The sequence below is a fragment of the Apteryx mantelli genome, chromosome 9 (genome assembly GCF_036417845.1).
Source record: "Apteryx mantelli isolate bAptMan1 chromosome 9, bAptMan1.hap1, whole genome shotgun sequence".
Classification (NCBI taxonomy): domain Eukaryota; kingdom Metazoa; phylum Chordata; class Aves; order Apterygiformes; family Apterygidae; genus Apteryx; species Apteryx mantelli.
Genome location: NC_089986.1, coordinates 19578380 through 19700810, shown reverse-complemented (window position 1 = coordinate 19700810; position 122431 = coordinate 19578380). Strand labels below are relative to the sequence as shown.

The 122431-nt window shown below is 45.0% G+C and overlaps 1 protein-coding gene across 4 annotated transcripts; it reads right to left on the bottom strand.

The window, feature by feature from the left end:
* Positions 1–36990: 36990 nt before the first annotated feature.
* On the bottom strand, positions 36991–121382 carry PID1 (phosphotyrosine interaction domain containing 1). Of its 4 annotated transcripts, none has more exons than XM_067301463.1 (3): positions 121283–121382; positions 86938–87084; positions 36991–37703 (listed from the first exon to the last, which is right to left on the bottom strand). In XM_067301463.1, exons 1-3 carry the CDS (start codon positions 121310–121312, stop codon positions 37227–37229), a joined length of 654 nt encoding a protein of 217 aa, XP_067157564.1. In that variant the 5' UTR covers positions 121313–121382; the 3' UTR covers positions 36991–37226. The 4 variants fall into 4 exon arrangements, with proteins under 4 accessions (XP_067157564.1, XP_067157565.1, XP_013799857.1 ...); XM_067301464.1 differs by lacking the exon at positions 121283–121382 and adding an exon at positions 120209–120218; XM_013944403.2 differs by lacking the exon at positions 121283–121382 and adding an exon at positions 94800–94865.
* Positions 121383–122431: the final 1049 nt, after the last annotated feature.

Sequence of the window (122431 nt, the reverse complement as noted above, 5' to 3'; positions counted from 1 at the left end):
TGGCTCTCTGGGCAACCAAGTGGTAGCTCTGGAAAGTCTTGTTTCAAAACACTCATTTGTGGAAGTTTCTTCAGCAGCATTCCTTGCCAGATATTATTGCTGTTAATTAGGCCTTTTAGCTGCTTGATATGCTGGAAAATTCACATTTTTCTACTCTTTTTCTCCTGCTTTTGAGCTGTTGTGTTTATTCAAGATGAAAGCCAGATGTTATATTAATAAGAGAACGGCCTTTCCTAAAGGGAAACATTCATCAGCACAGAAGCAGACGTTGTAGCTTTGCTGCAAATTACTTAAATTCCTCCTTTTCTCTTCTGAGCAGGAAATCCAAGATGTATTTCAGAGCAATAGTTTTGTGACTGCAGAATAAAAGCTATTTACCCTAATCCCTTTAAAAGCTGGTAACAGGGATTTAAACGCATTGAACTTTGAAGATGTTTAAATTTGAAGGGGAGATGAAAGTATAAACCTAAAATATTTTGAAATAAGAAATGTTTGGATACTTTACATAGTAAATACATTTCAAATATAACACAGGTGATTATTACCAAACCAGCTGTTTTCTTTCCATGCCAGCTGGCTATTGACTTTCCTACAGAGCATCTTCTCAAAACACCAGGGCCCCGTAACATTTTATACTGATTTAAAGTATAACACTTTATACCGAAATTTAAAATGTGTGCAAAACAGCTCCTCGGTTATTTTTCACAGTAAGTCCCAGGGTTATTGCTATAGGTTGGGTGTGCCGTGACGGGTGGCCCTTGAGCAAGCCGAGCTCCCCGGGGCTGCCGCTGGGGGCCAATGGGGCTTTGCGGCCGTGGGTCTCAGTGGACCCGGCTGTGGGGCCGGCACCACGAACGAAACGTGCCCGTGGCTGCTGCGGTGCTGCTGCGGCGATACCCCTGCTCAGGCTTTCTGGAGAGCAGCTTGGGTGCGGGTGAGGGTCTCCGGCAGGGGCATTCGCCTGCCAGGCGAGCAGCCTCTTCCAAATGCAAAATTCAGGCTAAAGGTTTCCCTTCAGAAATTCTTTCTCTATTTGGTTTAAATTTTTTTTTTTAACTGAAATGCTGTGTCTCTGTAACTGAGATTTTATTTGCAATAAAATCTTGGACAACTTGCCTTTGGTGACTCCTCTCACTTATTTTTTTTTCTTTCTTTTCACAGTGGCAGGAGCAACACTGGTCGGTGGGGCAGCACAGAAGGAAAATGCAGAATGTTTTCTCAATATGAAAATCCAACTGCAAAATAAAAAGCATTTTCAATTGAAAAATGACTTTGAAATCACTTACGCCCACCATGATTTCCCTGAGCCTGGAGGCGAGAGCAGCTTCCCGGGTCACCCCTCCCCTCACCACCCCCAGTAGCACACTGCTCATACCTGTGGTTGCACCCTTTCTAATGCCAAAGATGGGTTAGAAACTTAACTTTAGGAATGAGATTTTTTTTAAACAAATACCAGAATGCCCAAGCTTCTTACACAGCCAAATGAACACTTTGAAAATATCCTTCCCATGTATAATGTATAACCTGCAATATTTGAATAAATAAGGTATACATGAGAGATTTCTAATATCATATGTTCATAAAAACAATCATAATCACAATACCTCACTTAGGTTTTGGAAACCTTGTTAAAGGGCTCATACAATTATCTGTTTACATAGAATTTTTATAACCTTATTATTAAATATTTCCATTATGCCATTGCTGGGATATTTTAAAAATTAATATAATCTGTTGTAACATAAAGAAGAATACTAGCATAACTACTTTGCAAAATACGTTCCAGCTGAATGAGCTAATTAGCTTTTAATAATGAGACCTAGCCAATGCATTTACAAAGCAAGCTACTGGAGCTTAATGATTTCAAAAGCTATCACATTTACAAGTTAATGTAGTGTAAATTATTCATGAGCATCTTATAAATAAGTGTAATAAGTTATTTCCTGGGCTAGTGTTGCCTAAAAATGAGGTTCTTCTGAAAAGTGACTTTAGAAATGGAGCTTTGTGTGAGCCCATATTTACTGTCTTTGTAGCTATTTCCAGATGAAATTTTATAAGTTTGGCAGTAGAAGATGATTCACCAGCCCAGATTTCCTTCAGTCCATGTCTCTGCTAAGTCCTGAAAAATCTCCCCAGTTTCGGAGTAAGCAGAAGCTTCGGAAACACTCAGTTTAAGGTTCAACATTTCTCTTGATGGCAAATACTTAGGGCTACCAAAACCAAAGAAGCCTCCTCTCTACAAGCAGCAATATTATCTTTGGCCTAGCAGTGGTTTATGGAGACGTGCAAAACTGGAACAAAAGCCATCTACAAAAGTACATTGCTATCTCCTGCTGTGAAAAGTACTTGCCCTTCTTCCTCCCCACCATTCCTTTAATAAGAAACTAGTTCAAAAGGAACTTCCCAAATATGAACCAAAAAAAAAAAAAATAGTGTTCAAGCACAAACTTCTGTTTTTATTTTATATACAGGACTCAAATCTACAAGTTCTAATTCTAGCTTAAGAGCAGCAAATAAGCACACAGTACGATTCAGACTGGAATGCTTGCATGTTTAATTGCCTGCATGAGCGACATTTTGGCACGCTTCCTGATTATTTGCTTGTTTTCTTATGGATGATAGTCTAGCTATTTTCTCCATTTTGTTATTTCTGTTACCAATATGGCATTTTAAAGCATGATAAAACACTAGCCTTTTCCTGTAGAACTGCAGCCTTTCCGAAAAAGAAGAAACCCTTTCCCTTCAGCTGTCATTATTTAGGATTGTTTTGATTTCATTAGGTTTCCCGGGGTTTTGAGGCCGCAGCAAGATCTCTTCGAGCCTCACAAAGAACTATGTGGTCCTCCTCATATTTCTGATTAGAATAATTAGATACAAATGGTATTTAAAAAAAAAAAAGAGGAAACAGTTGATTTCACAATTGCTGGTTGAGATCCAGAGAGTACTATATTTTTCTCTTGAAAAAGTAACTTGGCAAGATTTATTTATATGATCAGGAACTAGGATGGGAGGGAGCTTATTTAATGAACCATGTTCCTCTTACTCACTTGTTACACAGAGAAGCTGTTCAGTATAAATTTGAATGAGTAGAGATTCATTAAAGGCATTAATCTCAATCTGAAAAATTACAACTGCGTCATTATCAAAGTTCATTTGCACAATAATAAAAAAACAACCTTGAATCAGTGCATTTCCACCAAATATCTGCCACTTGCAGGAGAGTTTTTCTCCTCAGAGGTCAGCTCAGGAATGTGGAAGGAATCCTCAAGAGACACTAATTATTACCACCAGCCTCTCCTGCGGCTGGTAGCAGTTTAAGGTGCATTTTAGTGTTGCTTTCTCAACCAGAAACATGCAGCAGTCTGTGACTATTATTCAGCTGATATGTGGACATACATATCCACATGCATGTGATTTGCACCCTTGCACATGCACACGCTACACACACACACACACACACACACACACAATCATATAACAGTCCAAAGTCTCTCCCCGTAGAGAGAGGAAATTAAAAAAAAAAACAACATCCCACTGTTAATTAGGAAATGAACATTATGTTTCTAAAGGGGTCAAAGAGGCATATAAATCTGTAAGGTGAAGCCTACCACTTTGGTGTTTGCCCTTACTTCAAGGCTTCTTGGTCATGCAGTTAAAATTCAGTTTTGCAGCAAGAGCAGAACGAAGCAGGAAGGTCAGCTACAGGCTGCAGGAGGCTAAGAGGGATGCCAGCACTCAAGATGCATCTGTATGGTTGTTTTACACGTATGAAGACACAGGCAATGCATACTTCTCCCCAGAACCTTTATGGATATTTAGTGTTTCATGAACACTGTATCTCCTACCAGCAGGGCTTCAAAGGGCGCCTCCAATTGCTGATCAGTGACACTCAGGTTCCAAAAACATACTAGTATGGTTCACTTCAGGTTTCATAAAGATAGTTTTTTCACAAGCAATACCAAGGTCCTTGAGGAAGAAACAAGGAGCGTTGTCAGTATTTGAGTCTACCTATCAAAGTAGCTCCCATAAGCATCCCCAAGGCAAATGAAAAGAAAAAAAGTGTCAATATGACATATTTAATGCACAAAATGTTGGAGAAAACCATCTGCAGACTTCTGCAAACTCTCTTTTTTCCTCCTTTGATTAGTAATTTTTTAAACATTTTTAAGCCATCGAGGTTCACCATGCAGTTCACCTATCAAGCTCTGTCTAGGCGGTCAGTCTATGAGGTTTCAGTCACGTGAAGAATGAATGGGGAATGTCAATGCGGCACTGAGCTAATAGCTACCGTATGATGCTTGACACAATACTTCAACATCGTGTGTCATCATGTTGCAGTCTAGAGGAAGTCCTGGTGTAGAGAGCTGGAAGCAGCGCCAAGGTCAAGTAAATTATTATTGACAATTAATGATGTTATGCGCATAGCACACACTTAAGTTTCTCTTGCTCTTGTTTCTTTTAAATCAGTCTTTGTCTTCCCTTGTCTTTGACTGTAAGCTCTTTGGAACAAGGATTTTTTTTTCAGTGTTTGGAAGAAGATCAGACTCACCCCAGTCCAGCATTTCTCCCCTGTGCTCACCAGAATGAGTGACGGCTTCCCAGGACATGTTAACCAGGGCTTTCTTCTCCACTGGGGGTGCTTTGTTCTTCTCAAAGTGTTGCCCACCTTAAAGTCTCTCCTTTACTCCTTCAGATAAGGGTTTTTTTCTGATCTTTGCTGACTCCTTTAAGTGATGTTTTTGGTGGCCCTCCCTGCCTCATCAGCATCTCTCTCTCCCTGTGCTCCTGTCTCGCCAATCTCCTCCACAGACACAAACTCGGCTCCCACCCTTCGTGCCGCTGCTGCCGACCTCCTTCTCCCCAGCCCTGAACTGTTGTATTTCCACCCAGATCCAATCCTCAGCCTCTCCAGAGTTTCCTCGAGGCGGCCGGCACCTCGGCCCAGGTGCCACAGGGCTCAGGTCCCACCAAGCCTTTCCCTTACCTGGCCCCCAGCTTCCCCTGCGCTCGCTCCCTCTGCCCAACCCCATTCCCAAACCTGGGCAGATGCGGTGCCGGTTTCATCGCCTGCTTTTTGATTCATAAAAATCATCATGCTTTTTCCCATTCCGCCCCTCCAGGATGATCTAACTTGGTGGAACAGATACTTTAAAACATCTTTTTGGGCAGAAAGGCACCAGCGGTGTGTGCGGGGCAATCCCATCACCGTATCTGAGCATCCCACACTGCCAGCAGCCCAGGGATACTCATTTTTCCTATGGCCGGAGAAATGAGCTTTCCTATAAGAAAAAGGATGGTGGTCTCTTGCTGAAAAACAATTTAAGGACCATATAGAAAAAGGAAACACACCGACTGGATAGGCTTGAGTAGCATTTCTCTAATGCGTCTGCTTAAAGATGTGCTGCTGCTATGTGCTTTCTTTATAACAAGTGCTACTTGAAAAACATTTTTTTCTCCTTGTCCTTCTTCCTAAAAGTCTTTGACAGTTTGCCATTTTTCTCAGAGCCTTATAATTATTTTTTTATATCTCCAGCATTTGCAATACATTAAATCTCTCGTTAGTTGCTTATCCACTAGGAATTGGAGATGATTATCACTTTGCTGCTTTGATATTTTACTTTGATATGATAATTTACTTGATATGATAATTTACTTGATATGATAATTTACTTGATATGATAATTACTGTCTAGATATTATCAATAACAGTGTTAAGAAGCAGCCTGAACACCCTGGCTGTAATTTGATGAAAGATTTGTGGTTCTCCTTGTCAGTCCCTTAAACATCGATCTTCCCATATAGGGAATCTGCCTAACCCCTTGGATGAATTATGTGGTCATACAGAATGAGAAGTGATACGTTATTCCAAAACATTAATGCTAAGTCAGGGTTTATAAACAGTATCTACAGCCTTTATGGGACAGGATGGCAGTACAGGGCTGGTTTGCAGTCCTGAATGCCCACTTCATTTGAAATTTATTAAGCAGATAAATAGCACAAGTGGTAGTCAGAGCTTGTGTTTTATGTTCTGTTGTCATAATTCAGTTATAACTCCTTTAAAACTATTTCCAACAAGCTTTGCTAATTGCTAGTGTATATCTAAGGGAGGGGAAAAAAAAGCCTGTTTTCACTGAAACTTTTCTTTTTTTCCTTTTTTTTTTAATACAAGACTAAAGATAGACAAGCCTCCCTGCTAACAGCAAGTATCAGAACCATAACTGAAAAGAGGAGTAATACCAGACTTTTTTGCTCACTCAGTCTTTACTTTGAGATGACCATGTTTTTTTTTACAGGCAATGCCAGCAAAGTTCAGCCATTCTTCTTCACAGATGTTCATGTTAACACATTCCCTGCTTTTGGTGAATGCCACTAGATTGTCCCAGGTCTCCTTTTGAGTTAGGAACAGACAAAATGTATGTATATCACCTCTTTTCCCATGCGATACCTGCAAGCCCCAGACTCTGGGCCGAACCTCAGGGGGAATCTGCTTTCCCACTGGAGTGAAGACAGACCCCAACTAGCCCTACGGCTACAGGGGGGCTCTATTTGCTGGGTTCATGCAAGCCAAGACCCAAATGATTAAAACCCCTTATGAGGTGCATGTACAGTATGTCACTGTCACCAAATCCAAAGCCAAATTCCTGTCGTTTTCTAGCCCCCAGACAGGCTGCCACCATGCACCTGACCTGGGCTGAGGCAACATCTCTGTGATCCTTCACCATCGTTTGCTAAATATATTTAGAAGCATGATGCTCACAGACATTAAAATGAGACGCAACCATAAAATCCTGCCTGTTTGTATTTGTGAGACTCTTCCTATTTGTAAAAGTTTCCAGCTCCCAGATTCTGCAGCTCACCAGCTGGTTGTTTGGTTGCGTAGCAACTTTCTCGCCCGCCTCTCCTTGCCAGAATCCAAGGCAACGTGTTGCATACAGTAATTAAACTCTTTCTTGGTTTGCAAGGACCAAAATTCATGCAGACTGACTGGCACATTATTCCCTGCACTTATCCCAGGCTCCTACCTGGACAAAGTGATATTCATAGTCCAGAAATCACAGCTTTATGATGTGCCTCTTTCCCCCCCCTAGACACAGTATGGTCCTTCCTGTCACTGGGCATTTCCTGCTTTGCAAGGAAAGATGAGAAAGGCACCTGCGGGCTGCTCTGCAACTCGGGCTGGCAGAGCGCTTGAACCGGGCAGCGGAAAACCGACAAGCCGATAGGGGAGCAGCCTTAGGCAGCAGAAATAACCCACAGCTAGATCCTCAGGTTTGAGATTTTGTTCGGAGAGCCCGTCTCGCCCCCCCCTTTCCCCTTCCCTCTCCCTGCAGCCTCGGCCCCAGCCCGGATGCTTTTCAAGAAAAATAGCTGCGGCTGCGCTTGTACTGCAGCGTGCTTTGCCACACGCTGGGCTTTCGCGGCAGTCGTTGGCGCACGGTGCAACGCGGGCTGGCCGGGGCACAGGGCCACGGTCAGGCACGAAGCTCCCCCGGCGCCAGCGCCCTGCGCCGTGCCCCAGCAGCGGCTCGCGGGCCCCACGGCGGCCCCTCTGCCGCCACTGGCTCACGTGCGCGACGGGCACCGAGATGATGATCCGCTACCACCAGGTGGAAGCAGCCTGTGGGAGAAACCTGTCTCCAGTGGCACCTTCACAAGAAGATCCAAGGCTCTTCTGGTCTTCCCTCGTGAGATGCAGAACTGCTCTTTAATACTCCGTAAAGATCTGAGCTCTGACTGCAAGGCCAACCCCCTCCCCGGGTGTCGGTCACAAAGATAAAGGCAGTCCATTTTGCACCGTAGGAAGTGCAGCGCTTAAGCGCCGCTCGCGGCCAGGCACGGCCAGAGTGCAGCGTGCAGGAGCCGGACGACTTCCCAGCCCATAAAGACACTTCTAAAGATCACATCTCTGCTGCTGCCACCATCAGAGCACGGCTTTCCGGCCTGAGCCAAGATCTTAACAGCATATTCCATACAATTTGAGATGCCAAACCCCAAATGTTTCACCCCTTTGCTCGGCACTACTGGGAGCTGGAAAATTAAATATTAGTTCCAGAGTTAAAACTCTCTAAATTTGCCATTTTTCCAGTTTGCAAACCAGTTGTTTCTCAGCACTTGGCCAAAGTACTGTAAGCCTTCAGGATTCCCCGCTGGCTTGTAGCAGGGTTGTGCGCTGGGAGGGCAGCAGCCCCGTTTTGACCCTCTCACATGTTGCTCACAAGCCCATGTTGCTCACTCAGTGACTCCAATAGAGACACGCAGCTGTACCCATGGGAGCATCCCGCCAGCCCTCAGGCAGCCCTGCTGGTTCTGCGGACCTGCTCCGTGGATTCGACACCGCGATGCTCTCGTTCAACTGGCCTCGCAATTAAAACTCGCCCTCGCACGATCTGCAGCTCGTGACTTCCAGAGCAGAGTCACCAGCGAAGAGCCCCCAGGGGACGCGTCGCCCGTCGCTCCGCTGCGCCGTGGGCACAACCGCAGCAGTTCAGGGCCCAGTGCCCTTCCCGGGGCTGCTGGAGGGGAAGCAAGCTGCTTACCTTGCTGAAGATGCAGTGAAATCCCGGGTGTAAAACACCGAGGAGCTTCACAGGACGAGGCCAGTGCTGGCTTTGATCTGAAATGTGCAATGGAGAAAAGATGGAGGGCAAAGCTCAAATCTTTCTTCCTAGTTTCTGTTTAGCTACACTAATAAAATATGCATTTTTGGCGACACTGTTTGCATTAGTTTCATCCTAATTTTGCTGCTTTTTGACATGAAAGAGGTGTTAGAAAACTTACAAAGCCATATAAAACCTGAGGAGCTGCTGCTTACAAACAGCCTGCTTACTCTTTTCCTTTACTGCTGAGGGAACAGAAAAAGCAAAGTGAGCACTAGAGAATTGAACTGTCAGGTGTAATTATGTCTACTTAGGTTGAAAAAAGTTGTAAAGAGATCTGTCAGATTTTTACTGTAGAGTTAAAGAAAAAAAATAGCTTTATCTCTTTCATGTCAAATTATAAAATAAATATAAGAACATTTAATAAAAATATTTTAGGATAATGAATTCAGATATACACTGCTCAGAAATACACCGCATCAGGATTTGGGTATACATCTGGCAGCAGAGAAGCGGAGACGAGCGCTCTTCACGGGCAGGGGCTCTGCGGCCAAGGGCAAACATCTGGCTGGCGGCCAAATAACCTCTGCCAGCCCCCGCTCCCCCTCTGCCAGCCAACGAGCCTATCTTCCTGGCAAATGCCCTAAGCGCACGCTGTGAAGCGATTGCTGGGAGGGGATGGAAGCAGGTGAGGAGAAGAGCGGACTTCACGGCTGCAGCCCTGCGTTTGGGTGCCTGCGTTTTGCCCGAGCTCCCCTTCCCTGCAGCTCCCTCCAGTTCACTGGCCTTGAGTATCGCTTGAGAAAAGAGCAGCTGCTCTATAGCAGCAAAAATCTGCTGGCCGAAAGCAGTCAGTGCTGGTGAGGAGCAGGCTTTTTGCCCCACCAGAAAAGAAAAAGGAAAAAAAAAAAGGCAAACGCATGCATGCTGTTTGCTTGCTCAGCAAACTGGATTAAAATAGGTATGAACACCAGCTAAGGACCTGTGCGTGCGGGGGGGGGGGGGGGGGGGGTGTGCCCTTCCACACCTTGCTGAACAACTATTCTTTCCTAATTTTAAGTGCAGCCAGCCGCGCTGCAAGGGGCTGCTGCAGCTTGGCAGAGGTGCCCGAGCCGCGCTGGCCGGCGAGAGCAGGCAGCCTGTTGGGAGAGAGGCGCCGGCCGAGCCGGGAACCAGACTGCGGAGCAGAGCAAAACACCTGCGAGGTGGGAGGGGAAAGGCTACTCATCTATACCCCAAAAAGGGGTCTCCAGCCGCTTAATGCTGGGTGGGTTTGCTGCCCAGCAGCCGCTCCAGCGGCCCAGCTCCCGCGCACGCCGCGGCGGCAGTCACCCACCCGGGGCAGCGCCCGCACCGTCACCAGCCTCGCGGCACGGCCCCCCTTGTCTCCTGCTCTCCCGCTTTGAAGGGAAGTACGCTTCTCGGCATTTTGCTCACGCTGAGCCTTTTTCTTTTCCAATCTCTGTTGCTACAAGCAATCAACACCTGCTTTCAGGTTTTTTTCTTCAATTTAGCATGTAATTCTAGGCTCTGTATGTTGATGTTTAACTGCACTCAGGGCAAGAGGGAGGGCTTCATCCTCTATTCTTTTCTATATTACATTCTTTTCTATATTAGAAAAGGGAAAAGTTGCATGACTTCAGGCTAATGGTCTCTTTTCCTTGGGTAGACATACCCAAGGGCGGGTGGAAACCCGGAAGGACGATTGCTGTCTTTGCCTTTTCTGCCACTGTTTTTCCTCTCCCATCTTAAATATCGCCAAAAAAATCAAGGGAAAAATAGTACTCAACACCTCAAGCTCCCCCATTTCATAAACATATTCTCAACCCTATAAAGATTAAATCAGACAGAGAAATGGCATCAACAGCTCGCTCACCCAAGCTTGCAGCTGCAGCAGGGCTCCACGTGGAAAATTCCAGCTGTGCCTGGACCTAGAACAACGAGGACCCAAAACAGTAATTGATTTGCAGTTACATTTCGAACTCTTCTTACATATCTGTCCAATAAATGTTTTGAAGGCAAGGAAAATATTTGTACAAGACACCAGTAGTCTGCAATGTATAGGTATGTGTGTGAAGATGGATAGATGTGCTAATTAGCACGTACTGATTTTAGAGAGAATTAGGTACCTGAACACTGCTTAAAATCTAGTTCGGCTGCACGGTGCAGCGATACTGTGCTCAGAATATTTAGCAATGCAAAAAGTGGCTGGCTCCTGCTCACCCGGAGGACACAGGGGCGATTAAAGTTTGTCTCAAAAACAGTTTGTTTCATTAAAAAGCCAACATGCTCCAAAAAATTCATTCCACCCACATTTCTTCCTAACTGTCAAATACCCGGAGAGCGTAAGTAAACACACGGAGTGGGCAGGAAGCTGCCTGGAGTTTCTTGGGAGATTCATTTGGATGATGCAGTTGTAAAATTCTTCAGTCATCTTTCCAATTAAAAAAAAAACCCAGAGGTAATTATTTCATTAGGCACCCGGGCTGCCTGCCCCGGCGGCGCCCGAAGGGGCTCCGCTCCCGGCACCTTGCGCTGCCTGCGGGCTTGCGCAGAGGTGTTTCCTCCGGCTGCTGTGCCCTGCTCGGGGCTGCGGGTGCCGTCTGAGGGGGATTGGTGCGCGGCCAGGATATCTCAGGCGCATTGGGAACTTGCTTTGAGTCCTCTCTTACGGCCCATAAGCACTGGCATGACCTTGTCTGAGAGATGTGCTGTGGTTTCTGCTGGCTGGGTCCGCTGTGCCCAAGGCAGAGAGAGGCGGGGGGACGTTAAAACTGAAGAAATGCGGAGAGAACGCCAAAATTTGGATACAGCACTGGTGTAAAAACTACCGCGGAGCGACTTGTATTGGCCCAGCGTTTGCAGGTGACCGCCTCCTCCCTGCACGCCCCCCAGCTAAGGGAGAAGAGAGAAAAAGCAATGTATTTTGCGAGAAAAAGCGGTGACGAGCTCAGAGAGGGCTGGCTGCGCCTGTGCGCCCGGCTCGGCGCCCCCACCCCGGGGAGGGCAACTTCGCTCCCGCGAAAGGAAGCGCTGCAGGAGCAGTATAATTCCCCTTCTTAACATGCGCGCAACACTACTGGCACAGTTATGATAAATGGTTCCCTCCGGCAAGAGAATCATAAAACGTGAATATGATAAACCTTCTCTCTGCTCAGAGCCACAAGCTTCGTTTTCCTACTCAGGCATTTTTATATATTTAAAAATCCACTCCAAAGTACATAAACTCAGGCCAAAGACTATGGGACTTAGTTTATTGATCTTAAACAGTATTTGTTTATGTGAAACATTCATAATAGCTCCTCCTGCATTATATGTGTTTTTAAGTGCCAAATAAGAGAGAGGCATGAAAATAGTCACAGAAAAGCCATGGAAAGGCAAGGAGCCCTCATGCCATTTCCCCTGTCATCTACACAGAGGCACGACACAGTCCTCCTCACCTTCTTTGGATTATTTTTTGCACCCCAAGTATTGCTGTTACGCCTTTGATTTCCTGCTGAATAGTATAGCTGCAATCCGGGACCACCCAGGAATAGCAAAGTTTGGCAGTGCTTTGCTGTACAACAGCTATCATTTGGAGGGACATCAATATGAGATAAAGAGCTGGGGCTTAAATAGGTTCTTAAAAATAAAGTCAAAGAAACAGCAGGGTATTGAGGCAAAGTCCCCAGCACAAAAGCTCCCTGGTGGGTTTCACGCTTTGTGGCCCGTCCTGCGGCAGCGTCCCCAAAGGGTGCCGAGCCCTCCCGGCCCCACCGCGGATGGGCCCTACCTCCCCCCGTCACGCAGCACCGTTAGTGTTTGCATGGGAATATTTAGCAACACAGTCCCTGTTTCTCAGGAAAAAATGATTAAAGATCAGCCTGCAGACCGAGGGGGGATTTCTCCTCTGGTTCTCCCAAGGAGCCAGTGCCAGTGCTGCCTGCGTGGCTAGAAATGAGGAATCACTGCCCTCAGCGAAGCAGCATGATGGAGAGAGAACAGGAGCCTTTTGGGGCAGGATGTGCAAAGGTTTTTCTATCACATTCTCTGCACCTGATAACCTAAAATATGAATGACAGCAACAGTCTAAATACAGCCTAGTAACCCACGTTGCAGAATCCCTTCCATGCTCTTCCACCTAAAATTTTTCCCATGTTTAAACAGTGTGAAGCTTCCTTGAGGGTGTCATTTAGTTGTTACACCTCCTCTATAGATTCTGTGTCCTATTCAGAGGAATGCTATGTATAATGCTATTTTTCTGAATATTTTAAGAAAAAAGACAAACTTCAAAAACAATTCCCCAAATAGTTCACTAGTCTCTTGCTTTAGCAGAATGCATGAATCAATCCCAAAACAAATGATGGCACTGAAGGCTGCTTAATATAAGACTGTGTTTAAGAGGGTGAAATGAAAGCACTCTGATTTTAAGAGCACTGAAGAATACTGAAAAAAGAATTAAAGCCATTGAAAGCTGTGGGAGATCAGCACTTCTGAAAAATGAACTGCTTTATAGTCATTAGGATTATTACATTGATATTCAGCCTAAAGTCTACATTTTGTCAGCCCATAAATAAATCATATATGTTCTAAATTCTCCCACGCAACGCAGTGATATTCTACGTTAGAAACCAATTTGTGCCTTGAGTCGCTGGTAAGGCACTGTATGCAGTAGGCGAGGGGAAACAGCCTCACACCAAACCATACAGCAGTCTCGGATAACAACATGAAACAAGCTGAACCACACGTTGTTTTCAAATACCCATCCACCGAAAAAGGCTCCTCTTTGATCAGCTGCAGGAAGCGTCAGGTGGTTGGATGGTTGCAACGTCTTTAACTCCAATCGCCCTGCGCTTGCCCAAGGGATAAGGACATATCAATGACTACTACGGCTCTGTTTTATGGGTCAGACAACAGAGAGTGGCTCTGATAGCACTGCTGCTCCCCACCACCGTGTTTCTGGAAGTGGGATTAAATACGGCCGGACCCCTGCTCACGTGAGCAGTGCCTTCAGCAGCAGGTCGCGTCCCTACAGCATCGCTACCAGGTCACGCTGCACCTCATGTCCCCTGGGAGCGGGACCAGCCTCCGACTCCCGCCGCTGCCAGCCACAGGGCCCAGCCCAAGGCGGCACTTGTAAATGGCATGCTTGCATTACGAGATGTTCATTAGTAACATATTTATCATAGAAAAGTAGTGAAATAGCAGAGCTTCAGAAATACTTTCCTTGCCAGGGCTTGAAAATAGAAATGGCAAAACAGAGCTATTAATTAACAACAGTAAAGTCCTCAAAAGAACAGAAACCCGACCTTGCTTTCTGAAATCTTATTTGTTCCTTGTCCTATAAACTCAGATTTTAAGAGGAATGTTTTTACAGCAAACTTAAAGTGAATTGTGGTTTACATTTATGAGGCATAAAAATTAATAGACTTTTTTATGAGTTTTTTTTCCATGCTCCATCACAAGAATTTTTATATCATCTTATTGTGGGATTGGAACCAATTAAGTGCAGAGTGCGATAGCTGAGCACTTATCACTGCTGCCTGAGGATGGGGTAACCGGGGGCTTTGCTGTGGAGCTGGTAAGGCTTTTCCTGGAGCAAGAGGAGAGTTACCTGCCCAAGGCTGACCACTGCTGGAGCAGTCCCATAGGGCAGTACAAGATGCCAGCCAGGGAACGGGCTTTGTTTTGCCAGGCTAGGACCAGGCTTTGCGGCAGTCACAGCATCTTTGAGGCTGTGCAGAGACAGGGCTGGGGAGCAGCAGGGCCAATCGGGACGTGTCGCATCTCCCAGGAGGGCAGGTAAGGGGCTTCTCCAGCCAGCAGCATCACCAGCGCGGTCACGGCTGCACAGGGCTCGCGGGAGGAAGGGGCAGCTAATTGCCCAGCTTCAGCTTTGCTAGTTAAAAGTAGGCACTGCGTGTGCCGGTGCCCAGTTTGAGGCAAGTCAGTACATTTACACTACATCTCAGCAACCGCAGGCATGGCCCCGCGAGGAGCAAAAAGCACAGCTGGAGAGCGCTCTTATTGCATGGTTGCTCCTTACTCAGGAGTAACAACTTACTGGTTGTTTGCTGGACACAGGCCTTGTCGCAGCAGGCACTGCAGCACGGCACAGTGGGTCCTTCTCCTTCCTACATCATATCTGTTTGGCAGAGAATAAAAAGTTAAACAACTCGTTCTAATCAAGAAGGTGAGGCTGGGAGGTCAGCATTTTAAATAACACAGTGAACTGGTTACATGTAGTTTTTGCTGAGCATCTTCAGGAGAGTGGGAAGTTTATGGAAAAGGCCTGAAGATCAGCCTCAATCTTTCCTGCAGCAGCACTATTCCTGTAATATGGCAGAGATATTGAGGGGCTGGGGTTGGGACTTTTTTTTGAAGTTCACCAACAATGCATGAAGTACACCAATTCTCACCTAGAAGCAACCTGAAACTATCTGCTGCAATGACCAACCATATTGCTTCATTATTAGGTTACTCAATTTTAATAGCTGTAAACCCATTGCCATGAGTTTTGATGAACTGTGTTTACTGAAATTAAAAACTAAAGTATCAGTTTTTAGGACAACATTTTAATATTCCATTGCAATAAGTGTTAGTTTTTTATGGACATTTATGGAATAACAGTGCCCTTTGATTATCTAATCTTCTGCAATGAAAAATGTAGTCATTCTAAGCTGATCAGAGTTGGCTAAGATGGACAGGGAGAACTAAGCAAAGATGGAATACCACAGAAAAGATCTCCACATTAATAACTGCCCTGGTATTGTGCAATTTAGTGCAAGTCCCTTCAAAAAATCCAATCAAAGATGGCTTTACAGAGGTGATGTTAAAACAGTGGGCATACACGTAAAACAAGGTCACCAGGTATTTTAATGGTAACAGGCCACAACATCTCCCAACATTGCTTCCAAGGATGGGATTTATGAATTGGCCACATCTCTTCCTCTTGGAAGAGGAGAGAGGGGAAGATTTGCTCTGATGTGGTTGTTAACTCTGCGAGCTTGGAGAAGGGGGAATGGAAAGGGAACAGTAGACACTGTAGAAATTTTGCTTCCTTTTTTCAAAGGAAAATAGCCCTTTCTGGCATTTCACCTCTGATTGCCTGAGCAATAGCTTTAAAAGCTCATAATTTTTCTGCTATGATTAAAACATTGCCTCTGCTGCACAGAAACAGTAGAGGTGTCTCACTCATCAGTCCCTGTTCAGGGAAGTATTTCCGTATCCTTTCAGTGTGTTTACTTTCTCCCCAGTCAGAATATAATTCTGTTTTCATCATTAAATATCCAGATCTGCTTTTGTTTTCCTTTTTCTGCACTGCATCAAGTATCTTTAGTTTTCCATATTCTTGCTATCTTTCTGGCATACTTTCTAATCCCAGGAGAGGTTTCTCGTTAATTGTTTTCAGGTACGGCTATTGATACCCCTCCTGCAAACTCTTATTTGAACTAAGCGTTCTCCTGTATCCTCTTAAGTGATAGAAATCAAATGCATATCAATTATCCCAAGCATAGCTTTTTCAGTTTTAGCTCTGATTATAAATAAGCCTTCTGACACCTCCACAGAAGCAACCCCAGCTCGGGAAGTCTTTGGCCATGGGATTCTGGGGACCCAGAGCCCAAAGAGCAGAACTGAAGACATACAGGACGAGTGTTATTGCACGCCTGAGGCCACTGGAGAAAGAAGGCACCAGTCACAGCCCTGTTTTTTCCAGTGCATTGTAATGAGCCAATGGGAACAGTTTTTGCTAAGCTCAGTTCATTAGCCCAGAGCAATCCCAGCTGCAGCACTGGGACCTGGTGGACGTAACTCAGTCTGCCGAGCAGACGTGATTCTTGGCATCACGGAGACCCAAGTGCCAGATTCTCAGGTGAAAACTGGGCACAAATGGTTATTCAGGACATGGACCTCAGAAAACACCTCTTACCTGCACCCATGATGGTCCTGACTCTCTTCTCACAGGGGCATAGATCTGGAGTAACTTCCACACAGTCAAGAGTTATTCCTAGACTAGAAAAAATGAGACCATCTCTTACATTTTCTTAATTCTCCACATATGAATCAAATACAAGTGACATTGCATTGCCTTGGGAGTCATCTACTTACTTAGCTTTTTGCATTTGTGGTGGTTATCATTAAAAAGTCAGGCTGCATCAACTGTTGTTATCCATGGCTATCTTGTTTTTCCCAATGCTGGGAACAGGAGATATGCCATTTGTCCATCTTACATCTGCAGTGTTACAAAGCAAGCCCTTGTAGCTGACAGCTAAGTGTTTGTCTGAAAGTTTATTATAAGAGTTTCTTCAATCATATTGATTCCATTATATTAACACAGTATTAGGGCAGCGTTAATAGGTGCATGGCTTTGTCAGGCATTGTCTTCTTGACATGCAGAGCATAAAAGTAATTCAAAATTAGACTGATGACTAAAGCTGCAACTAAAAATGTCAACCTTAAAATCCACTGAGTCGTGGCATGCAACTGTAAACAACGTCCCTCTGTATTACTTGAACTGCAGTTTCCCAACAAGTAACAGAATCTTAAAAATGTAATTTAAGTTCATATTCTAAATGCCCCTAGAGCTGCACAAACACTGATTACCTGCAGAGATCAGAGAGGAAATCTTCCTTTTCACAGTCTTGACATTTCCAAGTTTACTGAGATGAAAGATGTTACAATCTTCTGCCCAGCTGTATTGCACGCACATAATATGGCGTTTGCTTTTCTTCTTTCCTAGTTAAATGTTTAGCTTAATAGGTCATAAAACAAATGGCATCCAACAAAGAGAAGTTTATGTTGTTGGAAACTTCATTTTTGTATTTTTTAATTTGGGGTGCATTAAACCACCTAAATGCCTATTAGAATTTTATAAGGCAGTAAATGCCCTAAATTGCATATTGGGCACTTCATGAAAAAAAAAGAAAGCAATTTCAGCCATCGTCCCCACAATCACTCCTAGTTCAAAACACAAACTGAAACACAAAAACCTGCCTTGAGAGTTTTCACAAATGTCATAATGGAAATCGTATTACACCAGCTGTGAAAACTGTTTCTAGGCACTAACATTTGGGTACCTATCCTTTACAGTTGCAGAAATTTCACAAATTCTCACATCACATTTTTGTACCTTGCTCTAACTCATAGTGCACTCGGTTAATTTATTTACCTGTATTCTAACTTTCCAGAGTTAGAACAGCAGCCACTTCCTGACCAGCTTTCAGTTACTGAGATACCCTGGAAAGCCACTTAGCTGTCCTGACTTCTGGCATTGCCTCACCGCCACGAGGCCAGGCTGCAGCAGGGCCGGCAGCGCACCACCAGCCCTGGCCCGGGCAGCTCCCCACCAACAGGCAAGACAGGCAGGAGGGAGGCACGTGGGATCCTGCGACAGATTAGTGACAGTCAGATCCCTTATTTCCTTTTCATCCACGATGCTGGGGCAGGGAGAGAGGAGAAGGAAGCAGGACTTTGCCTCTCATTTTGTCACTTATGCTCAGTGTATTGCACCCGGTGCGTGCTGCTCTCTAACGTCGGCTTGCGTGCGGACCCCAAAGCCAGCCGCTGAAGAAACCCATGCTGCATCTCAGCCTGGCCAGCACTGGGACCAGGTCACACTTCTGGGGTCTCTGGTCAAGCCAGTAAGTGCAACCCCAGCTCCTGATCTCGGGGAGGCTGTCCAGGACCAGCGGTGGGCAGGGGGCTACCAGAGGGGTGTTGCGAGCTAACCCCTTGTTGAATCTCCTGTCCAGGAACTCAGCATGATTCCTCTGCTCCGAGACCTGCGACTCACCAAGGCAATGAACTCCACGGGAAAACAGTTCATAACAGCAATACTGTTAGGAGGCGCTTTCGTACCTTTGTGAGCAGTGCAGGTGTGGGCAGACTCGTTCCCGTGGAATGGGGAATGGGAACAACGGCAGGAGGCACTGAGGCCCCCCGGAGCAGGTACCCGAGGTGAAGCCCCGTGCAGACACGTTGCTGCTGCAGCCCACGGGCCAGGAGAAGTCCCCTGCAGCCCTCGTGTGGCTCCTCAGACCTGCCCAACTGGGCCTAACCGACCACATACGTGTCCTGCTGCTACCAGGATCTACTCAGGGGCTGCAAAAGGTACAAAGTTTTTTGGTAACAGTGATCTTGGCAAGTGAGAAAGGCAGCTCCAGCATGCTTTCATATATACATATTTTGGACTCCCACCAAGAGCTATTAGTTATTAAGCAGAAATCACACGAGGCCAGCTCTAGAGTAGATTTCTTAGCCATATGATATCAATTAAGTCTGAGTCTTCTGACCGCAAGGAATTGACATTACCTCATACACAAGCAGAATTAAATTCCTGCTGTCCCTCTCCCCATCTTTGAAGTCAGTAATACCAAATTTGTCCCACATTCCAGGGGGAAGGTTGCCGTTATGCTGAATATGTGGATGCCTTTAATTTGGATTTAATAGAGCCACATAGCAAATGCTTTGGCTGGAATATGCAACAGCATTAAAAGATTCACTTGGCCATGCAATGCTGAATAACATATTTATTAGCCCACTGAACAAAATGTGGGCTGGTCAATCTGCCCGTTGAGTTCAAGGAAGGAAGATTCCCTGGTGAGACATTATGCTTTTTTTTAATTGCTATATAAACTGAGGATTTTCTTCACTCACAAATAATGCACTGCCATCTGTTATTGGGGTGTACTGGAAGAAAGCCTTCCTTTTTTAATACATTGCAAAGCCTAACACTGCCAGTGCTTGGGCTGAGCCAGCCAGTCTACCGTTGTCAACATTACACGGCAAAGCTGACCGGCAAGGGGGACCAGAGACTGTAAATAGGACATTGAACAGGCAGAATGGGGCTGCAATTTGTACAACAATGAATAAAATTAATATCACTTACTAGAACTTACAGAGCTGTGAAATGAGTTGAAAATTTCAAACCTCTCACACTGGGGAGTTGTTTGTATCTCAAACATAACATTTGACGCTAATTGGAAAACCTAACGGAAGGACTAAGACTTGTATTGACAATGCAATGTTATTTTAACAGATTTCTAAATCTCCCAAATAAATCCCATTTAGATTTCAGTACAGAGCTGTGTGTTTGCATAATAGGTACGGCCTGGAAATGCTTCTTTTATACCACACATCAACAGAGAATCACAGAATCACAGAATCGCTGAGGTTGGAAGGGACCTCTGGAGATCATCTAGTCCAAGCCCCCTGCTCAAGCAGGGTCACCTAGAGCACATTGCACAGGATTGCATCCAGGCGCGTTTTGAATATCTCCAGAGAAGGAGACTCCACCACCTCTCTGGGCAACCTGTTCCAGTGCTCTGTCACCCTCACAGTGAAAAAGTTTTTCCTCATGTTCAGATGGAACTGCCTGTGTTTCAGTTTGTGCCCGTTGCCTCGCATCTTGTCACTGGGCACCACTGAAAAGAAACATTTCCTTTGGTTACATATGTGTTTGTCAAACCACAGCAACCCAGTCCTGCAAAATGGTGCAGGAATCTAAACAGAATATTTTATAAACAGAAGAATTGCTTAACCAAATGCCATATTTCCTTTTGATGACAATTTTATTTCTCCTGGCTTATATTTATCAGCCTTGTCCATTTTAATGCCAATATTGTAATTTAAGATTGAAATATGAAGTGGGAAAATACTTTTGTCAGACAAGTTGGCAGAGGTTTTGTATCTGCAGTGTTATGCAAAATACATAGACTCAACTGTTCTGTCAGAACGCAAAACCAGGAATAATTGCTAAATCAATTGAAACTAATATATTCTAGATTAACAGCTCTCTTGCCAATTAATGAAAAAAATGTGTATTATCAATTGCAATGGATGAATATATTTTGTTCATAGCTATATCAAACATATTAACATTTTTATGAGGAAGAAGACTATTACCTGATCTAAAACTTACCAGCTCAAAACCATGCTCTGTATTGAAGGTTTTGTGTTTTTTTTTTTAAGAAATAAATATTTGTAGGTATTACATAGATGCTGCTTCACAGCTCAGTTACAGTATTTTATATTTTCATTGCTGTGTTCTGTTTCCATGAGTCAGGATGATTTATTACCAAATACTACACCATTGTGGAATTCATATGAAATTTTGGGCTGATTCACCATGCCATAGACAAAACTTATCAATACATCACATATTAATTATTTTGATCTATTGAGAGCAGAGCTCAAGTAATGTATCTGGGATTGGTACTAGAAATGTTCCCATATTTGTTGTTGTTCAAAGGGTTTTCTTTCACAATCACAAAGAAAAGAACTATTGGTAAATCCTACAGTTCAGAGGTTTATGGATGAAGGGATTTTTATTTCCACTTCAGGTCCGTTTCAAGGGATGATGTGATATTTATGACTTTGATAAGGTTTCATGCAATTGGATGAAAGCCAAAGATAAGACATTCACAGTTAAAAGGATCCAGCTGTAAAGTAAAGCACCAGAGATGGGAATACTCAAGGGTCTGACTGTTCTTAACTTCTCTTGTAACACCTTTCTCTTTAAAATATCTTTTCCACCGTAATCCATACGATAATGCTCACTTGCGCCTTCTCCACAGCATAGTCTTTGGCACAGGTCTCGCTACCCTTAGAGCTGGGCATCCCCAAAGGCTCCATGGTTTCAGCTGTAGTCCTTGGTGCTTCAAAAACTGGCACCCCAGGGAACACAGACATGAAGGATAAAAGCATGGAGTCTCCCTGATGTTCTACTGTCCTATAGACGTTAAGCAGAGACGTTCACAGAGAAGAGCCGATGTTCAAATAACACTGAAGTCAAGTGCTACTACCCAGCGGTGCCAAGGAAGCAGTGAAAAGTGCAGTCCTGCTGCCGTGCGTGTCCAAACATGGAGCGCAAATGGTCTCTTGCCCAAGCTCCAGTGATCAAAATGGAAAGCACAGACCTGCTTGTGGCATGAGTACAGTGTATGAGACGAGCAAGAAGCATGTGATAGAAAATGTGCTCTTTGGGCCTTGGCTTATTTGGCAGAGAGGTTTAAGGGGTGGGAAAAAAGTGGAATGGCGAGGGCACCACGGCAGCAGAACGACGCTGCTGGCTGCCACAGTCGAGTGAGAAAACTAAAAAGGTTCCAGAATCCCAGCTGCAGAAAGCTCAAATGAGAAAACTGTGGTGGAGTCAACAGGTCAAGCAATGGCATCAACAGAAAGAGGACTTCAGCTAAGACATGTACATCTTCCCCAGCTCAATTCATCGTTCAGCCAGAGTTTTAGGGTTTCCTGCTGCTGACATACACCCTCTCTTCCAGCCAAGCCTACTTTTATATTACTTTTTTGGCTGACATTCAATTGTCTTAACCATTGATCTGGTGTCTCTTCCCCAGCTGCACCTTGGCCCTCTCATTGCACACCTGCCTTTGCCTGCTGCAAGCAATGGCAGGGCTTATGGAGACAGTGGGAGCCCTCATACAAAGCCCCCGGCATTTCTGGAGTGCTCTAATACCACACACTTGCCAAAGAGATGTGCGTAATCAAAGGCCCTGCCACTCACGGGCAAAATAAAGCTGAATTAAAGTTGTTCAAATAGCCTTAAGTTTGACATTTCTGAACTTTGGAGTGCTTGACTTTCTAATGTAATTTCTTTTCCATGTAAAAGAATTTGAAGACCAGGAAAAGAATACGAATACTTGTCAGTAATGGAAGGATTTTAGAAAGAATCTCCCTCCAGGAGCAATAACAATAATATGACTGAGCTTGAGTGAGAGAAGAACTCCATTACCAGCAAAACAAATTTGTTTCTCGGATGTACATACTCTTATTGAGTCAGGATGTACATGGAAGCAATAAGGATATTCCCAAGGGGATTACAGAGGATGATGCACTAGATTCCTCTCCGCCAGACCCATGCATGGGACTAGGAGACACTTCTCGCTTTCATTGGCAGTTTTTAAACAAGCTTCTATCTTGCCTAAAAAAAGAGAGAAGGTGAAAATAGTGAAACAACAGCATCCCAAGGACAGTGCAAGGCCTGAGGTCCCTGACCCTCCTCCAGCCTGAGAAACTGCTAATGGACCACCAGTCTTGCAACCTTTCTGGCTGATTTAAACCGTTTCCGCTGCTGCAGGTCTAGGAGTTTTCCTAGCACCAAGGCAAGGTGTCTGCCTGGAATGGAGCCACCAATCTACGAGAAATATGGGGAATATTATGGCAGCTGGTCCAAGGACCATGCCAGGAAAGATTTAGTCGTAGAATAGGAGCAGATTTTCTTTATCTCACTAGGTCATGGTTTTTCAGTGCCTGCTGAGAGTTGCACTGGCTTAGTGTTCAGCCCCATTTCTGAAAGGGAAATTGTGGTATTCCCAGGGGAAATGCATTACTTAGTCCCAGCAGCTGAGGGAGCTGGACATTAAAAAAAGAGATCTCTCTACGTTAAAAACATATCACTCTCAGTTCTGGAGGTTATTACAGCTGTCCCAAAGCTACACATGAAGAATTCAGACTCCTGCTTTCACTGGCATTTCCAAAAATCGCTTGCACTCAGTTGTGCACTTGTGTTGTATGGCATGTATAATAACCACAGGCTGCGTTATAGCAAGGTTTGAACAGTAGCAGTGTGCTGTGCACACTTGTGGCTTTGCAACTTGAAATTCAGCCCTCCCAAACTCAAGCCAATAACAGCTTTAAGCCTTTGCATGCTCATTCTGTAAACATGCAGCTACACCTGCACCCTTACACAGATGTACAGCATACATGTAGACACATGTAAGCTTTCATTAGATTATATATGGTCTGGCATTCCTGCACCTATACATTATCATAGCTAGCTAAACCAAGAGTGACCACTGATAAAAACAGTCCAGATGTTCAAAGAATGGAGGGAAAATATAAAGCTGAACATACTTTGATGCTAACAAGCAAATAACAGGGTTGCCTCACATGAAGTCTCAGACTGAGTAATTTGTCCCTACTATAGAGAGTACAGAGCAGAACTTGGAGATCTATAGGCAAGAAATAGAAATCAGTAGCGATATGCTGAGTTTTTTCCCTTAGGAAGATGCTGGCTTTTCAGTTTGGGGCGGAAACAAGCACAAGGGCACATATTCAGTTGCAAAAATGAGGCTAGAACAGGAATAAATGGGGTGATATTTACCCACTCTCACTGTATCAGAGCAAAGAGCTGTGCCTGTGGGAGTCAACAGATTTAAAACATCTTTAAAGAGTTACTACTGGTTAAAAAAAAAGTTGCACAGCATGTGCTTAACCTATTAACTCATGGCCACATGCTATCATTGAATTCAATAGCTTAATAGGGTTCACATACAGACTAGGTATTTCTATGGAAAATGAGAACATCAGATGGTCCTGGATGAGGTAGGTAGATTTAAAAAGACATAAACACTCACATTTCAGGGCAGACACATGAGCCAGGAGAGTCAAGTCCTCGTGGGCAGGTCAGGGCATCACAGGGACCAGGTTCTGCATCCGTGAGCACCCACCACTGCCACGGACCCGGTGACCAACAGAGGGGACCACAGGGCTGCCTGGTACCATAATTCCTGCATTACTACAGGGATTCAGGTTACATTTCATTGTGTCTTCCTACATCTGAAAAAAAATAGTATTTGCCATGCTTAAAGTGCACACAGGAATTTTTGGCTGCTTACTCACGTAAACATAAAACCGCCCAATTTGTCATGGGTTTTGCCGCAGGCATTACCCTACTAGTGCCCGGTGCCTGTGAGCTGGTTCAGAGATATCCTCGCCGGGTGCTCGGGACTACGTTGATCAGGACGCAACGCCCCCAGCCTTAGCGCTGCCGTTAGCCAATGCACAGTCTAGCAAATCGCTACCGCTGTCTCGGCATTTTCTGAAGGCATTAGTCTGCAGCCCAGTGCCATGGCTATTACATTATCGCCAGGAGCCGGCCAGGGCCGCGGGGCGGCCTTCGGCAGTTCAAACGCCGCCCTTATGCCGCATTCCCCCACACTGGGAGCACCAAGCAGCTTCAAGTGGGAAGGGGAGAGGGAGGGGGAGCAATATCTATTTTTTGACATTGAAGACAAAAAAAAAAATCAACTGATGTTGCCAAGGAAAAATATTGGATGCTGTAGTTTGCAAGATAGCAATTATATTTTAAAAGTTCGCATGAAGTTTGCCGTTAGCCCTATGGGTCCTAATCCAATGCCAACCTACAGTCAATACTTTTTACATAAAAACCCACAGTGCAAAATTTACTCAATACATCTATTTGTGATGAGTACTTTTTTATAAAATGTGGAGCAAATAAGCACGTATATTTTTAGGAGCATTTTAAATGTTTCACTATAAAATTTTAGTCTGTATTAAACTTAATTACCTAAATTAAATTCTCAGTTCTTGTAGATACTGCATACTGCTTTATTTTTGCTTCACTAATGCCAGATGGTGTACCTATTTATTTTTATTTTGAAATTTTGATTGTGTTTATTCAATTATTTTTTATCAGTGGTGAATTAACAATAGAACCTGCTTCAGCCTTAGTATTACTGACAGAGACTGCACCGGCTCTGTGCTGCCAGTCATGGTTGGCAGCATGCACTGGGACTCTTTTTGATGAGAGGCTGCAATAATCATAACAAATAGGACTGAAAAGTACTGTCTGCTAGGACCGAATGTTGAATCAAAAGCACATTTCTATTTTGGAGCCAAATCTTTCTTGAAGCCAGATTTTCAGAGCTGAAAACATTACATCACCTTGAGTGGAAAAAGAAAGGATACAGTAAGAAGTTTTAAGGCAAATAAGCCTCAAGTTTGCCAAATATATTTCTCTTGACTATTACTATTAATTTTATTTATGCATTTATGGAACTTCTCTTGCATTTGTATATCAAGCATATTAAACCCCCAGCTCCCCATGAGTCTGGACTGTTGAAATAGGAAACTACAGAGAAATAAGGAACAGGATTTCTCTGAGTGGTTTAAAAGTACATCTTTTTTACTATTCTTATTCTTTAGATCTGAAAATCAAGTTTCTTATTTATCTAAACATTGTAATAGCAATGTGTTTTCTAGTAAGCTTAATGATGAGCTGTGCTAGCCATACAAATATAACTCAGTGCGAGGATATGCCCTTTTCAGAGAAATTTCTGTTTATTCTTTATAGGAGGAAGTAGCTGAAAAATCCAGGCATGAAATCATATTATCCAGCTATGCTTTTTTTTTGTTATATTTATGGTCTCTTTGGTAAAATCAAAAGAATGCACTTCTGTGTAATGGGGCATAGTTTGAATGGCACAGTAACCATCATACCATAAAATGTGGAGTTGGGCTGCCTGATTACAAAAGCATGTCCTTGCTTGAAACTCGGCACAAGCAGCTGTTTAAATCACTGAAACCTTAAAATTGGAGTCACTTGAGAACTAAAATTGCATGTGATGGCAAAATGGTAGAAAATATTAAGCCTGGGCTGCCAATTTCAGAGCAATTTCTACAAGTGTGAGAGCTTACTGATAAAACTATGGGATGTAGAACATGCAGTATTCATTAAACTCATTCTCTCTTGCTTGCATCATAAGATTTTATATCTTGGCACTTCACCATGAGACTCCTTGAATTTAGAAATAGGTACCAGCAAACAAGAGTGGACTAATGAGGTTTGAGGGATGGAGCCTCTTACCTCCGCCGGCTTTCTCCTCGGATACGCTGCCTGCTACTCTGTGTTCATTTAGTACTGCAGTGTACAAATGGGACAAAATCCTACATCACGCACTACAAGTTCCCAGAGTTTTATTCTTATAACAAATCATACAGGCCTTTTTATTTTCTTATTTGTCCTCCTCCACAGAAAGCACCCAGATCACATAAGCCATCAAAGATGACCAAGATGATAGGTGTTATGGCATTAACTCAATAAAAACAGTTTTTAATAGGATGCTTTGATTCTTCCCTGAATTATCTATACCTTAATCTTTAACAGAAATACGTAAGAAAAATGCAGTGGTTATCACTACAGAGCTAATGTCTGGCCATGATCTCCTCAGGGTGAGATCTTGGAAACCAGTTCTCCTTTCCGAGCCGGAGGGGACGCAGCACTGCTGCAGGTGGTCCTGGGCGCTCAGAACCACTCCCACCGGGTTGCATGGGCTCCCGCGAGGTTTCAGCACCATTTAATTTCGTAATATGAGGTCTAAGTTCAACGTGGGGCCTATGGAGCCCCTGTGCGTCAGGCTGACTTTCAGCCCCGGGAGCTGAAGGATGAGCAGGTCCCCTGCGGTCCACGTTACTTTGAACCCACACAGGTTCGAGCCCACAGCCACATAGTGATCAGACCCCTGTTTGAACCTTTTAAGCTGTGGTGATAAACACACACACACACACTGCAGTTTGGTATAAATTGCCTCGGATGAGTAACTTAGAAGTTTATCAACAGCAAGTGAAACAAATGTTGTAACGCTCCGTCTCTAAGGTTTACAATGGTGGTTTCAGTGCCAAAACCGGACAAAGCCTGTCAGATACGATTAGGTAATCTCAAAGCCATCTCCCCCACAGAAGGAGCGTCTTAACTCGTCGGAGCAGCTCTGCTCCTTTCGGACACAGGGAAACATCGGCAGGGAGGAAGCAGCTCCTTCGCGGGGATACTCGGCACCTTGCGCACTCTTGGCAAAGAGTCACTACTGCATTTCTCCAGAACAAGATTTTTAAAGCAATCAGTTAACTCCAGTGAGGTTGCAGCGGCATTCACCAGTGCAGAATTTGTCCTTCATCACTCTTCAAAGAAATGCGCAGAGTTTGCACAGGACAGGTAGTTTAAGAAAGGAGTACCAGACACCATTACAAGTCTGCTTCTTCTGTTTTTCCAGTATTATTTAACCCTCTGCTCTGTTGCCAGCAACATTTCAGTAAATTCAATTGCCTGTGATAACAGTGTGCCAACTTTGCACAAGGATGAGGAACTTGGCTTGCAAGGTAGTTGCCTTTCTGTACAACCTCAAAACTATTTAAATACAAAATGAAGGGAAAGCCAGTATAGAACTGAACAATATAGGCAAATAAGAGTACCACACTTTTTCCTCCTTAGCTGTTAAATGGTCTTTTGAGTTACAAAACTTTTTTTCAACAGTTACAGCTAGCTAGCTATTGTTTCACTCATTTTTATTAAATTTGAGTGTATGTCAGCTCAGCCTGTTTTGATTGCCACCTGGACAAAAGTTACTAACATCTTGCATAGTCTGACAACACTTAATCTACAAGATTAAAGTTAATGTTCTGTTTTACTTAATTAACTTCATTGGACTGATCAAACTTATTTTTCTCTCTGGCTAAGATGCACTTAGCCGCTTGTCTAAAGCATACAAATTATCTCATAGCCTAGTTATGCTGCTGACACAGGGTCATGAAAAATGTGCCAGCAAAACAGAATCCCCAGTGCTCCAGCAGACAACAATGAACCTCATATTTCACTATAACTTGGCAATTAAGTCGGAAGAAATACCCAGGGAGAGGAGACGTTCTCTAGGATTTCAAGCAGAATAAACCACTGCTGATGAATTAGTTGAGACCCACTGCAGCGCTCAGGCAAAATACAGGCAATTGGAAAACTCTTTGTCCTTAACCTTTCTAATAGCACAAATGAGGATTTCTATAATAAGGCACAGCAAAAGCAATAACATGCTGCACAAGCACATGCTGGTTTAGGAAAGCTTGGCACAATCCCGCATCACTTCACCCTCCAGACATATGAAGTGTTGTCAGCCTTCACGGACCATCGCAGCATTGCAAGGTGAGGAGAGAGGTGCCGTTCAGCTGAATCACATGAGAAAAACCCAGATGACCAGACCTGGCAGGCTTCCTCCAGCTGCTCCGATGCACCACAGGCTCCCGACTCAAACCCCTCTCCGGGCCACTCAAACCCCATCTCGCCACAACCCTCAGGCAGCCTCCTCGCTTGGGTCCTGTTCTTGCCTGGCCCCAAAACCAGGGGGAAAGGGAGGATCCCACAACGCCTTGTGCCCCGTAGCCTCCCTTTGCCCACGGAGGCCACAGGAGCCTGCACCAGCCTTGGTGCAGGAGTGGCGTGATGCGCCCCACGTGTCACGGCGCCTCGGGCAGGGGTAGCCTTTGATGGGGTGGTCCCAGTGGGCCTGGCGGCTGGTGGCAGCCAGTGCAGGCATCTCCTCGTGGGCCAGACCCCTGTGGGTCCACCTGCCCCTATCTCCAGGCACTTCTCAGTCTTGGTACCTTGCTGGCTCAGTTTGGTTCAGACCTACAACTTTGTGAGATGACCACTAAATACCTCTACAGCACAGCATCCCAGCCAGCCTGGACCACGAGGAGAGAGGACCCGCCAGCGAGGCGCCGCCGGACGCTGCTGGCAGGCGCCAGCGCTTTGTGCAAGGCTGCCTCGGGAAGGGAGGCAGCGTCCCGGCACTCACCATTAACCAGCTGCAGGCAGCCACCAGCATGGGGCCGATACGGGAGTCTGAATCATCTTGAATGACAGGATTTTTACTATTCTTCACCCCCTGAAATGATCAGGCATGGGACTGAAACAGCACTTTGTCAAAGGAGAGTACACACACCTGCTACAGATGGAGGCAGCAGGGGATGCTAAAGCCATCTCTAACCCAGGACGTCGCCGAACCGCCGCTCACCCGACCTGTAAGAGCACAGCAGGAACCAGCAATGCCGCTGCTCTCCTGTCTTCACACCCCTTCCAAAGCGTCCTCTGCTGGGCGCTATCCCGGCGACGTGCGTGCAAGCTGGCCCTTGGTCTGAGCCCATACGGCCGTCTGACCTGGAGACTCTTAGCCACCTGGAGCAGTACGGACTCGGGTCCCCTATGGCCCAATACCTGCAACGGGTCAGGTAATAACTGCTGGGCAATTAGGAATTGGTCGTTCCTGTGCAAACAGAAAAAGAAGGATGGAAGAAGATTGTGGCCCTTTACACTGTGCTCTTAACAGTCTCACACTTCATCATTTAAACGCTCCCAGAACGCGGGTGGGAAGAGCTGTGCTGTTCTGACAGGAGGCACAAGCACGAGCGGCAGGTGCGAGCGGCAGGAGACCCCGCGCTGGCTCGGCACCCGAGCAAAGCCCGGGAGCCGCGGCGACGACCCTCCGCGGGGCCACCACGCAGCGGGAGCGGGGCGCTGCGCCTCACCTCCGCGCGACGCCGCAGGGCGGGATGCCGGTCAGCGCGACGCCGGTCCTGTCGCGGCTCGTGCCGGCAGACTCGGCCCCGGCAGAGCGGGGACCTTGGCGGCCGAGCTGCAGAGACGACGAGGAGCAGTGAGGGCAGGCACACGGGCCTGTTTCTGGCGCGCACAGAGCTGGCACCAGTAACGGCAACGGGAAAGCCGGAAAGCCGGGAAAGAGTCGGGCCCAGGCGTCGTGAGAGCTCTGCACCTCGGAGAGGCTGTTAAGCACAGTCCGTTAGTCAAGGGCGCTGTCATGACGTATCGCCGTTTCAGATTTCACCTGTTTCTACATTTGGACCGGCCTGACATCTTTTATGGATATAAAAATATCCCACAGTTGACTATGTCATCATTTACCCTTGTTTTTCCTTTCTAGAGGAGTTTCCTTTGAAGTTCCTCCACGTATTTTACTATTCTCCTGGGTTCTGGAATATCTGTTGTTACTTGACACCACCAGATTTGGAATCCATTAAGGAAGAGACCGAACCAAGGAGCAGGGAAATGGCAGCAAGTACTCAGAATAAGGGCCACAAGAATTCAGCCTGACTTTGTAAGAAAATTACAACCTCGATTAATTATATCCTCAGTAATTATGTCTAAAACCATTTCTGCTACCTCTAAAAGAGAGGTAAACTGATTTAAGATAGCAGTAACTCTCATTTTTCACATACATATGACCCATACCAACCTTGAAAAATTACTTGTTTTCCAAGAATGAAACCTGTAAGGCTAGGCTAATCCAGTCATGTCCATAGTTCTCAGAAAAATTATCCTGCTCACAGAAAAAATAAAAAATCTAATTCATATTATACATTATTCACAGGATTATAATGTTTCTTTTCCTTTTGACAGTAGTATGATTTACAGGAAAATAGCAGAGAGTGCACCGCTCTACTCAAATCAAAACATAATAGGTAACTTTTTTCTAGTAATATCTTCCTACCCCACTGATAGTGGAAACAGGGAAAGAAAAGACACGCTCTTGTCTGCATAGTAATATTCCCCCTGCCCTGCTGAAGGCATCCTTGGATTTTATATCACACGACATTCACAATACCTAAAAGAAGGCACCTCTTTGCCATGAGAGCTGGGCTTCTTCTAATGGCACGTCTTCAAAGTGTTCGCATCCGGCCAGGGTAAGCGCACAAGCAAGTCACTGCATTAACATATGAGCATTTTTCTGCTGATGAGAAAACATTAGCAGCTCTTTTTTGCGTATGCCTTCTGCCACAGACATTAAAAAAATAGAAAGAAAATCAAAATGAATCAAACCCCTGCCCCATCTTTCCAGCAATAATTGGAAATCAGGGCTTTTGTCCACGTGACCTACTGCTGACAAAAGTTGCTGTGGTAGGCTTGGGCTTAGTCCGTTAGCACAGCCCTGGGAACATCTTCACGCAGGCTGCCAGGACCTGCTCACCGGATAGAGATCGTTGCTCCAAATATTCTTAATGGCTTTCCCAGCTGCACGATAGAAATCTCCTTTCTCCTTCCCGCTTTTCCGGAAAAGCACGCATGGCAATCCACATCCGGGACGCGCAGTTTGACGCTCCTTTTTCTTGCAGTGGGATAACTCAGGGAACGATCTGAGATCAACCAAACGATGGAAAAGTGGAAGGGGCGGATGCGAGGGGAGGATTCAGGGCAGCCCCGGGGCCGTCGGAGTGACCTGCCGAGCAGCCTGCCCCGCCAGCACATGGGAATGTGCCGCTCCCCAGGCGCCGTGGCAGTGATCTTCCTTGCGCAGAAACCGTCGCCACTGAGGCCTCGCCGCACGAGAGCATCACCCAGCAGATCCATTCGGCCCAGCTGGGGCTTCCCTCCCATTGAGTCGTGCTGGGTCTCTGCTGAAGCAGTCACAGAAAGCTCTCCAGCAGCTCATCCGCACGCCCCAGCCTTCACCAGACGCTTCGGCTTGGGGAAGCCCTTCAGAGGACAACACACCACCCCGAGGTCCACGCGACCGTTCATGCTCACTCAGCACCAGGCTGGCCCTGCCCAGCAAGCCTGGGCAGACCCTCTGCCCCATGTGGATATTTACCTGCCGGCAGGGGCCCTCCATGTCCACCTGCCCCTCCATGCAGCCCCAAGAGCTCCCAGCTCTCGTCCTGCTTGCGCACCTGGCCAGCCTGCATGCCATGTCCTTGCTCCAGAATATCTCATGGCCCTTTTCAGAGAAGGCACCGCAAAAGACAGGATAAAATGCCTCTGAACAAACAACTCTCTTCAACAAATCATCATCAAAGCTCGCACCCCTGGCAGGGGAGGCCCCTGGCTTACGCGAACCTGCAAGACCGCAGCGAGCCAGCGCAACTCCCAGCTCATGAAACGGGAGACCTGAGGGGGAAGCGCCGGGTACCTCTGCACGGCGCTGCTCCCCGCCGGCCCCGGCCCCGGCGCAGCCCGCCTCCCCAGCCCCAGCACCTCTGCCGGCTCTTCCCAGCTGGCAGAAGGCAAATGAGGGAAATGGAGGAGAAGCGGGGGAAGCCTGGCTACTTTGGCGGGATCAGGAGGAGTTTCAACAAGCAAGAAAATTTGCAGCCGCTGATCTCCAGTTGCATGATGAAAGGAAGGAAACCTGTTAATTAACTTTATCAAAGGAGGAACCTTTAAAAACACCATATGTCTGTTAAAATATATATTAGGAAAAAAAATATAACAAATGCGCTGTTTTCATAAAAGGATATATTCTCTTACTATAAACTCTTGGCAGACTTAACACTAGTCAACAGGATAACAACCATACATTTAAGCTATCACTTCCCAATTACACACAAATTAATAAAGTAAGAAATCTTGGTTCAGAGCTCCCCCTGCCATTAAAGTCAATAGGGAAAAATGAACACAATCATCTATCATTGTTACAGCAACTAATTGGGCATGGAACTGGCAGACTCCGGTGGCAAATGGTAAATAATGCATATAGTACACGAAATGTTGCATGTATATGACAAGTTAATTTGCTTCCCACTAAAGGGAAAGGTCTTTTTCTAAAAAAAGCCAGCCATTTATCTGAATACTAACATGCAGGTTTACCTTCAAACATACACCTCTCCCATTACATGCATCCATCATGTAGAAAATACTTGTTAAGAAGCACTAAATTTCAAAGTGGGCCAATTCAAAAATGTGTGTATGTGTGTGCGCGCATGCGTACATATATATATGCATACATATACTTGTGTACACAAGAGAATCTTATAATTTAAATAAAATTCACCCTGAATAAACTGATACTGAAGTCTCAAAGCTTACAAGAATAAGATATATATGTAAAATGTTCTGAAAGATTAACATGGAGTTGTCTCCACATCAAGGCTCTCAATCACATACCATTTATTGATAAGTTTTAAGAATGTTAAATATAGTCCTTTGGCAATGTACAATTTCTTTTTCATGTAAAAATGAAGACAGTCACTACCAGAAAATTAGGGAGGAGAACCAGCTGCAGAGGGTTGTTTGGTTTTTTTAAGCATTAAAATGTTCTTAGCAGGCTTGGAGTTTAAAAGAAGAATGAAATGACTCTGCTTTTCTCCTTCTCTATGAATGAAAAACCCGTATGCTACTAAGCCGACCTTTACAGTTCTTGAGCAACAATCACGCACTCCCGGCACCACAGAAGACTTGGTATGGAAGAAGATATTTAGACCTCAGACCCACAAAACTCAGCAAGCTTACTCTACATATGATAATACTTACTTCCTTTTTCCTTAGTGTAGTTAAAAAAAAAGAAAAGAAAAGAAAAAAAAGAAAACGACAAAAATTGCTGTGATAAAACACTGGTCCTGTTGCACATTGCTGTTGGGGCCTAATGACCTAAACGCTCCCTACTTTTTTCCGGTCCTAATAATGCACTTAGATACCTGACTTCTCTACTCTCTCCCCTACAAGCAGAACGGGGACAGAAGTCCTCCGCGCGCTCTCCTGGCTGACACAGGAGGAACTCGTCGACCCACACCGGGATGCGGTGAGCTCCAAAACGATGCTCTTTGTAGCTGAAAGAAAAAAGCTTTAGCCAATTGGAAGTGATTTCTGGTACAATTTTACGACTTTCTTTTCCAACAGATTAATTCAAGGAAAAGTTAACTCGCTGTTTCAAGCCTGATGTTTCTTTCCTGCGAACAAGAATTTTATCCTTTGTATTTTGTTTTTATCATTGAAAATCCTCACGTAATGCACTTCCTCCCAGGGCAGAGGGACACTGCCAGAGCCGCGATGCCAAACGCCGCAGGACTTGCCTGCGTGAGACTCCTCCAGCTCCTGCGGAAGAAGCACACAGGAACACGCTTTTGAATGGATGCAGGCAACTTGCAACCAGGCGAGCCCCGCATTTCCAAAAGCACCGATTCCTCCAAACCCTGGCTATGAACTACAACAGTCCCAAACCACAGTCAAGCACAGCAACCCCACAGTTCCCCACTCGCTGAGCGCATGGCAGCTCTCCTGGAGCCTTCACCCCCTGACAGCAAGCCTCAATGCGGAAAATAATTTAAATTCAAGACAACTTTCTAAAATAACATTCCCGGGTTGTTCCTGTCCTGCGTGCCACCATGCGACCCCTCCTTCCAGACTGAGGAGAACAACCCCATGGCACAGGGGTTGCGCGAGCAGGCACCGCTAGTCCCAAAAGGGACGAGGAAGAGGAGTAGCAAGACACAACTTCAGGGAGCAGCGTGGAAAGCCACGTCTGAATAATTCTTTGCATTTCCACCTATGGTTTCTGTGTATTGTTCCCATTGCTCTGGTGAAAATGAAGCCAGCACCGTTTGCATAAATTTACAGTGTCCTTAAGCAAGGTATGCAGGATGTAACCCACACCTGCAGGTAACTTAGGGAAATAGGAGGAGTTCAGCAGATCCCAACATGTTGGGAGGAAACACTGTGATTGAAAATATGATGGTTACGACATTTCTGTCCAGTTCAGCTCTATTTGGGTTTGTTTGTTGGAAAGGGCAGGCTGCGTCAGCCAGAGGGATCACCCCGCCCAAGGCAGGAGCACGGCCCTGACTTTCTGGGATTCGGCTCAAAAAGTGGAAATCCCAAACCCGAATCAGCAGGCTTCACCCCCTCCTCCCGCAGACGCAGCCCAGCACCTGCTCACAGCAACCCGCTCGTGCCAGGGAAAGGCCCCCGGCTAGCAGGCGCCAAGGGGCTGGCACCCGCCGTCTCACCTCTCCCACGCTCCAGCTGCCGCCGGCCAGGTGCTGGGGCTCACAGGCAAAGCTCCCCCTCGTCCAGAGGAGCAGCTCGCCCGGGGGATGAAGCACGGGATTTCAGACACTGATTCACAGCGATTTTGGGGGCAGAACATCCAAACAAGTAAAGAAACTAAAGCATGATTATGGCTCTGCAAGAAAATAAATCATTTGTTCAAAATTGGAAGAAATTTTCAGAATTTTGCCTCTGGTTAGAAAAACAGATACTTGCATAACAGGATTCAGATCTTTATTTTAAGCAACATATAGCCTATACATGACCTCCAACTTCCAAATGGGCATTATGGGGAGAATAAAATTTCATCTTTACAGCTGTATTTGAAACCACTGGATCACCAAGAGATTCAGAAAGAAACAATTCTGGGAATATGCTGAGCTTAGTATTTTATTCCCCATCCCACCATCTAATGCCAGACCTGAACCATTTGTGATTTATATAACCAAGGCAAGATACTGTTCCTATTCAGCAGGGCTCATTTAAACTCATTGCTCAGAGGAGGGAAAATAAATAAATCTCTGGCACCTCCCACAAAGCAGACATTACAAATTGTGTCCACACACAGAAAAGTTTTTTAAAAAATCTCTTAGCAATATCTCACCTCAAATATTTAATAGAAAATCATTTAAAATTATTAAAAGTAATTCTCACGGAGACTGATGTAATACTAAATGGAAATAAATTTACATTTTCATTCCACTAAGCCAACGGAACAGAGAACTCATACACATTAAACAAAACCACATAGGGATGCATTGGAAAGACAGCCTAAAACTCCCAAGCTTTAACTCAAACTTATTTTTTATTAAAGTATGAATGCATTTATGCTGAAGAATAGTTTACATACATTGTAAAGCAACAAGCATATTTTCAAGAGGTGTGGGCCCTCCTCAATATGTCTCCATGCTTATTCTACATGCTTTAACATTGGACTCACACATACACTCTCGCACAAACATATATACCCACAAAACACAGACGTAGAGCTATCTGCTTCAATTAGCTTTCTTTTAAGGCTTCTGTAAGGTGCCCTAGTGCCCCTAACATTACCGTGATTAAGAACAAAATTGTATAAAGGAGCAGCATTACTTGCAACTATTGATCTGCTCTTGACCTTAAAAAATATCAAATGAAACAAGTTTTATTTGAGCTTTACTAAACATCCGCATTTATGAAAGGCAGGACTCTATATGTGCGAACAAGGGAAGGTACGGGGATCTTAACACAAGCTTCTCCACCACAGCAAACTCTCAAATCTGACTCCAAAGGAGGTTTTTTTTGTTTTTTTTTTTTGTTTTTTTTTAAATCTTTACAGCAGTGCAGCTCCGGCACCCCCTGCCCGGGCCGAGCGGCCGGCAACGCGGGGCACTACGGCGCTGCAGCTGCCACACTCGCACCACTTCACACCTGAGGTCGATGAGAAATCACAGTTCAAATGCTGACAGAGCCGAGTGTCCGAACAACGTCGCTCAGTTCTTACCAGTGGGCCCACTTCCTACGGAGCACATCGGGGTTTGAAAACGCACAGGCAACGGTGCTGGTTCCCTGGCCATCATGGGTTTTTTCTCCCACCCCTTTTTGGTATCCTGCAGTACAGAGTCTGAAACTGCAGCTACTGGCGCTGGGTGAAAGTCGTGGCTGCAGGTATATTAAGGAAATAGGTACAATGAATAAAATAAAGGATAGCATATGATATAATGTGTAAATACAAGCATCTTTTTTTCTTTTTTTTAATCTGTGAAGTGTGAATTAACTGCAGAACGCCAGGCCAATAGTCTAAAAGGCTGCATATGGCTGTTTTAGCCTACATAGGGTCAAAGGATTTTGTGATACATTGTGGAGAAAGGTTCTCCTGGACTCATTAGGGCTTTCCTGTCCTGCTTGCTCTTCTGGATCAGCATCAGCCCCCAGCTATGAATGCCAGAGCAGCAACTAATAAAATTGCCTGACTGCTTTTATAAGACAAACAGGAATGAATCTACTTCATAGTATGCACCTGAACTACAGAGATGAGAAAGGGTCAGTGATGAGTGGGTGAGAGAGACTGGGGGGGGGGGGGGGGGGGAGAAGCTTTTTTCTCACGTTTACAACAGCAGCAGATTTCAAGGTAATGTAATTACTTTAATGATGCATATCTTTAGGTACTGAATTGCTCTTTTGATTTAAAAAGCTGGTCAGCCAAGTGTTTGGCAGTCTTTTCATTCCCCAATTTCAACTGTTGCATATTCATCTATCAGCTCTCATTCCCTTGGCCATTTCTGCCTTTGCTGAACCGTGAATGCGTTCAGTCAGCCATCATCAGACTCCAATTCGTGAGACACTTCCTCTGACGAACTATTCCTGTGGATCCGGCCGTCGCTTTTCATGCTGTGAAAAGTCTTCTTAAAGGCCTCCATCATGGCGTGGGCCAGCTTCTTGGCCTCCAGCTTGCTCTCGCACTCTACGGCATGGCAGTCCATCTGGTAGGACAAGTCATCATTGATCTCCCTGTACACCCAAGCAAAGATGTTTGGGCTGACGTTGTGGTCAGCAGTGCAGTAGGCTATGCGTGCGACCTGAAAGGTATCCATGTGGACCGTCGCCTCGCCTTTGAGGTCCAGGTGGTGCAGCCAGACTTGGAAAGGGCGAATTTCCAGCAGGGCGTTCGCTGGGTAAACATCCTCCCTGGCGAGCGTGTGCTTCTTCCACAGTTCGATGACTGGTTTCTCTGTGCAGCCTGACAAAAATTGCATCCCTGTTGTGGAAATCTTACCCAAATATGTCACCTGCAAAGAAGAGTAGAAAGAGCTGAAATACAGACAGTAGACTCTGGTGATGCTTTTTGCCATCTTGGGGAACTTAGTCCTTTACCTGGAAAATAAAAGCAACTCCCTCCCAGACTTCCCTGTCTCCCCATCACCTTCAGAAAAGCAGTTTTCAAGCTGGTTTCCAGGTATGTCTGTCTTCAAGCAGTGACAAACCCTGATGTTAAAAATGTTCAGTCTCTCTGAATTTCCCAGGATTTCTCTCTCTTCAGCCCATCTGGAGATCCCAGCTTTAAAGCCCATGGCTGCACCGCTAAGCGCGTGTTAGCAAGTCTAAGTGCCAAAGCACTGCTAAGTGCCAGTGCACTAGCCCCCAGGTAACTGTGCTGCTAACCACCACTTTTAATTTTTCTACTATATTCTAATGGTTTATTTGTATCATATTTCTAATGTTAACATTAGGGAGACTGAGACATTCTCCGTCTCACAATGTAAGGCTGCAGGGGGTCAGAAATGCATGATCACAGCAGAGAATTTTAAACTATTTAAATATATTTTCCAAAATGATCCTGTTTTTCCACCACATCTACTATTTCTACTGAAGTATTAAGCCAGGAATAACTCAGAAATGTTCAAAACTCTCTCTTCCCTTGTGAACTGCAGGGTTGAGACATTTCTTAAATTGATTTAAGGAAATATCCTGTTAAAAAAATCTAGTATTAAATCCAGCTTAGTTTAATCACATCATCTCTTTGCTTTTATGTCTAGCTCTGCTGAGTAAATATCCTGTTAGCCAATCTGTACAGGAAAGCAATGAGTCTTGACTGCCATTGCCATATTTTGTTCACCAAAAATCAAATTCACTGAATAGCCCATATTAAAATGTCATATGAACCCTGTGGAGAAACATTCCCCCACGGCCACACAGCTTGTAAAAAGACATTCTTCCTCTACAGCTGAATGGAAGATTATTTTATCTGGGAAAAGAAAGATTTTCTCTTAAAAAGATAGATCAACAAGTAAATAAATACAATTATGCAGATGATTCTATTTATTGCTGTTGTCAGAACGCCACATTTAAGAGTAAATATATGAAAGCAAAATTACTTCTAATTTGTCTCTTGCAGCAGTAACTGTGTGAGACCAAATCCTAGGCTTCCTGCTTGGTCTCTTATGATCTCATGAGCATTTTACCGAAGGCTTTGGAAAAAAGTAACTACATTTGCTTTTCAAAATAATTTCTTCAAAATGCAGTATTGAACACACGGTATCAGTTATTTTTATCTTTGATATGCATTAAAAAATGTAAAGAAAAATATGGGATTTCCAGATGTTTAAACACTTCAGAAATCTTATCCATGAAGAATACAAGAGTTTCATTCCATAAAAACAAAATTTTCCACCAGAAAAATATTTTGCTGCAAACTTCATTTGTTTTGTTAAACTCGGAGACCTAAACTAAGCCATAATTAGGAATAAGCTTATAAAACATTATGTGGAAGTCCATGTGGCTTAACATGCCAGCCAAGAAAGAAATTTCATCACACTGACATTGCAAAATAGGAAGTCATATTCTTTGCCTATAAATATTCACGCTTTGCACTGGGAATATTTTAAATCTTATAAAGCTTTATATTTTTTCAACAGTGTGAACCACAACAGCTAGAACAGTTAGCAATGCAAGACCTACCAGTGTTTTGTTTTATTTTATTTTATTAGTGATGAGAGCTGAAGTTCCCTAAAGTCCTGTAGAATAACTTAAAAGAAAGCCTCAGCGCTCATAACGTGAACTAAGCACATACAAGCAGCACATAAAAGACCAAGCAGGAACGTGCCTGCGACATGCTGGGGGGTAGCTTAGCTCGCACTCGCAGTCACGTTGCTCTGAAAACAGCAAGAGCGGCGTGCCCATCTCCATGTCCACGACTGTTCGATCTATTCTCCAAAGGGTCGGTCAGAACGATTTTGCATTTGCAATTCAGCTAATAAAAGGCCAGAGCACACACTGCAAATTAATCGCGCACTTTGGGCCGGATTCAAAGCCCGCTGCAGGAGGAGGAGTCCCTCGCTGACTTCAAAGGGATTTGCGGAAAGCCTTTAAACCCCCAGGAGAAGAGAACCGGCCTCTTGCTCAGGCGCTTCGTCACTGCCCAAACACGGCCACGACTCCCAGGCTGGGAGGGACGCTGCCACCACGCCAGCATTTGCCCTCCCCAGTGGCTGTTCAGAGCACACCGGTATCGCTCGGGAGTGCAAAGAAATGCACATAAGCACCTAGCACTGTGCAAAGCCCAAGCCCTGTAAATGCAGGGAGTTATTTCATTACTGGCTTGTCTGCAAGAGGAAAACGTTCGCAGCGCATGAGCTGCCCGGCTCCGTGGCGTGCGGAGGGGAGAGGGGCAGAAAGCTCAGTGTGTCTCCAACAGCACATGACGTCCTTGCAGAGCTGCGGCAGCGCGGCTCGCTTAGAAGGCAGTAGCAAGGGTCCTCGCAGGCAGGCCACACAGCTGAGCTCAACGCTGCCAGTCCACCCCCAGCACCCCAGCTTCTCCACGTGGACGACTACAGAGCAACGCCCTCGACAGCTTCGGCAGCAGAGGACCGGAGCTGGGTGTCGCACGGGAGCAGACTGAGTTCGATGTTCTCGCTGCTCCTTCCTCACTACTAACAGCAAATCCCTATCTGCTCTAAGTCCCTAAATGGGCTGCCTAAATGTGAAGTTAAAAAAATAAAAAAAAAGGTTTTCTTACAAATAAAGTTATTAGATGAAGAAGAGTGATGAATTACTCTGAAGAGCAGAAAGTGGCAAGACAAAAATAACTAATAAGAAGGATGGGATGATGGCTTGTTTACCAAAGTGGGACTTCATGGGCTGACTTACTGTCTCAATTCTGTCACAGTCTAACTGCGTGGAAACCTTGGGAAAGCTGCTTCCTTGAACAGCACTTTGGATCTCCGTTCAACACATTCATTTTCCTGAGGATACATTCATAAATATTTGTAAGGTGCTCAGACATTTCACTGAGTCCACAGGAGACAGAATACTCAGTGAAAACGTCTGTTTGAAAGTCTCTTCTGTACTGTGTGTGTCATATAGAAACATCAACATCTACTAATGTTACTTTTTTTAACAGATAATCAAATATTTCCTACTTGAGATACAAGCATTTCAGAAGAGCAGCACTACTGAAGCTCATAGTTAAGGCAGCCGTCTAACATCTCAGTGCTTGGCGGTCCCCTGCAAGGTACAGAACAGGGACACAGAGGGCTGGCAAGAGTTCATGAGTATTTGACACAAAAAAGCCAGCATTCCTTTCGGAACAAAGATTTCTTCGTGATTAAGTATTATCTCTGTGTTATATCTCATACATTAATCAATCTAGAACTGGCTAATTTAGCGATCTAGTTAGTAACGTGCATAACTGCAGGTACTTCACCAGTATAAACTAAAAAAGGCAAAAGATGGATTTATCAGGCGGTTCTCCCTAGGGTGTCAGTCACAAGGTGATCCCACACATAACGCTACCGGCCCTTTGGCCCCTGCTCCCAGCAAGTCTCACTCACACCCACTCTTAAAGGAAGAATCTTACTTAAATGCACAGAAATCACTGACCACACACAGCATTAGAGTAAAGCTATGGAAGTACAACCATTTTGCTTTCCAACTTCAAGTTCGCCAACCAAAGACCAAACTATTCCCTCCTTTGCCATCCTCCCCCTGCCACGCCACTGTCACCGAACGTATGTATGACATAAATACAGCTGTGGTTTCAGCACTTCCGCGCTTGCGAAAACTCAAACTTTTACCAAAAGCCAAGATGCTCTGAAAAGTTCCCTATTTTGCCCTAGAGTCTTGCCAACACCAATGTCGGTATCTGACTAAAGTGCCCTCGATGGGAAACACGGTGCCTGTTGCCCTTTCATAACGTAGCTGCAGGTTGTTGATGTTGATGAAGACGCTTCGTTTCAAAGTACATGAAGATTAATAGATGTCATCTGTCATGTCCAGTCCCAGACATACAAAAGCGCACTGCCATTTCAAACCATTCCTGTACAGTAGAGTACAGGGAAAATACATGTTTTAATAACTACGTTTGATAGCCTGCATACTTTGAAAAGACCAGTGCAGCAGCTGCCATAGAAATTTTCACTTTTAGCGCAGCCCAATTTGTCAGGTGTAATACGGGAGGTTTATTTTCTGTACTCCAAATTCTTTTCTTCATAACTGACTTCACATAGTTTGCTTTCAGCTCATTACATGACACAGAAGAGCTCAGCTCCTGCAAGCGTCCAGCACAAAACCCCAACAATCCCACCACACCATGAGTGCCCGCAGCTCCGACTCCCCTCCGGAGGAGGGACGGACCCCAGGGCAATACTGCTCTGACTCAGGAGCCTCAATTAGGCACACGCCAGCTGGGTGGCACAATTTCTGTTCCCCATTCCCGTCCCCACAGGTTATCGTTGCTCAGAGAAACCAGAGCCGAGTTGTAAAGAGGGGCAATTATTGCATTACCAGATGCTCTCCTGGCACACGAACACGTACATGCACAGGACCCTATGCTCACTCACTGCTCAGGAATATGATCAAAGGATCACGTGGAAAATGAACTGCTTAGTTATTTTATTAATATGTTTCTTTCTTCCACAACAGATACCAGAGGTCGTTGTCAACAAAATTAACCAATAAAGAGGGTTAATGAAGAAAATGAAAAAAATTAAAACCAACAGAGCACTAAACCTGAGCCATCAACAGCTTACACTGCATATTTACAGTCACCAATGTCTAGGACCCGATATAAACTATCAGATATATTCTTTTCCCAAACAGCACAACCACAGAACATGACAATGACAAAACCAAGCATTTTATGGCTGGTCCCAGAGAGCCGTTACAGTACCACGGCTTGCTCTGTAAGCTGGGAAGGGAAGGTGAAAGCCAGCTGAGATGCTAGAACTACCTTAGAGGAACTTTAATGTTAAGCAGAATCTTCATAATGGGCGACACTGTCTTTTTTGTCAAGCTATGTTTTTACTCTTTAGGTCTCAAAACTTGCCTAGTTGCAACTGATGTTTGCTCTGAAACAGTACAATATTGCACACTCAGAGGTGAGGCAACTGGGGTTAATGAGACATCTTACAAGGCCCATCTCATAGCAAATTTCCTTCAATGCTCCACTTTGCATCCTTGATGTATTTTAATATTCAAGCTTTAAAAATTGCAATTGTGTAAAGAGTTCCCAGATTCCTTGGCTCCCCACAGACAACATAAGTACCGGCTCCCAGTCCTGCTCCTCTCATAGTTTGCACCATTTTCTCCACCCCTAAATACTTGATGTTGACTGTGGTTTTTACAAGTTGATAAAAGATATAGCTTTTACTTTTAAAATGTAGACACTGTCTCTTCAAACATATTTAATCCTCTGACATTGCATCCAATGGATAAGAACTTACATTTCACTTTTACCTGAAACATTTAGAAGACAAAAAAGCAAGAAATGAAACCTTAGCAAGCATGAGGGGTCAGACATCAGGATACTTCAAGCACAAACACTGAAGTAAATAAAACAAGCGGGGCTGGGAGGGATGGGTAGAAATGTCTGTTTGATGACAGCATAAATTACAGTGGCCCCCCCTAACCTGAAGAAAATTTAAAAAAGAAAAAAAAAACACAGCTCCTGCACAGCAATGTCAACCCCTGGCGAAACTGCCAGGCTAACGCCAACTTTCCACATCTCGCCACCTGCCAAAGGAAACCAACTGCCAATTCTCAGTCGTGCCGGGGCCTTTTACAAAACCGCTCCAAAGTTTCATGTGCGAATCCCAGGGCTCTGCTCCCCAATTACAAACCCGTTTCCGACCCCCCTTGTCGGCCTCGGGTCCAGTCCGGCATGCAGGCACCACTGGTTCCTGCAGGGGCAGCTGGACCCCCCTTGCCCGTATCAAGAGCCCCCCGAGCATCGTCTCTGCCAACCACCAGGCTCTCCAGTGCCTTCCCCATGCTGCTTAATGTCATTGCGCTTGGTACTAACAAAACCTTCAACCATTTGCATTCTCAGTAGAGGAAGAGAAAAACACCCAGGAGAGGTAACTTGACATTTTGCACTGTATTGCAGCTGCCCAACGGCAAAGCCTTCTGGAACTGACTGCCTCGTTCCCTCCTCATAGCTACCTCCATAGCGTTTGGAGATGTGGTAAGTGCCACAGAAAAGTCCAAGTGCATGGAGATGGCAGAAACAAAAGCATTTCTGCTCACGGAGAAAGGGGAAGCTCCTACGGTTATGTTCACTCTTTTGCTGCATGAGAGAGAAGATCTGCACGCAAATGTGGTGCTCTGCGCCAGCTCTTTTGGTGGAAAATACTTTCCTTGAAGTTCTCCCCTAATATTTTTTACTTTGTTTGTTTGATCAAACATATCAATCATTCTTTTCTCTCTCCTTTTTTTTTAATTCTTTCCTCTGGCTTTTTCTAGAAAGGAGCAAGTGGGAGGGGGAGAGGTAGAGAAAGAGTGAAAAGGAAGAACCCCATAAAAGCTTCATCTTTAAGCAGCAGACACTTTCTGTCAATGGGAGTATTTTTAACAATTTCAGCAAAAATGTTTATTGTCTTTAAATGTTGTTTTTGCTCAGCAGAAAATGTGTATTGAAAAATGCCTCCTATGAATTACTGTCTATCTTGCAACACAAAGTATTTCAAAGACAGGATAATCTGACTCTGTCTTTCTGTCTGGGCAAACTTATCCCAGTATTCCCTCACCAAGAAACCAGCACGTGTTTGGGAACATGTCTGGAGAGGCAGACATCCAATCTGAGTTTATGAGGAAAAGAAATGTTACCTTCCCCCCTAATCTTTGTATAGAAAATTTTCAGGTGCAGAATCACTTCAACCAATGTGGAGTCCAGCCCGCAATGTTTTGTCATGGCCTGCACCACCACTTCTGCTGCAGCCATAAAACACAACATTTCTTTTTCGAGATGTATGCAGGTCTCCCCTTGCAGTCAAGGATGGCAAAGCAACTCCAGCGCGATGAGCAATCAGTCTTGAAGCACTCAGGCAAAACTAGATTGCCAGGTACAAAACCAGCCTACAAGTAGCCTCCCCAAATCCTCCCCGGCACATGCGATGGCCCAAAAGGGCCAAGTTCGGTATTCCTGGCCCCACAAGCGGTGTTGAAGACGGCAGCTGCAGCCCTGCAGCCTGCTTGCTTCAGCACTGCCATCATCTGCGAGAAAGCCCTCGTTACTTAGGGTTTAGTTCCTGGTTTCCCAATTTCACCTACGCACCACAGCAACTCTCTGTGCAGCCCCCTCAACACAGTCATTTGGCAAAAAAAATCACAGGCATTTCTTGTTATGAATTGTACCACAACACAGATAGGCATACAGATACTATTTTGGTTAGCAATGCAAAAAAAAAAAAAAAAAAAAAAAACCACTTAAAACATCTTTAATTAACACACACAGTTCTTGGCACGGACAGAGCACTCCATGCCAGAAAGGGTGCCCCTCTCCCTGCAAAACGGCCGGCAGCTCAGCTGCCCTCACTCTCAGGTAGGGTAATCCTGCCGGAGACTGGTGGCATCAGGATTTAGAGCTGAAAAGTGATTTTTGGCTCCGGAGGAAAAACAAAAATATCCCAGACATTCCACTGGATCACTAAGCAAATATTGTGAACTGCTTTCAAGCAACGTTTGCTCAAGACCCAGCAAACTAACTCAGTTAATAAAAAGGAAACAAGGCCGTACAGTTTCCCTCCAGCCCGTCACTGCTTCCGCAGCCACGCTGCAGACCAGCTAGCCACGGCCTTCGCAGCACAAACATGGGCTCCTCTGCACAAAGAAATACTCAGTAAAGGCAGTTATGCGGCTTGTAGAAATATGCAAAGAACTGTTTTACTTTGGAGAAGAAATTCAGAGTGGGAACAGACTGACCTGGCCAACTGCTTAATGGAAAATAACCATCAACTCTGAGAGCTGCCCTCTGATTTAGGAAAAGGATCGCTATTTATCATCTGATTTATCCTGAGGAATCAAAGAGTGGCTCCAGGAAAAGCTGGAAACACCAGCACCTGCTTGCCACTTCGGTCAAGAGCCCGCATCTCTCTGACCTCTTCCGTAGGAACAAAGCTGAACCTAAGTCTTAAAATAATTCTAAAATCTCCCCCAAAACCCAACAAAATAAACAAAACCAGCAAGAAATATATTCAGATCTTGACATCTTCAGAACTCCTTCACAGAACTAGTTGCTCTGCAGCAGCTGTTCCTCCACGCGAGGTCCAGCCCTCCCCGAGGCCCATGAGCTCGTCGTAGGTGCCGTTATTTTTCCATGTGTTGCTCAGATGTGGCAGCGCACCAGTTCCCCTCTTATCTAAGTCCCAGAAAGGGTTCAATACACAAGCAACAGGTAAAGTGATAGCACTGGGTAGTTGCTCTGGACATAACTCAATCCTCCAACTAAATTCCTTTAAATGATGCAAAAGGTCTGGTTACCTTTAACCCATCATTATTCTTTCAAGTTTTAATAGCCTTTATGCTTTTAGGTAGTTCCAGCTGGGGAAGCAGAAGGAAGAGCTGTGGCACTGTGGAAAAGGCCTTTTCTTGAAAAATCCTCAGGCCCAGTAGCAAGAAAAAAATACCTGCTCTGAGACGGGAGAGCCGTATGCCTGTCTCCGCAACACAGCCGAGGTGGGGGAGAAGAGGAATGCCAACATTTGGCAAGTTTAATAAGTAAATGCACTGGAAAAGAAAAGATTTACCATTGACAGCTTAATTTGTAGACTCTGACAAAATAAAAGCAAACAAGAAAAATCCCGCTGGCTCCACAACACAAATAGCCAGTATGGGATAAATAAAGAAGCAAGCGGAGCTCTCCGCTGGAAACACAGTCCTGAGAAATGCAACAGTCTGAGCTCTTCACTTGTTATCACATCAGACTGCTGCTCAGCAAGTCTCGTTGCAAACGATCCCGGATATTAAACTACAGTCCTCAGTTAGACCTAAGAGCATCTTACTTGCATCCAGCAACCAGGAGTCGCTGCCCAGTTGACAAAATGGTTAAGCCCAAGCATGACCTCAACAAGAGCCAGCTCTGTGTCATCCTCCACATTGTTTTCTGCAACGTCCCATCAACGACGCAAAGATATGCTTTTGCATTTAATTTTTCCACTGCACAGGAAACTCTTTTTGTGGTTGGCTTGTGGGGAAAAGTCTGAAATGAAATCAAGCGGAACTGGCAAACTGGAACTACTTGCACTTGGAGACACTTGGGTCTTGACTGGAGTGGAAGATTTCCTCAGCACTATTTAAAACTCAAGTAATCAATTAATTCTAACACAGACTTTAAAATGTTGTAGTGCAAGCCATAACTGAATGAACAAAACACAGATCATACGTGACCTCAGCAGGGCTGCTGGACACCCTACTGTACAAACTAATGGTTGCTTTTATTCCTAAATACTTTTTTTAATTTAATTGCTGCATTTCATTTTGTTAATCTTCCTATTTTGTCTCCTTTCATTGCCTCATATAACTTCCTTTTTTAACGCCAAGTTACTACTGAGATGAGATTCATGCTTGTATATACCAATTCATTTCCCGCTGTCCTTTGGGAGTCTTCCCAGGGCAAGCAAAGGAGATGTGGAGGCAGCCGGGGGAGCGAGGAGAAAACCAACTGTTCTTCAGCTACTAGCTGCAATTCCTTGGAGTTTTCTTCAGATAAAATCTTTCCAAAACCTATCTGTAAGCATCTCAGAAACTCCATTTTGACAACGTCCCTCTGTCAGGAGAAAGAAGCATACCTGTGCATGATCATGATCCCCCCCCTCAACAAACATCTATCTTCATATTTATGTTCAAATTACACAGGAGATTTTCTCCTATACATTTTTATGACATTTACATGGGGTAGAAACCAAGCATGGAAACGTGAGTAAACAACTTAGCGTGTTTCAGAAAGCTTTTTGCTCATGAGTTGCTCACAGCTGTTGTCTCATAACGAACGAGCGAAGGAGCACGCGGCTGGAGGGGGAAACCGGCTGTTTGCTTTTACTTTGCTCCCCTTCCTTTCCAACCTACTGAAAGCTCCTCTTGGCACCAGTCCTACAAAAACTTATGCAATTGAACTTAATGGAGCATGCATAAAGCTGAGTACAAGAATGGCTGCATAGTTTGGGCCACTGTTTCCACTGAGTTACAAGCATTTTACACAGCATTTTACATATTCTCCAACACTTTGGACACCGAAATACTACCAGAAAACCATGCAGAATGCAAGTTTTTCAGGATCTTTTATTGTTAAAAGACCTGTCCTAAAGATTCCCTTCTTTGAGCATTCTCCACTAAATCCTTGCATTTCCTCTAGTTTTTCCTTTTAAAGTAAGATACCAAGTATTAAAAAAGAACAAAGCCCGTGCTGTTAAGATTTCCAATTCTGGATACCAAATATCTTAACTGCACTTGCTACATGGTGCAACTTGACAATGCCTGAAATTAAGAACAAAAGGGAAAGCAATTGGCTTCAGTGACAACTGAAGATGACTGCAAAGTTTCTCTGTACTTCAATGGAAGCAGCATTAGGCCTACACTGCAGTAAGAATAGAAGGGGAAAAAAAAAGAAAACTAAACCATTTCAGTTCTTCTTACCCCTGAGTGCTGTAAGACCAGCCAAATTCAAAAAAATTTATGAAACAAGCCACAAAGACACAGAGACTCCTAGGAATGGCAGCACTTACTCCTTTCGCTATTCTCCACACACAGCAAATGAAATGCATTCCCCAAAGAGAAAGGGAGACCACAAAAATACTGCCCCCAATATAAATGTAACTCTACCTGCGTCTGCAAAGACTCCTGTTAAAGCACTCAGTCATTAGTTTTACATCTTCTTCATGCATTGCCATGTGAAATGAGTTCCATGACTTAGCAAAACCCTTTGAGATTTCTACAGCTGTCACAATTTATAGCGTCTCCAGGAAAAGTCTTATTCCGAGGCTGCAGAAGAAGAAATACTGTGTCTACACTGGGCTGAAGCTTTTTCACTGCAGCAATGAAAAAGACTTTACATATTTCAACTTAATAAAAAGCACTAAATACGTTATTAAAAAGAAAATACAGTTAAACAACTCTTTTTATTGCTAAGAGAGTCCTTAGATAAATACGCCTAATTTATCACTTGTGTTTGCTTTATCAAATTCTGGATGAGGGCCACAGCGATGCAGGCTCTGCACAGACAGAAAGAATACAGTGTCATTGCCTCTAAGGTTTATGACACTATATTACCATTTAACTGAAGATTTCCCACTCAACAATGCAGCAGCACGTTAGCAGACTAAACAAAAGATTAAAAAACAAACAAACATGTCCCACAGAGCACAAGGCTAGCAGATGATGATGCCATAGAGATGTTAATTCGTTTCAAAAGCCGTGGTTCGCAGAGTCTCCAAAGCCCTATTTTCACGATGGATTTAGTGTTGGCCTGTGTCTTCGACATCGCCCAACTCTTGCGGCTTGGCTCAGGTGGATAACGTCTTTCCCGGGGGTACAGAAGCAGCCCCGCGCGACGCCCTGCGAGCGGGGTATTTGCAGGAGGTGGCCGGGTCCCTCGCTGCCAGCGAGGCGCCTTCCCGCAGCGACTCGGCGCAGCTCCTCCCTCCCTCCCTCCCTCTCCGGCTGCCCGGATCCCAGCACCACTCCGAGAAAGCGCCGCTGCCTCCCGGCAGGCACGTCAGCTCGAAGCCGCTGAGGCCGCACAGCAGCAGAAAGCGCCGTCCGAAGCAAGAAGGAGAACGTGCAGACGCCCGGCCGAGGTGAGAGGCAATGCTAGCCCTCGACCGCGCCGAGCAAGCACAGGCAGGGCAAGGGCCAAAGGGCCTCTCACCTCGGCGCAGCTGGAGCTGCGGCTGCCGCGCTCGGACAAGGCCGGGTCGTCTCTGTATCTATATGAATAACAAGACAGAAAGGATATAAACACACCGTGGTAAAACACAACAGAACGATGGCTGAACCTGTGGAGCACCACAGTCGTCCATCCTCTATATCCCATGTGGCTTTGAGAGAAACTCGGGTAAAAGAAAGACAGCAGCAACGCCACTCATTCCTATTTTCCGCCTCCTTCTTCGCAGCCTGGCCACCACGGGGACTCAGGAGAAAGCCTCGGGGCAGCGAGCCTGCCGGGTGCGTGGCTGGAGACGCGTTTCCTCCGGCTGCAGCCTGGCTGCGGCAGGGTCGGTCCCGCACCGGGCAGCGCCAACCTCCCTCGAGTCTCTGCACAGCGGCCACAAGACACAACTTCCTACAGCAGAGGATGCTGCAAGTTGCATAAGACACTGTCTCCAAGCCAAACACACCCTCCCTACGAGGACAGGTCATTCAGTAGCACAGTAAGGTCTTAAACACCCCAAAGTTAGTAATATATTGCTAGCTATGAATGCAATATATATCTGGTAAAAATCTCAGAAGTCTGATGATTGAGTGTTGTGTACATATATTTACTTGAATGCTTTCCATCAACAAGGTGTTTTGCAACTCTCTAATAAAGAGCTTCATCTTCTCAGCTTATCACCAACCTACACTCACCACTCTCTGTACAGCTACTAAGAGCATTTAACAGAACAAGCAGAGCATTTTAAGAGTTTGTTGTACCGCACCACGTCAAAGCAGTGGTGCAACCAGCACGTTACACTTTCTCCAGCACTTTCCATATCAAACACACAGGGGAAGAATAAAGAAGCAGGGCCCGCACTGACACAGCTCCAAGTCAATGGCCGAGACTGGACAAAACCGCTCACAGCAGAAGGTTTTCATCTTCCCCAAACCATAGGAATCCAAATTTAAGGCATTTCGGGAAGGCCCAGGTTTTTAGAGCACTCGCTCCGTTTGCTTTGGGATACTGACAGAGATTTTCCAAGGAGCACAGACAGCAGCATGTCTAGCCTTATAAGAAAAGCTGACCACTATTTCAGTACCTAGAAATACAGACAGAAATTTGGCAAGAGAGATTGGTGTTTGTATTAAAAAATGAGGAAATTCTTGACTTTTAAGATTCTCTAGCTTTCCCCAGCCAGGCTTAAGTGAGCAAAGTCAAAACACTTGCTCTTCGGGAGTCTGATTTCATCCTGCTAGGAGACACCATCGTGCTTTCAGTCACAAGATTACAGCTTGGGCTAAGCCTCTCCTAACAAGCTGTGTTTCCTACCAAAGCTATTCTTATTTCAGTGAAATTCTTTTAAATAGAAAATAACATATATTTTAGTTTTAGTTACGCACAAGCTTACATGAGATAGCACAACAGAGAGAAAAAAGTATTTTGGTTGATATAGGATTTACTTTAGATTTACTTCTTGCTAAACACGTAGCTATTTGCAGTAAAAGCACACTCTACAATATTTGTCATCTGTCTCCAGCCTTGCACGCATCTCCTCTGCTGCCTTCTCATCAAAACAAGCTGGTAGCTCTTGATGGGCAGAAACCAGGTTGAAGATTCTTTAATTACAGTGCAAAGCCAAAAAACAGCATTAAAGTTCAAGCCATGTATGCAAAAATCAGATCTGAACAGGCCAACCTATCTATCCCTGTGAGGCAATTTTGCTTACAAGAAAACATCTTGCTTCTACCAAAAAGCTACCAAAAAAAAAGAAAGAAAAGTGTCTCTTACTCCAGGCAGGGGCAGCTGGTACAAGACAGCTGCTCTGGAGGATTTTGTTTACATTTTCAGGAGAAAAAGCTGAGATACAATTTAGTCCCTACCTGAAAAAACAACAACTATGGCAGACAGTATAGACAGGTCATTCTGATTTGTCTTCATGTTTTGTCACTAGCAAGCTAAGAGTTTTATTTTAATTAAAAAGTTGTAGATATTAAACAACTGCATCTCCCTCCTCCCAAAAGAACCAAAGAAAGATAATAAAATCCCCACATTTGAATATAGCCACTGCAAGAACGACGCAGTCCCTCCCATGGCAGCGTACAGCCAGCGAGCTCAGACAATAAGCGCTAGTGAACTGGAACATATTCCTTTTGGATATGAACTCGCTAATGCCCAGAAATTGCATTTATACATCATCTTGTAATGCCTGTCAGAGCCTTAGGTTCCTAAGATCCAAAATTGTTTGGCAGTGCATATAAACAACTTTCTATCTGCATATATAAAGTGACACTGTGCTAGTCTAACAGGATATGATATACACATACATCCTACAAAATAATTCCTTTGAATTATTTATAACATCTTTCTTCTCAAATAAGCAGTTAACAAGCTATATCATTAAAATATAAACAGCAGCTGCTTAAACATCCCAGTGTAACCCAGCTCCGGAGTTGAGAACAGGAGGTGATGAATAGCACTATCAAGTGAAACTGCAAGGGAAATTTATGAGGGAGCAGCGTGATTACCCATACGGAAATCTGGCTACCTTAGCCGTGCTAAGAGCCACCCTTGCAAAAAGGGACACAGAGTTTTCAAATGATCACAGTGCTCAGGACTTTCTTTATACATCTCATTCACAATAAGGGGTCTTTATAAGCACTGTCCTGCCAATGCCATGCTGGCACGCTGCCTTTACATCTGTTTAGAGATGACCATGTCTCTTAGGGAATCATAACTGCCACTGGCTGCTAGAGATGCACCCAAGCTGCAGGGTCCCAATCTTGCATCATCACAGCACTGCAAGAGCCACAAGCAAGGCACCCCACACTGCACGTTTATTCCGCTCGTTGGCTCTTGTGCTTGCCACTAATGCCGCCAAGTGGTGACAGTCATGAGCGGAGGGACACTCCAAGGAGCCAAAGCAGCTCCAGCACCAGCCTCTCCCCAGCGCTCTGGCTGGGGATACCTACCAATAACCCACATGCTAACATGGGATGAAGTCAGCCAAACATTATGCCTCAATCCCAGCAAAACTGGAGGAGCTGTTTGGGAACCAGCATCTACCACAGGTCCATGAATGCCTGCTACAACTTCCACTCATTTTGCAGTGTAGGTCCTGGCTATCTAAGCACCCAGAAATTAGCACTTGTGAAAACAGGTCTCCAAATACAAAGGAGAGGCATTCATGAAGCACAAGTAACCTCACTGTTTTCTCGCATCTGCTTTTTTCCTCCTTGCCATTACTTCTGCTTGCTTCCTTCCACCCTATCCGTGAAAGCAATGCTGGCATTGGGCAAGTGCCACAGCATCCCTGTCCATCACAGCCTGGGTGATGCAAACAGATGCGAGCTGCATCTGCTCAGGACACATGTAGGCCATAGGGTATGGAAGCTAAGAAAACCACAGCAAGTGGCAACTTTATATAGGGAAGATGGGAAGTGTGTGAAACAGGGAAAGAGGGCATGACACGACCCTGAGGAAGCCCTTGCTGGATATGCAGCCGGAGTTCCTAGGATGGAGGGCAAACCAGAGCATGTCCTATGCAAGGTAGTGTGTGGGTGTCCCTGGATGATCTGTAAGGACCAATACTCTCAAACTCCTTACAGCAACTCCAATGGAGATAACCTGGTCACAAAGAAATGATTAGATTGAATGGTGAATGGTTTACCCAGATATTTTTAACTTAAGATATTGGGAAGAAATTGTAGAAGGTGAACAAAAGAAATTCCATGGAGCAGTCCAAAGCAAGTACACCTCATGGATGGGTCACACCATAGAGTATACCAGCCAGAAAAGGCTAATAAAAATGGAGAAGCTATGAGATCCCAGCCGAACTGCCACCTGCACTCTCCTGGAGGTGGTCCAAGAATACAACTGCACAGTACCACACATAAAATGAAATCTACCCTACTTTATTTAGGCTACTGCACTTTGGAAAAATACATAACTAACATGATTAGGTTTAGGAAGCAAAAACTTGAGAGAAGGCAAGAATTACTTTGGCTACTACTTACAGATTGGGTTTGGACCTGTATTACAAACTGTCTGGAAGAGATCAGGCAACCAAACATTTCTCTTTGATGTACAACAAACTATTCTGTAGAGTCTAAGGAAAATGGTCTTCTCCTTTAATGCTTCAGGCAAGGGAGACATAATGTCCTTCCCACTTCACAACACGCAGACTCTTTTATACAACGTGGTGTCAGCTGTAACCAAGATTTTGCATGTGAAGTAATTAAACCAAAGATGCAATGACAAGAACAGGTTTCATCTTGCTTGTTCTTCTTCCTGATTCCAATGAGCTAAGCTGCCACCTTCAGGTCCTTCTTTTTTTGAAATGAAGACGAAATATACACACACACACACACACACACACACACACAGAGTAAAAGAATAGAAAAATCTAACTGAAGGTCTCCTGTAAGCATGGAAAAGGAGATGAAGGCTCTCGGTTTTGTTAGCTGTTCCAATCATCACCTCAGTCCTGGAAAAATTCTGTAGAAAACTACAGAAGACAAACATGAAACCTTCCATGCAGATGGACAAGGCCACATGCATCAGATTTCACAACACTTAAAGATGAGCTTGACTTAGGTAAGTGTACGATCACTCTCTTTGATCACTACATAACCTGTAAGGGAAGACAAACTCTTCTAATCCACGTTTCTTTTACTTCATATGCTCTTCTCAGCAGATGACAAAAACCCTAATCACACCTCAAGGACATTATTTCATGCCTAGCGCTTCCACATAACCAAACATCTCCTATGCTGAAGACCCACTCAACTCTGGGTAAAATGGAGCTATTACTGTTCTCTTTTTCAAGAAATGATTAGCTTGAAGTTACTAAGAAACCACAATATTTCTTTTAATTAAAAAGATAGTCTGATGTCCAGCTCCTGATAACAATGCAACAGACATCATGAACTTACCAAGGCCATAGCAAAAATGACCTTGGGCTTTCCAGTCCTCAGTGTCAAGCCCATGCGAATTTAATCTGCATTTTGGCAGCAGATAGCACACCAGCGCTTTTCAGAGTCTCTGCTCTCTTGTAGTGACTACATGCAGCAGCTGCAACAGCAGAAAGAAACACGTGATTTTGACATCCTGGAACAAGAAGAGTCTTAAAAGCTAGTCAGGATACCCAGCCTGGGTAAAAACAGAGGGCAGAGCCCTGGTAGCATTCACAAGGCAACTCCAGCCAGCTAAAGCCACCGAGGGAAAACACACAGTCCTATCCTCAGCAACAGCATTGTAATACCCTTCCAAAAAGTTTATTAGACCTGGGATAGGGTCTTGTTTGATCTATCAAAACCAAGATAAACTAGCCAGTAAAACAACTTAAAGCAACTGCAAAGCCCTGGCTCTTGTTCATGGCATGAATACCAAGTTGTCAGACAAACATCTCTCTGAAGTATTTCATACTGCCCCTAAGCTATTTCTAGCCATCTCCAAAGAGGAAGGTTGTTTTGGCTTTGACCCGTTCTGCACTGGGTCACCAGTGTTTGCAAAGTGGAAGAAACAAATACAATTTTAACCTCTGACACTGAGCACGGAAAGCAAGCAGAAATGGGACAGCCAGCACAGCCCATTGCACACTGGTGTCTGCTATTTGAAGCAATCCCACAGTTTTAATGAGGAAGCCTTTCTGATCTCTCTTCCTGCAGCCTCTTCCTCAGCTGCACAGCCCATATCCAGTCACAGTAAAGGACCTGGACTGAATGCAAATCTGAAAAGCTCACAGAGACCTGACAAAAAAAACAACAACAAAAAAAAAAAGAGAAAACCCAAAGGTTTTATAAACTGTGTTTTCAACGTGGAAAGCTGGGTTTAGTACGTACAGCTAGATGCCTGACACACAGGGTTTATGCATAGTGCAGCAGTATATCAATGTCATGTAAGGAAACATGGGTCTACTATAACATTGCACTCATCTAAGAGATGAGCGTGAGAGCGCGGTGCCATATGGTGAAGGAGGACCACGAGCCAAGATAAACCCTTTGCTTGTCCCTAGTGTGGTTGAGGCCCAGTTGCAACAGCTGTGTTGCCCTAAAACTGAAACGGAAAAGGGATCAAAAGCCCATTCTGCTGGCTTATAAAGTCTTCTGGCAGGATGAGACCTATTAGGAAAACTCCTGGTCATGCAGAGATGACACTTTTGCTTGGGTGAGTCAGTTTAGTGAGTCAATGGCAGAAAGTTATTGTGCAAGGCATGCGTGATCTCTGTGAGCTGACAGAGGAGGAGACCGAAGGGAAAAGGACACTGCACATTAAAACAGAGTGTTTTCAACACAGCCTGGAAATCCCAAGAGATCAGACTAAGAGCTTGCTTCCACCACGCTGCCAGCGCAGGTGCAGTACAAGCGTCACTCCTTCCCAGCTCCCAAGTGCGTCCCTGAAACATTCCCGGCTGGAGTGGGCCGGTCCACGGGGAGGACGGGGGCGCAGAGGGGACACGGTGGATGGCTCACCGGCATCACCACCTCCCAGCGGCTTTCTCCTGCCCAACTTTGGGAGGTCCTCATCCCTGCCGCAGCGCTAAATGGAGGGCTCCCGGGGTCCGAGCACACCTAGGCTAGGCCCTGGGAGTCACACTTTTTCTTTCTTTAAAAAAAATTCAGAGTTAGCGAGCAAGGTATTTAACAGCTCAGCATTTTATGACTTACATACGGATAAGTGTATGCTTTGGTTGTGTAACTATCAGGCATTACCAATGGAAACTCATATGATAAAGAAGTGCAGGAGGCCACCAGGTTACATGAGCGGAGTGCTAAAGGTTCCCAAATGTTTGGCTTTACTTCTTAAATGCCTCTTTCAACACCTAAATCATCACTGGACATTAGGCTCAAACAGAAACCTGAAAGAGAAATTGGTCATATATTTTCCCATGACAGTTCATTGCTACTTAGGAGGAAAATATAAAGTGTTCTCTTCATTTGTTAAGATAAAAATGAAGAATGACTTCCCATTTTAAGCCTTTTTTTAAAAGGATAAGCTATTTCTGTTACACTGCTGTTAAACCTGTTTATAGTTCTACTACCATGAAAAAGAAACATCATACTTCCAAAATGATTGCAATTATCAGTCATTAAGGATGCAGCTCATATTGCAGTACAAATTTCTTGTAAAAATATTACAACTTCAACTGATAATGTTTAATTTTATCTCAATTAAGCAATATACTAGAAAGTAATGGCCTTCTTTGCAACTTGAATACAAATCAAAAAGCACATAACAGATTTTCTTCTTGAAGTGTTTGCGTGCTACTCTCTAGAGTACTTAATGTCACGAGAAGACAACCTGCATGTGTACCCCTATACAGTACACAGTCGTTTATAGGATAAAGTTCTGTAATCTGAAAAGAATCAAAGATTTCTGAAAACATCAAGTCAACAGAAAATATGATTGGCATTTGCAGTTACAAGCTGTAAGAAAGTATTTTAAAACTCAGAAATTCCAGTCCTGGTCTAATATGACCCCCCATCACAGGGGGAAGCTGACATTTAAGACCGTTTAGAGAAGGCTGGATGACATTTGTGCCCAGTGCAAGTCTTAGTCACCCAGATGTCAGGGAAGCTACATCCATTCACCTCAGCCAAAGCTGGGTGATTACCACCAGGCACGATGCAAACCAAGGAATGGGCTTGCAGTGGATGTGAACAACTTTTCCCCTCTTTTTCTAAACCAGGCATTAAACTTAATAATGCTCTGTGACAGACAGACTCCAGAGGGAATCATAATTCTTTCTTAGCTGCAGAGATATCCCATCTTCATTAGGAAACAGAGCTCTATCCAGTGCATTTATGCAGAAATATTGCCAAAGTTCCTCTTGCAACAGCTGCCTTCACAGTTACATATGTAAAATAGGAGGCTGGAGTTACCCATTAATCTCACAAAAGAGAATTTGATTGATGTCGCATAGTTTGAATAATAATTATACTATAAGCTAGAAACTGTTCGCTGTAATAAAAATGGTTATAAACAATTCTAGATCCACAGAGTATGATGGATGATTTGTTATGACACTGAATAATGTTTTAAATATTGCATTGCCTAAATTCCAGCACACAGGACCATATAAATTTAGAGTAACTCAAATTTGATTTACACAAGAGGTTTGCTTGAATGATAATATCTTAATTTAAAAACACGGGTACAGCCAGTTGCTCAAAACAGCTTTGCCAACAAGGTCAATTAAATATGATGTTTTATTTGAATTTTGCTTGATTAGAAAACAAACCTTGGGCAAGCTACTGGGGTTTTCGTCCTGTAAGCACAACACATTTTCTGTCAAAATGAATCTTGGAAGCAATACTAAAGCTGGATGAAAAAACAGCACTGCCCAAACAGCAATAGGTTATATTCAGCAATGCATAAAATTGCTAGAACGTCTGCCTCCAACACCATCGCTCTTGATAACGGCACTTTCCGGGAAACAAACATTCTAGCAAATCAGCCAAAGACCATTTTCAGTCGATGTTTTCACTCTTTAATCCACCTTTGGTGACCACTTTTCTGGTGTTCCCTTCCCCCTCCCCCCCCTTTTTTTTTAAAGAAAAAAATTTCCTCTGCTATTTTTCTGGAGTGAAAATGATGGAAAGGTGTTGGTTTATTTTTGTTGCTGCTTGACAGCTAATCAAATTTGATATTTATATTGTAGCAGGATAATGAAATGTCAAACAGGATATTATAATACATTTCTGAAGATAGTAATTTAACCTTCAGATATTCAATTTGATTTGATGCTGTCTATATGCTTCCTCATAATTGCATTTTAGATCCCAGCAACCTGCTGACAGAAATATACCCTTTCCCTGTTAGATCGCTGGGTCTGGAGTGCCACTTGCTGGCCAAATATAAACTCTCCTGGTGCAGGAGAATCTACCATCTACCTAAAACCAGGTGCATGGACGCACGACCCATCAAAGGAGTCTCTTAGAGCCTACGGTTTGGGACAAAATGGAAATAATTGCTCTGCAGTTGCTTATAGGACAGCCTCACACCATGTAAAAATATTTTTCTTCCTTATACAAATGGTGGCCATGGGGCTCTGGGGACACTCACACGCCACAGGGGAACCTCCCGATCTGAGAGCAGCATCTGTCTCTGCCGGGGTGGCACAGCAGTCCCACAGCCGGGCTGTCGTGCGCGCCAAGCATCAAGATGGGCTGTAACCCACCTTCACCGGTGGGTAGCTTTGGATCTGGAAACACTGAGGGGCTTGTATTTATTTATTTATTTTTAATTCAAACATCCAGTTCCTCCGCATCAGCCAACGTGTCTATTTTAAACGGTGAAGGAATCAGAAACTAAGACCAGGCCACACAAAGAGCAGCTTGCAAAGAGAGGAGCATCTCACTACTTGTATGCTGCCATCGCGGGAGGACGAAGTGCTAGTTACGTACTTGTAATATCACGTGACTCCAAGCTGGAGCTGAACTCGTTTCACTCCAACCTGGCCTTTCTCAAGAGCCAGCAGCCCCGGCACCGTCGGGAAACCTCTGCTTCCCCTTGCTTGGCCGCCGAGCCGACGCCGAGTATTTCACGCTCCCAGGGACCTCCTCTCCACTGCCGCAGCCCCGCAGCAGTGCCCAGGCTCAGCTCTGCTCCGCCGGAGATGGCGGGAGGCGGCAGCAGGAAACGGTGTGTGATATGAAGGAGGAAGCAGAACAGCGGTAAAGGGAAAGATGGAGAAAATCCGCTTATGCATGGCTCACGTCTTCAATCCTTAAGAAAATGGGGAGAATTTCAAGTAAAACTGCAAAAATTTGAGAACTTCCTTACTATCATCCGAGTGAGTTGCACTGTTCCTTTTCCTCTTGGGTAGCACAACATACGGGAACAGAGGGCAGGAGAGAATGTCGTGGGTGAAGAGTCTGAACTACAGAAAGGAGATTACATTATGTCTCGCAATGCCATTATTCAGATTTTTATTACGAACTTTCCCAATTGCTGGCCAGCCTCCCGGAACACTTCTAACCTCATTTTCTCTTGAGGGTAACTGGGGGTAACTGGCTGATGGTAACATTTAGTAAATGTAATCAGAGTGCATTTTTATGATAAATATTATTATCTGAATAAATCCTAATTATAACAAATTAGCTGAACATCCAGCCTTCTTCAATAACCCACCCACACCAATTTAAAGAAATGAAACAATCCAACCAGATTATAACATGATATCAGACCATAAACAACTGTTAAGTACAACACAAGGCAGGAAAAGACAGTTAGTTCTTAATTCAATAAGACATTAACTCATCCTACGTCAATCCATGCCACTTGGCTAGACTCCTGTCCTGACATGATTAATACAGGGGCACGAATCTCAAGCAACAAGAAACTGCCTGTAAAGCCCAAAATTGCTGCATGGGAGAGGTGTACCCATGTGGGAAAACCTCGGAGGCTCAGGAGGTATCAGCAGTTGTGTTTGTATCATTTGCTTCAGCTGCAGCCTGGCATGCTTGAAATATTTATAGCAATACAAGGTAAGGTCACTACAACTGTGCCAGCACAAATGTATCTTAGAAAAAAAGAAAAGAAAAGAAAAAAGAGGGAGAGAGAGAGAAAGGAATAAGGTAAAGTTATCAGACAAACAAAACCTGGATTTTGCAAGAAACCTGTGATCTCGCTGTTGCCTGCGAGTCCCTTGCGTGAGGGTCTGGGAGCAGCGGCCGTGCGACGCGAAGGCTCTTTGCAGGGCCGTTTGCGTGCCCCGAAGGCCAGAAACAAACAGCGAGTGACAGTGTGCTGGAGCCCCCCGTCCCCGCTCCACGCAGGTGTAAGCGAAGCCCGGCACGCAAGGCGAGAAAGACGCCAGCGCCCGGAGAGCAGCGGCAGCGCAGGGCTCGCCGGCTCGTTACGGTTCTCAGACCGCACTTGCAAAGTGCTTAAGCACGGGAACCCACCACATGCTCTTTGTGTAACAGGAAACACGTACTTTTGTGAAGGATTACAAACAGAAGGCTCTTGCAAGAGCTAACTTTCCAACAGGACACCCTAAATATTTACACTGTGCCGGCTGCCGGAGGAGCGAATACTGCCAAGCCGGCCCCGAAGCGGCACGCCGGGAGCTCACGCGCGGCTCTACTGCCTCGGTCGCTGCCGGGGCAAAACGCTGGGTGACGGCTGCCGGGGACAGGCTCTGCCTCAGCCTCAGCTGCTCCTGACGGACCGTCGGGATTGTCCTGTCCCGGCCCCAACGCGGCCCAGCAGCGGCACCGGCCCTCAGCGCTGAAGCCGGCCGGCCAAAGCAGCTGCCGTCGCAGCCTCTCTTCCCCTCCAAAACGCGCTCAGCGCCTCGATTAGAGAGGACCCCACTGGGGCTGCAGAGCGGGAGGGAACGAAACGGGGACATTTAACTCACTGTCGCTACCGTGAAGTTCTCCCTAATTGTGAAAGTGCAACAGTTCTTCCACCAGCTCGTTTTTCAGCTTTCAAAGGAGAGAGAGAAACAGGCATTTACCAAAAACAAACAAAAATCCTGAAAATTCACAATAGGTGTTTCCTGCTCTGAGGCAGCTCTAGTTTATAATCTTTTTTCTTTATTGCTATTTAATGACTCATATCATGCTACTCTTTCCCCATCTCTAATGTCTGCTGCTGAAATCTCCTCTAGAGAGATGCTGGATGCCTGAGGGAAAGTCAGGCTGAAAGAAAACTACAAAAAAAAAAAGAAAAAAAGAGACTACAGGAATCATCATTTCCTCAGGCTGCACAGAAACAGATAAAATTTCCATTACCAAGATTAGCTCATACCGTACAGTATATGAGGAGATGGACAGATCTCTTGACATGACATGATAGGATGAAACTTCTTCCGTCAGATCTATATCGCTATACTTTAAAAAAGTAAATAAATATGTATATGCACACATACACACATATATACACCATACACATACATGAAAACTTCTTTGAATTTGGCTGAATTACCTTGGATTCACAGCCTGAAATCTAAGAGCTGAAATAAGCTTGCTCTGAGACTCGGCAGCTGGAAAATCCAGCCGATTGCCAAAGAAAAGGTGCATCTTCTCAAAAACAGATGTTATCACAGCATAAAGACCCATGAGTTATTAACTAGTTTCATGTGTGGTGAGCTGTTAAACTGTCACAAGCCGGTCCTTCCCCTGCTTCGTCCTCACGGGTTACTTGATTCACCTTGGCTAAATACGAGCCGAGCCGTTGCACAACGACGAGGTTAAGCCCGGCTCTGCACGTCTGTAGCTTTCCCGAAGAACAGGCAGCGGAGCACCGCCTCGGCACCCAGAGAAACTCCGCGGAAAGCGGCGGAAAAGTTTTAGCGTGTTTTCTGCACGAGAGCGCAGGCGTCGCGCCGGGACCCGCCGGCTCCCGCCGAGAGGGACTAACACCGCTCAGCAGCTGCTAGCGCTTTGGGGAGGAATCACACAGAAACGGGGCCCCAGCTCCGGCAGCGGCCCGTCAGCCCGCTCGGCAACGGCGGCGGGCAGCTCCTCAGGGCCGAGGCAAGCCCCCGGCGCCCTCCTCTTGCGCCCGACACCGCACGGACCGCTCTGCCCGGTGCTGCCCGATGTCCTGCCGCGCTTCCCCGGCCGCGGGGAGGCAGGTGGGGACGCGGGTTAAACAACAGTTTCCCAGTTTCGTAATGTCATTAAAAACCAGGCAAAATATTTGTGTTCGCCCTGACTTTGATGTAAAATGCATTTAAATCAAGTATTTTAGGCTAAGCTCGGGGCAAAACTAAAAAACCTCACATGGGACACAACCACATAAGAAAGCAAATTCAATTAGCTTTGCAGAAATCATTACAGTGATCCACACAGAAAAACACTGTTAACTTTCCGTAAGAATGGCTAAATTACAAAGACAACAGTGAAACATTATAGTCAAAACACGTAATCATGAAAGAATTTTGGATTTTTCCTTGCGGCTGTTACAACCCAGGTCCTCGCTGGGTCCATGCACAGAATTCCTATCGCCTCCAGCAGGGGCCTTTTGCATGGAGGAACCATGAACTAGGAGCATCCTTTAATCAATATCAATTCATTATTTTACAGATTGTTTATATATCAAATTATTAATTTGATACCAATCAATCTGGGGGGGGGGAGGGAGGGAGGGAGGAAGGGGGAAGCAAACACACTCAGGAGTAGACTTGGTGAAAGAAAATGGAGTTCCATAAAAACGTTTTAATCCCATTGATAAAGGTTTAAATAAATAAATAAATATATATATACACACATATATATATTCCCCAACAATCTTCAAAACTAAATATATACACTCTTCTCAAGTGTGACAATTGGAAAGGGAACCTAAAACTGTTACCAAAAGAGGAACTAGTTTTCTTAGAAAAAGAAATGCAAAATAATGAGTAAGTATCAAAAATAAATTAGATTTTAAAACTTCTTCCAGGATTCAGCTCATCTGGTAGATATCCCTTTTCTAGTATCCTCTTTTTCCTGAATCTGGCAGAGGGGAGGATAATCTACCCTCTTTCTAACCTGGTGAGCAAGAAAGCCAGCTGGCCACATGCCCCAATACCTTCTCCGGTATCAGAGACCACATTCCTCCTCATTTTGTAATGTAACATGAAAAGAGCAAATTGCTGTATCCTTAGTGTGCACGGCAGGACACCCACCGCGACCCTGGAGGAGGCTGGAAGAGAAGGTGCCGTGCTGTTTTTCACAAAGGCATTTGCGCTGGTCCAGCTATGGCAGTTTTGAATCTGCAGATGTTTTCTGATACTTCTGAAAGAGAATGTTTGTGTGTTCATTAAATACAAACTACTGTAAATATTTTGCTTAGGAAATATTTCTTAAATAAAACAAAATTACAGTCAAACCAACAAGTGTTTATTCATCTGGTTACTCCAAAAGCATCCAGCATCCCAGCACTGTGGGAGGAACCTGCTCCCCAACTGTGATCCATGGCCATGCTCAAGCCACATGTTAAGAGAGGAGAAGAAAAAAAAAAAAAAAAAGAAAAAAAAAAGAGAGAGACAGAAAGACAGACCTCTCTAAATCTGATTAAATCTGGTTGCAGCTAGTTAACACGATCCAAACTGCAAGTCAAAGAACGCAGGGAACTGGCAGCACCCGAAACCTGTGCCTCCCAGGAGCCAGAATACAGGAGTGGAAATAGAAATAACCCAGTACTTGCAGGACACCCTGAAAGACATTCTGCAGGCTTGCATGAACTCAGTATTTCTTACCAGTCCATGCAGCCTGCAGACACCGCCTGGTCTACTGATGGCCATTTATCTTGCACAATAAAAACCCTCTGCAAGAGAGCCTGGGAGAAAAGGCCCACAGATGGGCATGCATGCTCCGCCACAGAGGGCAGTCGGTCACGTCTGCCGCTGGCTCTCGGTTCATTCGCGGCACCGAATGTGTCCTCGGCTGTCAAACCCTGGACTCATGCCTACCCTTGGAAATGCACAGGAATAACACTGAGAAAGTAAGCACATACGCAACACAGACCCGGATGTAAAAATAGCTGGTTAAAGTCACAAGGTTTTAAAAAATACAGACTCACTATAAAACAAATGTGTTTTATTTTCAACACAGTTAATGCAGGGCAAGATAAAGCAAATCAGAAAGAAATCATGGAAAGTTCAGCATCTAGAAATAGCAGTGTAATTCTGTGCCAGTCTGGTTCAGTTTCTGCCCTAGAAGGACTCCAGGTTTACGCCAGCCTGTCAGACTGCAGTTTGCCCCCATATACGTGAAATCTGTCTCTGAGTCGGTGCAAAACCACCCCACAAGAAGCTGAAGAACTCAAAGAATCTTTGTCCAGCAAGAGAGTCACCAAGAGCAGCCCAAGGATCCCGGGCAAAAATACTTTACTCACTGTGTGTGAGTATTCACGGGTGCAAAAAGTGCCTCCGAAACAGCTGCCGGTCACAAAACGTCGTAACGCAGAAGTGCTGAAATCATCTCACTGGCCAAAGTGAGGTGGAAAATGAGTGCAGTGTTCGCAGCTGCTGCCATACCCCACTCTGGTCCATTAGAAACCTGCATGCTGGACTCCTGCTCCTTGTCACCTAAACCCGCAGAAGGACCAAGACAGAGCCATACCCTGATGGCCACAACCTGCCTGTTTGCTTTTGGCTTTTAACAGACCGATAGGGCAACTACGGGCTTGCTTTAAACCAAACTGCACGTCGAGCACGGAGAGCTCCTCCTGGGGGTTGCTGCCGCTGTGCAGCACGGGGAGCACCTCCTGCGCGCCAAAGCGGTCCCACAGAGCCAGCTACATTTCAATCAGCATTTTCTGCCCAGACAGTATTTTTCACTGAATGCTTTGTTCCATAAGAGACTGTTCTGCAAAAGTTACCAAAACTTAAGTGATTTAAAACTAAATTTTTCCTGGTTTGCAGGTCCTGAAGCAGCAAAACCCTGCCCGGGGCACTTGTGCACGCCTGCTCCCACTGTCTTCCCACCCTGAAAGCAAAGAGACGCAGAGAGACGAGCTCTAACGGAGAGGGGCAGGCAAAATCTTAGCTGGCCTAACAGATGTTTTAATCAAATAGGCAGTTTGTAAGAGTATGGGGAGCAACCAAAACACAACAGGCATGTCACAGATATAAAGGGCATATTTTGCTCTGATTCAGTCCAGCTCCAGGCTCTTCAGGTCTCACCCAATCCCATTCCCATGGGAGCCGGCTGAGAGAGAGAAAATGAAGCAACACCGGTATTGAGTGCCCTTGCTGACCATCTCTTGCTATTCTGTTGATGAAAGCTGTCTATAAATCAGCACACCCAGATGACAGCAAATCAGGAAGCATTGCACAAGAGAAAAGCAAAGGACATTTTCTCGAATAAGACAGATGTGTGCAATAACAGCAATAACAAAAGGCGGCTGTGTATAAGCACTCCAGGTTAAGAGAGTTCTCTGTAAACTCCTCCCTGCTACAATTCATATTTCTTGAAGACAGGAACACAAGATTATCCTGAAGGAAAAAATTACCCCAAAATGATGAAGTCCTATCAGCAGGCATGTAGCTGCACAGCCCTTCCCCTCCCAGTGAGCATTCTCCAACGTCTCTCCTCTTGCTTTGCACAGTCTAATGCTCATACACGACAGGTTCGTATTTAGATGGAAAACATTCCTTTTTTTGGCAGGTTCACTTAGATTGCTACTATATCATCCTATGTGTTTTACAGCTTCCCTTTTCCTTTGCCTCTTCAGATCATCCTCATCTTGGCTCTTTATGGCACTGCATGCAGCTAAAGGAGGGGAGAGGAGGAGGGTCTGGTTTGGGCTCCAGCCCCCCCCTCCCAGAGCGAACAGCCCGAAGGCAGTTTGGGGTCCTGCTGCAATACATGCTGCACAGCTGACGCTGCAGGAGCTCAAGGAACACAAACTCTTTCCAGATCAGCTTGGCAAAGCTCAGCAGCAACATGCAACATCATCAAAATCCCCAAATCTTTCCACATAATCGGTGCAGACACCTACCTTTGCAATCTGGGGTCTCACATTAAGAAGTGTATTATTGTCAGAATGACTAGGAGCAAAAAGGTATTTTTATCTGGGTGACGTTCTTCAAAACTCCTATATTTACTCCTGCTACAACATAACTCAAAAACACACATCATACTGACTGCAAAACAGAATGCGTAACACTGCGATGCCCTTAATTTTCAAGCATTTCAGAGAAAACGGTCACTGAAGTCCACACCCCACATCCACGAAGAACCTACTTCACTTGTCCGACTTGCACCGATTTCTCGAGACTGGGTTACTGAGCCCGTGCACTAGAGGAAGGGCGGTGCCTGCATGTGAAACCCAAATCCTGGTTAAATCCTTGGGCATGCGCAGCCTGAGGACAGGGCAGACCACCACCACCAAGTCGTCTGTAGCCCTTTCAAAAGCAGACACCAAGTAGACTCCAAAAAATCATGCTCCCTGCCGGCGATGCTGGATGCACGAGCTCGGGGCCCGCGGTGCTGAACGCGGGAAACCCGTCCCGCCGCGTCCCGCTGGCCGGGTGGCTCGAGCCCGCCTGCGGTGACAGCTGGGACCAACGCACAAGGAACACTTTTAAACATCCTGCTCGTTCTTGGCCAGCGTAGCGTTATTTCTGTCATCCATATGGAATTATTGCCTCTTTCAAATTTGAAGCTTGGTACATTTTATTTCAAGACGACTTTACAAGTCTTCCTATGTGCTATTCATTTCAACAGCACTCTAATATTGCACAACAGTCATATGATCCAGCGTGTGTGTTTTATGAGACAGACATGACACACAAAAATTAAAAACAGGTTCCTTGTCTGGAATAGAGAGGAACTGCAGGGGAAAAGAGGAAAAACAATGAGAGCGCACGCCCAAAGAGCAGGGTGGAGGAAGAAAGGGAAGGAAAAAACAGGATGAGACAGAGTCATTTCATCCTGCTCCGAGTGAAAACAGCTTTCATGAGTATGAAAGACAATTCATTTGCATAAATTTACTGCAGAATACAATTGAACTATGCAGCCACATTTCAGGGCTGGCACTGGAAATAAGGACAGCTATGCATATGGTCCAGGCATTTATTAATAATTTATGACATTCCCTTCTATGAGCAAAACTTTTAAACTGCCCTTGCACTTCAAAAAAAAAAAAAATTGTCTGTAGATATTACAAAGAGAAATAAAGAAAATCAGGTTTTAACACACAAGATTTGGTGTATACTCTGAAACCCATGTTTTAGGCACTCAGGGAGAATCCGGAGGTATTTCTTATGCTTGGCCGTATCCCCCCAAATGCGCAGCTTAACACAGGCCACTGAAGCCCATGGAGGTGTTTCGGATATCTCAGCCCTGATCCGCATACGCCTCGTGCTTGGACTGGCCCTCCCAACTGCCGGCTGCACCACGGAGAAGACGACTAGCAGGTGCAGTCGTTCTGGTCTGTTTATCCTCGGCTACCCGTCTGTTGCCCCGTATGCATCATCCATCACACCGGGCAGAGCACGGGCAGAGGAGGACGCCTCCAGCCGGGGAACGGGCACAGCAGATGCGTCCGGGAGCTCTGGCCAAGGTCACAGCTGGGAAATCATTTTTACTTTGTTCGGCCTTATGGCACTGGCTGAGACAAAAACACTCGGTCTTTCAACCCAGTGTACTTCCTTGGTTGAAGGGTTATAAGATTAAGTACTTTTATAAAATTAGGTAACACAGCAGGTGTTATATCTACAGCTATCTGAGCAGGAACAGAAAGACCCGCGGTAATCAAATCTCATGCTTGAAGGATAAGAGGATCCCTAAGATGATCCTTAGCTGAGATCAGGCACAAACTCATCCACCCCGCACCCTTTGAAACCCTGCACGATCAGCCAGGTGCAAACAATGCATTTGAATTTACTTTTCAGTTTCTCCCTCTTTGAGGCACCCACTGTTGGAGGTCAAATACAGAACGAGACGACGATCCAGATCCGCTTGTGGTACCCCATATAGGCAAAGTAGCGATAACACACGTAACTGTAGCTTAACACATAGAGACCGTGGGGAGTCAAGCCTGGACTAGCCAAAATACTTGTACTTCTCCAGGCATCTAATACATGCCACAGGAACCCTCAAACCCCAAAACCTTATTCCAAATATGTGAACGATCTTTTCCTTTTGCTGCCCCTTGCATTAGTAATATCCCTGGAGATGATTAGTAACATTCCTCAGGTAAACGCATGTTGCATTGCACGGATACAGACTGTTTCTCAAATGAATTCACCTCTGTGAGGCTTTTTGAAAGATATAATTTTAAGTGGATACTATCAATCACATCCATATGTATTTTATAACAGCCCACCTTTAAAAAAATATATTTAAACATAGATGTTGATTTTATGGAGAACTGAATGCCAAGAAGTATAAAAATACACAACAAAAAGAAGAAAAAGATTTCCTTACAGTGATGAAAAAAGCCTTTAGAGAAAACTCTAAGGAGTCATTCTTATACCTTTCATTCTTTCACTACTCAGGAGGTGCAATACAAAGAACAGCAAAGGGCCTGTCTCCCCAGCCCTGGTCGCAAGTGAGTATTTCTGCCAGTAAATGACTACTTCTGGGCCCGTTAGGCCTCTTTGCATATGCAAATACCAAAAAAAAAAAAAAAACAAACTGTACAGTCCTGTGCGCACAGTTTCAAAATAAAATTCCATAAAGTCCAAAGCCACACATGAAAAATCCTGATCCAGTGTAAATCAAAAATAAAAAAAGTGCCGGCAGCCACTTAAGCATTCTCATCCCAGAAGAACGAGGAAGAAAAGAAGGTGACGTTCCCTCGAACACAAGCACCAAGAGAAATATTTAACCACTGTGAATTTTCAAATGGTCTTTTCCTGCCTTGTAGCTTCTTTTGTTAATAGTTTTAATGAACAATTTATCTTTATTTCTTCTAGTGTCTGCGTATCTACAAAATGCCAAGTTCAACATCTGCTTGTCAAGGTTACACTATGCAACGGATAGAAAAGGAAAGATAACAAACAGGAGTTGTAAAACGCACTAGTACCATTCAGTCAAAGTTAACTACCACCCATATCAAAGGGAGGTTCGTCATGAACTTCAAACAGAACGCAAAATTGTATCTAAAAAAACAGCTTCCAGCTAATGAGACAGCATGGGAACTGGCTGTATGAACATAAAATTATATATAAATAAATTATCTTAATAGAATCTACATTCATTGATAGTCAAGATCAACACAAAACTGCTTGCTTCACACTCTCCACTGCTTCTAGCACAGAATATCACAAGACGCTGCCTGTCTTTTCTCATCCCAGAAGAGCAATCAATCTCTATTCAGTCTAAAGAAAATGACCAAGGAAAGAAAAGGCAATAACTGATTTTCTTAATGGCACTCTGCAAAGAGGAACAGAAGGGCCCCAAGATAGTATTATTTCTGTGGGCTTCAAAAGCAAACAGGAAGATGGTCCTTATAATGTTCATAATTTATTTGTTTTTAAACAAAAACAAAATAAATTGGAAAATGGGTTGTTTGAGCCAAATCTTTGGAGAATTTGTTAAAGGATTGTTCATAAATGTGAAAGTACTATCTTCTGCCAACGCTACTTGTGTAAGACAAATTCATATTGCTCACAGTCCTGTGAAACTGCCTTGATCTGCTTCGAGGCAGGCACCAATTTTAGTTGTCTTGAAGGTTGCCAAAAGGATCACAGAATAACCTGGAAATGCTCTTGCGTGCACACAACCCCTTACATGTACATCTTACCCACAGGGAATATATGCAATATGATGAAATTCTTCACTTAAATTTATGCAAAGGTCAATACACCAGTGTATCTCTAAAGTGTCCACTGTTGTGTTCAAATCTAAAGTTTTGGGAGACAGCAGGACCATCATGGATGGAACCAAGATTCTAGTTTTCCGTAATACGTTTTGTGCTCCTTAAATCCATAGTATATTTTAGCCAAAAGTAAAATTCTAGATCCCTCTATGCTGAAGTGAGCCAGGTAAATCAATTTTGATTCACAGAAACTTTGATAAAAATAAGTAACTTCATTTCTCAGCATGAAGAAACAATCAAGATTGAGCCGCGGCACCAAAGGCAGAGTATACTGCTATCTATTCAGCATAACTGCTCTCCTAATGTGTCTAGATATCTCTGCAAACAATTCAGAGATAACAGTTCTGTAAGGCCAGGGTCTGCGTCCTCAAGGCAAAATCTGAAATCTAAACCGAAGCTGTCTGTCCTTATCGAGAAGTCGCCAGAAGAGAGGACTTGTAAGGCCACACTTTCAATGCTGGGAAACCTGAAGTTACCCTTGTACCCATCTGTTCCTTGAATCCTGCCACGTGGGTACGGCAGAGCAACTGGACACAGGGGCAGTTAGTGACCTGGGCGCTATTAGTATCTCATAAGGGAATCAGGACAACAACGTCCAAAGCGGGAGAATACAACACTGCATTAAATTAATGGCAACATACATATTATTTGCAAGGAATGCACTGGTCTTTTTTTGGTTTCATTTGCTACTAAAGAGCCCTGAATTTTAGACTTGGGAATAGCAGCCTGAACCATAAACTTTTTTTATACTGAATAAGTATCTTAAGCATCTAGCGAGATATATGTTGGATATGTCAAACTGCTGCAGACATGAAAAGCCTATGACTTGTTTTGTGCTATAGAGCAGTGGTTGCAATCACTTATGTGATCTGGACATTCAGCAGCAGAAATACAAAACAGATTTGAACTGGTAAAAACAATATGTCTCCTATATTACAAAATATGTAATATTTTATACGTAACACTCCTCCCATCTTGGAGGAACTTAAAACAATGCTTTATATTACAGTGGCATGATATAAGAGTAATTCCACAAATTTAGTGTAGTTGCTGTGGAGTTATATTGCTATAAAATGAACAGGGAATTTGCTCATGAATACACAGCACTCTCTTGAAAACATCTTTTCATATCCATATAAGCAGGCAGCACTTTCAGTCTTTCAGCATCACCTGACCCATATACCCTAACACATTTCATGTTATGCACCACTTTGGCCTTGGAGTTAATAATTGGAAAGGTAGCCCTGAGATGTGAACCAACACACCAGCTTAAACCAAACCTGAGGGTTAAACCACTAGGCCTTCTCTAGCTCATTCACAATGATAATCCTCATTTATACCATCAGTCCTACTACCTGCCAGCTGGAAATAAAGAAATATTGTTCATATCTTGAGGCTACAGTCAAGCATGACTGCAGGACGATTTGTCTGCACACTGTCTGATTGCAACAGGAACATAAGATACTAGGAATTAGGCAGGTTTTTCTAGGAATTCCCTGCCCCCTTTATAACAGCTTTCCTGAAAAAAATGAAATAAAATGATAAAACTCCTCTTTATCATATTGGAATCTTTCTAAGAAAAGGCACTGTGCTTTAGGGATGACATCTCAGGCACCTCACTCCCTTCCTACGCATTGCATGTGTGACAGGGAGCCCAGCTCTCTTCTGAGCACCATAAAGCAAGCTCTCATCCAGGGATCACATCATGCTGGTGAGTAACTACCAAGTTAGCCACATACTTATGTTTTAATCGCACTTTCTTGGCCCTTAAAGACTACATGGAAAAAAGAACGCAGCCCTTTGTAAGTGGGTGCAAACTTCAGAGAAAGAAAGGAAGGGCATTTGCTCACTTCACATGCAGGGCTGAATTTGGCATGCCTGTATTTTTGCACTGTCATGCTCTTAGAAGAAGAAAGCATTTATTTAAAAAAAAAAAGTTTCCAGTGTTTTTCTTGAGAAGAAGGGGAGGCTTCCTTTTATGTACTGGGAAATGTCATTCTTTGTCTATGCAATTATCCAAGTACATCAACAATGCACTTAGAGTAGAAAAATCAATTAATGTACAAAATACTTAATCCTTTGTAGTTGCCCTTCATGTAACACACAAACTCTAGCTCTATCCCATACACTGTTAAAAGGCATCATTCAGTGAAGGATGTTCTAAAACGTACCACATAATCACTTCCATAACTTTTTTGTAGTATTTTGTTTTGTTTTCTGAGTGACAGTAGTGATGCTTGGCAAAGACAACTAGGACAGGATGGAACTGAACTGTCTTTGATTCACTGCGCAACTATGGATTAGTCACTTAACCTCCCTGATCTCCAGCCTGCCCACGTGTAAAATGGTGCAACTGTGCACAGGGCTGTTGTGAGGATTAATTAACTGACACTAAAACACTGTGAGACCTGCTCAGTAAAAATTATTTCTATAAAAGTGCATATGCATAAAGTGCTAATTGATGCCAGCTGGCCTTTCGTCTCAGGCAGCAATAACAGCTTTTTACCACACACATTTTCTTCAGTGGGCACAGACAGCATACTTTTTATTTTTGATTCCTGAGTTTTGCCCTAAAACATACAAACCATTTGATTTTCAAAAATACTGCAATTAGGAGAATGATCCAGCAAGGTATTTCAAAGATCATCCTGATTGCCCTGCTGTAAGCAAAAAACATTAACATTGCAACACCCACACTGAGAAATGACCCCTATTTGCAAGGTACAGCTCTAGATTTAGGGCCTTCCCTCTTAAAAGTTTTGCAGCGTCCCGTCTCCTATATGAGCCTGACAACCCGGTTACAGTAGCCCTTGGCATGGAGCAGAAAGCTGCTGCTGTTCTGGGACCAGCCTGGTATGACACAGCATCACCAAATTAAAAGAAAAAAAGACATATATGTATGGATATGTGTATATACGTTTGTATGTATGTAGTTATTTCTCTTTTGATTTTCTCTCTGCTGCAAAGCACTGTGTCTTCGGGAGCGCCTCCCTCAGCTGCAGAGACTTGGAGCTGCTCCACCTGCTCATGTTTGCTGATAGAGGCCAGAGGAATTTTCACTTCATCTGTTTAACAGATGCTCCGGCTCTTTTCTCAAGACATGTCATACAAAAATGTCTCCAAAATAATTAGCAGGATTTCAGTCGGCTCGACTGCGATGGCTGCACGTAAGGTACAGCTCAGACAGCTCTTAAGCAATGGCAGCTCCGGAATGAGCGTCTGGGACTTTAACAGCACTCATTTAAATCTTCCTGCATGACACATTTATAGTTTTCCATGTAGTCAAAAGGGCAAAAGGGTCGGTATGCAGAAAGCAGCTACAACGCGAGAAGCATCATGCATTTCTATAATCCTTGCACTCATCCTGACACAAAGGTAATTGATAACGGAGAACAAACACGGCACCTAATTCAAAAAGGGGAAAAAGCCCTACACAAGTATATCTGTAATCATAACCTCTGCATCTGCCACTCCAAAATATGATTCACCATTTTACTGAGGAGCAAACTGGAATAAAAATAATATTATGAAATGTGTTGCAAAGTGGTACTTTAATATTTAATTGAAGGATGCACCTCCCGTGGTTGTTTGGCTCGCAGCACAAGAGTCAAGCAGGGCTCTTCATCTTCAAAAAGCTGACCCTGCTTTGGTGCTCTTTACCCATCCTTAGCATGGCAGCCATCGGTCTTGCCAGACTGAATTCAATGATAGAAGACAACTCAATTGTAAAATGAGTCCTCGCTGACAAATCTGAAGAGACAGCAAGAGGGCCCCACAATTGTTCACAAGGTTCATGCTACAAAGTCCAGGGGCTAAGTTACTTAAACTTCTCTCCTCAGGTTTCACAACAGACTTTCACAATATGAGCCCTCTAGTTTCACAGCAGAGGACTGCTAAGCTGAAATGATGATAGGAATTTAATTCCCATTTCATAATCTCTTGATGAAAATTTTTTAAATGGCCATGAATTTCTGATTTCTGATTTCAGGCCTACAACAACGCTGCGGGCCTTCTTTGAAAAGGCCAACAAGGTGGCTCTAAGAAGTGAAGAGAAGACTGTTCTGCTTTCTCCCACCCAAAGACCCCCCAGAACTGTCTGTTTTGTTTCATTTTTGGGGGGTAGGAAGGCTTTTTTTTTCTACTGCTGACTTATTTCAGTTATCAAGAACACAGGGGTTGCAGAGAAGCTGAGAAAAAGATATTTGAATAAACTTTTAGGAGTTAATTGCATTAAATTCCCCTGCAGTAGACTGAATGCAATTTATCTTAAATTTAATTTACTTTGGAAGAGTATCCAAAGAAGAGTTTAGCATGGTTTTGCTAATATGCTTTTAATCTGTGAGCTTATTGAATTCAAACTGCCTTTTCCTAAGTGCATCAGGTGCTGCTCAAACCCAGAACAAACAGAATGGATGATCCCTGCACGCAAGCACGTGTGACCTAGGACTGACATGGACAACCACGGGAGAGCACGAGGAGCAGTGAGGAGTACTAAGGAGCTTTCTCTTGCAAGTGTGGGAATTACTGTTTTATAGCAATGGAGATACAGCCAGAACCTGGGGAGCAGGAAAGCGCAGACACGGGGCCAGATCCGCGACCCACTGTTGACTTCTGCTGATCTCCCCACACGTGGGACCACCACTCCCTTCACTGTGCTCTGCTCTAGACCCGTCCCAGGTGGCTTTGGTGACTCCGCCAGCTACCAGGGGCTATTAGAGAGGCGCCTCCGCCAACGCGAAGGCCAACGCGAACTGACCGATGACCCCACACCAAGCGACCACCTCCGCTTACCGCACAGATGGGTCAAGCCCTTGCTCCCCTTTTCTCACCTCTTCTGGAGGGCAACAGGAGGAAGAAAATTATAAAAGCTGAAAGGCGTTACAAAGGGTGCCAGGAATTACTTACGGCCGCCGAATGAGTCAGTTGTGTGTTTGCACACTCACAAGGATGGAGGATGGAGACACCAGCACAAGCCCTTTTCGCAAGCCCTCGGCGGGCAGCGGGGAGCAGCAGTGGGGACATGGACCCTTTCTTGTGCCATGACCCAAACCCTTGGACCTCCTGGGCATCCCAGGCATGCGCAGCAAGAGCAACACCAAATTTGGAGTCTCCCCACGGCCCCGGTAGCTCGCAGAAATGGGCTTTCCTCAGCGCAAAGTGCCTTCCCGCACAAATCTCCATAGGGCAGGAGCAGTCACAATGGTCCTGCCACCTCAAAGTACCGAAATGGCCTCAAACAACCCATTTTTCCCCGCGGTACCCAAAGGAGATGGGCACAGCAAGGGTGGGGCACTCCTCTGCCACATCCCGCGTGCCCCCGCACCTCCACGCGTGCCCCCAGCCGCCTCGCAGCAGTGACTGCTCACGACTCGCACCATTTCAGGGACGGTCAGACCCCGAGCGGCGCACGGGAGCCCAAGGGCTTTCCCGTGACAGGCCCTGGCTCCTTCCTCTCACCGTGGGCGTCAGCTTTACCTATCCCTGGAAATTTGGCTGCAAGGCCCCAGCGGAAATCAGTGTCAGAGCACAGAAATGAGCGTGGGTCTTCCCCACGCGCCCTGCCGCGGAGCAAGCCCGCACCGGCAGCCTCACAGCACCTTCCAGGCCACGCTACAGGAACAGCCCTGGGCTAGTCCCTTGCTTCAGGGCAAACACCACCCTGGAGACACATGCTATCGGCATAAAAATGGTAATATTAAAGGAAAAATATGCATGGATCAGGAGACTCTTTCAGAATAAAAATATCAGAGAGAGCAGTCTGTCACTACGTCTCCAGTAATTAAAGTCATTGAGTTTATCCTCAGGACTTCTAAGGATGGACTGTAAACTATGCCACAAGGTTAAATTATATATATATATTATATATATGTATGTATGCATGTGTGCATGTATGTATGTACTTTATATATAAAATACAGTCCCACTTGGGAATGCAGAGAGACACAATTTGTTTGGTCTTGTATTAAGACCTTCTAATACGATTCAAGGCAAACCTCTGTGGGGAAAACCACACCTCTCTTCAAATCACTATCAAGCTGCTTCATGTAATAAAAAGCATTTCAAGAATTAGTTAATATTTTTAACACTCCAGTCTCGTAACAAATGACAAACAGCACTGGTTCGTGTGTGCCGTACTCGAGTGCTCTGATTTCGTTGACAGATTGCTTTCAATAATTAGCAACTCCAAGTGATTCATCAAGCTAACAGCCCAAATTCTAAGATGACGCAGCTTAACATGGCAGTGCTGAAGTCAAAGCAAGTACATGAATTTATACCACAGTGAACATAACCCAAGGACTGCATCCATCTAACAGCGACTCTCACAGGGATTCCTGCCAAAGTGGTTACAAATAGCTGAGAAATGTGATATATATATTGCACTATTTGTAAGAATGTGTCAGACATATCAGCACAGAGAAATTACTCCCAGCCTTTAGATAATTTAAGTCAAAACCCTCCCAGCTTCCATAAGGAATTAAAACCAGTTTGTTTTTTGTCTATCTTGTCCCAGCAGATACTCGGAATCACAAATATTATCTAACCTTATTTCAGTTTGTCTTATCACCCCTCCCAACCGGGTACTCAACTACACTACCTTTAAACACGGCCTTCTATGACCTTAGAAATGTTAATTTAGATATATTTCTGACTTTAAGCTTGTTTTTTTCTCTCCAGTTTTCTCTCATCTTCTGAAAAATAAGTTAAAAAAAAAGTGAGGAAAAACAAGTCCCTTCTTTTTCTAAGGATAAAATATCCCACCAACTGCTCATTGACCAGTATTTCTCAGTTCAATGAATCTGCCACAGAAATGACGCAAACTATCACCTTACCAACTGCAATTTATACTACAAAGTAGCAGACATTTTCAACTTACTAATTCTTCTTCTAAAACTTGCTCAGTTAACTTAAAATAGTTTCCTTCCACTTGATATGTTTGTATATGGGCACCTATTAAACGTGAGGTCATCCATGTCCTGAGTTCATTATTAGTTATGTCACCTAAATCTTGAAAGCACTTTAATCAAAGACCACATAACTGTGGCCTTACAGGTGAAGAAACTGAAGAAGATGAAGAACTAAGCCCATCTTCCAACCGATTAATTCATCGGTTTCCTCCCAACATGCCCTGTTCTAGCACCTGGAAAGCAACCCTGACACCTAACATGCAAATTAACATCAGCTCCTGGAAAGGGGACACCTGGCTCGCACTGCGTTTCAAAGGATATTTAATTCTGCCAGAGTTAACAGGCACCACCAATTCTTCCTTACAGTTTTTCTTTCACTTTCACTGATAAAAACTTAATAAACTCAATTCCAAATTTCCATTGCTATGAAATTCAGTAAATTATTTCAATGACAATACATATCATTTAATAAGATCTTGCTGTAAAATGACCAAAAGTGAATACCAGAGATTCTTGAATTCAAAGTACAAGAGTTCTTGCCCAGGGAATAGTTACCGGTTTCCAAGCCAGACAGTAAGCTTAAAGAAAGGAGACGGATCAGCTTTGCGGGGCGGGGGGCAGTCATCCTTCCGGGGCCACTTGTCATTCCTGCACAGGCAGCAAGCGCACAGAGAAGAAAGCTCACTGAAATACTGCAAGCCTGAAGTCAGGTACTCACAAAGGATTACAATAAAGGTGGTTTATCAGCACTATATAACATACACAAAGACTTAAAATTGCCTGGAAGTATGCTCCAAGATGGTTATTTTTATGAACATTTAATTAAATAGGCAAAAAAAGAAATTCTCTTATGAAGTAAAAAATTGATGTTGGTAGTAGTTTCAGACACTGACATCCATCCCCAAGAATGGAAAAAATTCCTTCCTCGCCCAAGCTGACATATTTACATCATCACGCAATACTGCAGAGCATCTCGCAGTAGTTCTCGGAGAACGGGGCTACTCCTGGGACCAGCAGCCCTGGGGCGGCACCGCAGGTGGGTCTCTGACACCGTAGCAACCTTTTTGGTTACGGCAGGCATCCACATTCTCCCAGCCCGCATTCCCACCTAGGAGCAGGGCCGGCGGGATCTCGTCACAGCTGGAGAATCCCATCTCAGCCTCCCTCCTCACCAGCGTCCTCGGCCGCAAAGGGAAGCTGTGAGCAGCAGGGATCAGCCCCAAACCCGCACTGGTGCTCTGGCAGGCAGCACAGCTGAGAGCAGCGACTGCGTGTCGCTGCCGAGGGTCCTGGCCGCTCAGGGTATCGAGCCCGCGTTCCAGTTTTTCACTGTTCTCATGGAAATCAGACCATTTCCATGGCTTCAGGGTGCCAGCTCCAGGGGGAGCCAGCAGAAGCCCCCGCGCTCTCCAGCCCCCACTCCCACAGATCACTGCTCTGGCCTCGCTCCGAAGCCACCGCACCGGGACGGAACGGGACGGGACGGAGATGCCTCTCAAGGACGCGCTGGAACAAAACAATCGACAGCGACTGCAGCATCTGTTCGGGGTAACCACTGCAATAAATTTCAATCTCATTTTAATTTGTATACGTCAAAAGCTATTAGGTCTTAGATATTTGAACCTTAATTACTATGGAACCAATTAGCTCCTATGACCAGAAGGCCTTGCATGAGCAGCTCTGATGAGCGCAGTATTTTCTACAGCATATAAAATAAATATTCTAACAAATCCATAGATCTCTAGGACTTTGCGGTCGCCACCACACTTTACACTAGCATCTTTGCTTTGTGCCAGATTGCACAAGGTAGGACTTTACCCTTTATGTGCATGTAATATACCATATGACATGTTCATGTAATTAAAGATTATTCCCTCAGGAATTTTGGAAATTTAGAATTTTCAATTCAGAAATTATAGTCTTGTAGCAAAACACATAACATGTGTATGCTCTATTATTTTCTCAGTGCTAGACTACCTCCACCAATTTCAAATTTGAAAAGTTCTTTATTAACCGAACAATATTGTGTTCACAATTTCCCATGATCTCATGGGTCTGGTTATGTTCAGCAGTTTCACAGATACGGACACATACCACTTCTAATTTAATGCTCCTTTTCCTGTAAGGCCGACACTTGAAGAATTTTTTCAGCAATCCAATAACACGAACATGAGCAGATGCACTTTTTTATTGCATACACACACACCCCGCCACCACACAGCAAGTTTTACCGGCACTTCGAAGTTGTCCTGACGTACACAAACAGAACTGTGTTAACAGAGTCATGTTACCACGCTTAACTGGTCATTACTTGCCTTTTCACCTTAGTTCTAATTGTACTTCCACATAATTCTGTGGTTTTGCCAAGCCTGTGCTAACAAAATTTCAGTATTTCCTGTTACAGAGAGATTAAATTGTTTGTAAATAGTTTTAAATATTTTTATTGAGAATGCTATTCCCATATGCTACCTTCTACGAAGACGGCCATAACTGCACAAGTGCAAGTGCACTGAGAACTGGGGTTTCTAGAACTGCCATAAAACACATTTGGGTTTCAAGATACAGAAGTATTTAATGGAGTTTTATGCACTGAAGGAATTTCATTAGTCTATATTGCTTTTTATTATGTTTCATCAGTGTATTACTGCTTAATAGAATTCCATGTTTTAATTTTCAACATCATCTTCAGTTTTTCTATAGCCTATCTAATCTGTGGTACAGTGCCCACCTACCGCACTCCCGAGCTCTGACCTCCGCAAACCGGGCTGCCGACGCAGAGCTGCCAACGCAGAGCTGCGGCCACCTTCCCCCTCATGCAGCTGGTGGCAGGGGCCAGCTGATCCATTTTAGAACGTGTTTTGGGATCTTTCTGGGTGAGATCTACCATGGAAATACAAGTAATACACATTAATGAGCTACAGAGCATTCACACAGTGCACAGCGCCTGGCCTCCTCGTCAACCTGACAAGTCCTCTGGTTGCTTTCACCAGGCCAGAAGCAGGGCTGAAATTCAAGCACGGCCAGTGCTCGCTCTCGGTCGAGTCACACGCAGGCTGTGGCCTATGTTATATACCTGCTTTCTTCTTTGGGAGTCCCTGAACCCACCACAGGTGCAGAGCTTCGGCCACGAGAAGACATCCTGGAGCAAGCCGGTTGTGCAGGCAACACCATGTGTGCTCCTGGGCGAGGAGCGAGGGGTCTGTGCTGCTGGGGGCTGCGACTTCTTATTTCCTTGCTTTTTTAAAGCTTTGCTTAGGGGCTATTTTCTGTAACCTGCTGCCCAGGACGATGGGCTCAGGCACACATCTGAGCAGAGCCTGGCTTACCTGAGCTAACGTGCTCCCACCACGGCGGGACGTTTCTGCTCTATTTCTTCGCGCAGGACGAGGCAGTGCTGGGAGCAGGTCGCTGCACCCGAGGGTGCAGGCCCTGGCCCTTGCTCCGCGAGGGCCGGGGAGCCCCCATCACGCTCACGCGCAGGGCTTGCCAGGGAGCTGCCCGCTGCACGCGGCACATGGGGACCTTCCTACCCGGCCAGGAGAGCAGGGGAGCACAGTCCTGCCGGGCTCTCGGGGCAAGCCCACACACACCAGCTCCTTCCTATAAAGGAAGGGGGTTAAATTGGAAACATGATGTTGACTGTGAAAGACAAGACTGCTTTTAGACATAAGAACTTCCCGAATAGCAAGATGCCCTTTACTTGAACCACTGCTTGAAAAACGTCACCGGTGCAAATGCTAAGGGGAAAAAAAAAAAAGATAGCAGCAACATATCTGACAGGACATAACTTCTAGTGCTCTCAGAATACATTAGTCTCACAACACCACTTTACCAGCAAGCAAATAAAATTATGCCAAAACACACCCAACACAGCACAACAGGACACTGCAGAAGGTCCTATTTAAAGCAGGCTCAGTTTAAGATTTATTCAATTGCTTTAGCTAATTTATATTCTCTGTCCGAGACTCCTGGACTTCAGGAAATGAAGCATTATGCCACTTTAACAACATTCTTCACTTGCATCTACCCTTCATATTTCTATTAGCTCCTCTGCACTTGGTTAAAGCATAAATCCTCCCTGACGTAAATAGGCTTTCCATGCATGAAGTAAATAAAATCATATGCAAGAGACACTCGCTGAAGCTCTGCTCCTCATCCACCAGACGTTGTGCAGGACACGCTGTGTGGACGTGGCTGCTGTCCTGCATGGCCACGCTTAAGTGGATCCTGTCACACCCACAACGGAGCCAAGAGCAAAGCTTTCCTTAACTTCCCAGGTGCAGGACAGGACCTCACCATACGGCCGTGTTTGGGGAAGCACTGAGCGTACGCAGCTCTCCATTTTCAGCATGAGGACAGGACTTAGCCAAACTCTTTAAAGCGTTCTGGGATAAAATCACTTGTAAGGCTTCAGCAAGAGCTCTACTCTTCCCTAACCTTGGTATGAAGCAAAGTGCTTCATATAACACTATACGAGAAAAAGTAAACAAAATACTTAGTCTTCACGGAGCATATTTGTTGGGACATTAGCTTATTTGGTGCACTTCACTTTTTGAAAACACATCATTAAAGCCTACATATCTCTCGCCACTAAGCACTGCCTCTAAATATACTGAGGTTACTAAGATCTGTCCCAAGCAAAATTCACATGCTCCGTTTTGGCTCATTTGGTAAGAGGAGAAAGAAGCAGAAAAACAAAATAGACTACTAAAATAACGCTCACTTCACAGTAAAAATATGTAATGCTTAAGCATAATAACAGAAGGCCTTTAAAAAAGCAAGAAGAAAATAAACTCTATGCTTCACATTCAGATTAAACATGGTGGAAAACAACCAGCTGGGGAGCGATGCTACTGTTTACTTTGTCTCACTTGCTTAATTTCTTTCTTTATTAAATTAATGGTCATCTTGAAATTACAAGCTTACAAAATAGTAATGCAGACCATACAGCTAGCTGGACTTATATCTACAGCTGGATAACGCTGTGCTCCAGGGAATCGTTCTTGACCACGCTATAGCTGCAAAGAGAATATTTTTATTAGGCTTTATTAGGATAAAGTGGGCGGTTTTAAGAATACATCCACCTTCTAACCTGCTGTGTTCGAGTAGCCGAAACAGCAATAAATGTTTAAGATGTGTAGGATATTTAGATTACCTGAGCAAGTTTAAATAAAACAGTAGACCATTAAGCACCAGAGATATCAAAAAAGCAAAGGCGTGTTCAGAAATGTCCTAATACATGATTTCATACTGACCAGAATCCATAATGTCCACAATATCCATAAAACGTTCCTTTCCTCCACAGCGGAGGAGCTGCTTCTGCCCACCTGGGGGGACCCCGGGCGGTTCTAGCCGCGGCAGCTGCGTCCCATGACCAAATTCGATCGGTACAACGCAAGCGATGACCGGGTCCCTCGGCTGCCCCACAGCCCTGGTGCTGCTCCACTCACACTGGCCATCACTGACCTGAGGACTTTCCTTCACCCTGTGAAAGCTCCGAACAAGCCCCTTCCCAAAGAAGAAGCTGCCAAGTGCCCTGTCCCCTCCTGCGGCACCTGGATTTCCCCACGTTTTCAGCCCTTTTGAGCCAAAAGGGCAGGACAAAGAGAAAAGAGCACCCTGGTCTCTGGGGATCGAAATGAGAGACAACGTTGTGTTTGCCTTAGGTTTGAGATATTTGGTGTCAAAACGTACAAAACCCAACCTGTAACATGCAGCATTTTGCAAGCATGTGGTAAGAGACAGTCCTGCTCCAAGGTCTTTGCAATCAAAATTAACAGGGCAGAAAAACAGAAATAGGCAGTAACATCTGAGCAGATGTTACTCCTAAATGACTCTCTTGCACAAAAGATCAGAAGGAGGTCTAGCAGGGCAATTTTAAGACAGTGTTTTATTTATTTAATCAGTATCTCAATGAGAAATATCTTATTTCTATGGGATATAATCAGATCACTATCAATATTGCTCACTATTAATCCTATAATTTTATAAATTTCTACCTTGTAGACTAAATTCCAGTCTTTGCTACACTGGTGTAAATCCCATTGCACCAAAGACACTGAGACAGTTTCACATGCACAAAGATTTTTCAGCAGGGTCTGCAGTTGAGGGCATGGCAAACACTGACTGTAATGGTGAAAATCCCATTTGGATAAAAATTAAAAAAAAAAAAAAAAAAAAAAAAAAAAAAAAAAAAAAAAGGGAAAACTTCCCCAATGGCATCCTCCAGCATGAGCATCCTCCAGGCTGCTCTGCAGGACACAGATGTCCCCCCACAACACTTTTCCCATATTAACACTCTAGCTTTTTCCATTAGGACCTGCTCAGACACCCCACCAGCTGCTCCCGCGTATGCTCCGCTCACGGCCCCGTTGGCACGGATTACCGCACGCCGCTCGCTTGTCAAGTTTTGTGAATGCAAACTGCTGGGTCCCCTAACGAAAACCAAAAGCTACAACTGAGGGGGCGGAAAAGGGGGGGACAGAGGGGCAATCAGCTCCATGGAGAGCCCGCGCGGCACCACCGCCGGGCTGCGGGGCAGACGCGCAGCGGCGCGGGACTGGCACGGGGCAGCCCGGCCCCGGTGCCAGCCCGGACACCACCCCGGGCTCGCCGCACCGGCTGCAGGCCCGTCGCCTTCTGCGGCACAGATCTAGACTAAAACCCACAGCAACGACCCACACGGCACAGTGCGGTCGTCGTTCCTTTGGCCTTGTGAGCAAAGTGATCATTTAAGCCATTCTGAAAGACAAGCTCCATTTATTTATATTAATTCTTGGCTATTTTTTAAATCTGCATCAATATGTGCATGATTTGATTTTACCAGTACTGCTCTAATGCCATGTATGCAAACCAAAGACAACTTTTCTCAGCCTTAAAATAAGACATGTTTTTGCAGATATCTCAATATCATACTTTCAAAAAAGCCTGAATTAATAATCTTGCCAACTGAAAACAATAAGACAGGCAAACAATGAGCATCATGCCTGCAAACACCATGTCACAAAAATATATTTTGCCATTTAATAAAAGCATATTCTTAAGAATAGAATTATTTGCACTGCTAATGTTTCTGTAATCGTGGTCTCCCATGTTGATGGGCGTAGCTTATCCAGTGGTGGGAGCTGCAAGAATAAGATCGCTGCATCCAGGTGGATAACAACATCTGAAGGAAAGCAGTCCTGAGTCATGTTACTGACTGTCCAGTACTGACTTCACTTTGAAGAGCCTTGTAATTTAATAAAAATGTTAAACCTATGACCCCACTTCAAAAGTTGCAGGCAACATTTTTAACCTCTGTCCTTCTGCATTACAGCAACAGCACCTGGAAACACAGCAGCAGAAGGGAAAGAGTCATTTAGCTGGTTCCCTTCAGCCGCCACCGTAGCTTCAAGGGACAGAAATCAGGAAACATTAGAGTCAGTGTAAGCTGATTAGGACATCAGTGTAGAATAAAATACTCAAAACTTAAACAAATCTGTTAAAAGGCCCAAAGAAAGCATATATTTCTGGGTAGACAGCAACCTATTTTCTGGAGATGTTCCAGATTTTCAGTTTCCATCTGCCTGTACTTAGTGCTGTGATAAGGGAAATTTCCAGCTAAAATACGACAGTGCACCACGTTTGATGTGAAAGAGCCACAAGTAAGATAACCACTGTCAAATCCAAATCCTTTGGCTCCAAACAACGACAGACACATTTCTATATACGCACGTCTACATGGCACGCATGCCAGTATACACAAACATGCTCCATTTAAATAAGGGCAAATTAGGAACCTGTGATTTAAAGTGTGATCCAGCTGGGAAGGAGGAAAGACTTATTCTTACTACCAGTGCTGGGACCACCTGGGCACCCGTGATGACCGCTCTGCTTGGCAAACCTGGGCAAATACCACCTCTTCCTTCCTGCTGGGCAAAATCACACCAAAGAGTCCAGAGGGTGGGAAAAGGCAACAGCACAGCCAGCCCAAGCATGCAGGCGTGGACGTGCCGGGACAGGAGGAACCAGTCCTAAGCCTTCTGCTATAAGTAAAAATTATATTTCAGGAAACACAATGACAAAGTTACATCAGTTCTGGAATTGGGCAGGCAAGAGAGAAATTTGTTCAATTATTTAATTTTCCAGGCTTTGCAGGGGTTCCCTCCAGATTTCTTCAAGCAAAACATTTCTCTGCTATCCCTAAAACCATCGCATTAAATTATAAAATGAGACTGGATCTCAGCTGAAGAGTTTGTTGCTTCAGGATTCAACAGCAAAAGCCAAATGGAAAAGAGAAGTTGGTCTTGTGATGAAAGGACAAGGAAAAGAGCAATCTCCCAAGAAAGGCAATGCCCACACCTCTGAGGCACAAAGCAAGTGCCTGCGTCAAGTTCCCACAACACGATGGTGCCAGCTTATGTTAAAACAGTGCAATAAAATGAGATGTCTGGAGCTGTGTCAGAAGAATGATGCTATCTCATTAATGGGATTACATAGAAAAATTGGAGGGATTTCAGTGAAGAGGAATAAAACGATTAAGGATCAAAAGAGTATGACTCATGAAAGAGAGTAAAAACTGAATACTGTGCTCTTGCTTAAAAAGCCAATGTCTCATGAGAGTTAACGCCGGACACACCGCAGCATTTTCCCTACTTACAACCTGGAATAACTGTGATAGATCAGACCACACAGAGGGAAAACTCTTATTATAAAATATTGGCTTTGTAATGGCAACACTCAGCAAGAAACTAATAATTGGAGGGGAGAGAGGCAAGGAGGGCTAACTACCTAGAAACAGCTGGAGGATATAAGCCCACTATGAGAGGAATACATTCAGTCAGAAAAGAGAAAAAGAAAAAATAGATTGTGAATAGAGAGACTGGGTAAAATCAGAGCTCCCTAGTCACAACCACTACGTTACTTTGCAGGGGAAAAAAATAAAAATAATTTAAAAAAATCTCTCTTATATAGAGCAAGATTCTCTGCACTGAGTGGTTCAACATCTCTCTGCAATCCATCTTTTCCAGTTGAAGAAATGCATGTTAAATAAAAATACTCATTTAAATTCTACACACACATTCTGACTTCAGAAAGCATTATTACATCTGAACTCGCTCACACGAGGGGTGGAAGGCAGATACTTTGTGAACCGTATTTATGATAGTAAATATTCTCTAAAAATTCATTACCTGTCAACATAAAGGACAAAAGACATCATCGTGGAAGAGCAGATGCTACGAGTTAATGCACTAAGCGCTGTAGGGTCACTGAGCAGCAGGGCTCAACACCGAACAATGTGCTCCTTTCTTGGCTATGGCGGCAGGTAAAGTCAAACAAAAAATGACACTTCCCACTGAGAAACTTTGCTGATGAAGTGCAGGGACCCAGATGCACCAGTGCAAAGCACTTCACATCGAGTACACACAACTCACATCATGTACACGCCAGGCCAGCAAAAGTGGGGGGGTGGGGGGAAAGAACAAAACATGAAGCAATTTCTTCCAACCCCAAGACCCTCTCTCTAGCAATAAAACCGCTCAAGACGTGCTTGCAAGCCCGTCAGCACAGCACCGGCCAGCCTGGGAGGCACTGCACGCGGGAACCGGCAGCGGCTCTGCAAGGCGAGGCTCCCTCCCTGGTAACACGGCTCTGCCACGACACGCACACGGAGCCTGTTGGTTTGCTTTTTTTACAAAGTTTCTTCCCACAGAAGAGCACACTTGAAGCACTTAAGCTGTTAAGCTTGTTCAGAAGTTATTCTTTGATGTAACTGGGCAAATTAATCTTGTTGCTTAATTAATTCGAGGCCTAACTGCCGCCTTCTTTTTCTCAAACAACCAACCTCAGATCTTAGGCTGCAACCCTACTTCTGTAGAATTGCATCTCGCTTAGCGTGGCTTTCTAAATACAAGCAGCAGGATGTGGCCCTTCGGCTCCCACCTCAGTACTGGCACTCACAGAAAGCAATGGCTGTGTTCACCATTAGTGACATTAATTGCAAGCAGTTAGAAATCCTCTGGAAGTTGCATTGCACCACACACCAGAACCTGTGGCACTGAAGCCCAGAATTTAATTTCGAAACCCCAATGACTTTTTTGATTTGCAAACCTTATAGTAAGGCTAGTAGTCAATGGGGTTTCCAGAACAACAGTGATGATGTTAATCTGGGCTCTTTAGATCCCTCTTACACACATGGGACACCTCCGCAGTGGTCTTGTCCCTTAAGCTTTCACTCCCAAGTACCTTGCATCCAGTGTGAGCCCGGGTCTTCATGAGAGGAGTTGTGGTGCACAGCTCGATAGCTTCTGGTTCATGGAAGATCACAGTTGGGAGAGGCTCTTTCCGAAGAGTTAGGACATTCAACTTCGTTTTTAACATGGTCTGAAAGTGCTAAACAGAGGAAAAAAAAGCAATTAACTTGAGTTCTGGGAAAAAAAGAAAAAAAAGAAAAGGAAATTAGTAACTGCATCTGTTCAAATGCATTTCATTTGCTATTCAGTGCCTTGGAAATTTCCAGGGGGGAAGGTAAGATGTTTTATAACTTAAGAAGGTGAATATCCATTATTACTATTAGCAATGAGGAGACTGTTTTAATTAAACTAGATAAACACACACAAAATGACATGATTCAGGCATTTTAGAGCAGGGGAAAAGAAAAAAAAGAAAAAAAAAGCTTTCCATATTTGTCTAATGTTTAACATTAGAATTCATGTGCATCCCCAAAAAGCTCTGAATTCAACCTCCATTCACTCCAAATCCCAGGCATATTATAAAAACTGTTCACAGGCCCACTTCCTCTGTTAATAACAACATGGAGGGAAGAACGAAAAAAAAACAAAGTATTTTTCCTTTTTTCATCAGAGACCATTTTAAAGAACTATAGTTTCATCCATTTTTGTTTTTCTTTTCTCTGTACTTAAATCTTATCCCAGTGGCTTTGGTAGAATTTACCCTTCCCACCGAGCTAAATGCCTCATCACTTTGCCTTTAGCATCCTCCTCTTCCTCTGCAAGCAACAGTTCCTCTGGTCCCCAGTGTAGATGCCACTACCGGTACATAACTGATAGATGCCATTAAAAACTTGCCATTTGCTATAACAAACAAAGAAAAAGAACTCCCCAGGCTTGGATAAAAAATTTTAGAAAGTAAGTGAGCAGTGATGAAAAGTCATTGATGAAAAGTTTTTTAATGCTCGTTTGAGCAAAGAGAGCCAACCCTCGAAAAATTCCCAAATCGGTTTTGTGCAATCAGTCGAGTCAGAAACGTCCCAACATTTAGATGTTTCTTTGAACTGACCTTGATTTCAGAAACTGAACATTTTCACTTGTTACTACACATCTATGGGGTAAGAGCATGCAGTTATGAAGCAAATTAACGTAGTATTCCCAGCAAGCAGTATACTGTGCGTCTACTACAGCTTCGTAACTCGACTCTCATAAATCAGCAGTTACGAGACATGTGCACGATGACTCCAGATTACTTTTTTCAAAAACAAACCTTATGCTCTGGCTTTTGATGGGAGATTCTTAACTTGTTCTGCAGCCGCCCCTTCCCCAGCCTTGCCTTCACCCCGCGAGGCAGGGGGACGCCACGGGGTCCGGTCTGCCGAGAAAGCGCCGCTAAGCTCCTTCCCAGAACCACACAAGAAGGCTGTGTCAGAACTGGAAATTCAACTCAGGTCCTTGCTTTTCAGTCCTGCGCTTCAGGTGAGCAGAGTGCCTATTAAACATTTTATTTATATACAGGGGATGAATCCAGCTATTTGGATTTTATGAGGTTTTCATATGGGTTTTTATGGATTCGAGTTTTTCATTGAAAATGCATGAGAATTTCTTGGCAATAAACTTCCTGTTTAATTTCATATATACGTTATCATTAGCTAACTGAAAGCCTGTTAAAACAATACGCTCTTCTGAAGCAGTTTAATCTTAGCTCATCAGTGTTTAGTTCTAATGGTTGTTATGATACCGGATCTACAGCATCTTAAACACTCTCCTAAGTATATTCAAGGCATAAACACTAATAGTCTGTGAAAATAATAGTTGCTTTTTTCCTAGCTCACGCATGAAGTTATGGCCTGTCATAATACTACTTGGGGGCCTTCACGCCGTCCATGCAAGCGTTCAGGTCTCCAAGCCAGTGAAGGAACCTACCCACGTTATTTTTCATCTGGCTCTAGCTCATACTACATGTTAGCCCATTTGCTCATCTCCAGCAAAAGAGCACTCTGTTTCAGGTGATTATACATTAAAGAATACTCTTTGGCACATGCTCCTGAAGATAACCAAGCTCTGTGAGCCAGGGTTACTGAACACACTGAGAAAACCTATTTCTTTTCACCTTTCAGTCCTGATTAAGAGCCTTTTGTTTGAATGTCCTAGGCTTCGGCAGTGAAGTTGCTTGCAAAGGGTAAACAACAGCTTAACACCCCTGGCAAGCATCAAGCGAGCTCCAAGTCTGAGCTCCTCGGTTTGAAGGAGTGCGGCTGAAGATCAACGGCAAAGCCGGGCTTGTGAGTCTCACTAAGTAATAGTTATCTACTAAACCTGCACCTCTCCGTAATAGCTTGAATGGCTTTTGCACAGAGGCTATAGTCCTGCTAACTTGCTGCAGGGAAGAGACCTTGTTTCTTCAGAGGAAACCTGCAGCACAGGGAGCGTGCCGGAGACCGGGAACGCCACTGGTGGTCGCAGGTCCTGGCAATCCCCACCAGCACGGCCCCTTGGCGAGCCTAGGCAAGGGCTGTCCCGGAGGCCGACTGCTCCCCTGGGTACCCGGGCCACGGGAGAGAAATGCGGAGGTAGATAACTTGCTAGGATTTATTTTTAACCTGCAGGAGTACTATTTTGCTGGCAGGCCAATTCTGGATCGAAGCAGAGTTTGTAGCTGGGGAATATCAAATTGAAGGAGATCCCAGCCCAGCATCTAACCTCTCCTTCCCTGCGTGCTGAAGCAGCTCCATTTCTTGAGGTGAGCAGTTCACAGCGCCTCCACTAAATATTCAATGCATGAAAAAATTCCTTTTAGCCCCTCTGAGTATTGAGTCCAGATTGTCGATCTCCTCCACTATATCTCTATCAGCTTCAGCAGGACTAGTGACGAAGTTAAAGAGAACGCAACTTGACCAACATGAGGAAAGTTATGAAAATGATCTACATTTTTCATGTTTTAGCGACCACATATACAGACTTAACCAAGGAAAAGACTGCTCTCCCCCTTACAAAGGCAATTCAACACTTGTATAAGCAGCCAGTTGGAGTGGTTACGTGCCAAAAACCCCACAGCACGATTGGCAGCAGACAGGCAACCAGCTGCCAGAGCAGCGCAGGACGGATGGGGGTGGACGCAGAAGTGCCCCTCCTAAGCCAAGGGGTGCTCCTGCTCCGGTCAGCCGTGCACAGCTGCTGCACGGAGCCGCGCTACCTGTGCACCAGTCTTGTGGCGGGTGCCCTAAGAAAATCAAGGCTCTGCCAGCAGACACTATGCAGTGAGACCCCAAATAAGCAAGTTATTTAAACACATGCTTAACTTTCACCATGTGAGCAGTTCCAGTAAAGCACACGTGGGTAGTCAATGGGATTATTCATGTGCTTAAAGCCAAGAACAGGATAAAGTGCTTCGCTGAATCTGTTCCTTAGTTTCCACTCCAAACTGGCATCTCCTGCGGAAACTGTTGGCAAATGCTGACCTATAACAGTAGCCAATGTATTTTTTAAGAAAAGGCATTAGCTTTCCAGTGCTGTGAACCCAGAATATTTCTTTAAAGTGCTTTAAGTTCACAAAGTTCTTGAAAAGCATGACTTTGGCAATTCAGTGAACAAAGGCTCAGGGAACATTATACCATTCACATTTTATGTGCCAGAACCACTAAGTTCACTTGGTAGCTCTTATAGTGAAAATCATCAAAAGAAGAGATTCTTAATGGGCATGATATAGCAACAGCTCAGAATGGCACATCATTCATCGTTCATCCATTTAGATGGTGCTACTGATAAACAGACTTTATCTTTGCAAGAAGTGCAAGGAGCAACAAAACGATAACAAATTGGCAGCAAGTTTTAAAATTACTTAAGCAAACAAAATAGCTTAATTGCCAAAGAAAGAATCAGAGCTGCAATTAGCATTGTATTTTCACATTGGCAGAAACCCATTCAGTGTAAAACTTAACTAAAGTCCCTAATAACATGGAAAACTATCTCAATACAAAACGATGGTTTTAATCAAGGATTCCACTTCCATCATTTTCTCTTGCTTTTAGTTTACCAGTCTCAATGGCAACCTCTCCCCTCATAGAAGAAAACTGAAAGGCATACAGCTGGGCAGCCCAAACCCTTAGCAGGCCAAAGTTGCCACTACAGAGGTGCAGCGAATACTTTCTTCCCAGGGACCTTCAAAGTGCTCCCCATTTCAGCGAAAACCCAGTCATCATCAGCCCTTTTAAATTCTGGTTAACTGAACTGATCAAAAATATCTGAGTTTTCTGAATTTTCAACACAGTAGACAGTACACCACAGTGCTACAAACACCAAAATGGTAGGATATCAGCTTGTGTACAAGAGCCATTTTAAAGCTCAAAGCCTCTGAAAGATGCATTTGCTGCAACGAGAAGCAACCCTTAGTGCAGCTCATCCTCCCGCAGCACCTACGAAGGAATTCCCACATGAAATCCACCTTGGAGAGTGAGCAGAAGACTACAGTCACTGAAAAAAAGGGAAAAATAACCTCTAGTTTACTACTACAGTGCGAGCGCTTCCTCTGCCTGTGAAATTCAGCTGGCTCTGGCAGGAAACCCCAGCCGTGCGCCAGCAGCATCCCGCAGCAGCGCGCAGCAGCCCGAGACAGCAACGACACAACCGAGCCCAGAAAACCGCCAGAGAACGTCAGGAAGCCCAAGTGTCCTCTTTTCCCCTACTCCCCGGGGAATCCAACTTCCAAAATATCCCATTGGTACATACAAAAACCTCCACGGTATTACTCATGGTCCGAAGAGATGAAACCACTGCAGTGCTGTAGCCATACACTTATGCTTTACCGTCACCGTTCACAGGCGCTGGCGTGAGCGGAGCTAGGAGGTGAGGACCACTCCAGCCCAAGCCTCCAGCGCTGCTGCAAGGAAAGAAAAATTCCGACACTGTTCATAGGAAAACTTATCCCGTTCAAGGCTTTCTGTTTATTTAATGCAAATGCTATGCAGTACAGATAAATGTCACATCTGATCCACTTCTTGTTAAAAAAATATTGCTAATACACTTTAAATACTTCTTTCTCCTCCCCCAGAGTAAACTTCACTGCGCAGTATTTATTTATCCTTTACTAGCAGTTCATATAAACATTGTACTGAACACTACAATAAAACCCTCTGCAAAGGGGATGGAAGCACTTATCAAAGTCGGAAATCATTCCACCAGCATTTACGCGCTGTAACACAGAACTGACTGGCGTGCACCAGTCCAAGATCACGTCATGATCCTTCATACTCGAGCAAATCTGGCTTGGGCAATCTTTTTGAAACCAATCTAATTCCACAAAGCTGGTTATTAAAAGCGTATCTCATCTAGCATGTTAAAAAGAGACATATTCTGCTAGCCTATCAAATCAAATTCATTCAATCTCTTGCAGTTAACAGACAATATTTAAATAAAAAAGCAGCTAATGATGTCTAAATTTGTCTCTCAATCGCAAAGAAACAGCAGCGGGCATGACGAAGGGGCAGACTCGACTGCCGGCCGCCGCTGCAGATTTTGGGAGCACGGGAGCGCTGCGGCCGGCCTGCGGCCTGACGCCACTACTTACCCAGCGAGCCCGCGCAAAGGGCATGGCCCGTCCCAGGACCTTCAGGCACAACCCCGGGGAGATGCCATGCCGCAAAAAGTGATCCCGCCACAGCCCTCCCAAATGCCCAATGCCACCCTGTGAGCAGCAGAAAAGGAAGCAGCAAACGCCACCGTTTCCCTCCTGCCCCGCTGCTTCGACACCTCCGCAGCAGCGGGGAGAAGGGACGGGGACAAGGGCCATCAGAGCAAGCAAGATGCAAGGCTGGAGAAAGGAAAGAGCTGAGAGAGGAGGTATGGGACTTACTGCACTTAATGCTTCCCGGTGCCAGGCAGGGAGTCATCTCCCGTCATTAATGGACGTGACAAGAAAGTCAAGGATAAAGCTCTAGTGGAGAAACCTATAATATAAGAAAGCACAGAGAGGCGAAGGGAAGAGGGGCACAGGGTGGGAGATGGAAGAGCAGGAAGAGGACACGGGAACCTTTTCAAGGCAGCAAGACCAGATGCAGCATGTGGGACAGGAGAAGCTGAAAGTGGTAGGAGGAAACTGAAACCAAATGCCAAACGCGCTTGCAGCAGAGATGCCTATTGGATCTGTGCGCGCAGGCACCGAGAGCTACTCCATCTCACTGCAGCTCCCTTTTCTAGGGGGAGATGCTGCTTCTCGCTGTGGCAAGAACACCTTAAAAACAAAAACAACAAACACCGTTATCAAGATTTCATAAATAAAATTTACACTGCTTATCAATACCCTCATCACACAGCTGCCTGTCTGACGACGCTCACATTGCCTTGTTTTCTTACAGGTTTAAAGAATTTCTGTTTCCTCACAGTTTAATTCATGTGAAACGTTTTGTTCTCAGAGCCTGTGTACTTGGAGTTTGCTCTGGCCGGGATCCCGCGCTCGGCTGCCAAGCTCATGCGATTCCAATCAGCAGGATCGCTGCCCAAACAAAACACGGCCCCAGATACAGACACCCTCCAAACTGCGGGGAACTTCAGAGCCGCAGGAGAACTTCATGACTGATCCTCTAACATATCTCTACGCTCAGCCAAACTAAACCCCCAGACCTAAGCCAATCTCAGCGTCCAGGGTATTCAGAGATGAAATCTCCAGTTTAGCTGTAATTGCTCAAAAACTGTAGTCCTGCTACAGAGATCAACATCAGAGCAGGAAGGAGTCAATATTTAGAGAACACTAATAATAATAATCATGAAAACAAAATAAATAAAACATCCTTAAAATGTCAGCTGTTAGGAGGTAAAAGAAATCACAGTGCTATAATAAATAGTTTTTTGATCTGTTTCTCCATTAAAGTACCAAAATTCCCAGTCCATTTATTCAGTGGAAATCAGACATATGGATAGGAGATATGCATGTAAATATATATCTGTTTGGATATGGGCTTTTACAGTTCATTACTTTACTGATGACTGTTACACATATCTTAAAATGGGTTGTAGTTTCCAGTGCCCAGTGTTCACAGCATATATTTTATAACGAGAACTTTTTTTTTTTAAACCATCAGTAGCAATAAAGCTTAACAACTTTCATTGATCAGCAACACGAAAGTGAGAGCTGTACAGCCTGCTGCATCAGCTGAGCTCTTCTCATAAATGCATGCTTCCCAAACCTTTGGCCCCAGATACCACTTTTAACCCTCAAATTTTTGTTTATGTTCATATACAGCTGTTTCACCCTCCAGGACTGAAAGTTTTGTTGTACTGCTTAACCTGGTTGCAGCTACACTTAGCACAGCAGAGCACAACTTAGCCACCATTGAACGAGTTCTCCTGCCCCCAAGCCCCATTACAGATAGCTCTGTTGTGTATTTTATTAAATGCAATCATTGTTAATAACATTTACACTTGCAATAACAGCTCTATTCTTTAATTCCTTCCCATCCCTGATGATGGTGGCCTTTAAACTATGTTTAGAAGTCAGCAAACAAAACCAGCCTGGAAAGCACAGTCCCACTACACAGCACTAAATGAAATTAAAGTCATCTCCTCCATCTGCTGCGCATCTTCTCATCACCAAAGCTGCCGGGCGTCCCAAAGAGCACTGCGTCTCTGTGTGCAAGTCCAGATTTTCAACATGGGTTACAATTCCAAAAGTACCAGTGTGCCAAAATTTCTCCGTGCAAGCTCAGGTATTTATCAGCCCAAGCATTTTTCTGGCCAAATGTCAGCCGGAACGCAGGCATGAGAGAGGAGGAAAGGTAAAAACAGGGGGAAGGAAGAGTGGAAAAAATTAAGAAATAAGAGCTGACAAGAAGAGAGAGAGCAAAACAGGACATGCAGGGGAATAGATATGTCAAGTTCATTCACCTTTATTTTGAGCTGACTTCTTAGCTGCTTTCCAGCATATTTTCCCCCTAACATGAGCTTGCAGCCGACGCGTTACCCGGCGTCACTGGCCCAGCGTCAGAACAATGGAATCCTGCAGCACGGACCAGCCTGGTGCTTTTTCAATTTGCTCCTGGAGGCTTTCCAACAATTTCTGTGTCAGAGGATGCTTTAAAAAGTTCTTTCTCTGCACTCTGAGACTTGCAGAGCAAGCCCAGCTCGTACAATACCTGCCAGCCAGCCACTGCATTCCCAAACACCCTTTCAAAACAGCGTTTCAGTCATTCTCTCATTCTTCCCCTTCATTTTCTGCAATAAATCAATAACTTGTTAAGCAGTTATGCAGTGCAGTGACCTGGCCTTGCCTCCCGAAGACGTGTTCTCCGAGCTGGGGATACGGATTGAGTGATGGAGGTGTCTGCTGCAAGCAGGGAATTTGCCCTGGTTAGTTGCTAGAGCTTATGTTGTGCCTAACACTGTGCAGAAACAAACGGTGCAAACCCTTGCCAAAAATACTTAGGTACTTGCTTAAATACAAACCAAATGAACTTTTTGGATAAGACTGTTGAATTCTTATGTTTACAGCTACAAGAGATAATGATAATCTATTCCTTCCTCTAAAGCTGTCCATTTTATCACTGACCCCAGTCAGGCCTTTGATGCCAATTTACAGCACTGTGGAAACGCTCTAAGCATTTAATCCCAGCGTTCCCAAGGGTCTCGGAGAAGGGATCCTCCTCCTGCCCTGGATTAGGCCATCTCCACGAGACAGACCTGCTCCTTCAGCAGTCGCCCTCCTTTTTGGAAAGCCTCCATCCGGGGCATGCCACACCGCCAAAAGCCCCCCTTTCTCAGTGCCCCAAGGAGATGCTATGGGGCTCCAGCCCCCGCTCCCCACTGCCCCTCAGCATCCCCCAGGACCCACGCCGTGGGTGATGCACAATACAGGTAAAACTTGGGTCCCACTGAAGTAGGGCTGTATAAGGAGATTTCACACCGGGTCTTCCCGGCTCTCCCAAGCCATGGATGAGAACAGTGCTCAGGACAGCCTGCAGCAGGAACAAGGGAGTCTGCAGAAAGCGATCAAAAACATCCTTCTGCAACGTGTCTAGTTAATGCAGCGAAGCTTCAGGCTTGGATAACTGACAGGATTTGCACCAAGAAACCTTTAAAATAAAAAATAAAACCAAAAAAAAACCCCACCAAAAAAAATTCATTTGCATTCCCATTTCTCCTGCGACTTCATTACTCAGTAAGTTGAGCCAAGTCAGATGCAAAATTATTCTGCTATTTTTTCAGTGCAGAATGATTTAACTATAGTAGCCAAGATGGGTCCTCCTCTTTGTTCGCACCAACCTGCTGCATGCCCAGAACAGCTCTCTCATACCCAAGGGTTGTAGAAAGAGGTTAAATCTGCATAGCCTTTTCAAGGTTCTTCCAAAGTAATTAATGTTTTCTGATGTTTCCATTTTTTCTGAGGTTCAAAGGACAAGTCCCAGCACTTGATGAGAAGGGAGATAAGCTTCCAAGTGCTCACAAGTGAAACACCCAAACCCAGAGATATTCAGAAATTCCAGCTGCTCTGCAAAACCTCAGCTGCTTCTTCGCTTGTCAGCAAAGTTCGGATGTTTTTTGCAGAAGCCTAACTAATGCCTCTGCTCAGTATTAAGTATTAAGAATCAAAATGCTAGTCATTTTATTTATACATAAATACATAGACATATATACCTCCAGATTCCTCCAGAACAGAAGTAAAACCTGCACCGTGACATTCAGCCCGAAGCCCTTATCCCCTCAGGGCACCGTTAATACACCATCTGCAAGTCCATACGGGACCGATTAGCAAGAGCCGACTCCTCACGCAGGCGCCGCAGCGTCACTCTGGAGGAATCCACAGTGATTAAACGAACGCAAGTAATTCCATTCTGGCAACACGTGTTCGGCCCTCACTAATTCCCTGTCTTTAGGAATCCCATGTGCCACGAAAGGACTATCCCTGCTCCCACAAAAATCCATGGCAAAACAAACATTGAGCTCAGCAGGAACCGAACCAGGTCCTGTCTCCACCACTGCTACACATGTGCTCCTACATGCCCTATTACTACCAGTTTTTACCAGAGGAGTGAAGCATTGCCGTTTCAGTCCTGTAAGTCAACGCAGCCAATGGGATGAATTGCATTGAATTATGGATTTTTAAACTGTTTAATTTAAACCAAACCAAACCAAAAGCTCAATACTACCCAAATGTTTCAAAACCAGCATAATTTTAAGACTCCAGGTCTGTTAGGACCATCATTCAGCCATTCGGGCCGTGAAGGTTACTTCCTGTTTTTACAATAACTGTACCGACAGACTCTTGCTTTTGTCCAATCTGCTCCAAATTTCGTTTGACGCAGAGGTGACTTGCAAGTTTTCCAAGCAGAAAACATGTGCAGAATAAACAGTCGTGCACAGCAACAGAGAAGCAGAAAAGGAACATCCTTATTCTCCATAGGTCCTCAACTTTCTTTTTTCCCCCTGCACCCTAAATGAGATCCAGTCTCAGCCACAAATAAATTTGCACCAAGAAAAGCTAGTCAGCTTTGAATCTGTGAGTTTTGGTTCAACTCTGAGCAAAGAAGTTACAGGAAAAACAAGGAATGTGAGTGAGTCGGGTTCATTTTCTTTTTTAAAGGTTCCCCGGTGCAAATCCTGTCAATTAGCACAAACAAAACTGCAACATTTTTCAGGCTTAAGAGAAATGAAACAGTGTAGAATGCAAACATCCAGGGAAAACGGTCCAAGCTTTTAAAGCTCTGAGCTTCTCTAGACACATATCTAACATAAACCCCCATAACATAACATGATGGAAGTATTCTGAATACCCATAATGTTTACGGTCTCCAATTTACCTACATTGGCAGCTAGTTACAGATCTGAAAAAACAACAATATTAAAATAAATGAACTGCCTGTCCAACATTTCCCCACTGTCGTCTTCCCTTGCCCCATTCAATTTAACTTATAAGCTTTACTGATGTAGTTATTCCAGCATCCCTCAGAGTGCATAAAGTTGTAATTCTACAGGAGACATTAACAAGGTGGCTTTTATCAAACTTGATGCATCTGAAATCTAAATTATTTACCCTGAAAAAGAAGGGAGTGAAAGAATTCAGGAGCCTCTGATAAAATATTAAAGTATTGAATCTTATGAATAGCAATTAGTCATTGCTTTGGAAAAAAAAAATGGTTCAAGACAAATATTTTTTTAATGAAAAAAGGCACGTATTTGGCTGAAAAAACAAACTGATGCAAAATGTTTGAACAGCTTTACAAATTCATTTCTCTATAATTATACCAAGTTTGCTAAAAAATCCACTTTTACAACCACCACCACCACAAATAAATAATTGCCAAAATAAATCCAGTAGATTGCCATGCAAAAATGTGTTTTCTGTAGCTTAGTCTTATGATAATGCTTTTTATAGCATGTCTTTCGGCTCAGATTTGCAGTTTTTTTCCCTTTGCGTTCTGATCACTAAGCACAAGGGTTACCAATCTTAAAATTCACCTCTTATACTTGAAATACTTCATGCCGCAGCCTTACCGATGGCTTCTGAACTGTGCCTAAGCTATTTGCATAGGTGTAGCCTATATAATTGAGACAGTCCTTCCAAAAAATCTCTGGGGCGAAATGATAAGTGATGTAAATGAGGGTAACTTGGCCTAAAAAGAGAGAGAGAGACTAATTCTAAGCATTTACTGACATGGCAGTAACCAGGTAGACTGCAGGTAGGAGGCAGACGGGTGCACACACACACACACAGATTGAGTATGGATCTCCAGTGCTGCTTTTGCCCCAGTTCTGCAACGGGAAAGGAAGCCGTAGAGGACTTTTCAAGGGAATCTGCCAAAGCTCCTGGACTCTTCTCCAAATATTATCAGGAAATATTACTGTTTAGTTCATCGTGTTTAATGCAGTTTCTCACTTTTGGAAAGGCAAAATGATTTAGAAAGTAATCAGAATAAATGCTGACCTATTAGCTAGTACCATCAAGGCCAACTATGCTGATGGAGCACCATCCATCAAAAGGGAACTTTGACAGAGAACTTCTCTGCTTTAAGCTATAAGGCATACTGAGAATAAAGCAAAGGCTACAGAAGACCTTATGGCTCATCACCACTCACCTCTATTAGATTTTTCATTACGGCTGCTGTGATTCTCAAGCCTGTCCATGGCAAACCTTTCTTTGCCTACGTGCTTTCCAAGCACATTCAGCACAAAATGTGCCACATGGGTACGGAATAAGGTTTTGCCTTAGGACTAGACTTGGAAAGTCAGAGCAGAACACTCAAAATGGACATTTCTCTACCTGAGGGTTGACTCAGAGGTAGATGCCAGTGGTCAATTTTCCTGCTTTCTGAGCATGGCCATTATTTAAAGGAAAGCCTGTAAAAATGTTTGTATTGTTGGTAAGTTATTTGCAAAGTCCAACACTGGTAAAACATTTTTGTTCCAAAATACAAGAAAAAAACCACAACAATTCAGTCCAGAAGCAAAGCTTGAAACAGATAACCTCAAAAGTGGAAAGTCTGAGCAAGGTGTGAACTGAAGTCAGTGATTTTGAGAAGGAACTTTAGCTCCACATCAATCACCCATTGCCACATCCCCTCAAATAGAGGGGCCTTTAATCCAACTACATTATTTTCAGTCTCTAGATAGTGTTAGGAGTGTAAGGTATCCTTCTTTAATATTTATTCAATTTCACATCCCAGGTTCTCTACCTGGAACAGATTTTCAGATGACCTTAGAAAAGCTTCTGAAATTACATCAGCAGATTTGCATGCACAACAATTTGCACAAGCCAAACCTACAGTTTTACAAGACGATCAGATAGATAAACATCTGCCCACTCAATTCTGAGCAGCTGAGGAGAGTAAAAGACCTTTGATCATTCAACAAAGCCTGTTCCCTCTTGGGTGCAATCCAGCAACCACCACAATCAAAATGTTCCAACTTTTGTTTTTCACATCTTTAACTGCGGGTTGGGCAGCATGTGCATCTCGATGTCATCCATACTACAATGAGCACAACACAGAAAACCAGAAGTTGCAGAGCTAAAACCTCTCCCTGCAGAAACGGGAACATAAATGTAATGACATTTGCTGCTGTTCAAGAGCAAGAAAGCGTATGCAGCTATCCACAAAAGACAACAATGGTTTTTGACTTTGACACAATGAAAAAAACTAAGTAACGAGTGGATCTGCTTAAACACTGGGTTTTACAAGGAATGGATTTGTAGAAATAAAGGTCAGAAATTACTTAAAAGCCACGGTATTGCACGCAGCCTTCCATCACTAGCATAAAGATGAGGAAGGAACCAGCTTCTCCAACACATTAAATGGGGCTGTGGTTATAATCTGTTTCCCCTGTAGCATCTCTAGAAAAGTGATTAGTTTGACTCCTGCCCTACAACATGAGCATTTCCACTTTCATGTTTCATCTCCACTACACTTGGAAATTAACAGACTCTTGCGACTGTCACTGATGTTGCCAATCTGACAGAGTAAAGCTGATCCCGAAGCAGGTTTGAGATTGCCTTTTATGCTCATGCAGCAGACAAATCACAAATGCGGTTTACCATTAAGCTGCCAATATTTAAAAGTGTTTAATGGTGCACGATGTGCCTGAATGGGGAAAGAGTGCAAGCATCTGTACAGAGAACAAATTAGTTCATCAGCTTCACTACAGCTTTCCTCCTTGCTTTTCTCCCTGAATGTGCATTTCTGTACTGGAGAATGGAAGTAAAACGCGGCTTGAGGGTTATTTATCTGCTGAATTACCACCTCAGACCAGACAATGCTGGGGAAGAAACAGGGGACAACTCTGAAAACCGTGTGAGCAATGAATGCACCAGTGAAGAAATAACACACCCGGAGCTATGGCAACTCCTACCACCGGCACCCCAGTGCCCTGGCCTGGGTGAAAGACTCCCAGGGGCTGCTTGCTCCCTGTAGTAGGTTAGATATAACGAGCCTGACCAGCCGCCACGGCTGCTTCACCATCATCAGCGGTCACGGGGGGGCTCTCTCTTCATTTCCGTAGGTTGTTACGCGTGCACACGGAACAGCAGGGACAAGCGATACTAGGCTCATTCTTCCCCAGCCCATTCGATTTGGAAGGGGTTCTTCTCCAGTTCACTGCACAAAGTGTTCTGGCTTCAGCCTCTTTGCTGTTTGGCACATGATCAAACCGTATTTAGCGGAAATACAATTCTATAGAAATTGCATCTTAATAAACTGCATCTTACTTCTCTTTCCTATCCACGTTCAAAGGGAAAGAGCACTACAGGGCTTCCCAAGCCATCCCTGCATGAACATTACTTTCCATCCAGACACATTTCAACTCTCAAAACCACATTCACTATGAAAAATAAAAGCACAGCAAAGAGGCTAAGTTGTCTTCCCATATTATATTCACTTAATATTCATAAGCAGTTTCTCAGAGAAGTCCTCCAGGCACAGTTTTAATGTTTAAGCAAATCTTGCTCCTTTTTAACCATTCACTGATGCAGAGCCGATAGCCCAGCTCATTAAGAATTACAAGACAAAAGTTTCAAGAACTGCCATAATTTATGGGGCAGAGAGTTCAGTCACGCTCCACACAGCGCCGCAGCTGCGCAACACTGACCGTCTCCGATGCTCCCTGAATTCAGTGCTGAAACTCCTAGTTTTGGGGCTCAGCTGCCCACAGGGCATAAAGGCGCCCTGCCAGGCTTCCTACTACAGCAATGAACAACGCTTCTGGGACCTGCAGCTTCCCCAGAAGCTTAGGTAGATAGAGAAAACACATGAATCCCACCCAAGTGACAACTTCCTCTTGGAGTTAAGTGCTTACACCCATTTTATCAGCTATAAAACTCATGGGAGAGAGGATGGCAGGAGAGGCAGCTTTGTGATTACGCTATTTACCTTGCATGTGGGCAAAGAACACTTAAACAGCTAGTTTTATTAAAAATAAAGACCTGAGTCCAAAATGCTGGGAGAGCTCAGACCTTTGGGAGCAGAGGGATGGTTGTCTCACTTTATGCTGTTGGATCTCAGTTGTTGGTCGGCCGGTTCAAGGAGACATTGACTTGACATCTCAGCTAGACTAGACGCTGTATCAAAGCGAGACGCTGTCTATCCAGAGCGCGCTCCTGATCTATACTGACTCTGCAGACATCATATTGCTCTGTTTAATGCTTCATTCTAGGAGAGAACCTCATTTTTAAAATAAAGCCCACTAGAAGGAGATTAACTGCCCTTAAAAAATACTTAACAACCTCTTCGCATGTTATCGAGTGGCCCGTACATATGCCAGATGAGTACTGTAGAAGACGATAATGCATTAAATAAACACTTCTGTTTAAAATCCATAAGCCTACTTGCGACGAATTTGAGACATACAAATATCTACAGCTTACTCAGTCCAAGAATCCTCTGCTTTCAAAATGTCCATTCAGCAGCCCTGCCAGATACTGCTTCACAATACTACAGGCTCACTTATTCATAAACAAATCATTAACATTCTTGACATAAATCCATAGTGTACAACAAATCCCAGCTATGATAATGTTTTACTACATTTGCTGTGCCCATCATGAATGGGAGTTCTGTTCTCACAAAAAAAACATCCTCAACAAATAAAAGGCAAGTTATTCTCTGTGAGAAAACTGCCAGTATGAAATGCTTATGCACAAATTACAAATTAATTATCAAGTTCATATAGTAATAAACCTTGTGTTCAGTTAGTGAAATCAGCTGTCACAATTTATGCAAGAAATTTCCTTGCAAGGACTCTTAATAACTAATAAACACTGATAGTTACACACAGCACTACAGACTTTCTTAATTTTCTCAGCTACAAGGAAAACCTTTTACGCATTCCTGTTTCTCCAAACCAGAGCAGAAAACTCATTTGAAAAGATTTTTCTAAATCCCTTCAGCATTCACTCCTCTGCATAGATTTACAGTTCTTTATCAGAGGTTTTCAGCCAAGTCTTGCACTGATTAAAGCCCATTTTTACACACACAAAGCTTAAATTAGATCAACTAAAATGAATGAAACATTAATTAACATGTCAAGGACAGGTTACCTATTCTCACTGAATCTACCTGCATCCATGGCAGCACCCAGCAGCAGTTTAAACCAGGTTTTCCCATAAAAGGGTGAGCAGGTAAAGCCTTTTAGTACAGGGGCGCTGGCACCCGCGGCTGCTGGGGGGCCGAGCGAGGTTACGCACCCCGGCAGCCCCCCACGACGGACCCCGTCCGGCTACGCAGCATCCAGCCACCGGCCCTCCACCAGCAACGCGGGGGAAATTGGAGATTTAAATCCTTATCGTTTCCCTCAATGCACTCCCCTTGCTGCCAGGGGCCCCGCACTGGCCACGTTCAAAGCATTAAAAGAGAGAGTAGAAGACAGTAAAACTTTCTGCCGACGCTCTTGGCAGATCAGGAGCAGGCTCAAAAGCAACTGCATTTCTCAGCGGGCTGATAAACACAATACAGAGAGTTTTCTACGCTGGCTGCCAGCTCGACCCAATAAATGAAAGATGTTTTCAATTCGGGAAAAGATGCATGTGCACTGAAACATTTAATATCCAGCATAAACCAAATGCTGCTATCTTCAGCCCCAGTCCTGCAAGAAATTAGGCCCCCACTTAATGTTCAGGGAAGCGGCCTGTTGGCATTCGTGTCTGCTCACAGTATGTAAGAATCAGCACGTGGCTAAAACTTTGCAGAAATGAGACCTTTGTTGTTTCTATAAAAGTGCACATGTATTTATAATTAAGTTAAAGCATTTATTAGGGGCATGCCCTCTCTTTTTATTATTTCAATTGACACGGCTTTTCCCTTTACAGCTTTTTCCAGTTTCAGCTATGTGAGAATTTAACCGCAGCATATACGTTGCAGCGTATATATATAGCTATATATACTATATATAGCATGAATAATAACTTGAGGTCTTCAGGCCTGAGCTGAGTGATGTTCTGTAACTCACAACAGCAGATTTACAAGATATATTTGTGGGTTTTGCTATGTACCCAGCCACCTAAAATATTTCAAACCTATCTTTGCCAAAGAACGCAGCTACCAAAGAATTACTGGAGGTGTCTGGCCCGACTTTGGTATCGCAGAGGTCGGCATCCTCAGCAGCTCCTGCCTTCACCCCCGAGCTCCCAGCTTTGTAACATACCTGTTAGTACGGAAACCAGGCAGGGCGGAAAGACTCTGAGGGATGATGATAAATTTAGGAATCATCTTGTTTCTCCCAGCAAAGTGTCAAAAGCCCCTGGGCTGCCCCATGTTAAACTGAAAGGGTAAAACCAGACTACTCTGCTATTGCATACGCCGGCTGCCCTTCGCTGCCCGGCACTCACTCTCAGGGCACAGGGAGCTTCCGAGGGGACAAGCCCCACCATGACAGCGGGAATGCCAATGGCCAGAGGTGTCCTGGAGCGGCCCTGTCCCACCCCTGCCCGACCCGCACGCGGCAGTTTGTCCTGCGCTCAGCACGGACAGTGGAACTCAGCAGCAAAAAATACATTGGTGATGGTATTAAAAAAAACCCTTCCAAACTGTGCAAACAGCTACACATCTCCCGGTACTCTTAACAGATGCTTTCTAACCTGGTTTAAGGTTTAGCAAGTTTGCTAGCTATGTTTATAAAAACATCTTGCTCTGAGCCATAGTTTGAGTTCCTTACGCTTGGGAACCAATGTGTCGCACGCGACCCGCACGCAGAGCTCTGACACACCGACCTCATCTACTGAGCTTTGCTTCCACTAATGCCATATTATGTCTACTGAGCTATTTCCTTATCCAAAATCAAACTCAGGCCCATGATTCAGCAGCAAAGAAGTCAATATTTTAACAGTGATTTCAAACAGGAGCAAAGACAAACCTGAATCTTTGGATTATCCTTTGCAAAATCTTGGCATCAGTGTTACCAAAAGAAAAGAAAAGATCAAATGGGTTGGCTCAGATGGACTGTTATTGCTGTACCTATGTTTATTAACACTAGGTATATAGAGGAAAAATTAGGAAGTGCTAGAAAAATTTATAGTGATGTTAACCACAATGGCACAGTAAAAGTACGTACCGAACCCTTCCTGCAGTCAAGAAACATTTCTAAGCTGTTTCCTTTACAGCTAGTCACTTGGTAGGAAATGCTTTTTAGACAGAAAAACATTTTCTTTTCCAGAAGACTCCGTAAAATCTCCACACAGAGCACAGCGTGCATCTTGATGAGAATTTATTACTTGTTTCCTGCAGCAGTTTGATATACAGCTAATCCCCACAAGTTGCTCAAACAACTTATTCGCTCTCGTGAGGGAGGAACAGCCTAGCTTGCTGGTCAACAGAAGACAGAACAGTTTGATTTAAAGAAGAAAAGGCAGAGCACTGGCAACACATCTGCAGACTGTAAAAAGCTGAAAAGCAACATTAGAAGATGCTGGAAGACATGCTTTGTGCATCTTCCATTTTTTTCTATGCAAAGATATTACAGAATAAAATGTTACCAAATATAATGAAATTCAGATGTTCTAATATATGAAAATAATGTCATAAGCCCAGAGCTATTAATTCTTGAGAGCTGTGGGCTATAGCTTATCATTATCATCTAAAAGCGAAGGATGGCTGAAATAGTCAATTCCATTTCTCCCCAGTGACTAAATTGCTTATTAATGTAAAAGGCTGACATTTTCCAGGTAAGATGATGAGATCCTGGAGGTTCTGGTCATCCAAATCCCGTATTTGTGCATGCACCGTTGCCAATTAAAAAAACAAGAGGAAGCAGTTTTTGACATAGTGATTTTTAGACTGAGTACTAATGATCAATTTAGCATTAATTCTAACACATCTCTACAGATACACACTACATTTACACACAAATGTTTACAGTAGTAACCACACTGTTTTGGAAATGACATATTAAACAAAACACCCACACTAGGAACTGAAACCAGCCGAAATCCTCCTGCCAGCATTGCAGCTCGTCGGTCCCCGGGCGAGGACTGAGCTGTTGCAAGCCCCGTAACGCAGCCCAGAGCCGCAGGTGGCACCCGGGAGCCGGCGGCCAGAGGACGGGGCAAACGGCCACAAGGGACACGGGAATTGCATCCTCTCCGTCCGGCCTGCCCTGGTGACCCTGTGCCATGTCCAAAGCAGAAGGACATACCCCTCCAGCAACTAGTGTTAGCGACGGATGGAGACAAGCACCAGATATTCATAAATACAACCTTTATATTGACCCCACCAGCTTGGAAAAACATGCCGTAAAATTAAGACAAGCTAGATAAGGTGAAACTTCAACACTCCCTGGGAGTTCAGTGAAACCATGTTAGAGGAGTAATATTGCATGAAGCTAGTTGGTTCCAATGTTACTAAGAACTGGCCAGACTCCACATGCTTTCTTTTTGCTATATGTTACTTAAAATTACTTTGCAAATAATTCATTAGCTAGAAAAACAATTTTGCTTTCGATTTCCGGGTGTGCAGAGCAGAATGATATTTAATATTTTCTAAAGCAAACCTTGAATCTGTGCAAAGGACCCAGAAAACACACGTGGAATAATCAACACTGATAGGAAATCACAGCACACTGTTTACAATGCAAACTCACACTGTTGCAACACAGCTCCCAGATCAGATCTGTCAAGGCAGGTAAGCAAAGGCAGGCAGCGAATAACACAGAAGTCTCAATATCTCCTTTCAGGTAGTAGCCAGTCTCTAAACTCTCTTCCAAAGCCTTGTTCAAAGCAGTACGAACAACTGCATATATAGGAATTTTACGAAGAACAAGATTACAGCCCAAATCGCTATGACTTTGTGCATCGTCAGGCCAATTCCGAGGTCTGCTGGGACCTCCTGGGACCTCAGTGTCTCTGTGCCCAGTTCCCCCTTACCGCGCAGATGCACGCAGCGAGGATGAGAAGGGGCAACAACTACAATAACAGCTGAGGACTGAGAACCACCTGGGCAGAGCAAGCGATACCTCCCTGAAGTCCTGCACCCGCCCTCCACCGGGGTAACACCAGCTGCGAAGCGTAAGGGATCCCGTGCACGCTGTCGCCGTGGCACTGGCACCCTGCTGACCTCTTTTTAGGAGACAAACTAGTGACACAAGGCAGGTGATGATATGCTTAAGAGTCATCCTCCGCACCCACGGGGGAACGCACGGGCTCGCTGTGCTGCTCGGGTTGCTCCTGCTGCAACACACTCCCGCGTCCGGCCGCAGCGTCCTCGCAGCCCGTCCCTCCGGGCGGATACCAGCTGCCCCTGCCAAGTCAGCAGTTTTATCTGCTCCTTTAGCTGGAGAGCCCTAACAAAATAATTCATATCTTTAATAAAACTGTACTGTTGCCTGTTGACACCTACTAACCGGGATGCTACAACAATTAATTTTTCTGGAAACGGTATTTCACAATAGTCACCACTGTGGTCAATGGCAATGATTAACAGTGACTAACTCAGTCACCCGGCTCTTCAGACTCACAGCATCACTTTACTATCCGTCCAGGAAGTGCACCAAGTCACGCCGGCACCATAAGGACCAGGCCATTTTCAAAGCAGGTGTTTCAGTCTGGTTTTATTCAGGTGTATATCGAGTTGTAAAACTTAGTCAGGACACCAGATTTAAAAACCTCCCAGAAAAACTATTAAAAATACTCACTGGTTAGATGTGGGGGTAGTAGGGAGGAATACAAGACCACTTTCCTAAGGCCCCACATATGGGTTTGGGAGTGAGAAGATGTTGGGAACAATGTTTTTTTCCCCAGCATGAGATGGATCATTCTCCAAATTTAGTTCTGTAACTAAAGGCTGCTGGGCAAGAAACACTTTTTTACCCCCTTGAGAAATACCAAAAAAAAAAAAACAACAAAAAAAAAACACTGAGTTGGCACCTATTTGTTTCTTTAAAAGGCTTAAGAGAGAACCTTCTCTCCACGAGAGAACAGAAAAGATACCGGAAATGTCCTGTACTCACAAACGAGGAATACAATTTTCAACTGCAACCTGAAAATACCTTTTAAAGACACATTCGAGGGTCAAAGGTCTTTGGCAAACAGCATCTGGCGCTGCGAGGGAGCCCCGGTGCCGCAGCGGTGAGCGCGCGAGGCCCCTCCGCGCGCTCCTTCCCCGGGCCCCCGCCTGGGGCAGACCCTCGCTGCCTCTCGCCCGTGCAGCGCGCACGCCGCAGCGAGCCCAGCAGCGCTGCCGTGAATGTTTTGCAAGTGGTTCCCCCCCGGGAAACGAGAGGGCTCCGAGCTCGCAGCACCACACAGATGCTCCTCAGTCAGACACTTCACACCAGTTATCCAGACAGCGTTACGGCACAGCGAAGAATGACTTAAACAACATATGCTTCCAAAAAAGAGTAATACAGAAGTGATCGGCTAAGCTCTCTTACACACTAAGTCTTTTCACATAATCGCATGCATCTACCTTAAAAAAGAAAAATCAGACAAACCATTTCAGCCTTTGCATACGGCCTTCAGCTCCATACCAAAACTCGATACCCAAAGGGGCTGCACCCCCAGAGAAGGCCATACCGGACCCACGTCTCAGCAGCGCCCCGAGCTGGCAGGGCCCCAAAGGACCAAATCCTGCCCACAGCTATGCAGGCTAACATCCTACTGCGTTTTGCAAGATTAGAGGCTCTCTAATGCACGTGTTTCTTCTCAGAGTAAAAGAAATCCAAAGTAGCTCTACTGACACTAGCAATGGCATTTAGATTTACATGAACATTATCAAGATCTGAATTTGGACCAAAAAAGAGCTACATATAGATAGACAGGAGCAAAGTTTATCCTCAAGTGAACAAAATGACATCTATGTAGACATTAATGGCTTCTGAAATTCTCTAGCTTGATACAACATTAGCGATTTAAATGCCAAACCACATTCACTTCGTTTTTCTTGGAAAGCTTCACATACACGTAAGAAAACCCTCAAACCACACCAGAAACTATAGGTCAGGCTGTTACTTTCAGAATCAGCACAGTAAACTTCAGAACAAACAAGTTAGGGACATTTCCCTGTTTACTGCTGCCCACTCCACATGCCTATTTTTCTAATACACTGTTAGCAGCCAAGAGTCACTTCAATTTAGGATTTTTACTTCTTTACATTGGAAAAGACAACATAAATGCTCTCAGAAATCATATAAAATATTTATGTGTTTCTCATAACCAAGTTAACCTGAGGTGTTTCAATGCAAAGTTTCCCCAAACGGGGCTCTCGGGCTGTGACTGCTCTCCAGAGCCCTTGTGAATCTCTCCCTCCCCGACGGCTGATCCAGTCCTCTCACCGGAGGGGACATCTAGCTTCCCCACAACAAAGCCTTTCACATTAGTCCAAAACCTGCTGAGATTCTGCCTTTCTGCTAAGTGTCCCCAGATGCCTTCACCTACAGAGAGCTCTGTGCCCTCCTCAATTCAGCCCCCTGCCCTGCTCTGCTGGAGCCCTGTCCACAGGCTCAGAAAACCAGCTTGAGCTTGCCCTACTGTGGGGCTGAAATCCCCGTGCTGTAGCACTGGGATGTCTCTGACCAGGCACAGATTTTGCTAACTCCTTTCAGCTGTCACTTGCAACTCGCAGTCTCTTCAAACACTGCTCTCATTAGGAGAGATTAGCTTCCACCAGTTCTGCAGCCTGAAACATCGTCAGCTTTTTGAGCATACGAAAGATGCGGAAGAGTGACTTCAGAAAAGGAACAATTAAACAGTGACTAATTAAGACTTCAGTGAATATTTTTCAGTGTCCTGAAGCACCAGGGCTTTTCATCACCCCTGATTACGAAAGGCGGTTGTCTCATTCATTTAGTGACTGATCCAAGGCTCGCTGTGATCAACGGAAAGGCTGCCACTTCACTTCTGCAGACCTTACAGCAAGCCCAGGATTTCTGATGCGGTTACTTCCTACGGCCGAGCAGGGTTAGCCTCACACTCTTCCCACTGCCCACCGGCCATCTACAAGGAAATGTTTCAACTTCCATCCATCATAGCAGTTGATGAAAACAAAATCCCAAGTCCCTTGTGCTTGGACAACTACTTGGAAGAGTGCACCCCGTCACCATGCCAGAAACTGTGGAATAGTGTAGGTGAGGCGCAGGGAGCTGCGTGCAACCTCAAAGCTACAAGAAAGGCAAGGACTGCATACTGGAACACTATCATTTGTGGTACAAGGCAATAGCAGGACCTATCGTAGCTCCTGTGACCTTTCCAAACATGCAACATTTCCATCTATATCAACTCTGTATTTTGAGGTAGAAATTTAAAATATTGCCCTTTGAAAATGTTGTACCTTCTAGCACCAAGCTTTGGGGTTTAATGAAAAAACCTCTAAACATAAGATCTAAACAAAGCAGTCACTCACATGAATATGCTTCCCACCATTCCTTATAAACCATTGAAAACTACACTGCCATCTCAAATGGCAAGATAAATTTGATGGATTCAAAGGCATATCCCTACGCACTGAGAAAAGACTGCACTCCTAAATCTGTGTTTTTGAGTGATTTAACATATATTTATCAAAGTAAACTGTCCAATTTTGTATAAAATAATATCCATTCTGTAGAACTCTGCACCTGATGTTCCGGCAGGAAGCAGGCAACAGAGAGAGGGCTCCACTTCCCCCATAATCCAAACCACATTATACCTCAAATCAATTCATAAGTGGCTGTCAGCACGTTTAGATGATGTGCTCCAGTGGTCATACTTACCTGGAATCACTTAACATGAGCACTCCCTCTCTGCAAAGAGGAGCCAGGTACTACACTTATGCTGCGGCAAAGACTGCCCAGGACCTTCCTTTGGAAGGGCCGATTTAGTTCTCCAAAGAAAACATCAGGAACAAATTAAAAGTGCAGTGTAACCATATGAGCTGGGTATGTTACTTCCATTTGACTCACTGAGTGGTGGAAGCAGTGCAGCTCCCCCAGTGATCCAGAAAGAAGAGCACCAGATGCCGGACCTGCAAAACCCACCTATATTGGACCTTCCCGTAAGGTCAACACCTGCAAGCAAGGCTCTGATTTTACAATGAGCTTTGCACTCCTGGAAGCCCAGCTTTGGTTTTTGTGGAAGTGGGGGATTTTATGAGGCAAGTAGTTTGGTGGTATTCTTTGCTTCAGAATAGCTTTTTAAATAAGTTACCCACTTCATGTGTGATCCTACTTTTTCTTTTTCCTCTTCTTCTCATCTCCAAGTGCTTTACTCCAGCAATTTTCCCAGAGAGCATTTAGTTCTGGAGGGATTAAGCACCTTCCTTTCTAGCTCTATGTTCACTGTGTTCCTCAGGTCCTGTCTACGCACCCACCCGACACTGGCAAACAGCAAATGCATGCTTTTTGGTGACTGCAGAGAGGAGTCCACATCGGCCACGAACTAAATGCACTTCTCTCTAGAAAGCAAACATGCTGCAAGGAAACCCTCCCAGTGTTCAAGGGGAAACCAAAGGCACCATCCAGAAGAGAGAGTGGACACAAAGAAAGACTGAAATGCCGACCAGTCCTGGACTTCGGGCAGTTTTCTTTGTGGTTTTCACGCAAAATCTTGAGAAAGGCCAGGTCACAAAAACACCTCTGCTTTTCCTAGACACAGCCCAGCCAGTGAACGTGGGATAGCTCAGAGCCAGGGTCCTTCCCGGCCAAGCATCAAAGCCCTCGTGTCTCGCCCTCGGCTGAACCCTTGCCCAGGCCACGTGCTATCCTCCGAGTCACTGCCCGGCACGCTCTTCATGGCCTACCTCAAAAATTAACCAGCCAGCACCATTCAGCGACATCGCACATCTCCCCAGCAGGTCATTTCAGCAGGAGGCACCAAAGCTGTCTTCGTTATCAGGATTTCCTCAAAGGAGCAGCACGCAGCTCAATAGTCCCTTTCAGCCAAGCTATCGAGAGGGCTGGCGTTAACTTCTCAAAATGCCCTGCCCTCCACTTCTAGCCCAAACAGCGGCGCCCAGCTGCGGGAACCGAAGCCTGCACAGATCGGTACTGTGCAGACACCTCCTGAAAGCACTGAGAGAAAACATAAGCTTCTATATTCCTTGATTCAAATCTATAGATATTCAGGCATTTCACACAGAAAATTCCTGTGGAGCAAAAAAAAAAAAAAAACCACACTGACTTAATAAAAAAAAAATAAAGGATTTAATATCATTCAGCAACGCTGGAACTGGCAATATAGAAAGTGATGTGGACACTACGGAATAAGAAAGCAAGCCAAGTGGCACAGAAATATCTCACTTCATCCTCTACATGCAAGTGCTTCTAGTGGGGGCTCACCTCTGCCTTAAAACAGCTACATATGAGAAATCTGTCAAATTGCCTGTTTCTGTGACTGGAAGTATTACTTCCTATTTCCCCCCACAAATGATCCCACGAAAAACTTTACTCAGCTCCTGAGATGTTTTGAAATCCCTAGCTGCAAAGCAACACACAGCCAAGGCCTTTGTCCCGGCTGTGCTTTGTACGCCAGTGGTGACCTGATCCCAAAGCTGACGATTTTCTGAAAGAAATCCTCTGCTGTCCTCAGCAGACTCGCGGTCCGGTGAGCCAGCGCGACGGCGCTCGCTGTACCCTGGCAGCCAGGCAGCTCAGTGAGCAGCAGCGTGAGGTTTGCATAATTGCCAAAATGTACTTTTCTGGTCAAAAACTGGAAAGCATAATAAATTCCAGATGGAAAAGCTAAAGATGGGTAAAAGGTTCTGCTGAATAAATAGTCTCAAATCAGGGAAAGAAACATTAAAATCCTGTTTTGGAAAAGTTTGAAATATTTTTTTCTAATGATTTTGCTGTTTGTTTTTACACTCTCCAGCTCCAAGCTGGAGCCAGCAGAACCAGCACACCACAGCACAACTCTTCTTAGGATACTTCTGTTCCCAGCAGAAGGAAATGCTAGAAATCTGAGGACAAGACTTCTTAACGTAGCACTGGAAACCAAGTTCAGCTTATTAATTTGGACTGGACAATTTTTATAAACAACTAACAGAAGTTTGACCAGAATGAACTTGGGGTGCAGTGAGGAGAGGGAGAAAACTACCATTTTCAGCCTCAGGTCAGTATCATCATCATCACCATCACCACCTTAAAAAGCACGTATTAATCCTGACAGCAGGAAAACTTGTCTCCAGCTACAAGAAAGCTGCACAGAAACTCAGCTTCGCTATGGAAATCCTCCCCTTGCAGAAGCAAAGGAAAGCTAGAAACTTGCAGGCTCAGAGGATCTGTCCGATGTTGCCACCGCCACCACGGAAGTGCCGTGCCCTTGGTCTCCTCCAGACCCCAAACTCCTCTCCCCTGGCCCTAAACGGAGGCTCTGAATATCTGAAAAGTTACTCCGGAGTCATTCTGAAAATTTAACATGAAACATATGGAACATCTATCCGCTTAAATCCAGCGGTTGGCAACCCAGGTGAATGGGGAGAAGAAAATAGCCACAAATCTGAACTTCGGGACATTTGATTAACTTTCTATCTGTTCTCAGTGTTCTTGGCAATTCCCATCCCGTGCGTCTGGAGAAAACGTTTTCACATGAGGAGACATTCGAAAATTGTCTGACGTGACACAGACCCTACGTTGAGAAGGGGAATGCTTCGCTGCTCCAGTGCTACTGCACTGAGATCCCAAAATAAAAAGCACTACGCTCATAACGTGGCTTGGTCATTACAACTTAAATTAATAACTTGGGTCAAAACTGTATTTGTTAACACTGCCTTGAAAGTACAACCAGCTGTTAACTTGAGAGAGGGGAGTGTAATAGCCAAGAAAAGACTTCAACCCATTCCATCTCCTGCTCCCTCAAATGAAGCACAACTGCACTGAGGGAAACCTGTGGGGAAACAGAGACAAACAGCAAGGTACAGTTTGGAATATCAAAATCTTTAATTTTCCAGATCTGAATTGGAATTATTACCAATGATAACTGGTTCATTGGAAAAGCAGTTACTATTTAAATATCCCCAATGAAAACACATATTGAGGATCTTCTGAGAGCAACATTTCAGAAGCCATCATTGAACTGCTAACATAACATTCAATGTAACAAGATTAACTTAATCATCCTGAGTTTCCAAATAATTTTGTTGAAGTGCCATCATTAACATAAAGAGGTGGCAAAATACTAGAAATATGCAACTTTTTTTTTTTTTGGAAGATTTTGTGCATCAAGATTTATGCTTGTTGATCAGTATTTCAGCAGGAAAAAAGAGTCACAAAAAGCCATAACAGTTCTTCTCGCTACACTGTGAACAAGGCCACCTGCAATCTGGTCAAAGAGGTCCGATGCATTTATTCAGACAGGGCCCAGAAGACTAACCCTACTGTTACCTGTAACCTTTTCCAGCTACTATTTGAAGTGCAAATAAGTTAAATTATTATACGTGAAAGCATTGTGAGAAAAAAAGCAAATATTAAACACTGCTTAAAGGGACTTTTCAGTTACACATATACATGCCTCTGGGCCAGACTCTCCTCTTGCTTCCATAGAGAGACAAATCGCAAACGAAGCCACTAACGAACTGATGTGAGCAAGAAGACGCCAGTGCAATGCCACCGCGGTCTGGCAGACTCACAGTGTTGCCCAGGTTAAGGGTCCTCTCTTGCAAAAACTATCATTCTTGGAAGGAAACAGCAACGCTCTGGACATACTAATGACTGCCCTACTGTTTGTCATCAGGGAACAGGAAAAAAAACAAGACAGGCAGTTAAAGTTCCGAACTATTTAGACTGAATTCCTTAGGCTTTGACTGCCTTCCATCAGGGAAATCACTGATTTTTTACTCTTCTTGGTCATCAAACAGACTGTCAGCTTCATAAACAGAAACTAGCAGGATACTATAAACGAACTCTTAAGAACATTTCCCAGAGGGCTTTCCATGAGGCAGTCACCAATTTTGATTTTCTTTTGGTCATAGAATGCTTCCCCATGTTAGCATTTCTCCAGAGCCATTCATTTGCTACAAAGAATAAATAATGAAAAAAAAAAAAGAAAAAAAAAGGAACTGCCCAAACTAAGTGGTGCCAGATGAGCTTCTTCGAATTCACCGTGCTTTGTTTGAAAGATTTCTGACAGTTGTGAAGTCAGAGTAGCAAACTACTCTAAGAACTTTGATGCCTTGAAAGATATCCTGAAGCTACATAATGCCAAAATACCATGCTGTAAGACTTCCTGGATGTGTGCATTCACATGATTCAAGCTTAAATTTCAAGTACATTTCACTTTTTCCTTCTAATATAATGTTTAATAAAACCAAAGTTCAGTAGGAGCAGTATCACACTGACTATACATGTCTTGCAGCACTTTGTCTAGACAGCTGTTTGTATGCTTTACACATAGAATCGGGGGGGGGGTCTAGAAGGGATTTTGCTGTATGCTTTAGAACAATTGGAAAATATTGTTTCAACTGACTGCATACTGCATTTTTTGCATAGACAAATACCTCACATGCGTCTGACCACCGCACATACAGTGGCGAGAAGAGAAGTTGATTCTGAAAGCATCAATAGCACCCAAAACCACACCCCATGTAAACGGTGTCATCAAACCGGTGACAGTGATGTACACTCTGTACCCCTGATTACCTTGAAGCCATCACATACACTTAACTCTGCACAGAGTAGAATTTCTTTACTAAAGAGTCTCAATTATCTTGATAAGGAAAAGGTGTTTTCTGTGTACACTAGAAGGCAGTGGGTGCATGTAATCTGTATGTATTTATCAGCTGTCTATGATCCCCAAATCTAAAAATTTCAGTAGATTCAAAATGCACAGTTATAGGGTACAAAAACCACAGAAAAACAGGAATGCATTTATCAAACCTGCAAGGACAGTATTCACAGATATGCCAGACAGCAAGCAGCAAGACCCCCAACACTGCACTCGGATCGATAGCTGCATTGTGTTTTTATTGCTTTATCTTAATGATGCGGAGCTAAGTTACATCAGTGACTCAAGGACGATGGCAGAGCTTCCTTTCACACACACATACATATTTCCCATAAATTTGTCAAGTGCAGCACAAATTATATGATGGCAAAATTAAGCCTCCAGGTTCAAGCAGCTGGACTAACTCTACTAATAAGGACCTCCAGCCGGCTGCCTTACATTGCGCACCGTCCTTCATCACGTCTAGTTTACCTGAGCTCTCCCCAACAGTGTTTCATGGCATATTACAAAACACGTGGAACCGTGTTTTATGAAAGAAAGAAATTCTGGCAACATGAGAATATGCTGCAGCCATCTGCTATTAAAACCTTGCCCAGGAATGGCCCAAAACCATGGGCTTTTGGTAAGAACATCAAGTTTCCAGATGAGCAGATAGAGAATCACCAAGGTCCTACCATGAAGCACTTGGCCATTTGCATTCATTCATTCAGACACTTCATGGAAAAACATTCAGAGCAGGAAACAGTGGTGCAGTTGGCCTGGTTTGAGGATGATGATGGAAATCAAACAAGCGCTTGCCAAACATGAGGCATCTGCACCCGAAACATCTTCTTGTCCAAGCCCATGCAGCCAAGGGTACGAGACGGAAACAGGCCCTGCTGCATGACACCAGCTTGTGTTACATGACTGCCGCTTGATTTGAACCCACCAGCGTTAATCCATACAAAATAAAAGCGGGAGCCGTATCCCAAAGGCAGCGGCAGCATGGCCTGGCGCAGACACCCAGCGTCACAGCACTGCCTCCTCTCTCCTGCTCCTGCTCCAGGAGGAAATGCGTTTGGACACCACGATTTCCCTGCTCGCACATGTTAAAGAGAGGTAGGAAAACTAATAAACAGGGCTTATGAACAGCATGAACTCAGAAACTACACACCCACGGGATTTATTATCCAGAAACAATGTCTGGCATCAAGCTCCCAGGAAAATTTAGGTTTCAAAGCAAATACCAGTCATCTCATAGACGGGCAAATGAAACTTGCACTAAGACCTTGATTGTTTTTGAAAACCACTTCAGAGCTCTTCACAGGAGCTACAATACCACCAGCTGTCTCCGAAATCCCAGCTGCAGCACCGAGAGTTTCTAAGCCTCGCATCCCACACCAGGCACACAGGGCACACTTGCAAATAATTGTAAAGAAAGATTTCAGAACATTCTTGGCATTGTTTCAGCCAGAATCATCAATACGTTCTGCTGCAAATCCCGCTATAAAAAGCATCGCCGAGAAGCTGCCGTGAGCCAGCGCATTGGTGTCCTGGCGTTCTCCGTAGGAAGAACAACTCTTTAATAAATTAAAGACCTCCGGATAACTGTTCCAGCAGAAGAGATGAGGTCCTTTCACGTTCCATACTTTCACTGACATTTTGTTGAACACAAACCAGGAATGCTCCCATAGAAATTAGAGAGAAAAAGGGTGTTTTCGAAAGAGACGCAAAGATCATTTCTTTTACAGTAAACATGAATAATATGCCTACATCACCTGCAAAATCACAATCTTCTTACATACTGCACCAGAGACGTAGGTGAACTCTATCGTGTATTCTCTCACTGCCCCAGCTGTGCAGTTTCTTGCGTCACTATCAGAACTGTCCCACTAACTTTGGCAAAAATGCACATAATTGACATGTCGCCACAGGTGAAAGAATGGCAAAAGGTGAAAGGAAAGGAAAAGAAAAAGCTGTCTTCACTCTATTATATTTTCAGGGAAATTCCAGAAGCCTGGACATTTAAGTTTCTCTATCTTACTCTAACCCATTGAATTCAGTTCAACCTATCTGCCAGCAACAGCACATATATGAGACAACGGAGGCTTCTTCCTTAAACAGGTGAACAACAGGAAAAGCTTCAATCGGAGGGAAGCGGAGTGGAGAGCAGAGAAGCAAAGCAGACCGTGACCAGGGCTTCCTACAGCCAAACCAGACCTAACGCCATGCGGGATGGGGGCATTTCACAGCACCGACGCTTTCCACCAGGAGCGACCACAACAACGGCAGGGGCCGGAGGGCTCCAGAGGGGTTCACCACATTTTTGTAACCGAACCGGCGATGATGCTTCATCGCTTTATTTCTGTTGTGTAGACATCAGCTCTGCTACTGCCCTCACTATTGGACATCCGCTGCAATTGCTGTACCCAACTGGTCAAAGGCAAAAATCTCAGCGCAAACTGTGAAACTTGACAGCAGTAAACACATCTGGAGCAAAAGCAGCTCCTGCAGGAACTGCTGCAGACCTGGACCACGCAGCCGTGCTGTATATCCTATGGGGGCTGATGAAGGAGACCCACACGCAGGAGGTGACCACAGGACCTTCTGGCAGCAACGAGATGAACGCCCGCCAGCCACGACACTCGCTCCCGATCAAGTCAACATACATAGCTCCCCCCAACACCGAGGGCAGGGCTGACCCATAAAAGCAGGCAACCACTTCCAAAGTCTGTTCATACTTTTTCTAACTGCACCAGGCCAAAAGAAATACTCACTGAAGGATGAAAATATTTTCATTGCCGTTTTACTTATTGCTTCACGTTGCACTTCGCCATAGTTGGAAATCAGTGCGAGATGCATCTGGGTCAAAATTACACCACATACAATTCACACATGAAAACATAAGGAAAGAAAGCTGTACCAGCTCCGTACTTTCTGCACCAATAAACCACCTTAAAGAACCTGGTGAAGATGAGACTGGACGAACCATTGTATTTTCCCCCTAATATTCTAGGGTAGCAACTTGGCATAACAGTAATCGCGGAAGACACGAGCAGAGATCCCAAGAAGTCATCTATTCAATCCAACACCATTCCCCACATGGGTCTGTCTAGATTCTCCCCAAATCCCACTGGCAGTGGAGACTCCACAAGCTCCTGCCACCTCCCCAGCTTCTTCCAAGTCTCCCCTGCTACAACCTAATGCCCGCTAAAGAGACTCTCAAGAGCCAATAGCCACACACACACACACACACACACACAAAAAAAAAAAAATTATCCCTAGCGCACTCTGGAAACGCAGGCCCCCGCGGCAGCTCCTGCGGCAGTGGTGGCCCATCTGCCCCTCCAGAACATGTGGCTGCTCCCTGTGTTATTTCCACGGCCGCTGAAAAGTCTCCTTCCTCCACTTTCACCGGCAGGGAAGGGGAAGCCATCTCACCGCAGAGCCAGACCCACGCGGGAGGAGATGGGGAAATGAAGTCAAAGCACCTGCGAAGAGGAACAGATGGGGAGAGGGTGGATTGGTGGTTGGGGGAAACGTGCACCCAGGGCCGGGCCAGGGCTGAGGAGCGCAACCGGATGGAGGTGGGGGCAGGGATGGAGGTTGCTGCAGCAGTACTGAAACGGCACTGAGGTGCTGAGGGGAAAAGGGGAAAAAACAGAGACAAGGGGTTCAGAGGAAGGAGGTCAGACCTGGAAACGCTGGGACACACAGGAACGAGGCTGAGGTCAGATGAGGCACTGCTGCGAGGAGACCGAGGCGGGACAATGAGAGGTGGGGTGGTGGGCAAGGAAGGAACAGACCTTGGGCAAGGACAAGGTGGACAGGGCAAGGATGCCAGGCAGGTGAAGTGTGCAAGCAGACACGTTAGTGATGCATCTTTCCTTCTTGGTGGTGCTCATTGCACGCATTCTTTCCACTTTTTGCTAAGTTATTTAATCTCTTGTGTGAAAGAAGAATTATTTTGGACTTATTGTGGCTTTTCCAAGACTTTCTCCTTGTCCCCGTTGTGGGAGCTGGGAGATGTCAAAAGCATCATTCATTCTACAACTTCAGACCCCTCTGGCTTGTTTTTTCCAGAGTGCCTACAGCCCTTTATGTGCTTCTCCTGCAGCTCCTGGTGGCATGAATCGCAGTTAGGGATGCTCAGCATTTTTGCCAATGGATGCCTAGAGTCTCAGCGAGGCTGCCAAAAACACACTGCACAAAATTAGTGGCCACCGCTGAGCAGTTTGGTATACGTGGCTCGCCCCCAGCAGCGGGTAGGAACCATGACTCCCTTCACCACAGGCCTCTGCTGCTTTGCAAGAGGTGACCTAGAGGCCCACTGAGATTGTCACCTCCTCCAGAGCACGGTCTTTCCCATGCACTCACTAAGGTAAAACTCCCAAGATACATGGGATGCAATAACGTCATTAAGGACTGCAACGTAATGCATATGCATGAGGAGTTAAGGTTACGCTCGCAACCTTATTCTGTCTAAGACAAGCACTTTTTTTTTTTTAAAAAAACCTTGCTTGCTTTTGTAGGCAATATCATACATTCATGATATTAATATCTTGTTATTCTTTAACACCTCCTAATTCCCGAAAGTGGGCATGTAGCCAAGCCATATAATCCAGACCGTCATACCACTGTTGCCTCAACTTTCCCCTTCTCTTTCCCTTTCCTCAGCTTCCCCTTTGCACCCAACCGTTGCACGCAGTGTCACCTCAGGTCCTTCTCCTGCAGCCACCCCCGTGCTAACGGTGAGCCCCCACGCGGGGCACCGTCCCTTCAGGGCAGGGCACGAAACAGGTCCCCAGACCTCTGAAAACAGGGCCAGGAGCATAAAGTCCTTAGCACAGATATCTTGATGCTTTAGTACAGAGTCTTTTTTATCTAAAACGGGAAAACAAACAAATCACAGTACGTTCACACAATTTTCACCCTGGAATCCATAAACTCTGACTCTGGCACATCATTCCTACCCACCAGGATGACATTCCTTGTTCTAGTTAGAACTATGTCATTTTAAGAAAGCAAATTATTCCTGTTGCTGGCTGGTGTGGAATAAAGCTCAGAGATCTGCTCAAACTTGGCTTTAGTATCAGCTCGATACTAAAGCCTTTGAATTTTCTGCTCAATCGGTATCACAGCAAATTCTCAATCTCGACTGCAAAAGCAATAAGAGCCTTTGCTGGCAGCAGCAGCAGCAAAGAGCAGCGATCCTTTTAAGAAGTGTCCGGTTCTTTCTCGTTAGACATTTGCTCTGGAGACCGTACGAAGGCAGCGCAGAGGAACTACAGGGCGAGTTTCATTCCACGGCACTTTCTGCCCGTCTCCCATCTCAGCAGGATTTCACCCACCCGCGAACAGCCGCCGACCGCCCGTTAGGACGAGGCGCGGGCCGGGGGCGGCGAGCGCGGGGCTCCCGCTGGCCGCGCACCGCCCGGCGCCCCGCGCACCGCCCCGCGCGGCGGGAGGCGCCCGGCCGGTCCCGCCCGGGCCCGGAGCCGGAGCCGGACACGCCGGGCCGAGGCCGGCGAACCGCCTTGCCGGCACCGAACCGCGGCTGCCGCTACCGCTGCTGCCGCCGCCGGGGGCTCGGGCGCGGGCTCGGAGCCGCTTCCCCGGCGGGAGCCGCCGCCGCCGGGGCGCGACCCGAGCGCTCGGCAGCGCCTTCGCGAGCGCGGCCCGTCCCGTGCCGCGGGGGCAGCGCTGCCGCGGGGGCGCCGCGGAGCCCCGGCCCCGCGGGAGGAAACCCCGCGGCGGAGCACGCTCGCGGCGGGGCCCCCGCGCCTACCTGCAGCCTCTCCGTGGCCGGCTGCCACATGGTGCCGGCGGGCGGCGGCGGCGGTCCTGCGCTGCCGAGCGCGGCTCTGCCCGGGCTCGCGCCCCGCCGCGCCGCCCGGCCCCGGCCCGGCCCCGGCCCCGCCCTCGGCCCCGCCCACGCGCGCCCGCCCCGCCCGCGGCCCCGCCCACGCGGGCCCCACGCGCGCCTCGCCCGCGATGCCCGGCGGTGGACGCGTCGCGCACCGGCGCAGGCCTCGCTGCCTCCTCCCTACACCCCGCGCCGGCCGCGTGCGAGAGGGGAGCTGGGAAGCGGTTTTACTTCCCCCCGAAAAGCAGACCCAAGGTTCCGGCTGCTCTGCGCAGCAGCGTGACTCCAAAAGGCGTCGGAGCGGCCTGAAGAAGCGGGGCACAGCAGACTGAGGTCTCTCGCTTGCAGCTGAAGCGTTTGTTTCCAAGCACTGACTCAAAAACCCCTCTTCTGCCGTCTCGCAGCAGTGCTCTCCCTGCCCCGCAGAACACGCCGCTGTTTCTCAACAGCTAGCGGCTGTCCGCAGCGGCTCGCAGCGCGGCCGTCCTCGCCCCCAGGGAAGGCAGGAGGCCTCCCGGGAAGGAGGGCTGCAGCTCGCCGCCCGGGATGAGCTGTCGGATAATGGAGCATTACACAGACTGAGCCCAGGCTCCCCGGGAAAGGGAATAACTAATCCAGCCCCCGGCGCCTTGCTTGAGCGCCTGCTGCGGAGGCGCCGCGCGGACGGGGCGTCCTCGCCCCGGCGCCCGCCCGTCTCTTCCAGCAGGCGCTCGCACCTCTGCGGGCCTGCGCGCACGAGGGAGGGCGGGAGGGCGGCGCTCCCCGAAGGCCCCTCTCTTCCCCCAGCCGGCGCGGAGCAAGCGCACGGCGTGAGGCGCCTCGCTTTCCAAGGCACGCGGCGGTCCGGCCGGAGCGCGAGCTCCCGCAGCGGGATGGGGCGCTCGGGGCGGCGGGTCCGCGCGGGCGCCGCTCGGCGCGGGGAGCCGGACACGGCCGCGGCTCCGGAAACCTTCCAGGCAGCGTGGGCCAGCGCCTTCGTGTCGTAACCGTAATAAAATGAGGTCATTTGTACCTAGACTTGCTAATGTTTTCATCCAAGCGCAATTTTTTTATTGGGTATCTGAGCCGTTC

Excerpts from the sequence above, each read along its gene's own strand:
- PID1 (XM_013944403.2), bottom strand. The coding sequence starts at position 94,853 with ATGTTAGGGGGAAAATATGCTGGAAAGCAGCTAAGAAGTCAGCTCAAA. Across the intron at positions 87,085-94,799 it reads GAAGTCAGCTCAAAATAAAG|CACTTTCAGACCATGTTAAA; the intron begins GTGAATGAACTT and ends TCCTCTGTTTAG. Across the intron at positions 37,704-86,937 it reads GGGCTCACACTGGATGCAAG|GTGACATATTTGGGTAAGAT; the intron begins GTACTTGGGAGT and ends TCTTCTTTGCAG.